At 44.8% G+C, this 144179-nt stretch overlaps 2 protein-coding genes across 2 annotated transcripts; one reads left to right on the plus strand and one right to left on the minus strand.

Moving 5' to 3' along the window:
* Positions 1-33809: 33809 nt before the first annotated feature.
* On the minus strand, positions 33810-118156 carry MYBL2 (MYB proto-oncogene like 2). Its single transcript, XM_073606492.1, has 14 exons — positions 117951-118156; positions 101006-101099; positions 98982-99053; positions 97216-97308; positions 94188-94408; positions 90941-91085; positions 90524-90760; positions 74245-74616; positions 70935-71074; positions 67110-67206; positions 66041-66154; positions 64218-64325; positions 50977-51381; positions 33810-34715 (listed from the first exon to the last, which is right to left on the minus strand). Exons 1-14 carry the CDS (start codon positions 118082-118084, stop codon positions 34587-34589), a joined length of 2361 nt encoding a protein of 786 aa, XP_073462593.1. The 5' UTR covers positions 118085-118156; the 3' UTR covers positions 33810-34586.
* Positions 118157-139790: 21634 nt separating this feature from the next.
* On the plus strand, positions 139791-140615 carry LOC141113391 (uncharacterized). The gene has a single exon (XM_073606450.1). It carries the CDS (start codon positions 139812-139814, stop codon positions 140613-140615), a length of 804 nt encoding a protein of 267 aa, XP_073462551.1. The 5' UTR covers positions 139791-139811.
* The last annotated feature ends 3564 nt before the right edge of the window (positions 140616-144179 follow it).

The following is a 144179-nucleotide window of genomic DNA, read 5'->3' on the forward strand; positions in this document are numbered from 1 at the left end:
GGTCTGGACAGGAAGGTGTCTAAGTGCCCGGTATTGAAGTGGTTAAACACAACAAGCCTCCAATCAGTGCACTTGTATGTATAATTTAGATTTAAAAAAACTATGTATCTTAAATATTAAATACACAAAAACAGGTACACAAAACCTTTAAAAAAATGGGCTAACTTTACTGTTTAGTTTCAGCTGCGACATTCAGATATTCGGATCAGAATTTGGCATAAACAACATGAAAGCATGGATCCATCCTGCCTCGTATCAATGGTTCAGGCTGGTGGTGGTGTAATGGTGTGGAGGGTATTTTCTTGGCACACTTTGGGCCCCTTAGTACCAATTGAGCATCGTTTAAACACAACGGCCTTCCTGAGTATTGTTGCTGACCATGTCCATCCCTTTATGACTACAATGTGCCCATCTTCTGATGGCTCCTTCCAGCAGGATAATGCACCATGTCACAAAGATCAAATCATCTCACCACTGGTTTCTTGAACATGACAATGAGGTCCCTGTACTCCAATGGTCTCCACAGTCATCAGATCTCATCCAATAGAGCACCTTTGAGATGTGGTGGAACGGGAGATCAGTATCATGGATGTGCAGCCTACAAATCTGCAGCAACTGCGTCATGTGAATATGGACCAAAATCTCTGAGGAATGTTTCCAATACCTCGGTTAATCTATGCCATGAAGAATGAAGGCAGTTCTGAAGGGAAAAAGGGGGCACAGATGGGCATCACGGATCTGGCAGACATTCATAATGGGCACTGACTAGCACCATTTGTGGGCACTGATTGGCATATATTGGGCACACTGTGGCATCCCTGGTGGCCATGGGGGATATACCTGGCCATCCACATGTTGGGGGCATCCCTGGTGGTCTAGTGTGGGCATCCACGGGGGGGGGCTGTGCTGATAAGCAATCAGCGCAGACCCCCCCCCCTCGTCAGGAGATCGGCCGATCGGCTCTCCTCTACACGCGCCTGTCAGACACGAGTGAGGATAAGCCGATAAACGGCTCTTCCTGTTCACACCGTGATTGGACACGACTGATCACATGGTAAAGAGCCTCCGTCTTTACCAAGATCGGTGTAGTGGTGTGTCAGAATGACACACCACACCGCCGATCACTGAGATGTGCGTCCCCACGGGCACGCGCCGGTAGTTATCCTGTTGGACATCATATGATGCCCAGTCAAGATAACTGAACCACCGCCCGCCTGCCCGTCATTCTGCTTTAGGCCGGGTGGGAAGTGGTTAAACTTTTCTTTAGGTACATCCTGGTTTCTACACACCTCCCAACATTTTGTGATGGGAATGAGGGACACTTACTAGCAAATGTATGTAGGCATAGGACACGCCCCCTGCCACACCCCCTTAAAGGAGAATTAATAAAAAAAAAAGTTAATTAAATCCACAAGGGCTTTTTTTTTTTCACTACTATTCCTTTATATTGGCTTAAAAATTACAAATGGAGAAATTTAGAATTTGGATGAAAGGTTTAGCACTGGGAAACACTTTTTGAAAGATAAAAAGTGCATTTTATATACAACTATATAGATCAGACCAAAATGAGAGACAAATGAGGAGGAATGAGGGACAGAGGGACATTGCTTCAAATCAGGGACAGTCCCTCGAAATCAGGGACAGTTGGGAGCTATGGTTTCTAGGCTTAGGCAAATGATGTCATACATCCCAGGAGTCTTCAGGAGGGAAGGAGGGGTTTTCTCAAGTAAGCACACCCTTCTGCCTGCATGCCTGAGCTATGAGCAGATGGATTCCAGGAAGTAAATGCTACATTAACCATCAGCCCTTATGCCGCGTACACACGGTCGGACTTTCCGGCATACTTGGTCCGGCGGACCACAGTGTGCCGGACAATCCGCCCGTGTGTAGGCACCGGCGGACTTTTCCGGCGGACTTTTTCCCAAAAGCCCGCCGGACCTAGATTTGAAGAAAGTTCTAAATCTTTCCGCCGGACTCAGTTTCGGGCGGAAAGTCCGCTCGTGTGTGTGCTGGTCCGACGGAAAGCCCGCTCGTGTGTAGGCTGGTCCGACGGACCAGATACAACACGAGGGCAGGGTATTGCATCTCACGCTCGCTGCAATAGGAAAAACACATTTTCCTATTGCGGCGAGCGCGGGGCATACCAGGCCCTTAGGTCTGGTATGGATTATAAAGGGAAGCCCCTACGCCGAAAAGAACGGCGTGGGGTCCCCCCTAAAATCCATACCAGACCCCGATCCGAGCACGCAGCCTGGCCGGTCAGGAAAGGGGGTGGGGACGAGCGAGCGCCCCCCCCCTCCTGAACCGTACCAGGCCGCATGCCCTCAACATGGGGGGTGGGTGCTTTGGGGGAGGGGGGCGCCCTGCGCCCCCCCCCCCCCAAAGCACCTTGTCCCCATGTTGATGAGGACAAGGGCCTCTTCCCGACAACCCTGGCCGTTGGTTGTCGGGGTCTGCGGGCGGGGGCTTATCGGAATCTGGGAGCCCCCTTTAATAAGGGGGCCCCCAGATCCCGGCCCCCCACCCTATGTAAATGAGTATGGGGTACATGGTACCCCTACCCATTTACCTAGGAAAAAAGTGTAAGTAATAAAACACACTACACAGGTTTTTAAAATATTTTATTAAACAGCTCCGGGGGGGGATCTTCCTCCGGCTTCGGGGGTCCCTCCGCTTCATCTTCTCCCGGCGTCCGGTTGGTTCTTCTCCCGGTGTTCCAGTTCTTCGGCCGGCTCCTCTGCTGTCTTCAGGTAGCTCTCTTGCCAGCAGAGGTCCGGACTTCTGGGCTTCTGGGCTTCTTCTCTTCTCTTCTCCAGATGTTGACACGACGCTCTCTCCGGCTGGACTGCTCTCCGAGGGCTGCGTTGTGACTTATATAGGCGGAGACCCCGCCCCCTTTTGATGTCACAGTCCCTGGGCATGCTGGGACTGTGACGTTTTAGGGGGCGTGGTCAACATCACCCAGTGACCACGCCCCCTAAAACGTCACAGTCCCAGCATGCCCAGGGACTGTGACATCAAAAGGGGGCGGGGTCTCCACCTATATAAGTCACAACGCAGCCCTCGGAGAGCAGTCCAGCAGGAGAGAGCGTCGTGTCAACATCTGGGGAAGAGAAGCCCAGAAGCCCAGAAGTCCGGACCTCTGCTGGCAAGAGAGCTACTTGAAGACAGCAGAGGAGCCGGCCGAAGAACAGGAACACCGGGAGAAGAGAGCGGAGAAGAACCAACCGGACGCCGGGAGAAGATGAAGCGGAGGGACCCCCGAAGCCGGAAGAAGACCCCCGAAGCCGGAGGAAGATCCCCCCCCCGGAGCTGTTTAATAAAATATTTTAAAAACCTGTGTAGTGTGTTTTATTACTTACACTTTTTTCCTAGGTAAATGGGTAGGGGTACCATGTACCCCATACTCATTTACATAGGGTGGGGGGCCGGGATCTGGGGGCCCCCTTATTAAAGGGGGCTCCCAGATTCCGATAAGCCCCCGCCCGCAGACCCCGACAACCAACGGCCAGGGTTGTCGGGAAGAGGCCCTTGTCCTCATCAACATGGGGATAAGGTGCGCCCCCCTCCCCCAAAGCACCCACCCCCATGTTGAGGGCATGCGGCCTGGTACGGTTCAGGAGGGGGGGGGGCGCTCGCTCGTCCCCACCCCCTTTCCTGACCGGCCAGGCTGCGTGCTCGGATCGGGGTCTGGTATGGATTTTAGGGGGACCCCACTCCGTTTTTTCAGCGTAGCGGGGTTCCCCTTTATAATCCATACCAGACCTAAGGGCCTGGTATGCCCCGCGACGGGGCTAGTAAGGTGTCAATCTCGCCGATAAAAGCGGCAAGATTGACATCCTTTTCTAGTCCCGTCGCACCTGAGTCACGTTCAAAATGAACGGACTTGTCCGTGTGTGGGCAAGTCCGTTCATTCTGAAAGTCCGCCGGAACTCCGGCGAAAGTCTGTCGGAAAGACGGGCGGACTTAGCCCGCCGGAAAGTCCCGGCGTGTGTGGGCAAGTCCGTCCGTTTTAAAGTCCGGCGCACCTGGCGGACAAAGTCCGTCGGAAAGTGTGCCGGACCAAGTAGGATAGAAAGTCCGCTCGTGTGTACGCGGCATTACTCATGCAAAGTTGTTTCATGCTGTTGTCAGTCTTTCACACATTTTTGGATAACTGTGGAGTGTTACCACATGAGCAATGAACGAAAAACCAGCCCAGCACCTATTTCAAGCAGCCAGTGGCGGAACTACCACCATAGCGACACACACGGCCGCTATGGGGCCCGCAGCTGTTAGGGGCCCGGTGAGGACAGGCACAGGCGGCTCCGCGGGTGACAGCGAGCGGCTCCGTGGGTGACAGCGGGTGAGAGCGGGCAGCTTTGTGGGCGAGAGCAGGCAGCTTTGCGGGCGAGAGCGGGCGGCTTTGTGGGTGAGAGCGGGCGGCTCCGCGGGTCCGCTCCGAGGGCTGTCAGGCGGTTAGTCAGCTGGGCGGCTCGGCTCGTGTGTCAGCGGGCTGGCCAATCAGGGAGCTGGCAGCCGGGGGTGCATAGAGATGACATCATCTCTCATCGCCCGGCGCCCTCCCTGCATCCCTGCAGTGCAGTTCCCCCCTCACTGTGCAGGCAGCCTCGGGAAGCAGAGAGATGACCTTATCTCTCTGCTGCCTGACTCTGGGACACAGCATGAAAGTGACACAGCAAGTGACAATCCGTAATGTGTGACAGGTGAACTGGCAAGTGACAATCTGGGACGTGGCAGCAAGTGACGATCCGTAATGTGTGGCAAGTGACAATCCGGGATGTGGCAAGTGACAATCCGTAATGTGTGGCAGGTGACGTGGCAAGTGACTATCCGTAATGTGTGGCAGGTGACGTGGCAAGTGACAATCTGTAATGTATGTCAGGTGACGTGGCAAGTGACAATCTGTAACATGTGGCAGGCGACGTGGCAAGTGACAATCCGTAATGTGTGGCAAGTGACAATCCGGGACGTGGCAAGTGACAATCCGGGACGTGTGGCAGGTGATGTGGCAAGTGACAATCCATAACATGTGGCAGGCGACGTGGCAAGTGACAATCCGTAATGTGTGGCAAGTGACAATCCGGAAAGTGGCAAGTGACAATCCGTAATGTGTGGCAAGTGACAATCCGTAATGTGTGGCAAGTGACAATCCTTAATGTGTGGCAGGTGACGTGGCAAGTGACAATCTAATGTGTGGCAAGTGACAATCTGGGACGTGGCAAGTGACAATCAGTAATGTGTGGCAGGTGACGTGGCAAGTGACAATCCAGGACGTGGCAAGTGGACAATCGGCAACACGTGGCAGGTGACATTCTGCAACATGTGACAAGTGACAATCTGCATCTGGTGGCAGGCGACGTGGCAAGTGGACAATCCGCAATGTGTGGCAGGTGATGTGGCAAGTGCCATTCTGTGACAAGTTGCATCTGGTGGCAGGCGACGGTGGCAAGTGACACACTCGGGGCTCCCACTGATTCTGCATTATGGTGAGCTGAACTATTTCATTTTATATAACGGATCAGAAATTGGTTAGAAGGCTGGAGGTCAGCAATGTGTGTCCTTTAGGGGCTGCATACAGTATACTGCATACTTTGTTGTTCAAAATTAATATAAGCTGTTGCCTGGGTACTGTGCCACATGGGTGCGGTAATCTGTTGTTTAATGGCATTAGTTGTTTTTTTTGTGGAGGGGGCGGTTTGCAGGGCGGGGGGGCCATATAACATTTTGCTATGGGGCCCTGTGATTTCTAGTTACGCCCCTGTATGCAGCGCAGATGTCAAGTGCTGTGGTGCAATGCAATTCGTATCCATTGCAAGTTACACAATAATGTGAAAGCAGCCCAAAGCTGGCCGAATACCAGCAGAATTTTGCTCAAACAATTGTACTGTAATTAAAAAAAAAAAAACGTTTGTCAGAGCATTTGATAATACCATTATGGACTTGGCGAATTCCGTATGAAAACCTTGACATTTTTTGTTTGATTTCCACGCTAACGTTTAGAATTCTGTGTTTGATTTCAGGATGCATATCCACCATACAATAAGTATTATTTAAAACAAAAAAAAAAACCACAGTTAAAGTTTTGATTGATTGAAAACAATTGTCGGTTTGACCCTGTTGACTATTAGAACATCGAACAAGAAATTTTTTTCCACTAATGAATGGGCGGCTCAGGAGCTTACTGACAGGACAAGGCAGCACTGTGCTTACTTTATCAGTGTGATGATACTTCTTTGCAAAGCTGTAGGTGGTTCAGCCCTTGTTCACATTGGAGCGACTTGCCCTGCGATTTGACAGGTCAAATCGCAGGACAAGTCGCACAATATTGCTGGTAATCGCACTGTTCAAATCGGTGTGATGCCGACTTTGCGGTGTCGCATTTATTATGAAAAAGTAGTTCCTGCACTACTTTTGGCGATTTCGGGTGACACTTGCATGAAGCCGCACAGATGTCTTCCAAATCGCACTGACATACCACTTTGAAATCATGCGACTTCAGATTTCAAAACGTATGTCAAACGTATGTAGGCATAGGACACGCCCCCTGCCACACCCCCTTAAATGAGAATTAATTTAAAAAAATGTTAATTAAATCCACAATTTTTTTTTTTAACCACTACTATTCCTTTATATTGGCTTTTAAAATTTACAAATGCAGCAATTTAGAAATTGTATGAAAGGTTTAGCACTGGGAAACACTTTTTGAAAGATAAAAAGTGCATTTTATATACAACTATATAGATCAGACCAAAATGAGGGACAAAAGAGAGAGACAGAGGGACATTGCTCCAAATCAGGGACAGTCCCTTGAAATCAGGGACAGTTGGGAGCTATGATAGCCTGCCTTAGTACTGTCTGTCAGGGAATGCTTTGATCAGCATTAGGCTATGAGTTTTGCAGAAAGGCACCACAGTCCTTCCAACATTGATTGCTTATGGGTCATGTTCACATCTGTGCATTTTCAATTGGTGCGTTTTTTGGAAAGAGTCAGGGACTTTTTTTTTGCCCACAGCAGGTTGTGTTTTTGGTTTCATAGACTTCAATGGTCATACATAAAAAAAAAAAAAAAATGCATAATAAACACAATGATGGCAATTTTTATGCCTTTCTATTGCGTTGTTGCAGGTTTCTCCTGCATGACAACAGACACCTCCCAAAAATGCAAAACATGTCAAAATCCATGGGGAAAAACGCAAAACACACTGGGAAAACGCATCAACTGCAACCTGCACTAGCCTTTCACCCCTTGCCGACCGGCTCACGCCAATATACGTCGGCAGAAGGGCATGTACAGGCATATTAACGTACTTGTACGTTGCCCTTTAAGACGCAGCATTGTGGGAGCGCGCCCGCCGCGAGCTCCGTGAGTGTGATCGCGGGTCCCGTGATCGTCTCACGCAGAGGAAGTATGGGGAAATGCTGATGTACACAAGCATTTCTCCATTCTTCCTAGTGACAGGACACTGATCACAGCTCCCTGTGATCGGGAGCGGTGATCAATGACGTGTCACACTTAGGCCATCCCCCCCACAGTTAGAATCACTCCCTAGGACAACTTAACCCCTGCAGTGCCCCCTACTGGTGAACCCCTTTATTGCCAGTCACATTTACACAGTAATCAATGCATTTTTAATCGCATTGATCGCTGTATAAATGTGAATGGTCCCAAAAGTGTCCGATCTGTCAGCCATAATGTCGCAGTCATGATAAAAATCGCAGATCACCGACATTACTAGTAAAAAAAAAATATTAATAAAAATGCCATATAACTATCCCCTATTTTGGAAACGCTATAACTTTTATGCAAACCAATCAATAAACGCTTATTGCGATTTTTGTTTACCAAAAATATGTAGAAGAATACCGGCCAAAACTGAGGAAAAAAATGTTTTTTTCATATATTTCTGGGGGATATTTATTAAAGGAAAAAGTAAAAAATAATGCCTTTTTTTTTCAAAGTTGTCACTCTTTTTTTGTTTTAGCGCAAAAATAAAAACCGCTGAGGTGATCAAATACCACCAAAAGAAAGCTCTATTTGTGGGAAAAAAAGGATGTCAATTTTGTTTGGGAGCCAAGTCGCACGACCGCGCAATTGTCAGTTAAAGCGGCACAGAGCCGAATCGCAAAAAACGCTCTGGTCTTTGGCCAGCCAAATGGTCCAGGGCTGAAGTGGTTAAGGAGAAGTACAGCCAAAGCTTGTTTGGTCATACTTGTCTTGTGGATGACAGGAATGCAGTTTGTTTTGCACTCCTGTAACCGTTGTCAGCTGACCTCACAGAGCCGGTCCAGGCTCAGCTCTGCCAAGATCGCGACAATAAAGTCTGGATCCGTTCACATGCCTGGACCAGAACCCGGATCAGCCTGATCCTGAGCCGGCCGTCCCCTCCACTCCAGAGAGGGGGGGGGCAGAGAGTCAGTGCCTGACAGTCAGCAGCTCCCTGCTCAGTGAGTACTGAGAACTGAGCGTTCGGTGGTATTTGATCGCTCCGTTCTCAGTGTTAGAGCTGGCAGGGGACATTTGCAACATCGCACCGATTCTGCATCCACCTAGGCAAGTATGATTCTATAAAAAAAAAGAAAAAAAAAGCCACACTTCTCTTTTAAACAACATTACAAATCCCATATCAAACAATTCAAACACATTTAGCCTCAGAGGTGTGCGCAGCCTATCACATTAGGGTGTGTACCCCAAGGCTCAAACACACACGCCTTTCTCTGCAGCCTCAGCTGCACTGGACAAGGAATTAATGAGAAGTGCTCTGTGCTGAGCAGCTTCCTGTTCATTCACAAACTGAAGCATAGTAAACACAATTTACTATGCTTCAGTTTACTATGCTTCAGTTATGAATGAACACAATGAGTGTGTTCATTTAGAAAAGGAAGGGGTCTAGAAATTACGTATTTTCTAGCCCCTTCCCCCACTCTCCATCCTGAAACATCCCTCACAGCAGCTGGGGGGAGAGGAGGGAACCCAGCAGTACTGTGTGGCTGGGGGAAGCCTGGGCAGTAGGGGGAATTGGCACTGCACGTAGCGATTAGGGCAGTGGCAGCCTGTAATGCAGGGCACAGGGGCGTTGCCCCACCCCCTATTCATGCATCCGGCCCCCTAATCTACATGCGGGGCGCCGGACACAATGATTCCAATGGGGTTTTTTTATAAGCACATCTTTAGAGCCAGAGGCTCTTATGGGCTTCAAAAAAGGGTGGGCTTGGGGCGCAGAGATCTGTACCCAGTTGTGTGGCAATAGCGAATGAATATTCGCTATTGTCTTCCCGATTCTCCTCCTGGCCAATCAGGAAGCGGGTCCTGAGACCTGTCACCCGACTGGCCGAAGGGAGAGGCAATCCTATTGGCCTAGGAGTAGGGAGCCGCCGTGATGTCAAGGAGGAGACGCTTGGGAAGCTGCCGCCCAGGGGAAGCACTGCCCGCGACCTAGATGAATTAAGTGTGGGGCTGGTGCCCGACTGACCGGGGGTGGTGGATTGTTTGCCATTGTGTTGGTGCATTGTTTGCCAATAAACGCCCCCCCCCCCCCATGCCTGGCACACCCCCTGCGCACACCTATATTTGGACTATTTGCCTGGCACTCAACTTTAAAACCCCATTGGGTGAGTTATTCATTTACAGGCATCTCACATACAGATGGCAGTCCCCAACAGTCCTTTCTCCATTGGAAGAAGTTTATTTGTAGGTGCGTCACACATGGCACAGTTGTCTGAAATCTCCCTCCTTGTGCCCAGTGCTGCGTTGTATTTAATGAGTTCAACAACTCCTTGTATTTAAACAGCATCTTGCTTTTTTTTTTTCTTCCCCTCTTTCATTAGAACAACTGTCTTCTTAAATGTCACTTGTGCATGATAAAAGCATAACACTTGTGTATTGGCTCGCCAAAATTGGTTGAACCTATAAAACAGCCTTCATGTTTGTTCGTGCCTCTTACATTCGTGTTCCTGCACTCCCAGGGATTGGAAAGACATCAAATGGAATGGCAAACGTCTGAAGCAAAGCAAATGTGTGTCTAGAGCGCAGGATGATAGCGCCAATAACAGGTGTTTGTCTGATCTCTCCTGGAATGATGCCAGCTGGGAGTAATTGTGTTTTAGGATGGGGATCCGAGGATCCGATCCCAGCCCTCCCCTTCTAGGACAGCTTCTACCAGATATTAATACCCACATTTATACTCAGGTGGCGTTAAAAAAAAATACATTAAAGGGAAGAAGCGGCCTGACACACAGCCAAGAAACACACAAGGATAACATATAGTGGTTTTTTTTCAGGCTAGTAAAAGTAGGACAGCGATAAGTGGACAGTGACAGAGCAGAATGTCCTGAACAGAGAAAAAAAAAAATTAAATGTCATTAGAAAACCATGGGACACACAATTGCCAAGAAGCAGAGAAGACTGACGTCTCTTGGGCTTGAGTGAGGATGCATTTGCAGGATTAGGGACATGTCCCAAATGTTCTTATGGCTTATTAGTGAACAGGTAGAACGAGGCTGACATCTAGTGGTAAAACTCGAGCGGTGCATGAAGTTAGGTAAATAGATGACTTGCATAGAATGTTTATTTTGTACAGCCGTGGCCAAAAGTTTGGAGAATGACACAAATATTAATTTTCACAAAGTCTGCTGCCTCATGATGGCAGTTTCCATATACAGTAATACCTTGGATTACGAGCATTATTCGTTCCAAAAGCATGCTTGTAATCCAAAGCACTTGTATATCAAAGCGAGTTTCCCCATAAGAAATAATGGAAACTCAGATGATTCCTTCCCCAACCACTGCAGTACTATATGTGGCCAGAGGTGCAGGGGCACTGGTGTGTGCAGTACTATATGTGGCCAGAGGTGCAGGGGCACTGGTGTGTACAGTACTGTATGTGGCCAGAGGTGCGGGGGCACTGGTGTGTGCAGTACTATATGTGGCCAGAGGTGCAGGGGCACTGGTGTGTGCAGTACTATATGTGGCCAGAGGTGCGGGGGCACTGGTGTGTGCAGTATTATATGTGGCCAGAGGTGCGGGGGCACTGGTGTGTGCAGTACTGTATGTGGCCAGAGGTGCGGGGGCGCTGGTGTGTGCAGTACTGTATGTGGCCAGAGGTGCGGGGGCGCTGGTGTGTGCAGTATTGTATGTGGCCAGAGGTGCGGGGGCACTGGTGTGTGCAGTACTGTATGTGGCCAGAGGTGCGGGGGCGCTGGTGTGTGCAGTATTGTATGTGGCCAGAGGTGTGGGGGCGCTGGTGTGCGCAGTATTGTAAGTGGCCAGAGGTGCGGGGGCGCTGGTGTGTGCAGTATTGTATGTGGCCAGAGGTGCGGGGGCGCTGGTGTGTGCAGTATTGTATGTGGCCAGAGGTGCGGGGGCGCTGGTGTGTGCAGTATTGTATGTGGCCAGAGGTGTGGGGGCATTGGTGTGTGCATAATTGTATGTGGCCAGAGGTGCGGGGGCGCTGGTGTGTGCAGTATTGTATGTGGCCAGAGGTGTGGGGGCATTGGTGTGTGCAGTATTGTATGTGGCCAGAGGTGCGGGGGCGCTGGTGTGCGCAGTATTGTGTGTAGCCAGGGCTCTGGGGGCGCTGGTGTGTGCAGTACTGTATGCGATCAGAGGTGCAGGGGTGCTGGTGTGTGCAGTACTGTAGGTGGCTAGAGGTGCGGGGGCGCTGGTGTATGCAGTATTGTATGTGGCCAGAGGTGCGGGGGCGCTGGTGTGTGCAGTATTGTATGTGGCCACAGGTGTGGGGGCGCTGGTGTGTGCAGTACTGTATGCGATCAGAGGTGCAGGGGCGCTGGTGTGTGCAGTACTGTATGTGGTCAGAGGTCCGGGGGGCGCTGGTGGCTCCCAGCGATTCCTGGAGAACTCGGAGACACTCGGGAACCGTTGACACTTTCAGGTGCTCCGACGCACGTTGCACCCACCCAGCTGGGAGTGTTTCAGAGTTCTCCAGGAAGCGCTGGGAGCCACCAGCGCCCCCCGGACCTCTGGCCACATACGGTAATATATACACCAGTAGCTTGAGTTCTGCTAGTCTTGCAAGACAGTGCTCGCAAATCAAGTCAGGATTTTGTCAAGAATTTTATGAAGAGTGATGAGCTGAATTGCAATTAATTGCAAAGTCCCGCTTTGCCATGAAAATGAATGGAGTCCTCGTTCACACTGAACACGGCTTTGAAATTGTGCGAGTTTATCTGAACTCGCACGATTTTAAAGCCGCATTTCAGTCCGACTTTGAGGGCGACTTGACCGACACCTGTGCGGGTTCCTGCACAGATGTCCATTGAAATCGCCCCCGAAGTCGCTAAAAGTAATGCAGGAGTTACTTTTGGAAATCGTTGCAGTGTTGTACCGATTGGGACGCCCCTATTTCCGGCAATAGGCTCTGATCTGACATGCGATTTGACCTGTCAAATTGTGCCGGTGTGAACAGGGGCTTAATCCCATAAAAAAACTTTGCCACTGCATTTGTGAAGAAGGCTTCATGGCACCCAAGAAAGTCCAGCAAACACCAGGACTGTCTCCTACAGATGATTCAGGGCACCACCAGTGCAGAACTTGCTCAGGAATGGCAGCAGGCAGGTGTGAGTTCATCTGCAGCCATAGTGAGAAGACTTTTGGAGGATGGCCTGGTGTCAAGAAGGGCAGCAAAGAAAAACATCAGGGACAGACTGATATTCTGCAAAAGGTACAGGGATTGGACTGCTGAGGACTGGGGTAAAGTCATTTTCTCTAATGAATGCCCTTTCCGATTGTTTGGGGCATCCAGAAAAAAACCTTTCCTGGAGAAGAAAAGGTGAGCGCTACCATCAATCCTGCGTCATGCCAACAGTAAAGTATCCTGAGACCATTCCTGTGTGGGGTTGCTTCTCAGCCAAGGGAGTGGGCTCACTCACAATTTTCAACACAACCATGAATAAAGAATAGTACAAAAACATCCTCCGAGAGCAACTTCTCCCAACCATCCAAGAATGGTTTGGTGAGGAACAATGCTAATGATAACTAAGTGGCTTGGGGAACAAAACATGGACATTTTGGGTCCATGGCCAGGAAACTCCCCAGACCTTATTCTCATTGAGAACTTGTGGTCAATCCTTACATAGTTACATAGTTAGTAAGGTTGAATAAAGACACCAGTCCATCCAGTTCAACCTGAGTCTACAATTGTCCCTATCCCTGTACATTGTGTCTCATTAAGATGCTCATCATATATCATTATTTATTTAAGGTACCCATATAGTGGCATCAATTTACGCAGCGCTCCACACATATATTGCACACTTACATCAGTCCCTACCCTCAAGGAGCCCACAATCCAAGGTCCTCAACTCACATTCATATACTAGGGCCAATTTTGGACAGAACCCAATTAACCTACCAAGATCCTCAAGAGGCGGGTGAGCAAACCCCCCCAGAAATTCTGACAAACTCCAAGCATTGATTATGCACGAATGGGCTGCCATCAGTCAGGATGGGGCCCAGAAGTTGATAGGGTGAATTGCGGAGGTCTTGAAAAAGAAGGGTCAGCACTGCAAATATTAACTCTTTGCATAAACGTAATGTAATTGTCAATAAAAGCCTTTGACACTTCTGAAATGCTTCTAATTATACTGCACTATACCATAGTAACATCTGATAAAAAGATCTAAAAACACTGAAGCAGAAGACTTTGTGAAAATTTATATTTGTGTCATTCTCAAAACTTTTGGCCACGGCTGTATATATTTGTTCCGAACTGAAAATGTAAAAGAATATATTTTTTAAAAATGTCTGTAAATATGAAATACAGTGGAACCTTGGATTACGAGCATAATCTGTTCCAGAATAATGCTTGTAATCCAAAGCACTCGCATATCAAAGCGAGTTTCCCCATAGAAGTCAATGGAAACGAAGATAATTCGTTCCGCATTGACTTCTATTGCATGCAATACCGCATGTGGCCAGAGGTAGGGGGGCGCCGGAGAGCCTTGGAAATACTCGGGGACAGCTCGGCTGAACTCGGAAACACTCGGGAACGGAGTATTTCCGAGTGATTCCGAGTATTTCCGAACTGTTCCGACTGTGACCGGCGCCCCCGCACCTCTGGCCAAATGCTGTACTGCACACATTAGCTTGAATTCTGCTCGTTTTGTGAGACAACACTCGCAAACTGAGTCAGGATTTAAAAAAAAAAAAAAATTTGCTCATCTTTCAAAGCGCTCGTTAACCGCGTTACTCCTTAACCAAGGTTCCACTGTATTGTATACAACCACATTTACCCCCTAGAGACAGTAGCGCGAATCATTTTACCACCATGAAGAGGCAATTTGATTTTGCTATACAATACACACACATAACTGAATAATCACAGACACACCTCCCTTCCCCCTCTACTGCTGATATGGTCGTCTATGACGTTTCAATTAGACAAAGGCTGGCAAAAGGTGAGCAGTAGGGATGAGCCGAACACCCCCTGGTTCGGTTCGCACCAGAACCTGCGAACGGACCGAAAGTTCGCACGAACGTTAGAACCCCATTGACGTCTATGGGACTCGAACGTTCGAAATCAAAAGTGCTCATTTTAAAGGCTAATTTGCATGGTATTGTCCTAAAAAGGGTTTGGGGACCCGGGTCCTACCCCAGGGGACATGTATCAATGCAAAAAAAACTTTTAAAAACAGATGTTTTTTCGGGAGCAGTGATTTTAATGATGCTTAAAGTAAAAAAAAAAAAAGTGAAATATTCCTTTAAATATCGTACCTGGGGGGGTGTCTATAGTATGCCTGTAAAGTGACGCGTGTTTCCCGTGTTTAGAACAGTCCCTGCACCAAATGTCATTTTTAAAGGAAAAAATCTCATTTAAAACTGCTTGCGGGTTTAATGTAATGTCGGGTCCTGGCAATATGGATGAAAATCAGTGAGACAAACGGCATGGGTACCCCCCAGTCCATTACCAGGCCCTTTGGGTCTTGTATGGATATTAAGGGGAACCCCGCACCCAAATTAAAATAAGGAAAGGTGTGGGGCCACCAGGCCCTATATACTCTGAACAGCAGTATACAGGCGGTGCAAACAAGACTTTGATTTGATTTTGCTATACAATACACACACATAACTGAATAATCACAGACACACCTCCCTTCCCCCTCTACTGCTGATATGGTCGTCTATGACGTTTCAATTAGACAAAGGCTGGCAAAAGGTGAGCAGTAGGGATGAGCCGAACACCCCCTGGTTCGGTTCGCACCAGAACCTGCGAACGGACCGAAAGTTCGCACGAACGTTAGAACCCCATTGACGTCTATGGGACTCGAACGTTCGAAATCAAAAGTGCTCATTTTAAAGGCTAATTTGCATGGTATTGTCCTAAAAAGGGTTTGGGGACCCGGGTCCTACCCCAGGGGACATGTATCAATGCAAAAAAAACTTTTAAAAACAGATGTTTTTTCGGGAGCAGTGATTTTAATGATGCTTAAAGTAAAAAAAAAAAAAGTGAAATATTCCTTTAAATATCGTACCTGGGGGGGTGTCTATAGTATGCCTGTAAAGTGACGCGTGTTTCCCGTGTTTAGAACAGTCCCTGCACCAAATGTCATTTTTAAAGGAAAAAATCTCATTTAAAACTGCTTGCGGGTTTAATGTAATGTCGGGTCCTGGCAATATGGATGAAAATCAGTGAGACAAACGGCATGGGTACCCCCCAGTCCATTACCAGGCCCTTTGGGTCTTGTATGGATATTAAGGGGAACCCCGCACCCAAATTAAAATAAGGAAAGGTGTGGGGCCACCAGGCCCTATATACTCTGAACAGCAGTATACAGGCGGTGCAAACAAGACAGGGACTGTAGGTTTGTTGTTAAGTAGAATCTGTTTGTCATTTTGAACGGGTACATTTTTAACGTGTTTAGCTCCAGCCAAAATATCTTTTTTAAGCTTTTTGGAAAACATAGGGAAGGGTTATCACCCCTGTGACATTTGTTTTGCTGTCTTTCCTCCTCTTTAGAAGATTTCACCTCACTTTTTGTCCCAATGACAAATGTTTTTTGAGAATTTGGGTTTTTTTGTGGAACAAGGATTGGAAAGCATCAGTGGAAAGGAGAAATGTTTTTCCCATATTAACTCTTACAGGAGAGAAATTCCCTTCCTAGGGGTAGATTTCATCTCACTTCCTGTTGTCTCCTTCCGTTTGCAAGTAGGAGTCGTTTGTAAGTTAGATGTTTGAAAGTAGGGGCCTGCCCTATATACTCAGCAGAAATTTGGGCCTTAGGTGTTGTTGTGGCCACAACAACGTAAGCCCTCACAGGGCCCTGCTGTGAAATATTAGATCAAGAATTGTAATTACATGCCCCTGTTGAACAGGGGTAGAAAAACTGGGCCTTTGGTGGTGGTGGTGGTGGTGGTGCTGGTGCCACAACACTGTAAGTCCTCACTCGCTCTTGGTGGGTGCAGAAATGGGCCCTGCTGTGAAATATTAGATCAAGAATTGTAATTACATGCCCCTGTTGAACAGGGGCAGAAAAATTGGGCCTTTGGTGGTGGTGGTGCTGGTGCCACAACACTGCAACCCCTCACAGACACTCTAGTTGGAACGCAGGAACGAGCCCTGCTGCAAAGTATTGCATCAAAAATTGTAATTACATGCCCCTGTTAAACAGGGGCAGAAAAATTGGGCCTTAGGCACTGGTGCTGGTGCCGCAACACTGCAACCCCTCACAGACACTCTCGTTGGAACGCAGGAACGAGCCCTGCTGCAAAGTATTGCATCAAAAATTGTAATTACACGCCCCTGTTAAACAGGGGCTGAAAAATTGTGCCTTAGGCACTGGTGGTGGCGCCCAGAACCAAAAATGTTCTTACAAGCTATCAGTGTGATGATTGAGGAGGAAGAGGATAATTACTCAGGGATAGTCACTCAGCATCAGCATAGGCAGTCTTTGAAGGGATCTGAGATTTCAAAAAAAATTATTCGGTTACATCAGCATCAGGTGCTTGGTAGCTGGTGGTGATCCAAGACTGATTCATTTTTATGAAGGTCAGTCGATCGACAGAGTCGGTGGACAGACGCACCCTGTGATCGGTTACCACGCCTCCAGCAGCACTGAATGTGCGTTCCGAAAGAACGCTGGATGCAGGACAGGCCAGTAGCTCAATTGCTGTGCAAGCTCTGGCCAGTGATCCATCCTCAAGACCCAGTAACCCAGAGGATTTTCGGTGGGAAAGGTGTCCAAGTCTGATCTTGCCCCTAGGTATTCCTGCACCATGTAAAACAGACGCTGGCGATGGTTGCTGGAACCGATCATACCTTGGGGCTGCGGAATTGTCTGAACGCATCGGTCAGACGGCCACCTTCTCCACCGCTCCTTCTTTGACTGACCGAAGCCTCAGCAACACGTTGTCCAGAAACAGGAGTTTGTAACCTCCCCATCTCTGGGAACGCGTTGCACAGACCTTTCTGCAAGGCCTCCCAAAGATGTTTCATCCTCTGCTCCCTCTGCGATGGCAAGATAAGGTCCGCAACCTTACCCTTGTAACGTGGATCAAGGAGGGTTGCCAGCCAGTATTGGTCCTTCTCCTTGATACCACGAATACGAGGATCCTTACGCAGGCTTTGCAGGATCAAGGAGGCCATGCAGCGTAGGTTTGCTGAGGCATTCGGTCCAGAGTCCTCTGGGTCACTAAGGACGACATGGTCCGCAGCCACCTCCTCCCAGCCACGTACAAGTCCATGTGTTTCTTGGGACTGATCCCTTAAAGACTGCTGCTGATGCTGAGTGCAAGGCTCCACCTCCATACTGACACAATCTTCCTCCTCCTAGTCCTCTTCCTGTGTGATCGGCGGGCACGCAGGAACACTGTCTGGATAAAGGGGGCCTTGAGAGCTAAGGAAGTCCTCCTCTTCCTGCCTCTGTTCTGCCTCAAGTGCCCTGTCCATTATTCCACGCAGCGTGTGCTCCAACAGGTGGACAAGGGGGACAGTGTCACTGATGCATGCACTGTCACTGCTCACCATCCTCGTGGCCTCCTCAAATGGTGACAGGACAGTGCATGCATCCCTGATCATGGCCCACTGGCGTGGGGAAAAAAAAACAAGCTCCCCTGACCCTGTCCTGGTGCCATAGTCGCACAGGTACTCATTGATGGCCCTCTGCTGCGTGTGCAGCCGCTGCAGCATGGCCAACGTTGAGTTCCACCTGGTGGGCATGTCACAGATTAGGCGGTTCTTGGGCAGGTTAAACTCCTTTTGGAGGTCCGTCAGCCGAGCACTGGCATTATAGAACCGGCGGAAATGCACACAGACTTTCCTGGCCTGCCTCAGGACATCCTGTAAGCCCGGGTACCTGCCCAAGAACCGCTGCACTACCAAGTTAAGGACGTGAGCCAAACAGAGCACATGGGTCATTTGTCCCTGTCGGAGGGCAGAGAGGAGGTTGGTGCCATTGTCGCAAACCACCATTCCTGCCTTAAGTTGGCATGGCGTCAACCACCTCTGAACCTGCCCCTGCAGAGCTGACAGAACCTCTGCCCCAGTGTGGCTCCTGTCCCCCAAGCACACCAGCTTAAGCACCGCATGGTATCTTTTAGCCTGCGTACTTGCGTAGCCCCTTGAACGGCTACGGAGCACCGCTGGTTCCGAGGACAAAGCACAGGAAGAGGCCATGGAGGAAGAAGAAGAGAAGGGGGTGGAGAGAGGTGTGTCACAATCATTAGCATTTTGGAGGCGTGGTGGCGGAACAACCTCCAACACTACTGCACCTTGTCCTGCATCCTTCCCAGCTGCCAGCAGAGTCACCCAATGCGCCATGAAACTTAGGTAACGTCCCTGTCCATGCCTGCTGGACCATGAGTCAGCGGTAATATGCACCTTACCGCTGACTGCCCTGTCAAGCGAGGCATGGACATTGCCTTCCACATGCCGGTAGAGAGCCGGAATCGCCTTCCGTGAGAAAAAGTGGCGTTTGGGTACCTTCCACTGAGGAACCGCACATTCCACACACTCACGGAAGGGGGCAGAGTCTACCAACTGAAAAGGCAGCAGTTGAAATGCTAGCAATTTTGCCAAGCTAGCATTCAACTGCTGGGCATGCGGATGGCTGGGAGCAAACTTCTTTCGGCGGTGCAGCAGCTGGGGCAGGGAAATTTGCCTGGTACAACCTGACGTCGGTGTACCAGAAGCAGATTGCCCACAAGTACTTGGCTGTGACACACCTAATTCTACACCTTCATTCCTCTCAGTGCAGGTCTCAGAGAGGACTGAAGGTATAGTGGGGTTGGAAATCTCAGCTGATGAGGAGCAAGGAGAGGTCCTCTTTGTTCTTTGGTGTGGGTCTTTTAGATACGCTTGCCAACGAACTGCATGGCAGGTCAACATATGTCTGGTCAAGCATGTGGTACCCAAGCGGGAGATGTTTTGGCCACGCGAGATACGCTTGAGACATATGTTGCAAATAGCAGCGTTGCGATCTGATGCACTCGTCTCAAAAAAGGCCCACACCAAAGAACTTTTTGAATAACGCGCAGAGACTGCAGCGCCCTGCACATGTGGAGCTTTGGGGTGTGATGCAGTCAATGTGCTGCCCTTAGGCTGGCCCCTGGAGGGCATCCTGCCTCGTTGGTAATGTGCCGCCCCCTCCTCCTCCTCCTCTCTCCTATCAGGCACCCACGTTGAGTCAGTGACCTCATCATCCCCTCCCTCCTCATCACTGGAGCAAACCTGGCAGTATGCTGCAGCAGGGGGAGCATGACTGCCAGATTGCTGTCCTTCTTGGGCACCCCCTCTGTCCGTGCTCATGTTACTGCCTTCATCGAGCTCAGTATCATCATCAGAGCCTTCCAAACGCTGGGCATCCTCCTGGAGCATGTACCCAACACTGTGGTCAAACAGTTCGAGGGACTCCTCAGGAGGACATGGTGTGGCTAGGGAAGGAGTCACTGATGACATTGAGCCGAGGGAAGAGGCCCCTGCTTTGCCAGACAAAGTACCCTGGGCATGGGTGAGAGAGGATGAGGAGGATGAGGACGGCTTGGTCATCCACTCGACCAAGTCTTCCGCATGTTGCGGCTCAACACGGCCAGCTGCCGGCCACGTGCTGATGAGGATGCACCGTCTCCACGACCAGCACTAGACACAGAGCCCGCTTGCCCTCTCTTATTGGCTTGTGACTGTCTGCCTCTCCTTCTTGGCCTTCCAGACATACTAATGGCCTGTAGCTGCACTAAGCTGTGTACTGATACTGCAGCTAGCAAAATCAACTGCCTGCCTGTAGTATGAGAACACCACCAACCTTCTACAGGTAGCTTTAGCTGAACACTGTGAGGTGGACGCACCCCACTAACTTGTAGGTTTAGCTGAACACTGTGAGCAGGACGCACCCCACTAACTTGTAGGTTTAGCTGAACACTGTGAGCAGGACGCACCGCACTAACTTGTAGGTTTAGCTGAACACTGTGAGCAGGACGCACCCCACTAACTTGTAGGTTTAGCTGAACACTGTGAGCAGGACGCACCCCACTAACTTGTAGTTTTAGCTGAACACTGTGAGCAGGACGCACTGCACTAACTGTAAATAGTCTAGCTGCCTGACTGTGGTACTAATAGGATCAAAAGAACACCAGTAATTTTCTTCAGGTAGCTGTAAATACTGTAACAAGACAAGCCTGCCTGTCAGTAGGAAGATAACAAGAACGGATCTAGCTAAACTGAATACAGTGTATATATATATATATGCAACACCTGGGATGCATATATATATACACAATACACTGTAAGTGCAGCTAACTGACTGACTGTTCTGCCTAATCTATCTAACTCAAATCAAATGTCACTGTCTGTCTCTCTCTCTCTCTCTCAATGAACGCCGGAACACACACTACACAGGGCCGTCGTGCAGGCGGCCTTATATAGTGCAGGGCATGTACTAAATCCCCTGAGCCATAATTGGCCAAAGCCTCCTTGGCTTTGGCCAATTACGGCTCTCTGTTCAGGCGGCGCTGTGATTGGCCAAGCATGCGGGTCATAGTGCATGCTTGGCCAATCATCAGCCAGCAATGCACTGCGATGCCGCAGTGAATTATGGGCCGTGACGCGCCACACGAATTTGGCGCGAACGGCCCATATCGTTCGCAATTCGGCGAACGGGCGAACGGACGATGTTCGAGTCGCACATGGGTTCGACTCGAACACGAAGCTCATCCCTAGTGAGCAGTATGGCTGGCAAGCATTGTATCATGGAAGCCCCCTATATTAAATGTTAAAGTGGTTGTAAACCTCAGACATGAACTGTGAACAAAGAACATCCTTCTATAGTGTGTACTTGTCTCAAAAAAAAAAGAGCAACTAATGACAATTTTTGTCTGCTGCTTCCTTCCTCTGCTATCAGAATGAGTTACTTCTGACATGTTTTCCTGACACCAAGAGAAAAAGGGTGACAGGGGAGGGACAATCTAGCTAATTGACAGCTTCAGCTCTGTTCCTGTGTGTTGTGTAGAAGGGGTGTGTCTCTCCTCACTGAGCTCTGCAGAGTGTAACTTTAGCTCTCCTCCGCCCCCCCCCCCCTTTTTTTCTGAGCACTAAAACAAGCTTTATAAATTCAGATGTAGAGAAGACTGCAGATAAACAGGCAGAACTTATGTAGGAGCATATGTTTTATCTCGGTGTATCACCTGAGGCCGATCACTTCACTGGGTATATATAAGGGTTTACAATCACTTTAAAAAATAAAGATTCTGTGAATTTTAATGCTAGAAAAATAAACACTTTGTTGAGAAAAAAAAAACTTTCACCTTTGGGTGATCTAGCCAGCACCCGCTGATTGGTTCATGCTGCAGCCAATCGCAGCACAGCTGGGGAGGCGGGGGTTCTCCCTAGTCTGGCATACGGATCACATACTGCGTACGTGATCCTGCGCAGGAGAGTCGCCTTGCCACCGCATATCTACTGTATATGGTCGGCAAGCGGTTAAAAAGGGAAGAGAGGCGAAGGTCTGCTATAAAAGGTTGTTTGCTGAAACATTTGAGGCAGATTATAAGCCTGATTAGGCTCGGTTCACAGTGCGACTTTGCCAGACGACTTCAAAATAACTTCAGGGAATGCCTGTGTGATCTTCCTGTAATGTTGGATCCAAATCACATCAATATAGATGAGGATCCGACTTGGATGCAATTCCATTAAAGTCTATGGGCACAAGTCAGATAGAAGTCACCTTGAAGTAGTGCAGGAACCTTTTCTAAAGTCGGAGCGACTTCAGTAGTGCCAATTAAGACAGCTCTCATTGACTAACATGGGATTTCACGTCACGTGACTTGGGGTCTCACAAGTCGGATCCCAAGTCGCAACAGTGTGAATCCCAAGTCGCAGCAGTGTGGCGGCCTGTCCATAAAGGACGCAAGGGCACGCCCCCTCATCCTTGTATCCGGCCCCTAATCTACATGCAGGGCACCAGACGCATGGATCTCAAAAGGGTTTTTTTTTTAAGCACATGAATAGAGCCTGAGGCTCTAATTGGCTTCAAAAAAGGGTAGGCTCGGGACGCAGAGCACTGAGCTCCCCCACTTGTGCGACATTAGAAAATTAATATTCGCTAATGTCTTCCTGTTTTTCCTCCCGGCCAATCAGGAAGCAGCTCCTGAGACCCCATTGGCCGGGAGGAGAAGACAAAAGGGGGACATAGAGGAGACGGGGGGGGGGAGAGCCACTGCCGATGGATACATGGGGGGAGAGCCGCTCTCCTCCTCCCTGCTCTGCCTGGCTCTGTTCATTCTTGGCCAGCAGCAGGCATCCTCGCACCCTCCCTGTGTGTGTGTCTGCTGAGCCGGGGCCATGCACAGGGCAAGTGAACCGGCGACGGGGGGGGGGGGGGGCTAATGGTGCACGGTGGTGCCGGGCTGGAGTGACCGGAGGGTCCATGGTCAGGTCCATCTGCTGCCCCCCGACCGATGGAGGACCAGCCGCCACTGGTGTGAACCGAGCCTTAACTAGCAATTTCAGAAGGAAATCAGCAATGGCAGTCGTTATAATTGTCTCATGACAGCAGTCCTCTAAAAAGTACCTTTAGTGGGATATATTACTCTTTCCTGAAGATTTCTATTCTGTCATCACTATGGCATATACCTTAGCCGGAGATAATTGTGCAGAAATATTCTTTTAATTATACAAGGATATTCTAACAGTGACTCTTCCTGTTCATGTGTCATAACGGAAATAAACAGTATGGGAGAGATCAGAGTGGAAGAGGGAGCCCTGACGTGATTAATACAATGATAATAATAGAGGATTCCTAAAATTAGAAATAATTATTCATTCACATGCTGCATCGTTATTTAAATGGCTAGAACTTATGTATACCAAAAATCATCATATTTAGCAACGACCCAATATAGAAGCAGCCTAAATTATTCCAACAAACAATGCAGCTAATTATGCCGATTTCTTCCAGAATACAGAATCATAAGAATGATAAAGTGATTGCTGGCAAGTACAAAACACGCCGTACAAAAGTGTCCTATATGTAACGTCCTGCATTGTTCTCTGCTATTCTGTTCCAGGCAGGGCCTGGGGACAAGGTGTGGGCGAGAGGGAGGCATGCCCTGGGTGCAATGGTTTACTGGATGGGGCGCCTTCCTTCTGTTACAAGGCTGACAGACGTAGGGACAGTGGCAGCAATTTTTGACAAAAGTGAGTGATTGCACAGCATGAACAAGGAGAAGGGGGAGGGGAAGGGTGCAGTTTGGCACCTAGTCCCAGCAATGGCTCCAGGCTAGTGACCGCAACTGGCCATTTAGTGAACTGTGTCCTATGACCCATAACAAGTCTGGAGGAATTCAAAGAGGTGCCCGATTGTGTGCCAATGTACTGATGGGTGCCTAACTACAAAAGTTAATTCCACTGTTTTGGTTTTGATGCTGGTATCTTTCACTGCAGAGTAGTTACTGTTTGGTGCAGAGGAGGCATATAAATATGGGGATGGTGTTCAGATACAGGTGGTTTTTTTAGCAGACAATAGACAGACAAGTATTTCTGGCACATTGGCGGGTATAATGTGTCCTGCTAACAAATATAAATACATACATACACACATATATATATATATATATATATATATATATATATATGGCGTGAAGAGTGAAGCATGGTCTAAGAGCAAAGTCTGGTGTTCTATGATGTATAGTTCCTCAAATACTTCCTAATAGGTGGTGAGGATGTAGTTGTACTGGAGCCAGAACACCTTTGTGCAGCATCTTTGGGAGACTAAAAATCTCTCTACTGTATAACAGCAGATAGGAAGAGGCAGAGTGCACAATCTAAGTGTAGTAGGCAATACTATTATTAGAACAGAAAGGACGCATTTTGAGGCTCCGCCCATTAGCGGGCTACAGCAACGCCCAATTTTTGTGCAGTTATCAAATTTCAGTTGGTTGTGAACAAGCAAGCTATCGCTTGTGAAACGTCTACCATTGCCTGTATCCGTCTGACCCTTTTTGACAATAAAGATGACATCGAGATAATTTGGAGCTCCAGTGTGCGACCGATTTCTTGTCTTGTTCATCTTCTAGGGTGGTGAGCCGAGGTCTGCACCTGTGATCGATCCTGCACCTGAGTTTGCCCGGAGCGGTGTGCTTTTCTCTGTTCTTTGCATCAAATTTCAGTGATCGGGCGCGTTGGAAAAACAAACAACTTTCTCAATGATGGGAAAATTGTGCAAGAAATATAATTGAAAAAGAAATGCACACTAGGTGTGACCTGGAAAGAAAAGAAGAATTCCCAGCCACAGAATTTCTTTTCTGTAAGGCCCCTTTCACACTGGGGCGGTAGGGGGCGTTGGCGGTAAAACAGCGATATTTTTAGCACTGTTTTACCGCGGTTTTAACCCCCCGCTGGCGGCCGAAAAAGGGTTAAAACCCCTCGTATAGCGCGGCTATAGCCGCGGTATAGCCGCGCTGTCCCATTGATTTCAATGGGCAGGAGCGGTTTAGGAGCGGTGAATACACCGCTCCTTCACCGCTCCTAAGATGCGGCTGACAGGAGATTTTTTCTTCTCCTGCCAGCGCACCGCTTCAGTGTGAAAGCCCTCGGGCTTTCACACTGAACAAACAGCGGAGGCTGTTTAGGGGCGGTTTGCAGGCGCTATTTTTAGTGCAATAACGCCTGCAAACCGCCCCAGTGTGAAAGGGGCCTAACAACATTAGGTGAAACTGAAGGTTTGGTTGGCCAAATCTCGAAATCAATGGTGGCACCATTAGATTAGAAAATCAGAAAGTTCATGCATTTTGTAAAGAAAATTTGTCAGAAAATCAACCCATGTATGACCTGCAATAAAGTCTAACTAAAGGCAACTTTTTTTTTTTTTTTTTTTTTTTTTTTAGTTTTGGTTAGAGTGTAGAGGGATTAGAATACCTGTCAGTATTGTTTTCTGTGGCCCCCGTTAGGGAGATTATCCCTCTGTCCTGTTTGCTATTATCATTGAAAGTAAAAGAAAAAGTTGTCCCCAGAAAAGTAATAGAGGGGAAATCTTCCAGTGGGGACACTAGTTCTGGTGACCTGGGGGGCCTCAAGAGATTGCTAAAATTTGCAGCGATTTCCGCACTTCCCGTTTGGCTATGGGACAGGAAGTGAAGATAAATCTCCACAATGGGACACAGATGGTGAAAGAAAATCTGACAGGTGTTATGACCCTTCCCTTGCTCTATCCAAAATGGTAAAAAAAAAAAAAAAAATGCCTATAGTTCTACTTTAGGCTTTAGCTCAGGTTCACACTGAGCTGCGGCAATGAAGCCGTGCAATTTCAGCTGAACTCGCACAAGTTCACTCCCACATGTCAGTCCCGATTTCGGCCGCAATTTCAGAGACATCTGGGCAGTTTTCTGCACAGATGTCAATGTAAATTGCAGCCCAAAATTGCAAAAAGTAGCAAAGAAACGACTTTTTGAAATCGGTGCGGTGCCGCAAATGCAGCATCGCACCGATTAGGACGGTACCATTGTCACTGATTTGTCATGTCAAATCGTACCAATGTAAACCAGGGCTTAGTCTGTTTTGCCTTTCTTTATTTCATCCCTCAACCATGTTTTCATTACATGCTGTATTTTAGACCCAGTGATGTCTTTACTGGGTCATTCTGCTTGCAAAGCAGGAAGATCATGGGTTAGTAGGAGGAGCTGTACAGCTTCCTGAAGACAGGAGACAACAGCTAAAGCCCAAATGGAATACTGAGCCCCCATGGTTGACAGAATTTAAATCCAATAATTAAAGGGGTGGGCAAGTGACAATTCAGCCAGGCAGCTAGATGATGCTGGACATCCTCCAACCAGGAAATGAGGAAGAGATGCAAAGTCTGGTGCAGCTCTGCATAGAAACCAATCAGCCTCCAGGTTTTTTTTTTTTTTTGGCAGAGCTTAATTGAACAAGCTCAAGTTAGAAGCTGATTGGTTACCATGTGCACGTCCGCACCAGATTTTGCACTCTCCAGTTTTAGTAAAGCAAACCCTCTGACTTGCCGCAAATTCCAACGAACGCTGTGAGAAACTTAGTGAATTCAGAGTAAATAATTTCAGTACAGGAAAGGAGCCTGTCCAACTCTGCAAAACTAAATATAAGACTGGAGTTGAGCTAAAAGGTTAAGTCCTGTACACACGATCAGAAAACCGTGCGGAAAATACCGCTTTCAAAGCGATCGTACGATAATCGGATCGTTAGTACAGCGCTTTCGAGAGCCAATGAAGCTCATCCGATATTATTCTATCGGACATGCACGAAAAAAATTTCGTACGATGCCAGATGGTAGGATTTTCATTTAATCAGTACAGCTATCGTTCGAAAATGCAATACGAATACATTACAACACATGACATCACTTCCAATTTTTTTTTCTGTCGTAGGGGAATTTTCATGACTTTAGTAAACTCAGATTTGATCTGAGATTTGCATGCCAAACAAAAAAAAAAACAAGGTCCCTAACTCACATTCATACATACTAGGGCCAATTTAGACAGAAGACAATTAACCTACCAGAGAGGTGATAAGGGCGCTCTGGTGGAGGTGGATAGCTGGTCAGAGGGATGATAGTGATGAGATGGCACTTCTGGCAGCACTTTGGTTAGAGAAACAACTCTGAAGATATAAAAAAGGAAAAGAAAGGCGCCTCTAAGTGCAGTATGCAAAATTTAATAAAGTGCACAAAGGGTTAAAAGCACTTACAAGATTGTTGAGTGTTAAAAGACATGATAAAATCAGGAGTCCTCATCTGTGGCATGTGTCCATCCTCAGCACGGTGGTAGAGAGTAGTGTAGAGCCGTCCAGCAGCTATAAAGTGTTCTCATGCGTGTTGGAAAGAGGAGACAGCAGGGAAGCCTGTATTCACTGCGGGACACACAAGGCTGATGGTGTCAGTGTAGAGAAGGGGGTGGTAACGCGTTTCGGAGCATGTGCGGCTCCTTCGTCAGACCTACGCCCACACTCCTCAAGCTGGCTTATAAATGGTGAGGGGGAGGAGTGTGGGCAGATACTAAATACACAATAAGGGAAGTGACAGATGTATTATGAGGACGGCCAAGACGACCGTGCACTCGCAAAATGGATTATTAACGTCAGTGCTATATACAATGAAGTCCTGAAGGAATTTGACACAGGGGTACAGGGCACAGATGGCAGTGGTTAAATTAACAATAATAAATAAATAAATATACAAACATAAGGTTGACATTGAATTAATATACAGGTGTGTTACATGGTCGGCCGGGTGTCTATATGAATGTGTTATAAAGGCGGCCGGGGTTTGTACACATGCAAATAGGGTCGTAAGTCTAATGTTGAGTTGACAATGAATCAATCTACAGCCGTGTTACAAGGGCGGCCAGGCGTATATACACATGTGTTACCGGGGCAGCCAGGCATCATGCAAATAAGTTTGTAAGTCTAATGTTGAATTAACAATGAATAAATAATAAATAAATATGTTGCTGTGTTACAAGGGCAGCTGGGGAGCTATACACCTGTGTTACAGGGGCGGCCAGGCATCTGTACACATGCAAATAAAGTAATAAATCTGTTGTAAGGAGATAAAAAAAAAAAGGAATAAGTGATTACTAATTATGTCTGTAACAATGATAAAACAGTGATGAATATTACTTTACTATGAATAAGTGTATAGGTGTGTGTTACAAGGGCGGCCAGGCATCTACACACTAAAGACAGATAGAGGAAAATAGTGGATGCTTATACAAGTTGTACGAATTGTGCAGATTATGCCTGTAGCAATAATCTCACGGTGAGAGGTATTACTCAACTGTGTACTAGAATATAGAAGTGTTACAGGGGCGGCTGGGTGTCTATAAACTACAGAAGGATGATAGGAGGTGGTGGATACTTATACAAATAGTGCAGATTATGCCTGTAGCAATACTCTGACGATAATAGATAATAATAGACTGTAAATAAGTATGCGAGTGTGTTACAGGGGCGGCCGGGCATTTACACACCCGCAAATAAGGTCACAAATCTACTATAAGGAATTAACTTATAGGAATAGGTAATAAGATGTAATGGATGCTCTACAAATAGTATTTGATTGTGACAGATGGCAGATATGTACATGTATAACAGGCAAACACCATGATGTATGGATATGATAATAAGGAGGGATGAATGATAAATGAACCATAATCTTACAGTCTGTATATTAAATGTGGTATCATCTAGACTAAGGTGCTAATTTCCAATTCTTCATTGATACCTCCAGGCGAAAGTACGTCAAGAGCGTATATCCAATGAGTCTCCCGTTGGCAGAGACGTTTAAATCTCTCTGCCGCAGGGAGAGTGGCTGGTATGGATTCGATGATCCATACTTTTAGGTCTACGGTAGATTTAGGGTGATGTTGGGTGAAATGTCGTGGGACGCTATGATGGTCTTTACCGGCCTCGATGAATCGGCGGTGCTCTCCAAAACGCTGGCGTAGGGGGCGTATAGTTCAACCTACATAGTGGAGGCTGCAGGGGCAGGTCAGGCAGTATACTACATGGTCTGTAGAACAGGTGTAGAATTCTGAAATTTTGTATGTTTTATTTTTAATCGTGAATGTTTTTTGATCATGTTGTACAAAACTGCATGTAAGGCAAAGGGGTTTGCGGCATTGATACATCCCAATCATAAAAAAGAGTTGGAATGAAGATGACGTATTTGTTTTCTTTTTGAGTTTGCTTGGGGCAATCTTTCCCTTAATGTTAGGTGCTTTCCTATATGAAAATTTAGGTTTATTTGATATACTGTCTTTGAGATGGGGATCCTGCAGTAGTATTGGCATGAAATAGATCAAGGTCTAAGAATGCTAGATGTGTTTTATCGTAAACAGATGTAAAGGATAGGCCCATGTTGTTATTATTACAATGGGAAACAAAAGATTCAATATCATCGGTATTACCGTCCCAGATAATAATGATGTCATCAATATAACGACCGTAAAATATAATTTTGGCCATGAAAGTGTTATTCACCCATATGTATCGCGTTTCCCAAAGACCCATAGTTAAGTTGGCATATGAAGGTGCAAAATTGGTGCCCATGGCAGTGCCATGGGTTTGAAGGTAGTAATGGTCTTCAAATATGAAATAATTGTGAGTCAGGCAGAAGAATGTGGCATCTAGAATGAATTTAGCTTGGTTTGGATGAATAGATGGGTCTTCTGACAGAAAGTGTTGTATGGCCTGCATGCCGACATTATGGGGTATGGATGTGTATAATGATTGGACATCCAGTGAGAGCCAGATGTAGTTGGGCTCCCATTGGTATGGACCTAATAATTCAAGCAGGTGTATTCCATCTTTGATATGGGATTGTAAATTGGAAACAAAAGGTTGTAGAAAAAGGTCTACATACTGGGAAAAACCACTAGTAATACTGTCCATAGAGGCAACTATGGGTCTGCCAGGGGGGTTGGTAGTGCTTTTATGTACTTTTGGTAAATGATAGAAATACGGAGTTTGATGATATTTTTTAACCAAGAATGAAGCTTCGTTTTTGGTAATTACATTATCTTTGGTGGCTTGGTTAACTAAAATTGTAGCATCAATAGTGAAACTAGGTAGGGGGTCCTCTTGCAATTTTGTAGAGGTTTTTGAGTCTCCGAGTAGTCTAATGGCCTCTTTGATGTAGTCTACCCAGTTTTGCAACACAAAGCTACCGCCCTTATCTGCTGATTTAATGATAACATTCTCATTGGTTTTCAATAAATTGAGGGCTAATCTTTCTGAGTATGTTAAATTGTGATTTTTATAGGGGTTGTGTTGCTGTTGGCACATCATCAATAATTCAGAGTATACCATGCGGTAAAATGTTTCAAGGCATGGGCCTTTAGATTGTGTGGGATAAAAATTAGACAGGGGACGAAAATTGGTGTGTTTAACTGCAGGAGAACAATTTAGATGTTGGGTATATAAAAGGGCATCTGATTCAGGATTATCAGGGTTAAGGAACGGTCCAGTTGCTTCGTGATATAATTCTTCTAATATATCCAAGGCTATTTTTTCGTCTAGGATGTTGCTATAGGCTGAAGAGGGGGAGGTTGTGTCAATTGAAATGATAGATGCATCTTTAGCTGCTTTTATATTATAAAATCTTTTGAGGGTAAGGTCTCGGATAAACTTGTTCAAATCTTTGAACAACTGGAAGGCGTTAGGCAAATTAGTTGGTGCGAAAGTTAGTCCTCGTGTGAGTAAGATAGTTTCCTGCATTGTGAGTGTGTGAAGATAAGTTGAAAATCTTCACCGTAGGCGTTGTTTTCTGCTGTGTGGGCTTGGGTTTATGTTTTCCTCCTCATCTCCTACAACCTCTTCGGTGTATTTTCTTTTTGACGGCCTGGTGGGGAAGAGGCTGGGCCCCAAAAAAGAGACCGCAGGTAGTGCTGCGTCTGAAGCAAGTTGAGCACCAGTTACAGTGGAATAGTCAATGGTGCCCCTGGAGCTGGGAGTGGATGGAATAGTGGAATTGCTGGAGGTAGGGTTATGAGATGTATGTGACATACTAATTAACCTACCAGCATGTCTTTGGAGTGTGGGAGGAAACCGGAGTACCCGGAGGAAACCCACACAGGCACAGGGAGAACATGCAAACTCCAGGCAGGTAGTGTCGTGGTTGGGATACGAACCAGCGACCTTTCTTACTGCTAGGTGAAAGTGCTATCCGCTACACCACTGTGCCACCCACTTCCAACCTTGTTACAGCCCTTTCCTGTTACAGCAGTCTATCTCTTCTGCAGGAGCCAGTATAGAGTGGTGCTGAAACGGACCAGTTGCAAACACTTCAGCCATGTCTTTGAAAAGAGCAACCCTGTGTAGTGAACGTCTAAACCAGAACACTTGGAACTTTCGTATGGCAGTTAAACATTCCATGGGCCAATTCAAACTACAGTATTGCAGCTCATTCAAATCATTTTTATTCAAAAGCACCCTGGCCAAATGGAGAGGAAATAAGTTTACCTTTTTGGCAGCATGTGCCTTGAAATGCTTTTTCGCAGCTCCCTGCCTGCTAAAGCTAAAATCAACCAGCCAGGCTGAAAACCTGTTTGCCCCATCACAGGTATCGGTTCCTTCCACCAGCTTCTGTGTCTTGTGATGGACGAGTCAACAAGAGGAACGGGCGCATGAAGCAGATACTCACAAACCCAGACGAGTGGAGCACTTTCAGTCAGGGAGAAGGGAAGCAAACATGTCTCAAGATAGAGCAGCTGAAAAGAAAACTACACTATACTGTCAAAAGTATTGGGACATCTGCCTTTACACGTACATGAACTTTAATGGCATTTCAGTCTTAGTCCGTAGGGTTAAATTAGAGAGGAGACTGCAAGCCAGGCCTTCTCATCCACATCTGTGCCTAACCTCACAAATGCGCTTCTGGAAGAATGGTCAAACATTCCCATAAACACATTCCTAAACCTCATGGACAGCCTTCCCAGAAGAATTGAAGCTGTTATAGCTGCAACGGGTGGGCCAACTCAATATTGAACCCTACGGACTAAGACGCCATTAAAGTTCACGTGCGTGTAAAGGCAGGCGTCCCAATACTTTTGACAATATAGTGTATTCTGGGGGGAGAATTACTAAAACTGGAGAGTGCAAAATCTGGTGCAGCTCTGCACAGAAACCAATCAGCTTCCAGGTTTAATCGCCAAAGCTTAATTGAACAAGCTGAAGTTAGAAGCCGATTGGCTATCATGCACAGCTGCACCAGATTCTGAGTGCTCCAGTTTCAGTAAATCCCCCCTCCATTGGGTGTTTTCAGATATGAATGGAACCCTGGAGAGTAGTACTGCACAACTGTTCCCGTCCCCCCCCCGCCCGCCACCAGAACGCTTAGAAATACTACTTGCCTCTGGGTATAGGGGCAAAGGTCACAATTCATCCTCCTAATCACACTGAGTGTCTCATCAACCAACAGTCACATTGACAGTCTGAAAGTTGAAACTTACACAGGAATATTGAGGGTCCTTGGTGGCAAGACAGGGCAATGAGGGGGGCACATGTACATGTTAGGATAGGTACCTTATGTCTGCTACAAATCATGTCGATTTCATAAGTACACCTATACAGAGTACAGGTTTAAAAAGAAGAAAAAAAAAAAAATGTAGGATGCCACAGCTGTCCCAAAGACGCTATTCGACTTACCTGGCTGTCTTTCAGTTCTTCTGAGCCATAGACTTTAAAGAAGAACGTCGGGCAAAATTTTTAATTTTCCCATGCAGTGGGGCTGTGCTCACATTGCATAAATTAAAGTGGTAGTAAACCCTTTACAACCACTTTCAAATACAGGCAAGCCTATAATTAGGCTTACCTGTAGCTGCACTGGATATCTCCTAGACCTATGCGGTTTAGGAGATATCCCTGTATTTGCATGTGCCGACGTCATCGGCACATGTGCACTTAAGCCAACTGAAGCAATGGCACGTAAGTGCCATTGCTTCAGTTGTACTGTGCCGTTCTCGGCTGCACGCGCGGGAGTGACATAAATCGCGGCTCCGGCCAATCACAGCGCCGGAGGCGCGATACCCGGAAGTAACCCCTGGGAGAGATGTTGCTGGCCGAAGGGGGAGACTAGGGCGGCTGTGGGGGCTTCGTTCTCGGGTAAGTAATTCATAATGATACTAGCTCATTATACCTTTGTCTTGCAGGGTTTTTTTTTTTTGTACCCGTGTTTACAACCACTTTAACTGCCCATTTTGTCCACAAGGAAACGCTATATTTACTCGATCCCCTGCAAAACAGCACTCCTCCACATTAAGCGGGGGGCTGTTTCTGCTGTCGTCACGTCCAGAGCTGGCCTCTTGCGCTCAAAATATCAGAGGATTAGGTAAGTATATATCCAATCTCCTCACCCCCTAGACAAAAACAAGCAGTTCACCCATGCAGTGCGGGCACAGCCACACTACATGGGAAAATAAGAATTTTGCCCAAAGATCTTCTTCAAAACAAGCATGGACCACGTAAAAAAGACAAAGGAAAGGTCTTTAGTAACCCTAGTTCAAGGACTTCAAGTATCAAAAGCCAATGCCAAACAGCCAGGCAACCAGCATTTTTAGGAGCAACAATGGCAGATTCATCCCATGTTATCAGCAAACCCTTATGGGAATTGAGTCGGCAGATAGAAGTCCGATAAATCAAATCCTTGGGCAGTAATCAACAGTTGCAAGTCAGAACTTTATTTATAAACAGCACCACTAACATTTTCTAGCTGTTCTTGTTGCCTTGTGAGGTTTTTTCAGTTCCAATAAACAAATCAGGTAGGTGTTTTCCTTTAAACACCCCATGATTTAAAAAAAAAAAAAAAAAAGGCAGGAAACAAAAACTACACCACACAGGTTACCAATAATTACTTAATTTATCAATTCTTGGTTCAAGGTCAACAAAGTAGCAAGGCAAAACATTCTTCTGGAGGAACCATCTAGAAACCTGACGTTCAAAAGTTCCATGTCTGCATTTCACTTATTAAAGCCAATAATAAACAGGTTCTTCTCTACATATTCACTTAAGTCAATGATATTCAGATGTCTTCTTAAGAATTCTCACTTATTAAATTAGATTATTCTTCCTTGTAATACTGTGCAGTCGGAAATCTTGATTCACAGCCGCATCTAAAAAGTTGTGCTGGGGTCGAAAGCGCGCTGCTAGCTTGTTTTGAAAGGAGTTTTGCTTGAAGGAATAATAAAAATAGAATTATGTGCATCTGAATGCAATACAAGATAAGTAAAATGTCAGGAAGGTATTGCCTCTCACACAAACAGAAAGGGTGTGCAATTATCTTACAACTTGAGGTCAAGTTAAATGTTTATAAAAACTAAACCAGGAGGTTGCTTGATATGTGTAGGTAATTTTTACACTTTGTTCCAAGGAGCTAAAACCAGTAAACAAAAATCTGAAAAAGGCCAAAACGGTCACAAGACAATACCAAAGAGGTATGCAACCTGGTCGTTAATCCAAGTTAGTTTTCAACTTTTACGCAATGTCATCTTGCGAATGTACAAATGCAGTTGAGTCAACTGTAGAAACCGCATGACAACAATCCTGTGGAATTTCTCAGCCTATCTAGGGTAAGGATGGACATGTCCTCTGTAGTACACATAATGTTTAATGGAAGTATCAAGACAGGATGAGGGTCCGAGAAGCAGCGCTGGGCTTGTACACGTTCAGGATTGCTCGTGCTTTTTCCTGCATGAGCAGCTGGTCCTTGGAGCCACCAAAAGCAATGATCTTCCAAGCATGGCTCATCTGGAAGAAAGAGAAAGAACAGGTCAATGGGAGACTGCAGAGCAAAATTCACAATACAGAGCCTAAATCAAACCTCAGAGCCATCAAAGACTTCGCAAAAGTTAAAGTCATGCCCAAAGCTAACTATACAATGTACAATTCATTACTTCTACCCAACACCATGTACTTAACCACTTGCCGCCCACCATATAGCAGAATGACGGCGGCAAAGTGGTTTCAATATCCTGACTGGGTGTCATATGCTATCATCAGGATATTGCCCCCGGGGGCACGCATCGCGGCGATCGTTGTTGCGGGGTGTCAGTTTGACACCCCGCAACACCGATCTAGGTAAAGAGTCTCTGACGGAGACTCTTTACCACGTGATCAGCCGTGTTAAATTACGGCTGATCACGATGTAAATGGGAAGAGCCGGTGATCGGCTTTTCCTCACTCATGTCTGACAGACACGAGTAGAGGAGAGCCGATCGGCTGCTCTCCTGACAGGGGGGTGGGTCTGTGCTGATTGTTTATAAGCACAGCCCCCCCTCGGATCCCACTGAGGACCACCAGGGAAGCCACCCAGGACCACCAGGGAAGCCATCCACGCTGGACCACCAGGTATGCTCCCTAGACCCCCAGGGAAATACTAATCTGTGCCCAGGCAGCTGCCAATTAATGCCCACTCACAATGCCTACCACTGCCAGTGCCACCAGGGATGCCTATCAGTGCCACCCATCTTTGCAGCCTTTCAGTGCCCAGTGTCGCCTATCAGTGCCGGATATCAGTGCCACCTCGTCAGTGCCCGCTCATTGGTGCCACCTCATCAGTGAAAGAGAAAACTTACTTATTTACAAATTTTTTTTTTAACAGAAACAAAAGCAAAACTTATTTTTTTCAAAATTTTCGGTCTTTTATTTGTTTAGCAAAAAATAAAAACCACAGGTGATCAAATACCACCAAAAGAAAGTTCTATTTGTGGGAACAAAATGATAAAAATTTAGTTGGGTACAGTGCTGTATGACCGCGCAATTGTCATTCAAACTGCGACAGTGCTGAAAGCTGGTCTGGGCAGGAAGGTGTATAAGTGCCCTGTATTTTAATATCCCTAAGACCCTTTTCACACTGAGCCGTTTTTCAGGCACTTTTGGGCTAAAAATAGCGCCTGTAAAGCACCTATCAAGACACTTGATAAAGGAGCGCGCATGCCCGTTGAGAGCCTCGCGCATGCTCAGAAACAGGTAGTGGATCCCCGTCTATCTGAACTGTCCGGGTGACGTCAACACTCACGTGTGTCTCGCTGGAACGCGGAAGTGTCCATCCAGCCTTACCGCACTGCAGCCAGCTTCTCCGTGTGCAGGTCCGCGGCCATCTGCTCGGTTTACATCAAAGCCCCCTACACACGGATTTTCGACTATACCTGGATATAGTTCCCATTGGAAGCTGTTACCCACATACCTTGATGTAAGTGCGAATATGTACTTTTTATACTGTATTAAACATTTGTACTTAGAGGCGCTTTCTCTTTGTTTTTTCATGGTTGCTATGGAGAGCTGACTTCACTCAACAGGAAGCTGCCCTTAGTACTGTGTCTATCAAGATCCCCCTGGCTTTTATATCTATCTCCCATCACGGATTATCCATAGACTTTACAATAGACTTATAATTTATACGTCTCCACCATACAGCATTGGACTATCTTTTATATTTATGGACTTGAGCGCTGCTACATAATACACTTTATTACAAGAATGGGCTGCTCTTTGAAAGCGCTGCAAAATGGGTCTTTTTTCAATTTTATTTTTTTAAGTTCACGTTAATCACAGCAGGTCACATGACAATTGTATACAATGGATGGCTTCCTTTAAGTGTTGCTAGCAGTGACTGGTCAATTTGATCACATGGTACAGACAGGGCCAATCACAGCCCATCTGTACCATGTAAATAGCTTTGCCCAATCACAGCTAAATCACAACAAAACAGACTAAAAATCAGTTTCATTCAGTAAAATGCATGCTTCTAGAAATGCGATGCACTGCTATAAGTAGGGCTGCAACTAACGATTATTTTCAGAATCAATTAGTTGGCCGATTATTATTTCGATTAATCGGTTAATAACCTTTAAAAAAGTGTGGTGTATAATTTTGTTAATATGTAAAGTTTAAGAAAAAGGCAATTTATTCTTAAATATCTCTATGCAGTAGTAAATGTAAATAACCAACTATATAGTTAGGGAGCAAAATCTCTAATCCACTCTGAGAATAACAGACAGAAGAGATATACTGTATATACTATTAGAAGAGATATACTGTATATACTATTCGAGGAGAGATAGTATATATCCTCTAACAGTATATTAGAAGGTGAATCTGGTAAATATCAGACTCAGAGATCAAATTTTTTTTATTTAAAAAACAAATGTCTTCCTTCAAAAAAATGTCATTTTAAGAATGTTCGTTCAATTTTCTAATCATTAGTGGCGTCAAATCGATGTTCATTTTCAACCACAGTGATGGGAAAATTTGGAAATAGAAAACTTCTTGGTCAAAAGAATTTTCAGACAGTGGATGTGGTTTTCGTTCAGAAGTTACATTCGTTTTAAAAACAGACTGTTAAAAACAAGTGAAAATTTCATGAAATTAAACATTCTTTCATTCAGCGAAAGTACAAAGATTTTTCGTATGAATATTCTCGTCTGAAAATTGATCCGTGTGGCCAGCATAAGGCTCGGTACACACCTATGCAATTTTTTTGGACAATTTGTTGTTGGGCAGATAAAAAAACACAAATTGCTGCAAAAAAGCATTACATGCTTTTCTGCAGCTTCTCCATTGAAGTATATTGAACCAAATAAGCACCGTTTTGTGTTAAAAAAAAAAAATCCCTGACCCTTTCCAAATATGCAGCGGCTGAAAAAAGCAGTTACAGTAGCAATTATTTGCTCTTTTTGTATTATAAAGGGCTCATTTTAGTTTTTTTAACCCTGTTATGTTATTGGCCAAATAATTGATTATGAAAATAGTAATCAATTTAATAATCGATTAGTTGTCGATTAATCGATTAGTTGTTTCAGCCCTTGCTATATATAAGCAATGTGTAAAAACAAAAACCTTATCACTTCCCCAGAGCAGTACTGTGTTACTATGGTAATCTTATATTGCTCTGGTCAGCGTGTTAAAAAAAATGTATATATTATATTTTTTTTGGTACGGTCACCAGTGTCCCTGATCACCGCCACACCAGATATATGACGACGCTGTACTGCACTGGTGACAATATGTGTAAACAAAAATAATAAAATTGTGAATTTTTTTTATTATTATTTCTACATTGTCCAAAAAATTACAACTTCAAAAAAGCCGCCATGCTTAATACCTCGAACTGTCTACTTTCCAAAAAGGAGTCTTTTGGGGGGTTGTTGTACTGTTCTGGCATTTTAGAAATTCAAGAAATGCAATAGGCCGTCAGTACATTAGGATTGGATTTTGAGATATTTATACCATAGTTTGTGGACAATATAAAACTTTCCTACAATCTAAATATACACTGATTTTAGTTATTTTCATTAAAGAAATGTAGCAGAATACATTATGGGCTAAATATATGAAGAACATTTATTTTATAGCCAAAAAGAAAACAAATTTAGCAAAAAATAAAAACACAGTTTCTCTTTTGAGATCCGTTTCAGAGGACTTTTTATCTTTTCTCCAAGGATGTCCCTTTGAGTACACGAACTTGGAACTGTCAGTCTATAGACTCCATCTTCAGACCCCTTTTCTTAGCGCTACACTTATTTTGTTTTTTGATATTGTCTACACTTGCTGGTTGTGTTAGCTGCTCTACACTTGCTGGTTGTGTTAGCTGCTGTCTGTATTCCACTTTTTGGTAGCACAGAATTATTGTGTACATATATGTTAAGTACAATACCTTGTGCCCCTGCGTCGGTGAACAGTTGTTGTAGAGTTTTTTTTTTTTTTGTTTTTTTTTACAATAAAAATTATTGTACCAGAAGAATGCACCCCAATCCCATCACCATATTGACAGAATCACGGCACCCTCTACTGCTAGGACTAAAATAATGATCTGTTAAAGTACACTGAGTAAAGAGCCCCATCTTTTAGAAATACATTATAGAACTAGTAAACAGCGTGCTGTATCAAGATTTGCCGTAAAATATAATGTGGTGCCTTTAACTTGGTTGTACATGTTCGAAATGAGAGGGCATAATTATTTAAATTCCTCTAATTATGAATCTGTGTGGGAGCCATGGGTGGCATAGTAATAGTGAGATGGATGTTGTTTGCTGTGAGAACACCTGCAGTCAATTCTTCTCCAGCTTTATAATCCGTACTGAAATCAGCGTGAACAATTTAACCTTTTTGTAGCCTTTCTTTCACTTAAACTTTTAGATGTATCGACTTTAAAAAAGGCTTCCAAAACAGAAAAAAAAAAAAAAAAAACCTTTAATTGCAGCGACACGTAATAAAAATGTATTGTTAAAAGGGGATAGATTATTCAGCTTTGCACTGAGTGGGAGAATGCAGCCATATGATCTTTGCAGGATAATGAGAAAGTTTAAGGAAAAGACACGCTGAAGTATACAAATGCCATTGTGTGTCAGGCTCCATCTTACCCCTTTGAAACAAAAGCGATTACATGTCAGGTAGCTCTGTACATCTCTATACATGTTCTGCCCTCAGCTCCTATACAAATACTTTTATTCTAAGCATGTACGCTCATTTGAAAGGCATTTTTTTTTTTTAACCAGATGCAAGAACTTGAGAGCTAGAGCAAGAATATTTTTAAAGTAAACCTGTGACCAGGCTATGGGCATGAAAGTATTCACATATTCTTGCAAATAAGCGCTGAACCCAAGCCTGAGGGACCTCTGAAGCTACAGGCACCGTGGAGCAATTAATTGCAGAATTTAACAGCAGAAGCACTAAAGTGGTCCTTACAGGCATCTCAGTACCCCTGGAAGCAATTAATAGTCAAAGCCAAAAGCAGTCCAATAGAGGGGTGGGCAACACAATATGTCTTTATCTATCCGTTTCAGGGACTGAGCAATGTTGTTGATAAAAATTGCTCAGCTACACTCCCCCCCACTCCAATTGCTGGTACTTCGTTTTCACTTCAGCTGTAAACAGGGGAACCCCACTGACAGCTGAATTGCTTGTTAAGGACATGGCAGCCTTGCTCTTTATCAAACAATATTTGCTGCCTTTTTTTTAATTTGTTGTACATTTTAGCTGCCAGTGGGGGAATCCCACTGATAGATTTAAGAACCAAGCCTGAAAGTATCGGTTTCAGGTATAGGAGTATTTGCACAAGTATCAGTGTAACCCTAGTTTTAAGCTTTTTTTCTGCATTGTCTAAAGAAGAGTGTTCCAGTTTACATATGTGACTAAAGTTGGCCATAGATGATTTGTTTTTCTATGATCAGCCAGATAAGTGGGGGAAAAAAAAACAAAAAAAAAAAAAAAACAACTCGAGAGGAGTTGAACACTAGGTCGACGACTCTTGAATGGTAATGTCCATAGATGGATCAAAATTCGGCCAGTCCATGCTGAACGGGTTGCATTTGGATCCATCTATGGCCCAAATTTATAAACAAAAAAAAAAAAAAAAAAAAAAAAAAAGTTTTCAAAATTTTCGCAATTTTTTCACTTATGTCTCATGAAATAAAAAACCCAGTGGTGATTAAATACCACCAAAAGAAAGCTCTATTTGTGTGAAAAAAAACGATACAAATTTTGTTTGGGTACAGTGTTGCATGACTGAGTAATTGGCATTCAAATTGTGAGAGTGCTATAAGCTGAAAATTGGTCTGGGCAGGAAGTGTGTATAAATGCCCTGTATTGAAGTGCTTAAAAAAGGTAACCATCCTCCTCACCTGTGATCTGTTTGCTTGTAATTAAGGTGTAGGTGTGGGGGTGTGTGGGGGTGTGTGTGTAAAAGGTCAATGAGTTTTTGAACTCCTGACAGACCCTTGGATCTTTCATCCAGTGCTGCACTGACATTTCTGGATTCTGAGTCATGGGGAAAGCAAAAGAATTGTCAAAGGATCTGCAGGGAATAGTTTAAATGTATAAAACAGGAAAAGGGATATAAAAAGATATCCAAGGCATTGAGAATGCCAATCAGCAGTGTTCAAACTCTAATCAAGAAGTGGAAAATGAGGGGTTCTGTTAAAACCAAACCATGGTCAGGTAGACCAACTAAAATTTCTGCCACAACTGCCAGGAAAATTGTTTGGGATGCAAAGAAAAACCCACAAATAACTTCAGATGAAATACAGGACTCTCTGGAAATATGTGGTGTGGTTGTTTTAAGATGCACTATAAAGGAGGCACTTGAAGAAAGATGGGCTGCATGGTCAAGTCGCCAGAAGAAAGCCATTACTATGCAAATGCCACAAAGTATCCCGCTTACAATACGCTAGACAGCACAGAGACAAGCCTCAAACCTTCTGGCACAAAGTCATTTGGAGTGAGGAGACCAAAATTTTGGCAACAACCGTAAACAGCTCACTTGGAGAGCAGTCAACAAGGCCTATGATGAAAGGTACACCATTCTTACTATGAAACACGGAGGTGGATCGCTGATGTTTTGGGGATGTGTGAGCTACAAAAGGCACAGGAAATTTGATGGCAAGATGAATGCAGTATGTTATCAAAAAATACTGGAGGAACATTTGCATTCATCAGCCAGGAAGCTGCACATGGGACGTACTTGGACATTCCAACATTACAATGATCTAAAACATAAGGCCAAGTCGACCTGTCATTGGCTACAGTAGAATAAAGTGCAGATTCTGGAGTGGCCATCTCAGTCTCCTGACCTCAATATCATTGAGCCACTCTGGGGAGATCTCAAAACGTGAAGTTCATGCAAGACAGCCCAAGAATGTACAGGAACTGGAGGCTTTTTGCCAAGAGGAATGGGCAGCTTTACCATCTGAGAAGATAAAGAGCCTCAGCCACAAATACCACAAAAGACTTCAAGCTGTCATTGATGTCAAAGGGGGCAATACACAGTATTAAGAACTGGGGTATGTAAACTTTTGATCAGGGTTATTTGGGTAGTTTGTTGCGATTATGATTTAAAAAGAGTAAACACAGTTGATTGATAATAAATGGCTTCAGCCAAACACTAACCACGAGTGAAAGAAAAGTTGTTTTCATTCATATTCTCTAAAACTTATGAGCACAACTGTAGCTGTCATTTTTTCCTCATTACATATAGCTGAAGAGAACGCCTCCCTGGATAAGGCTGAGGGGACAACATCTGATGGAGCCAAAGAGGACGCCAAGGAGTGTGGTTTCAAGTGGGGAACAACAGTCTAGGTCAGGGATATACAATTAGCGGACCTCCAGCTGTTTTAGAACTACAACTCCCATGAGGCATAGCAAGACTGACAGCCACAAGCATGACACCCAGAGGTGGAGGCATGATGGGACTTGTAGTTTTGCAACAGCTGGAGGTCCGCTAATTGCATATCCCTGGTCTAGGCTATCAGTCAGGTCCCTGAGTAGAGACACTGCAGGCTGCACTAAAACTGTTGGTGGATTGTGAGTTGGAGGGGGACAACAGAGCAAAAGCACACTCCTTTCTCTTGGAATCCAACGTGTTGCACTAGCAGAATCTAATTTAACCTTGGGTCCTCACAAAATCAGCAGCCGGGAGCAGGAAAGGTTAATGGCCAGAGAGCATGTCGCTTGCAATTAGAGAAGTGGCAGAAGGATTCTGTTTCATGCTGGAAAGAGCAGGAACAGTATGTGTAGAGTGCCGCACAATACTGCAGTTAGTGTCAAAAGCACAAAATGCTCCAGTGCATTAAAGCTTTCCATGAACCAACAGGGGAAATGGTGCTGCTTAACAGTTGAACTAATAGTTTTAAATGCTTAGACATAGCACGGGGAGTCCCCAGAGACCACAGTCTGGAGAATGCCCTACAGCCAACTAACACATTAAAAAAAGGACTGGAAAGCGCCACAATCAAGAGCTTAGTGCCTGATAGATGCAATCTAGCTCATCTTCGCCTGATTTTGGGCACTCTCACTAGCCTTTACTAGCATAGCGGCGATCAGCGATTTTTAACAGGCCTGTGACATTGCGCTGGACAAATCCGACAACTAACATTTTTGTGGGGTCCAGTGACACCAATACAGTGATCAGTGCTAAAAATATGCACGGTTACTGTACTAATGACTCTGGAGGGAGGGGGTTAAAATCAGGGGCAATCAAAGGGTTAAATGTGTCCCTAGGAGGTGCTTGCTGTGTGGGGGTTGCTCTGACTGGGTGAAGACAGAGAGCGGTGTTCCTGCTGATGAAATCTCCATCTTCTCCCTTCAGAACGGCAATCTGCTTTGTTTACATAGATCTCCATTTTGCCTCTCCCGGGTGGCCGGCTGACATTGGGGTCCACCGGACCCGCTGCTTGGTATTCCCTGTGTCTAATCAACACACGATTGCACCTCCGGCGGCACAAGCAAGCTCCCCAGTGGCTACTGCACGAAATAACGTACAGGTACGTTGTTTCGCACAATAAAGCTAATCTGCCGCAGTACATCTGTGGTAGGCGGTCGGCAAGTGGTTAAAAGAAAGCCTGTTAGGTTTATATGCGCATCGGAGGAGGTTCAAAAGCAATATGTAATAAACTGAACTACATAAATATTTGGTATTAAAATATATCAGCTGTGTCACAATAGGTATTGCTAATTGGTATCAGCAAGTACTTGAGAAACAGCATCGGTACTCAAACTTGGTCTTAAAAAAAACTGGTACCAGTACATGCCTACTGACGGATGCAGCAGCAACACACTTCAAATTCGCTTACTCCCAGGATAAGCTGTGTCAGCACACGTGCATGTAGCAAAGGCTGATTGGCTCCATGTGCTGCTTCTCCCTCTCAGTCTGAAATGCAGGGGATGATATTCATATTTGGAACATATGCTAGGTGTAAGTACACATGCATTTCATTACTTTAAAAGCAATATGCTTGTACTATATTGCCTGGAGTTCCACTTTAGAATGAACCGGACCAAAAAAAAAAAAACTTCTAAGGAAACTGTGCTAAAGTAGGTTAGCCTTATGGTGCCTGCAGGAAGCAATGGCAGTCTTTAAACTGTTATCTGCCTGCAGAGCCCCAACATTGGGTCCACACGATATAGGAAGCCTTGACTTCTTCCGAAGTAAAAAATAAGCCCGGCTCCTGGCCAATGCCAAGCCTCATTGGATCATTAATATTCCAGAGCCTTTACTACCCACTGAGGTTTTTCAATGTGACACCTGAATGACAGAGTTGAAGGCTTTGTCTGAACCTAGACATAGGGCAAGGCCCCATATATAGTCTACACCTAGGATCTGTACAGGCATTACTTTGCAGGCCAACACAGATACTTGCACTTTACTTTGGCATTACAAACAGGTTAGACTGGATCAAGTTTGCCTTGAAACTACCATTTGGAAACAGAATAGCTATTGTGATTTGTTGACAACATAAGTGTGTTATGGAAGGCTCACGATACCACTGAAACCAACACCAAGCCTATCCGCAGGAATAAAGTTGATCAGAATTCAGAGATGTGTCTTATAGTCTGCCTTCCACCAGAATATACTGATCTTATGAATCAGTAGAATTTTGTCACCTCCATCACACAATATTAAAAGGATCCCAAAACTGGGTTAAAAAACTACTAAGGTGAACAATTAATGCTGTGGCTGAATAAATTTATAAAGGATGAATAAAATATATGGTGCAAACATTTAGGCAGCCGCTCACATGATCACTAAGTGATAAATAGTGAGGATAAACATTCTAAAAACACCTGAAAAAATTAATATGTCATCGGGGCAAAGTGCAAAATTCCTTACAAAAAGTGAGGAAAAATTGACCACTAACAAGATAACAAAATTAATATAAATGTAGAATAAGCAATATGACATAATAAAGTGCAGCATGCAAGCATCTAATCCAAAAATTGTCACCAAGACAGTGTGACGCATATAGCACTCCAATCACTCTGTGCTGAATACAATGTGCAAAACTCTGCAATAAAAACTGCAAGGTGAAGTGCAAAAAAATATATATTATAGGATGTGACAATAAATAGGTTCAAAAATTAGATGCGACTATAAATGAGAAAATTCAAAATAGTCCATATGTGCAAAACTATAGTAAATAGAGACCAGGTGTAGCAAATAAATATATAAAACTATAAGGCTGGGTTCACACTATACTACACGACAGTAGTACGACTTTCATCCTACTTTGCTCTGCGACATCAGTCCTACATTGACCCTACATTGTTCCTACATCCATCCGAGGTTCATGAACAGGATACTACTTTGATCCAACTTTTCAGATAGTTTTGATTGGTCAAAGGACAAGTGTACTAACACACAATGGGAGGGGCTACAGCAGGGGGCAGGAAATAACACAATGTCGGATGCCAAAGTCGGATGGTTAGGACAAGGATCCGACTTTGATCCTACTTTAATGATAGTCAATGGGCTGAAATAGGATCAAAGTCGGACCAAATAGTACAGGGAGCATTTCTAAAGTCGGACCGACTTTTGTCGGACCAGTTAAGATGGCTCCCATAGGGAAACATTGATTTTCACACGTCATGAGCTCCCAATGTCGGAGCGTTTGTCGGACCAGTGTGAACCCAGCCTCAATCAGAAAATGCAAAACAGTTCATATGTGCAAATCGCAAAACAGAGATGAATGGGTCAAGATGACAGTATTTCTTCTTAGAGTGAATAAAAGTTCCACTGTGCAGTGCTTAAATAGAGAAAAGTAGTGACTCCTCTTTGTGTACAGGTCACACAATAATAAGCAGTGGCCTCTTACCTTACGGTAATGAGGTAATAGCATATGGTGTATGCCAGTGGAGGCTACCTCTCCTTGTAGTCCTAAGCCGCGGTGTAATCCCTACAGGACTTGGTCCCTCGGTAGGTGTGGAGGAGGTAAGAAAAGAGAGTACCGAATAGTGTGATAATGTTTAAACACTAATGACCTGTATTTGAAAAAAAAAGCATCAAGGAACACACATAAATGACAAAGCAAACGGCATTGAATTCCAACGAGCGGCGAGCTCGTAAGTCCACGTCAGAGCAGAGTGCCACACACACACGTGACTTCATCACGTGATAGGCACTCTGCTCTGACGTGGACTTACGAGCTCGCTGGAATTCAAGAAAAGACGTGTGTGTGTGTGTGTGTGTGTGTGTGTGTGTGTGTGTGTGTGTGTGTGACGTCGCACACACACACACACACACACACACACACACACACACACACACACGTGACTTCACGCGTAGGGACGGGATAGGCACTCTGCTCTGACGTGGACTTACGAGCTCGCCGCTTGTCGGAATTCAATGCCGTTTGCTTTGTCATTTATGTGAGTTCCTTGATGCTGTTTTTTCAAATAAAGGTCATTAGTGTTTAAACATTATCACACTATTCGGTACCCTCTTTTCTTACCTCCTCCACACCTACCGAGGGACCAAGTCCTGTAGGGATTACACCGCGGCTTAGGACTACAAGGAGAGGTAGCCTCCACTGGCATACACCATATGCTGTTACCTCATTACCGTAAGGTAAGAGGCCACTGCTTATTATTGTGTGACCTGTACACGAAGAGGAGTCACTACTTTTCTCTATTTAAGCACTGCACAGTGGAACTTTTATTCACTCTAAGAAATACGGTCATCTTGACCCATTCATCTCTGTTTTGCGATTTTCACATATGAACTGTTTTGCATTTTCTTATTTATAGTTTTATATATTTATTTGCTACACCTGGTCTCTATTTACTATAGAGATTTGCACATTGCTATTTGCACATATGGACTATTTCGAATTTTCTCATTTATAGTCCCATCTAATTTTTGAACCTATTTATTGTCACATCCTATATTTTTTTTGCACTTCACCTTGCAGTTTTTATTTATTGCAGAGATTTGCACATTGTATTCAGCACAGAGTGATTGGAGTGCTATATGCGTCACACTGTCTTGGTGACAATTTTTGGATTAGATGCTTGCATGCTGCACTTTATTATGTCACATTGCTTATTATACATTTATATTAATTTTGTTATCTTGTTAGTGGTCAATTTTTCCTCACTTTTTGTAAGGAATTTTGCCCTAATGACATATTAATTTTTTCAGGTGTTTTTAGGTTGTTTATCCTCACTATTTATCACTTAGTGATCATGTGAGCGGCTGCCTAAATGTTTGCACCATATATTTTATTCATCCTTTATATATTTATTCAGCCACAGCATTAATTGTTCACCTTAGTAGTTTTTTAACCCAGTTTTGGGATCCTTTTAATATTGTGTCCTCTCCTTTGGAATGATATATTCATACTGATTACCGTCTCGGTGATGGATTAGCGCAGCACCTCCCCCCATTCTTACATTATTGTCCATCTGGGTTCGGCTGACCCCGATTTGGTGCATGCAGCTTTTCCACCTGCCTTTTGTCCCTACATGGTAGCGCAGGTAATAAATCTTTTCATTCACACATTGGCTTTAAGATACTACAGTACCAGGCTTCCTAGCTTTGCCCCTGTACTGTGAAAATTCACTCCACATATACATCCTCTCAGACATTATGGACATGACAAAGGATCCCCAAAGCACAAAAGACAGCACAGCAGTAAATATCTACTTTTCAGCTGGCCCCATGCAATGCTTCCACTACAGGGCTGTCTGACTAATTAAGTAGGAGTAATGCAATTCAGTAAAAAAAAATTTAAAAACTTTTTCATCAAGTGAAAAGGTATCTGGAGCTCGATTTATTGGCTCTATATAAGAATACAAAATATTTAATTATATGCCATATTACATTTTTTTTTTTTTTATAAGAACACTAAACACCATACTTTTTTTTAGCTTTTGTTAGAGTGTTGGAAGAGTTAAAATCCTATAAATTCAATTTCGCTGTCTTAGAGTTGCAGCAGGAAATGAAGGGAAATCATTTCAAAGTAGAAACATAATTCTGATGTTAGAATAGAGTGTTGTAATAAGAACATGTGCCCAAATTAGAGTATGCCCTCTTACTTCTTGCTCAGATAATTTCTCAAATTGTTTGAACATACATACATGTACACACACACACTGTATCTCTCAAAAGTGAGTACACCCCTCGCATTTTTGTAAATATTTTATATCTTTTCATGTGACAACACTGAAGAAATGACACTTTGCTACAATGTAAAGTAGTGAGTGTACAGCCTGTATAACAGTGTAAATTTACTGCTCCTCAAAATAACACTATGTTGGCGAAATGTCAGTTCAGATGGAGAAGGGGTTGAATCCAGATTTTTTTTTTTTTTTTTTACGGTTTTATCGTGCAGCTCTAGTATGCCTGTGGGGGTGGGGTGGCTCAGTTTATTTTATTTTTTACACTTCATGTGTTTTGTTTTTTTTTACTTATGATTTTATTGCCATCACATAGGGGACCAATAATCCCCCATGTGATAGCAGGTACATGACAGGTCCTCTTTGGGGGAGGGGGGCGTCTATTCACACAGAAAGCAGGACTCGGCCCGCCCCCCGGCACCCGCATCATGAGCCATTGGCTGCACTGCTAACAATCCATCCAATCAGGACCCGAGACACCAGCTTTTGCTGGTGTGCTCGTCCCCGACAGCGAGATAGAGGGGGTACAGGCAAGTAAAACAGGGGCTTGAGGGGGCTGCAGGAGAATAGAATGCATTGAGGTGAAAAACCTCAAGGGTTTACAACCCCTTTAATAGCGCCAAGAAGGAGCTGTCATTCGGCACGCCACTAAATTAAACAAAGGGGCGGATTCCCCCAGTGACATCACCCGAAGACCCCGCCCCTTTGCTTAATATAGTGGTGTGCTCGAATGACAGCTCCTTCTCAGCGCTATTAAGTAGAGAAAGGAAAAGCCAACAATTGCATTTAAAAGCCGACAGTGATAGTCTGCAATCGGCAAGTGAGGGAGCCTGTCTGTACAGACTGCCCCCCTCACTGTATATACTGCTCTGTCCTGTCCCTCACCTTGCACACACTGCTCCCCCCCCCCCCCCCCACAAAAAGAAAGGCGGGAAAAAAAAAAAGGGGGCTATTACATTTAAAAGTCAAAATTGACAATCAGCATCAGCAAGTGAGGGAGCCTGTCTGTATAGACTGCCCTGTCACTATGTATACTGCTCTCCTGCCTCTACCCCCCCCACCCCCCCACAGTGACTGATTGCTCCTAACAACCAATGCAAAAAATGGGTGCAACAACAGACCGTTTGTCCATTTACATCAGTTTTTCATCCAATCCATTTTTCTTAACAGATGAAAAACAGGGCTTTCATCCGCTCAAAAAAATGGATGTTGAAGGAAGCGGGTGAAAAAGGATGAAATAGATGTCAGTTTTTCTATAGGAATGCATTGATGTCCTTTTTTCACCCGTCAACGGATGGATAAAAAAAAAAAAACAGACGAACAGTTCGTATGTGTCAAAGGGGCCTTAACCCTCTTGGGCATGGAGTTCCCCAGAGCTTCACAGGTTGCCACTGGAGTTCTACTCCACTCCTCCAAGACGACATCACAGAGCTGGTGGACATTAGAGACCTTGCGCTCCTCCACCTACTGTTTGAGGATGCCCCACAGATGCTCCTTTACCCTCAACTTCTTTAGCAAGGCAGTGGTCATCTTGAAGGTGTGTTTGGGATCGTTATGTTGGAATACTGCCCTGCGGCCCAGTCTCCGAAGGAAGGGGATCATGCTCTGCCTCAGTATGTCACCAGTACATGTTGGCATTCATGGTTCCCTCAATGAACTGTAGCTCTCCAGTGCCGGCAGCACTCATGCAGCCCCAGACCATGACACTCCCACCCCCCCATGCTTGACTGTAGGCAAGCCACACTTGTCTTTGTACTCCTCACCTGGATGCCGCCACACACGCTTGACACCATCCGAACCAAATACGTTTATCTTGGTCTCATCAGACCACAGAACATGGTTCCAGTAATCTATGTCCTTAGTCTGCTTGTCTTCAGCAAGCTCTTTGCGGGCTTTCTTGTGCATCATCTTTAGAAGAGGCTTTCTTCTGGGATGACAGCCATGCAGACCAATTTGATGCAGTTTGCAGCGTATGGTCTGAGCACCGACAGGCTGAACCCCCCACCCCTTCAACCTCTGCAGCAATGCTGGCAGCACTCATACGTCCATTTCCAACAGACAACCTCTGGATATGACGCTGAGCATGTGCACCATGGTGAGGCCTGTTCTAAGTCGAACCTGTCCTGTTAAACCACTGTATGGTCTTGGCCACCATGCTGCAGCTTAGTTTCAGGGCCTGGGCAATCTTCTTATAGACTAGACCATCTTTATATAAAGCAACAATTCTTTTTTTCAGATCCTCAGAGTTCTTTGCCATGTTGAACTTTCAGTGACCAGTATGAGAGAGTGAGAGCGATAACACCAAATTTCACACACCTACTCCCTTTTCACACCTGAGACCTTGTAACATTAACGAGTCACATCACAACGGGGAGGGAAAATGGCTGATTGGGGCCAATTTGGACATTTTCACTTAGGGGTGTACTCACTTTTGTTGCCAGCGATTTAGACAATAATGGCTGTGTGTTGCGTTATTTTGAGGGGACAGCAAATTTACATGGTTATACAAGCTGTACACTCACTACTTTACATTTTATTTATTTTATTTTTTATTTATTTCAGGTACTTATATAGCGCCGTCAATTTACGCAGCGCTTTACATATACATTGTACATTCACATCAGTCCCTACCCTCAAGGAGCTTACAATCTAAGGTCCCTAACTCACATTCATACATACTAGGGACAATTTAGACAGGATCCAATTAACCTACCAGCATGTCTTTGGAGTGTGGGAGGAAACCGGAGTACCCGGAGGAAACCCACGCAGGCACAGGGAGAACATGCAAACTCCAAGCAGGTAGTGTCGTGGTTGGGATTCGAACCAGTGACCCTTCTTACTGCTAGGCGAGAGTGCTACCACTACACCACTGTGCATTGTAGCAAAGTGTCATTTCTTCAGTGTTGTCACATGAAAAGATATAAAAATGTGGAGGGGTGTACTCACTTTTGTGAGAATATATAGAGATAGATAGATATATATAGATATATAGATATATATATATATATATATATATACACACACAATATATATATATCAATATCACAAATATAAAAAAAAAAAAAAAAAATCCCCCCCCCCACACACACTAACCCTTTATACGTTCCCCTTAAGAACTTACCGGTTCTGGAATCCTGAGTTTCTCCATCTGCGCCACTGTCTCCTTTTCAGTCTTTACTGTTACATCTGTATCAGCGTTCAGACTTGCAGCTTTGCTTTTATTAAGCGATGTTCTCACTACTTTGTCCATGTCCACCATCATACAGGAAGAAGAGTCTATAGCTACATTAGCAGCAGGCTCAGTCTTTATTGGCATGGCTATGCCAGCTCCGTGAAGAGCAGACTCCTGTGTTTTAACCAACTCTCCAATGTCAGTGATGTCAGTGTGTGAGGTGTCCCCAAGCATAAAAGATCCTTTTCCTGATTTGACCTGGACAAATCCCTGGTTCAGTAGACTGTTTTCCTCCTTGCTGCTGCATGAAGACTCATTCAGAGACATGGACAGGAAGCTCTCGCAGCTCTGCGTCTGAGATGAAAACATATAACAGTTAGTGTAGCCCTAACCAGCGGAGGAATATATAACTCACAATTGTAGGTGGGAAACTTGGCAAGAATATTTTACTTGTCTAATGTTTTAGCAAGTAGTCTGAGGCTTGCTCTCACTCTTCCCAGTACATTGAAAATATTCCCATCATGACAGAGACTTGCAGATGCAGGCCTACTGTTGGTGCTAGTTGCCTGGTTTCGGTGTTTGAGTCACAGACCTAGAACAAGCATGCACTAAAGTGTGAAATCCATATATTTATTCAGTGGTTGCTTGTCCACTATATACACCTCATTCTGGGGAGACAATGGGGTGCAGGGGATGCCCGTATAGTACTTCACTCACAGCCATCACAGGAGAGACTGAAAAGGTTGGCAGATAGGGGTCTCATCGGAGAGATTATGAAAAAAAAAAAAGTGCAAAAGAGGCACCTATTCTATTTACAAGACACAGATGCATATTATTTATACCTTAAGGAAGTTTCCTGCCTGTGTAAGTTTATGTTCCTCCGAAGAGTCACAAATATCCAATTCTTAATTAAGCTCTGAACCCTTGCCTTTACTTATAATGCCAAGCATAGCCCTTTAATACAGAAGTTCAGCATACTTTTCAGATATTTTATGGCCAAGCCTGCAGATCACAGACTACAGCAGCTTAGCTGAACTGACCTTAATACAAAACAAAAACAACCAATAATTGTTACCTAGCAACAAATGGACACCTGTATCACGGTACAGATAGAGGCTATTACAATACAGGAGAGCAAACAAGAATGTTTGCTATAGGGAGAGAACAAAAGGTACAGAAGGTCTGCATTAGACATGCATGCAAATTTAAAGTGGAGTGCAAATTTTTAGAGTCTATTTTGGTTTAATAAAAAAAGTTATAGTACAGAAAGAAAGGAAAAAAAGTGCCTGTGGGGGGGGGGATTGGTGAAGTACACTGGGAGCTTGCACTACAATAGGCAATCCACAGGAGCCGCAGGTATAATTAAAAAAACAAAATATAGGATTTTCATAGGACACAGAGCCTCAAGTATTTACTTAGAGGGTTATAGGCCTACTTTCAAGTTTTGACACTGGTATAACCAATACGGGAAGTTGACTCCCCTATATAACCCCTCCTCCTTCCAGGAGTACCTCAGTTTTTGTAGACAAGCAATATACTTACACTCCATAAAACAGAGGGGCGGGACCTCTCTGTCCTTTGATGTTCACCAAGAAAAGGATTTTACAGGTAAGCTGCCTTAAAAATCCTATTTTCTTTATCGTACATCATAGGACACAGAGCCTCAATTATTTACTTAGTTGGACGTCCCATAGCAATGCTACTTGAGGGGAGGGAGACACAACCCATAGGGCAACCCCCAGACCTGAGGACTTATACTGCTGCCTGCACACACTGCGCCCGAAGGCGATATCCTCATTCCATCTTACATCCACTTGATAACATTTTGTGAATGTATGCACTGAAGACCAAGTCGCGGCCTTACAGATCTGAGCCATGGAGGCCTAGTGACACACTGCCCAAGAAGCCCCAAACACTCTGGTAGAGCGCGCCTTAACCTGAAAAGGGGGAATCTTTCCCTTTAAATCATAAGTTTGAATTATAACTTGCCGAATCCACTTAGCGACAGTGGATTTTGATGCTACCTGTCCTTTCTTAGGACTCTCTGGGAGAATAAATAAGACATCAGTCTTACGAATCTGAGCAGTTTTCTTTGAATAGATTTTCACTGCTCTCACTACATCAAGACAATGTAGTGACTTTTCTTCCCTGGAACATGGTCTTGGGAAAAACGATGGCAGGACAATATCTTCATTCAGATGAAAGCCTAAAACTACTTTTGGCAAAAAGCCTGGACAAGGGCGTAACACCACTCTGTCCTCAAGAATAATCAAATATGGCTTTTTACAAGAAAGAGCAGCCAATTCTGATACCCTCCTTGCTGAAGATATAGCAACCAAAAATACCAGCTTCCTTGTCAAAAGGACCAAAGGAATCTGCTGTATCGGTTCAAATGGCTGTTTTTGTAACACTGACAAAACTAAATTCAATTCCCAAGGGCTTAAGGGTGATTTAACTGGTGGATTAATCCACATCACTCCTTGCATAAAACCCCGGACTAAAGAATGCGTAGCAAGCGGTCTTTGAAATAAAACTGATAAGGCTGAGACTTGGCCCTTAATAGTACTCAGGGCCAACTTCATCTCCAATTGTAGAAAAGCAATAATTCTGTCTATGATATATCTCCGAGGGTGCCAACCCTTGGATTCACACCAGGAAACATAAGCCTTCCAGACCCCATAATATATAGCTCTGGAAACTGGCTTCCTAGCATTAAATCAAAGTAGAAATAACTGACCTGGAAAGCCCACGTTTCTTCAGAATGTGGGTCTCAATAGCCAAGCCATTAAATTTAGCGTTCGTAAAGTAGGATGGAAGATCGGCCCCTGTGATAGCAGGTCTGGCCTTAGTGGGAGGACCCATGGGTCCTCCACTGCCATCTTCACAATCTCTGCATACCATGACCTCCTGGGCCAATGCTGGTGCTACCAGTATTGTCGGATTTCTTTCCAGCTTGATCCTGCAAAAGTAGTCGAGGCAGCAATTGAATCAAGGGAAATGCATAGGTCAGTGAAAACTGATCCCACAGTGTCACCAACGCATCTGTTATGTATGCGAGTGGATCCCTTGTCCTGGACACAAAGATGACTAGCTTCGTGTTGAATCTGGATGCTAGAAGGTCTACGTCCGGAGTCCCCCATCTTTGCAAACAGCCCAAAAAATCTCGGGATGAAGAGACTATTCCCCCGGGAATAACTGCTGGCAACTTTAGTCCACCTGCCAATTCCCTACTCCGGGAATGAAAACTGCCGATAGACATGGGACATTCTCTTCTACCCAAGTTAGAATCTGGTTCACCTCTCTGGCATTGTCGAATTGGATCCTGACGGGACAATTCTTTAACCTGGAGGTCCAGGTTTTCAGAGCCAGATACACTGCCCGAATCTCTAGGATGTTGATGGGCAAGGCTTTTTCGGTTCCTGACCACTGTCCCTGGACAGTCGTCTCCTCTAGTACTGCTCCCCAGCCTGACAGGCTGGCATCTGTCGTTACTACTTTCCAGATAACTGGTCTGAAGGACTTTCCCTTCAGCAGGTTCCCGAGTCAGTAACCACCAACTGAGGATTTGGGACACTCTTGGGGACAGCCACATTGGCAAATCCAAAGCTTGAATTGTCATGTTCCAAGCAGATAGGATACTTTTTTGAATGGAATTGGGCATAGGGAACTGCTTTGAATGAAGCTACCATCTTTCCCAACAACCTTATGCAAAGGCGAATTGAGGGATTTCTTTGACCTGACCATTCGCACCAGCTCTTGTATGGAGCTGATCTTTGTGGGAGGCAAGAACACCCTTTCCCGGGCTGAGTCTATGATCAGGCCCAGATACTCCAACCTTTTTAGTGGCTTTGAGGAGGATTTCTTCAGGTTGAGAATCCAGCCCAGACTTTCCAGGTAACTGCTTGTAATGGCTACATCTTGCTTCAAGCGAGCCACTGACTGATCTATTAGCAATAGATCGTCTAAGTAAGCCAAGATAGTTATGCCCTGTGCCCTTAACCTGGCTAGAGGTGGGGCCAGCACTTTTGTGAACACATGGGGTGCTGTAGCAAGTCCGATGGGCAAGGCTACAAACTGAAAGTGCTGTTTTTCTACTTCAAACCGCAGAAACCTCTGGTGAGGAGGAAATATAGGGACATGCAGATATGCATCTCTGATGTTAATAGATGCCAGAAGTTCTCCTCCTTGTAGGATGGAAATGACTGACTCCATGCGTAAGGAGCGGATTTTCAGGAACCGATTTAGATTCCATAGATCTAGAATTGGTCTGACAACCCCATTTGGCTTTGGTATCGTAAACAGATTTAAGCAAAACCCCAAACCTTGCTCTCGTGTGGGAATCTGTACAAACACCCCTTGAGCCAATAATTGGTCTAATGCTTGCAACAGGGATTGCCTTTTCCCTGGATCCTTGGGAACGTTTGATCTCAGAAAACGAGACGGTGGAAACTCTCGAAATTCTAGCTTGTATCCTAGAGACACTATGGAGAGAGTCCATCTGTCCTGAATTTCCCTTTGCCAGACTTCTGAGTACCTCAGAAGTCTTCCCCCCACCTTGGTGAGGGGAGATGCCTCTTCATGACGAGGTCTTGGTATTCTGCTTTGCAGACTTGCCCAGGTTTTCCTTTGTGCCTGGGTTTGACCTTGAGGTCTTCCTCTAGAGTCTGACGGTGGAGGCCGTCGCCCCTGCCTAGAGGTGGATGCACCTGGCGCGGGAAAAAAAGTGTGTTTAAATGAAGGACGTTTATCTTTTCTTTTGCCTGGCAAAAGAGTACTCTTTCCGCTAGAAATTGTTTGGATGTATTTATCCAAACTATTGCCAAATAGTCGTTCTCCCTTAAAGAGAAAACTAGTTAGAAGGTTCTTGCAAGGCGCTTCAGCTGACCAACCCTTTAACCAAAGGGTCCTTCGCATGTGTATTAGTACAAGCGCAAGGCGTGATGCCTGATGAATAGAATCCTTCATAGCATCTATGGCAAAGCATGATGCTTATGGTAGCTCGGCCAATTCCCTAACCTGTTGTGCAGGGAGTTTGTTAAGAGCATTTGTGAACTGGTCCTTTAAGGACTGACAGATGCCTACCTATAGCTGCAATTGCAGGCTGAGTTACAGTCCCTGCTAAGAAGAAAAAGGACTTTAACAGACCTTCCAACTTCTTATCTGTTGGATCTTTAAGCATATGCGCATTGTCCACTGGGCAGGAAACTTATTCACATTGGAAATCGCAGCGTCAACTGCTGAAACTTTACATCTTTTAGTTAATTTTTTCTTCAGAGGATAGAGAATCGAGAACCTCTTTGGAGGAGAAAAATGCTTATCCGGATGATCCCATTCGGTATAAATAAGTTTTTCTAATAATGGGTGGATGGCAAAGGCTGTAAAGATTTCAAAGAACCCAAGGAGGAGACTGGACGTTCAGCTAACTCTGTTAGGGGTAGCATGAAAGCAGAGCGAACCATTTCTGTAAGGGTCTGTACTTCAGACTATGAAGCTGAAACATCAAGTATCGTTTCCTCCGAAGAGGAATAACCGGCTTGTCTTTCCTCTCGATCTTCTGAGGGTAATACCTTATCCTGTCCCTTGGACCCTCCACTGTCTGTAAAGAATCCAAGGTGGGGGAGGGGGATCTAGGACGCTTCCTATCCACTTGGATAGAGGATGCGAATAAAGCTGCTAATCTTCCTTCTAAGCCCTGCAGGGCAGAGGAAAATGCATCTTCAGTCACATATAAAGGGGCTGAAGTGTGTGAAGCAGTTGCACCACCGCTAGCTTCCAATGGCTCACCCTGGCTTGCCATGTCCAATATCTCCAGAGAGGAAGACAGTATGGAGGCATGACTGGGATTCCCAGCGCCTGGGGGTGGCACCTTAGGTACCTTTACGGTAGCTCTGGAAGACATAGTGCGAAGTACAAAAGCAGAGGTACACAAACTTACTATTTGCTTAACAACAGTTCTAGCAAAAACAATGTCACCATAATAACAGTTTTTAACTGCTAAGTAACAATAGTGTTTCCTGTACTGGAAACGGCTCTTTACGCCCCTTACGTGCCCAGCACTCTGGTGTCTCTTTAGTGTGACAGACTCCCTCTCTTCAGCTAAGATTTCTGCAACTGAGAGTGTCTAATCAGAAACAAACAGTCAGCGCAAAAACTCAATGACTACTCACAGCAGCTGAACACTAAAGGCAAATATATAAACCCTTTAGAACTGTGTAAATTAATAAGTGCAGCGCTAAAATTAATAACTAAAAACAATCACTAAATAAAAAAGTTCAATAAAGTTCATATGTTCGTGAATTGAAACACATGTAGATAAAGAGGCACACAGACGTCACTGGTGATAAAGGGTGCTTCATGCAAAAGTTTAAGGTGATCCTTGGTCCGTGCTCACACCATTTGTTTAGCCAAACTGCTCACCTTGCTTAATAGACCCCTGAGCAAACAGGAAGGTCATGAGAGCTTTCACCACCTCTGGTGGTAATGGTAAACTTGTAGATGGAAGCTGGGCACCTCTCGGACTCCGCAGATAAGCCTTGTAACTCTCCCGCAGCAACATATAATACAAAGAAAAGATCTAGTGCTCTCTGTATGACTTGTAAAAGGTAACATTTATTAAAAGACGGGTACTCACATAAATAGCACTTAGTCCAAGTGCTAGGATATCAAGCATTAAAAGACTGGTAACAGCAAAGCTGGTAAGGTGGCCGTAGTGACATTAAGATGAACTCCCGCACGCGTATCGTCCATAGGACTTCCTCAGCGATAGTGGAGTATCGAAATGCCACTGTAGTTTAAATAGATAGCCCCTTATCACACTCACCTGTGTAATTAGAGAACGAGCGGTAGGCATCCAATCAGGACGCACCACTCACTAGTAGGAAGTGTATATCCAGAAAGGTTGCCATAGCGATCACTAAAGCGCGTCATGCAGCGAGGAACCTGTATGGCAATCCGACTGTGTAATAGAGAGAAACGAGCGGTAAGCGTCCTATCAGAGCGCACCACTCGGACATGGGAGGAGTTTGATAGGCTGTATCTCCATAATGGTCATTACGCCGCGACGGCATGACGGCGGATCACATGACCACGCACCTCAGAAGATACCTCCCACCTCGGAACAGAGCTAAGATATGTTTACCTGTAACCATGGTGATCCGGCGTTACGTCCGCAAAGCGACAACACTCACGCCAGTCATCCTCACATTATACCGCCTTCCCAGAGGCGGAGTAAACATACAGCCTCCGGCGTGTGTGGTTGTCACAGCAGCCAAAAATAAGTAGGCTGGGAGCACACCACATCACTGCTGGAGACCAAATATCGTTCAAAGATGAATTTATAACATAACAGGCTTATCGGTACTCTGACTCTTTTTTACAACCTTTGGTTACGGGAACTCGTTCCTTTATCAAAGATACTAAACACATCATCCAAATTTTAGAAACCCTTTCCTTTTCTTCTTCTTGTTTGTTAATAACAGCGGACGTCAGTTCCCTCTATACGATTATCAGTCATGAAGATGCGTTAGCATCAGTTCGATGGGCCTTTAGAACATCGGATCTGACCAGAAGACATAAAAACTATATCTTGGATTGTTTAAAGTTTTGTTTATCAAAAAATTATTTTTGGTACAATAAACGTTTTTTTCTCCAAACCAGGGGAGTTGCGATGGGTGCCCGCTTCGCTCCCAGTGTTGCCAATCTGTTCATGGCACACTGGGAGGAAGAGTCTATCTATAAGAACACACCCCCTGAACTTATATGTTACCAACGTTATATTGACGACATCATTATGGTGTGGGATGGAAATAGATCGAACTTGGATACCTTTATGCGAAAACTAGATGAGAACAATAGAAATATTGTTCTCTCCTGGAATATAGACAAAGTTCACGTTACCTTTTTGGATTTAGACATTTTTTTGAAAGATAATCAGTTGGAGTTAAAAAATCATTTTAAGCCTACGGACCGCAATGCGTACATACCCCTCGGGAGTTGCCACCATCTTCAATGGTTGTGCAACATTCCCAAAGAGCAATTTGTACGGATTAGGCGGAACTGTACGCATGAGCATCACTACCTGGAACAATCTGAGGTTTTATCTGCCCGTTTTGTCCAAAAGGGTTATAACAAAACCGATATTGATAAACATATTGAGACCGTTCGAAGTTTAGAGAGAAAGACACTGGTATCCAATGGCCCCAGGGCCAAACGTGATGGTACGGGCAATATTAGAATGATCTTGGACTACAATGTTCAATATAGAAAATTTGAAAAAATAGTCCGGAAATATTGGCCCATTCTCAGACAGGACAAAACTTTGGGCCCTGTACTCCCGGAATACCCCCTGTTTGTCTACAAGAGGGCACCGTCCTTAAGAGATAAATTGGCCCCTGGGGTAATTGACCCACCTCTCTCTTGTGTAAACAGGATTTCGAACATTATGACTGGTTTCTATGCATGTGGGCGATGCCCACCATGTAAACAAACCAAGGGCAATATTAAAAAACGTAAAGAGTTTGTAGCCACAGCCACAAAAAAGGTTTATCAAATTAGGGATTTCATTACATGTTCGACATCAGGAGTCGTTTATATCATGGAATGCGAATGTGGCCTACAATATGTGGGTAGAACATCCAGGTCCCTTCATATTCGTATTGGTGAACATATCACCAATATTAAGAAGGGCCTGGATTCTCACAATGTTTCCAAACATTTTAAACTCGTTCACAAACGCAGCCCTGTTAAACTAAAGTTTTGGGGAGTGGAAAAAGTAACGCCCCATTGGAGGGGCGGCAATTTCATAAGACAATTGAGCCGCCGTGAGTCTTTCTGGATATATGAAACACATGTGGGAGTACCTACGGGGCTCAATGTCGAGTTTGATTTGAATTGTTTTATTTCTGACCGTTAGTTTTTTTTTTTTTTTTTTTTTATGTCTTAGGAGAATTATTCAATTGGTGTCTGTTATATTTGGGAGATTGTAAAAGGTGGCCGTAGTGACTAATTAAGATTAATTTAAAATAGTTTTTTACTATTTTTAGTAATATTTTTTTAGGATGTCCTTTATTGGACACCTGTTTAGGTATTTTTGTTTTTCATCCGGTTACATCTTTTAAATATTGTGTGCATTTCTGATGCCGGATGTGGGGTCAGCATTGGTGACTACAGACCATGTAGGCATTAACATTAACCTTTTATTTTTAGGGAACCTTAGGCCAGGCTGGTTCCCAGGAGACTCCTCTTTATGATGTAGGGTGGGTACCGATAAGCCTGTTATGTTATAAATTCATCTTTGAACGATATTTGGTCTCCAGCAGTGATGTGGTGTGCACCCAGCCTACTTATTTTTGGCTGCTGTGACAACCACACACGCCGGAGGCTGTATGTTTACTCCGCCTCTGGGAAGGCGGTATAATGTGAGGATGACTGGCGTGAGTGTTGCCGCTTTGCGGACGTAACGCCGGATCACCATGGTTACAGGTAAACATATCTTAGCTCTGTTTACGTCTTTCCGAGGTGGGAGGTATCTTCTGAGGTGCGTGGTCATGTGATCCGCCGTCACGCCGTCGCGGCGTAATGACCATTATGGAGATACAGCCTATCAAACTCCTCCCATGTCCGAGTGGTGCGCTCTGATAGGACGCTTACCGCTCGTTTCTCTCTATTACACAGTCGGATTGCCATACAGGTTCCTCGCTGCATGACGCGCTTTAGTGATTGCTATGGCAACCTTTCTGGATATACACTTCCTACTAGTGAGTGGTGCGTCCTGATTGGATGCCTACCGCTCTTTCTCTAATTACACAGGTGAGTGTGATAAGGGGCTATCTATTTAAACTACAGTGGCATTTCGATACTCCACTATCGCTGAGGAAGTCCTATGGACGATACGCGTGCGGGAGTTCATCTTAATGTCACTACGGCCACCTTACCAGCTTTGCTGTTACCAGTCTTTTAATGCTTGATATCCTAGCACTTGGACTAAGTGCTATTTATGTGAGTACCCGTCTTTTAATAAATGTTACCTTTTACAAGTCATACAGAGAGCACTAGATCTTTTCTTTGTATTATATGTTGCTGCGGGAGAGTTACAAGGCTTATCTGCGGAGTCCGAGAGGTGCCCAGCTTCCATCTACAAGTTTACCATTACCACCAGAGGTGGTGAAAGCTCTCATGACCTTCCTGTTTGCTCAGGGGTCTATTAAGCAAGGTGAGCAGTTTGGCTAAACAAATGGTGTGAGCACGGACCAAGGATCACCTTAAACTTTTGCATGAAGCACCCTTTATCACCAGTGACGTCTGTGTGCCTCTTTATCTACATGTGTTTCAATTCACGAACATATGAACTTTATTGAACTTTTTTATTTAGTGATTGTTTTTAGTTATTAATTTTAGCGCTGCACTTATTAATTTACACAGTTTTAACTGAGAGTGTCTGCAATAAAGCCTCAGGTGGAACCCGATTGGCGTCCTCATTGCCTCTCCCTCAGTCTCTCGCCGTGTGCGGACATTACGTCCCGTACACGGCACCACGTGACCTTCAGGGACACGCTCCTCAGCGTCCCATCCCTCTCGGGTAATATGCCTGGTTCGGGTGTGAACGGCATGCGTGTCTGCCATTGCAGACCGAAGGGAGGGAGCGACGCTGCCACGTGTAATACCAGACCAGTATGTAACAGACGCACGTCTGCAAAAGGAGAGGGGAGGGAGGAGGGGGTGGGGGGCTGGGGGTTCTATCAGCAGTCAATACTACAGAGGCACAGGGAATCCCAATGCTGCTAGGCGGACGTGCTGCCTTAAAACCATGCAGCACAGGGGCCATAGTTTAGTGATCAAATTTTGACCTTCTCAGCTGCCAGGCAGCTGCGCCAACCTTAAAGCCTAGTTTTTTGCAACTACTGTATTTTATTTAAATTCCTTAAAGAGGATTATTTAACTAAGAACCCCCTCCACTGGGACCACACATGCTATTGGAGGCAGAGCTTGCTGTAAAACATCGTATCTAGGTAGTGTAAATTACTCCCAATAGGAGAGACATTTTAAAAGGCATACAAGGTATCTGGAAGGAAAAAGCATTAGCTTCTTCCCTTAACTTGTCCTCGCTGCAGGATACTGCTGTAAACAGACAGATCCAAACTTCACCCATCACGGCAGGCTGCTGTAAACCTTCAAAGACCGGGTCCCTTTTAATAGGGGTTCCACTCCTTTGGACCTGTATAGCACCCCTCAGGAACAGCTTTAGGTAATGTAGCAAGACCAAAAAGAGTCCTGGTTCCTAGGGTCCAGCTCTCAAAGAGAAGCTTACAGGCAAAACCTTGTTCTTGTCTGCGAGCCCGGGTACCAGCCTATGGCCTCGGGGGAGAGGATGGATCCAGCTGTGGAGGTTTTTTAAATCCGTCATGGATCCCTCTAGGAGCTCCTCAGAGCACATCTTCACTCGTGAACACCTTTAGACACTGGCGAAAAAACTGAGTTACTCCTGGAAGGAGGAGGGGTTATATAGGGGAGTCAACTTCCTGTATTGGTTATACCAGCGTCAACACCTGAAGGTAGGCCCATAACCCACTAAGTAAATACTTGAGGCTCTGCGTCCCATGATGTACGATAAAGAAAAGACAGTTTCAGAGTAAAGGGAAACATTGGGGTAATGTTGGGGTGGGGGGAATAAAAGAAGGCAGCCTCAGAGAACTTGGGTACTTAAACTTTTGGCACAAAAACAGATATGACAAAAAGAAGAGGCTAATGCCAAGGTTTTTAATTCACGTGGGCTCATAAAAAGGCAAACCAAGTAACCAATTGCAATGTTAAGAGAACCTGTAGGCTTCATTGCCATCCACACTGCAGGACCAAAATAAAACTGCAGTAGTTCTGGCTAAGTTATGCAGCATGTGAATATACTCTTCTTCCCTTACCACAACGCAGTGATTGGTGCATAAGGGCTAACTGCCAGTTCCGTGTGCTGTCGCATGCATGCCTAGCAGACACTATACTATAGGGCAGGGGTACTGACTTAAAATTCACGAAGGTCCAGTCAGTAAAATTTTCCAGCAGAGGTCTGAATCATATGTTTGACTCTCAAGACACCTCTGTACAATGGTAAACATGGTGCATTTTTGGGAGTGCCACAGTACCATGCAGCTCGGTACAGCGCAATTTAAAAAAAAAAGAAAAGAAAAAAAATAGGGCCAGGGACTTCTTTTTCTGCACTTCTACTTATAAGGCAGCCCACTGAAATAAATGGGCCACCTACACACAGAATAATAATGTGAACCTAGAATCGGATCCTTGACATCACAATCCTTTTATTACATCAGTGTTCCCAGTCCCCCTGCATAACATTAACCCCCCAATCACATTACAGTCCTCAGCCCCCCTTAATATCAAAACCCCCCCACTTCAAATTCACTTAATATCACTCCCTTCACCAGTCCTGTCCATGCTCCCTTTACATCACCCCAGGCATCCTCCATCCTTTACACAGCAACAGAGTCCTCTTCCCTGTCCTACCTTACACAGCGCGGGAGGCAGAGTAGCCGACATTGGAAGTGCAGCAAAGCAATGGACAGAGGGCGGGAGCTGCCCCAGTTAACTGACTGGTTGTCAGTCATGGATGCAGGGCGGTCCTAGCAACCAGTTAACTGGGCCAGCTCCCACCCTCCACCCATCGCTGTGCTGCTCTTCCGATGTCATCTCTGCAAAGACAACAGAGCTAGCGGTGGATGAGGGAAAAAGCGGATCCTAAGATGGCGCAACCGCAGCGGGCCTGGATGGGACATTGACTCGGTCCGGACCGCGGTCCACCATTTAGTGATACCTGCTATAGGGTAAGGTCAGTATTTGCATATAAGATCATAACAGATCAAGCAGGGAAACTAAGAAATGGCAATAAGGGTTAATTTAAAGACAAAATATACTGTGCACTACAAACGCAGTTGCGTAGATCTGAGGGGAAGCTTTGAAAACGAGGGAAAGCTCTTCTGATTTCCATCATCCAATCATGTGCAAGCAAAAATTCAGTCCCCCCCCCCCCCCCCTTGCATGTTCCCCTCTGATCTCGAGCAACTGCACTTGCAATGCACAGACTATTTGCTTTTAGTAAATCAACCCCAATGTCTTCGATTGAAATGCTCACATCACCATCCCCCCACTATCCTTAAACAATGGTCATTACTAAGTCAGCATCAATTTACCTGTATATGTGAAGCAGATGAGAGAGACAATGTGGGAGGTTTAATTTCCTTGTCTACAATATCCAAAGCCAGGGACTTGCGCACTTTCTTGATGGGACTGTGCGAGTGCTGGATGAAAAGGAAAAGGACACATTATACGAAGTAATTCTACAGAGTCTATTTCTATAAATATATCAAGCCTAATTCATCAATCGTTTGATGGAAAGGCTACATTTGCCGTACATACAGTCCATTTGTATGATAAACTGCGCCAGCCTATTGTATTACATGGTGCTTCAGACAAGAATGTGACATTGGAAAGAATTTTTTCCTTGCAGAGATTTGCTTGAAGGATGATTCAGTGAGTCTATTAATCCCCTTTACCAATAAATCAATCACAGAGCCGCTCAGTGAAAAACGACATGGCAACTTACGAAACGTGTGCTCTAAGCAGGAGCATTCAGTTGCTTCCCGCCACCTAAGGCAGCACCCAAAGTGACCCTGTAATGATATAAATACATATATTCTGGAAACGGTTTAGCCCAATATTTCTGAACTTTTTCCAGTTAGGGCGCCCTTAAAAAGTATTAACAGTCTCGAGGCACCCAAATGCGCTGCTCTTTAGCAAAAGCACAGGGGTGTAAATTCCTCATTGTACAACCATGCATTGGTAAATGCAGAGTGCGAAAAAAAAAAAAAAAAAAAGGGAAAAGAAAGTTTACATTCTTTGGAACAGGAATAAAAGTGATCCAAAAATTGTATTTTTAAAAAGGGACTGTGTAAAAAATTTAAAACGCTCCGTCCTTCTGTGTGCAGAAGCGAACGATTGAGCAAGTCACGCCCGCATATGCAAACAGTGTTTAAACCACACGTGAGATATCGCCGCGATAGTCAGCACAAGAGCAATAATTCTAGCAAAAGACCTTCTAACTCAAAACATGCAACCTGTAGAATTTTTTTAGACGTCGCCGATGTAGATTGAGTGTCAGTTTGTTACCATTCCACGAGCCGGCGCAATTTTAAAGCATGATATGTTGGGTATCAATTTACACCGCGTAACATTATCTTTCACAATATTAAAAAAAATAAATAAAAAAGGGGGCTAACTTTACCGATTTCTTAATTCGCATTTGTAAGATCGCTGCGCAAATACGGTGTGACAAAGAATTGCAACGACTGCCATTTTATTTTCTGTGTGTCTAAGAAAAAAAAAAAAAAATTTTTAAAATTACCCACGGAGTCGCTTTCCATGGGGGCACTCGTGCAGGCGAGCTCCCGAGTCCTGCTGCTGCGTCCATTAACACAGACAGCAGAGACCTATGGCTCCCACTGCTATCAATCAAACCAATGAGTACCCGAGACAGCTGCTGGGCTCGTTCTCGTCGCTGGAAAGATCGGGTTCAGATAAGTAAAAGGGGGGCTCTGGGGGCCCAGCTGCACCACAAAAGGTTTTTCACCTTAATGCATAGAATGTAATAAAAGCAGAGGTCTGCCCACCCCTGCAAAAATTAAAAGCCAGCAGCTACACATACTGCATCTGCTGACTTTTAATAATAGGACACTTACCTGTCCTGGAGTCCAACTATGTGGGCACCGCAGCTGATGTTTCCATCAGCTGTGGGGGTGCTGCCACTGCCGATAAGGAAACCTGGTAGTGAACCATTACGGCTTCAAGTGGGGCCCAACTGCACATTTTTTTTTTAGCAGAGTTTAGTATCACTTCATTTTCAATCCACTCTACGTTACTAATAGGCCCCAGATGTCAGTTTTGCAGGCCATGGGAGCTATGGAAATACTAGGTTCACAAAGTTTACCCTTGTGAGCAGAAACAAGCCAATAATTACCCCAGGTTTCCTTTTATGGCGATCGTAGTTTGGCTCATCTACAATAATCAGCTCAATGCCTGACTCACTGCGCAGGACTTCCTTCAGATCTTCTTCCAGGTGAGGAGTAGGAGGCTGCAGAACAAGAATCAATCACATTAGGAGTCACAGCAAAGTGCTAACAAAGGTTCAAACAACCAAATTTCTGTAACTAGAAAACAGTGGTAGAAAAGAAAAGGTCAGATGATTCTATATTCTTTTCTACATTTTATGGTCTACCAATGTTTGCGTTTCCTAAAAACCAGCTCCATTCCAGATTTACATTTTGCATGCTTATTGAAATTTTTTATACATATTTTTTGGAGAATGCCAAGGCGAGATATTCTTAAAGCGGTGTTCTGCCTGGGGTGAGGGACAAACAAAAAAAAAAAAACAACTTAATATATGGATACTTACCTGTCCAGGGAGCCCACCATGTCGGCACCCCGCCGTCAATTGTCTTGTAGAAAACCGGCAGTGAAGCCTTTTGGCTTCACAGCCGGTTCCTTACTGCACGAGCGTGAAGCGCAGTGCTTCAACTGGCCCGGCGGAGGAGGAAGGAGGCGAACTTCCGAGGGATGGTGCCGTCTCCCGGAAGTGGGGAAGGGTTACTGTCAAATACCAGGTACCCCCCCGAAAGGTGCTAAATGTGGCACCGGAGTGGGGGGGGGGGGGAGATAGAGCAGATAAGCAGATGTTCCACTTTTGGGTCCCCCAACTCCTCAGCATTACAACAGAACCCCTTAGATGCCTCATTTGAATTCTTATATTTGTTTGAGCACAGGAGACAAAGTTACAATTTACTTCTATACAACTTCCTCACCCACCACTTTACTTCACACAGTATACAAAGCACCAGGTTCTTCTTTGGTCGGTTTCTATTCTAGTAAAATTCATTGGGTAGAAGAGAACAGATGTGTGCAAACCCCTACAAGCCTAATAATGTCTGTTTCTCAAGAAAGTATCTTGCTGGTAGGTCATTGGGGGCTCAAGTACATACCAATGATTAATGACTATACCTTATAGAAGGATAAATTAAATATTCACTTACCAATGGCCTTGAGCCAAACTTTTCCAATGCATTTTTAAATGGTGTAGGTGTGTGAGGTGCATTGTCTCCAATAAATTTGTGGTTTGGAGTGACAAATCTAAAAAACAACCCAACAAGAAAAAAAGCTCCTTAAAAATAGGATAACACAAGGCATTACAAACATGCTTGTCCAAATTTAGAGAGACGTTTACCTTTCTGGTAAACCCTTCACTACAAGAGGGTAAAAAACAAATCCTAAAACTTGAACACAGTTTTCCAGTGTGTATTAGTAAAACTGTACACATCAGCACAGCAACTAAAAGTGTGCAGGTGAAATACACCTTGTGGTTTGTTTTTAAGACAAATTTGGCTTATTTGGTGGTAAATGATATAATGGATAATTCCTGATTTCTTTTTTTAAGCAAAAGGAAAACTGGCACAAAATAGTGAAATTTTTTTAAATGTAGCTGTATATTTCTTGCTATTACCATAACCCATCACCGAAGAAACAAAATAAAATTCTACTGCTTCGACAATTGCTGTGATAACACATATGAGAATATTTCTCTGTTTGCACTTGTAATAACAATAAAATTAATTAATAAAATGTATCCTTTTCTCCATTAAAAGAAAAAAAAAAAAATAGAGAAAACACAGGGGTGAGCTATACAGTAACTGATCATTGTAATAGCCAATCAGAGGCTATCACAGTGATCAAGTACCAGTCTTCCTAGTTCCCAACTGCTGGTAGGAGACCAGGAGCTTTCAGTGAGAGCTCAGTCTCTGCACTGGGAGCACACTATCAGCATTAACAGCGCATGTTAGACAACTCCTTTCCGTGAAGCCTGCGCTCTCATTGGAAAGGAGTTAAGCACGGTAACCATGTTCAAAACACAAAATGTGCCCTTTAAAAAGTTATTCACAAGCTTGGTATGATACACCTGGGCTATAGTATCAGACTAACTTAAAAATTAGCAAAGATGATCAGAAATGCTTTGGGAGTGCTCCAAATAACAGTTTACATTAGCATAGTTGCCAACAGTCCCGAATTTCCCGGGACAAACCCGATTTTGGGACCCTCGACCCGGTCGGAGGCTGTCCCGAATCGGGATTTGCCCAGGGAAAAAAATCAGGAATGTTTGCAAATTGCATTTTTGGGAACGGGCTTCAGTAAAATAGCGGCCGGTCCCGCCGCCGCTTGATCACTCCCCCTTGTGTTGAGCGGAGAAGGGGGCTCGATCCGTGCAGCCAATGAATCGGCTTCTCTTCTCGCACGGATCGGCCCCTCCCCTCTCCACTGAACACACGGTGCCGGACGCTGCACCGGCGGCCACGCTATCTATGTGCTCACTGACACTGCTGGGGCCTGGGGGGCGTTATGGGAGGGAAGGGTCTGCTGAGGGCGTCTGCACTGATGGGGTTCTGCTCTGAGGGCGTCTGCACTGATGGAGGGGGGTCTGCACTGAGGGGGTTCTGCAATGATGGAGGGGGGTCTGCTGAGGGCGTCTGCACTGATGGAGGGGGGTCTGCACTGACTCTGCTGGGGACACCAGATGCAAGGACGGACTCTGCTGGGGACACCAGATGCAAGGACGGACTCTGCTGGGGACACCAGATGCAAGGACGGACTCTGCTGGGGACACCAGATGCAAGGACGGACTCTGCTGGGGACACCAGATGCAAGGACGGACTCTGCTGGGGACACCAGATGCAAGGACGGACTCTGCTGGGGACACCAGATGCAAGGACGGACTCTGCTGGGGACACCTGATGCAAGGACGGACTCTGCTGGGGACACCTGATGCAAGGACGGACTCTGCTGGGGACACCTGATGCAAGGACGGACTCTGCTGGGGACACCTGATGCAAGGACGGACTCTGCTGGGGACACCTGATGCAAGGACGGACTCTGCTGGGGACACCTGATGCAAGGACGGACTCTGCTGGGGACACCTGATGCAAGGACGGACTCTGCTGGTGGCAGGCAACACGCACAGGGATCCCACTGATTCTGCATTATGGTGAGTTGAATGATTTATTTTTATATTACAATGTAATAATAAAAATAATGCGCTTCAATCATCCTGACACCATAACAATCATGGTGCCAGGATGATTGAAGAGCTAACACCAGGTGTTTGGAGCATCTTTATCTGCTGATTGTTAAACTTTCTAGAATACACATATTTCTATTGTTGTGTAGGATCTAGGGCTGCTGTCCCTTCATTCCTTTCTCCCCCTTTCCCTCTCCATCCCTTATTCATCTCAGACTAACCACACCCCCTTTGAGCCACACCCATTTGAGCAACGCCCACTATCTCACGTAAACCACGGCCATTCTTCGCCGCAGTTTTGGTTTTTATTGCTAAGCCCCGCCCACAAACGCATGCCCCACCCCCTAATTGTTATACGGCTCCGCCTACAGTCAAAAAAGTGTCCCACATTTTTTTTTTGCAATGTTGGCAACTATGCATTAGTAAAACAAAAGCCCATGCTACCCAGTTCCTACAGCAAACACTTCTATATATGGACAATCAGCTTATTACATTGCTAGCTTAATAAAACAGCAAACTGAGGTTAAAAGAACTTAATCTCCAACCAGGAACGCACATGCTTCCTTTTGGGCTGTTAAATATACCATTAAAAAGTGTTTTGTTACATCTGTCCTGTGCACTCTTTCTAGCTTAGTAGCTCTCCCTATTCTTATTTCGGACCACAAATGTATTACTTTCCGTTGTAGAGATTAAGAGTAGGAAGGTTTTAGTAGTTTCAGTAATGACAACTGGGAAGGGAAAACACCAGTCGGTCCACCAAAACTATAAGGCCTCATGCACACGAGACGTCAGTGCAAACTCTGCTGAACACATGTTTTTAAAAGCTGAAACCGGCATTTAGAAACGCCCGTTTTGCTGCGTTTGCATGCCGCGTTTAGCTGCGTTTTACCGCGCTTGCGTCTAGAAGCGTCTGCAGAGCAGAGAATGACATTTTGCGACCCAACTTTGGGGCCCCGTATCTCGGGGGCCACTTGGCGCTAGGAACCCCAAATTTGGTGTGCTAACACAGTTGGACTAACACTATAACATATCCAAATTGGGGTTATGGGGCCCCAAAGTCAGGTCGAAAAATGTCTCTCTGCTGCAGAAGTGCTTAACATTTTGCGACCCGACTTTGGGGCCCCATATACTTGGTGCTAGGAACCCCAATTTGGATATTTTGTAGTGCTAGTTCCACTGTGTCTGCACACCAAATTTGGGGTTCCTAGCACCAAGTGGCCCCCGAGATATGGGGCCCCAAATTCGAGTCATAAAATGTTCCTTTAAAAACACTTATAAAAACGCAAACGCAGCTAAACGTGGTACCGGCATTTAGCCGCGTTTAGTGTCTGCAATGTGGAAAACTTTTGCGTCTGAACCCATTTTTTTGCTTCTGGAAAAACTAGGTTAAACGCAGCTGCCTAAAAACGCCAAAAAACGAGACTGTGTACATGGACACATAGGATAACATTAAATGGGTTCAGGGCCAGTTGAAAAAAAAAAAAAAAAAAAAGTGTACAACTGCCTCTGAACATGCGTTTAACAGCGTCTGGTGTGAGGCCTAAGGGTCCAATTAACTAATGGTGTTGCAAAGTAAGAAATTGTGACAGTGAAATTACATGCAAAATTGTCTCAAACAAGTCACAAATTGCAACAAATTAGGTCACTGTTTAAAAGGAGTCCTGCCACACCTACTGCTTGGCACTCTAATGCACTTATACTATACACAGACAAAAAAAAAAAAAAAAAAAAGGGGGATATTTAAAAGTATATATCTAACGTCACAAGCAATGCACATTAAAAGATCATTTACGCTGAATTCTTTTGCAGCAGTGGCGTCTTGTCCCGATGGAGGGGGGTGGTCACCACAGCCTTCTGGCTGCAGACAGGTGTTGACGTCAGAGATGGATTTTCCAGCTCTAAGGCATCATGTTTTGACCAGAAATTCAAAAACTGTAGAAATAAAAGCAAGCTAATTTTAGGCGCTTTGTCATTTAACTAGTTTTTAAAAGTGATATTTTATGTCTATTAAATAAAGCTTTATTTTACATATATTTTTATATTACAAGACACACCTATAGTTTTACAGAAAGCACAGTAAAGAACACAATCGTAGCTACTTCCTCTGAGAAGCGTCTCCTAAAATGAAATTGCACACAGAGTACAAAGAAGAACAGGTAGGGAGGGGGTAAGTCATGCAAGTAAAGTAGAAGTTCAGCTTTCAAGCTTTAACATCATGCTTTTTAGCAAAGAAACTGAATTAAAAAAAAAAATCTGACATATTTGTTAAAATGTGTGCTAACAAAAGATCATAACACTCTCCCAGAAAACACAATATGCATTTCTGATTAGAAAGCACCATCTTTGCTCAGGCATTATCCAGGGTCAGCATCTACTTACTGGAGAGAGGCCAACCATAGAGGATTCAAACCATGTATGGGCAGGCTGAATGTACCAAACTGATTGATCAATGTGGGTACAACCAGCCTGCCGAATTATGCATGGAATCGCGGTCTTATCCCGCTGGAGACGGTTTTCCCTGCCAGAACAATACAAGGGGCTCGGCGGGAGGGATACCCTCTCAACACTGACCGTGGGTGCAGGAATAGAAATGCGTGCCATGTATAGGCGGGTTAAGATGCTGGCTCGCACAAATTGTATAAAATTGAGGCATCGGCAGTTCTTGGCTCTGTTCACAAATGTCTACTGTAACCTCACATCTTGCATCAAATTTGCAAACTGACCTCTAAGAGAGAAAAAAAACGTAGAAAACACCATATCTTGCCTGCAGCAGACTAACCTTTAATGGCAATGTCACTGGACCTGAGGTCAAGAATGGCTTTTTACTTTTCCTTAACAGAACTACAATGGTGCTGTATACCTTGCAGGACAGGAACTTAGAGACTTGTAAAAGGTAACAAAGGGTCCCAAATATGAAATTTACACAAAAAAAAAAACAAAACACAAAATTCAACACTTTATTTCGGAGTTTCCAGCAGTCATTTTAATGCGATTGTCCCTAAAGTTTTTAACCACTTAAGGACCACGCCTATTTTTCAAACTAAGGTTTGTTTGCTAGAAAATTACTTAGAACCTCCAAACATTTCTTTTTCAGACACCCTAGAGAATAAAATAGCGGTCATTGCAATACTTTAGGTCACACTGACATAAAGCGTTCTTACAAACGTTTTTTTTTTTTTTGGAAAAAAATACACTTTTGAATGAAAAAAGAAGGAAAAAAAAAAAAAAGTAAAGTTAACCCAATTTGTTTTTTATATTGTGAAAGATAATTTACTTGGCGGAACATTGATATCCAACATGTCATGCTTCAAAATTGCACCCGCTCCTGGAATGGTGACAAACTTTGACCCTTAAAAATCTCTATAGGCAACGTTTAAAAATTTCTACAGGTTACCAGTTTTGGGTTACAGAGGAGGTCTTTTGCTAGAATTATTGCTCTCGCTCTAACGATCGCAGCGATACCTCACATGTGTAGTTTGAACACAGTTTACACATGCGGGTGCGACTTACGTATGCGGTTTCTTCGGTGCGCGAGCACAGCGGGACGGGGCGCTTTAAAGTATCATAGTAGGTAAGGTGGAAAAATGGAAAAAGACAATAATCCATCCAGTTCAATCGGTGTAGGTGTACGTGTGTCATTGTCTATAGTTCCCATATCCCTGTATGTCGTGTTCCTTAAGATGCACATCTAAGAGTCTCTTAAAACTATCAATACTCCCCGCAGCTGCCACCAATTGTGGAAGAGAGTTCCACATCCCTATTGCCCTGACAGTGAATAAATTGAATAAAATTGGTCCCAAGAGAGAACCCTGGGGCACCCCACTTACCACTCCAGACCAGTCCGAGTACACATTTATCACAACCCCTTTAATCAGTTTTTAACCCAAGAACAAACCTTATGGTCCACGCTTGCAGACCTCAGCTTGTAGATTAAGCGCTTATAGGGGACTGTATCGAATGTCTTTGCAAAATCCAAGTACACTAAATCCACAGGCCTTCCCCTTTCTAGATGGCAGCTTATTTCCTCATAGAATTTTAACAGATTAGTCTGGTAAGAACAACCTTTCATAAACCCATGCTGATAACTACTTAAGTAATTTCTTGAATATAGTCCCTCATCATCCCCTCCAATAATTTACCAACAATTGATGTTAGGCTAACTGGCCTGTAGTTCCCGGGGATTTGTCTGTCCATTTTTGAAAACACTAAGGGGGTTATTTACAAAAGGCAAATCCACTTTGCACTACAAGTGCACATGGAAGTGCAATCACTGTAAATCTGAGGGGTAGATCTGAAATGAGGGGAAGCTCTGCTGATTTTATCATCCAAGTATGTGCAAGCTAAAATGCTGTTTATCTTCCTTTCAGGTCCCCCTCAGATCCACAATGACTGCGCACGAGCACTGCAAGTGCACTTTTAGTGCAAAGTGGATTTGCCTTTCGTAAATAACCCCCAATATGTGGAGTTTTATTTATTTATTTTTTTTACTTTTTATCTTTGTTTTTTTTTTTAAATAATGGACAGTGTAAAAATAAAACATTTTGTGTCACTTTTATTCTTTTTACAAGGAATGTAAACATCCCTTGTAATAGAAAAAAAGCGTGACAGGACCTCTTTAATGTGAGATCTGGGGTCAAAGAGACCTCAGATCTCATATTTACACTAAAATGCAATTCAAAAAAGTTTTTTTTTTCCCTTTTTCAATAAAAATATTTCCCCCTTTAAGACCATTGGGCGGAAGGTATGTATGACGTCACTTCCGTCATTCAATGGTATGGAGTCGAGTGGGGGCCATCTTTCCCTCACTCAACGCCATGCCTCACAGGAGAGAAAAAAAAAAAAAAAAAAAAAAGGACCCGATAGTCTCCACCACTACCGACGGCTCCGGTAAGCGGAGGAGACGACCGTAACGCAGCGGGAGGGCCCGCCGCAGAGACCACTTTTATCTGAAAGAGGACTGCCCGCCATTTTTTTAAGAAATACGGGGGTTATGGTAGATATCTGCTGCCATAACAACAGTATTTTGTGTCGAAGTACCGACGGCGGGTGGTCCGGAAGTGGTTAAGCTCCATCGTTGCACGATGGTCTAGCTGAATTCATACCTGAGAAGGAGAGAAAGGCAGTGATTTGACAGGAGTGCTCTTCGGAGTCATACTATTCCCTTCTGTAGTGGAAGTGCTGCTGTTGGCAGTGCTTTCTGTAACAGGTGACAATGTAATTTTCCTCTTTTTGTGTTTAAGCAGGGACGGTGGAGTTCCAAAGATGCCTTGTGGACGTGGAGATATAGGAATCAGTTCACCCTTGCTGCCCTTACTCAGGTCGGACAGAGTATGCCCATCCAGTCGGTATTCTGTAACATTGCCTGCCATGGGCTTTGTAGAATTAGAGGAAGCTTGTGTGGGGCTTCCAACATCACTGACAGCAGAGTCATCTACTAAATCAAATGAAGATAAGTCACACCAGCCATCGGTGTCCTAAAAAAGTAATGGTATAATGAAAGTCAAGATGCAAGACTAACACAGAAGTGAAAAAATTGTGCAGTAACTCATAGCATACAGAAACTATAATTGATACGATCTTAAAATAAAGATCACTAAGAGATCTGAGTGCATATAGAATTCAAAAAGCAGGAGTGCAAAATAGTTCATAAAATAAAATTTATATTTATGTCTGTAGACTCAATAGTGCCAATTCACACCTGTATAGACTCCATAGGGCCTAAAGGTTAATAAATGACTGAATATACAACTGCAATAAGGCTCCACCTATAAAGTAGCCCACTTGCCCATGTACAGCAAAGACAATATTGTAGGTTTACATAAAGCGGTACTAAACACAAAAACAAAAATATGATGCAAAGTTACAAAATGACTACATTGGTTTTTTTGAGACTAGGCCATTAGGCTTTTTCTTTTATTTCCACCCGTGGATCCCACCAGCTAGTCTTCTTTTTCAGCTTTTTTTAACAAACCAAATTGGCCATCAAAAGTGGCAAAGTGTTGAGACAAACCATTTAGACCCCTTTCACACCAAGGCGCTTCAAAAACGCCCTAAAAACGCCTTAGCATTATTACCGTGTTTTTACAGCGTTTTAGGGGCGTTAGCGTTAAAATTAACGCAACGCTACAGGCGTTTTAACAGCACTTTTCAAGCGTTATTGATGCCATCTTTCTGCTTGCAGGTTTATCCTTTGTGATATCATGTAAAACAAGCAGTGTCTTGTAAAGTAACAAGCAGTGTCTTGTTTTACTTCAAATCTTCATTTTTCTGGGATTAATTCTTTTTTTTGGCACTTTGATGGTCTGTTTAATCATTCTGACCTTCCCACAATTTCAGTCCTGTTGTTGTAGATGCTCTTTTCTGCTTGCAGGTTTACCTTTTTGTGAGATCATGTGAATTTTCTACAGCTCAGGGCGGATTACAGGCACTATTCAGGCGTTTTTACAGCGTTTTCAATTCATTTCAATGGACAGGGGCATTTTTGAAGCACTTTTTTCAACGCCCAAAAGCTGCTCCAAAGATGCTGCTTGCAGGACTTTTCTCAACGCCCCGCCAGCGCAATGCCTCAGTGTGAAAGGGTCCATTGAGATGCATGGGGAGCGTTTTATGAGCGTTTTAATAGCGTTATTTTTAGCGCTAAAACGCTGCAAAAACGCCTTGGTGTGAAAGGGGTCTTAAAGCAGAAATAAACCCATCAAATTAACAGTTTCCTAAAACAGTTGCATTCAGGACATCCCATGGAGAACAGTTGCTTGTGCTCTCAATGGAACGGTCAAGCAACTAAATTGCTGGTGTCATAACTCATTACAATTAGAAGAAAAGAGGTTTAACCTTAAACTACGTAGAGGGTTCTTTACTGTAAGAGCGGCAAGGATGTGGAATTCCCTTCCACAGGCGGTGGTCTCAGCGGGGAGCATTGATAGCTTCAAGAAACTATTAATCACCTGAATGACCGCAGCATACAGGGATATACAATATAATACTGACACATAATCACACACATAAGTTGGACTTGATGGACTTGTGTCTTTTTTCAACCTCACCTACTATGTAACTATAACTAATCACATGTGCAGCATCTAGGCAAATGCAGATCAAACTGATAATATAGCAGCTCCCTTCACTATAAAGCAGTGGTCTCCAAACTGTGGCCCTTTGCTTGCTTCTATCCGGCCCTTGGGGTACTATTTTCCCCCCACTGTTGCTGACACCAACAATGCGGCACTATTCCTCCCACTGACACCAACAATAGGGCACTATTCCTCCTCCCATTGACACCAATCATGAGGCACTATTCCTCCTCCCATTGATACCAAGGATGGGGCACTATTACTCCTCCCATTGACACCAAGGATGGGGCACTATTACTCCCTCTAATACCAATCATGCAGCAATGTTTACTCCCACTGATGCAAGGAGCCCTGCTGTAAAGGATAGGAGGGTTTAACATGTATAAGGGTGCTTACAGTGGTCAGCATCATGTTAACCCAAAAGGTAAACAAAATAAACAAAATAAAAAAAAAAAAAAAAAAAAAAAAAAATTAAAAAATGTTGCTGTTGAAGTTCAGTTTTGTTAGTCAAGTCCATCTGTGCACCCCCTTTTGATGGTGGATGTCTTTTGGACGCCCATGCGTCACCGCCCGTACATGACGCTGGGGGCATAGCCTTCGGGCTCTTGTGGGTATATCTGGACGTTCAGCACGGCTGGGATTCTGATTCACAACTTGACGATTGGATAGAGCGGTTACATCTCTAAGAACAAACTGACAACCATTGGATGTTTTTCACTCCATTGAGACATTTTCCAGACACAATTTTAAGGGGCTAAGTGGAAACCGCAGTGAGAAATACCCCTATCCAGACCGTGCTGATCCTCCGGATGTTCCCCTATTGTGGCCTTTGTTTGGTTCCGCCTCCTCAGATCCCGAGCTGGATGCATCACACTGCTGCCATCTTGATATCCAGCGTTTGGCAATTTATCTCAGACTTCGATACAACATTCATGCATCCGCCCCTGAAGAAGCGAGCAGGGTCTCGCGAAATGCATAGGGCTTTATTGATGCTTGTTTTATGCCGGTACATGCTGGGTATTATTGATGTCTGCATTATGTTACATACTTCTCTGTCCACATGTATGTACACTTTATCTTCTTATTCTGTATGTGTATTTACTGACCCAGCAACTTTCAAGTTTTATTGTTGCTCATTGATGTATAACATTTGTAATAAATCTTTGTATATTTACGTTCATCTGTGTTGTGTACATTGGCTATTATGCCTGGTAACTCACAATCATTGTTGTTACCGCTCCGTTACATAACATTTTAAAAATGAATAAATTGATTTTGTCTCAGTGTTCGCTGTGGACATTGGCTAAACCTCTCTCACCTCATTTAAAGTCCCAGGGCTATTTTTCTTGTTTTTTTGACACCAACAATAGGGCACTATTCCTCCTCCCATTGACACCAATCATGAGGCACTATTCCTCCTCCCATTGACACCAAGGATGGGGCACTATTACTCCCTCTAATACCAATCATGCAGCAATGTTTACTTCCACTGATGCAAGGAGCCCTGCTGTAAAGGATAGGAGGGTTTAACATGTATAAGGGTGCTTACAGTGGTCAGCATTTATCATGTTAACCCAAAAGGTAAACAAAATAAAAAAAAAAATTTTAAAAAGTTGCTGTTGAAGTTCAGTTTTGTTAGTCAAGTCCATCGAAATCTGCTACCTCACCCAAGATCGACAATGCTGCTGGTCAAAGGTATCTTTGTTGCTCCTCCAGTGGTGTGGAACCACCCTAGAGACAGAAGTGTTTTATTGAATGGATAACTAGGTAAAAAGTAAAAAAAAAAAAAAAAAAAAAAAAAAAAACAACCTAAAAAAGGAAAAAAGCAAAAACCGCAGCCACTGCATTTATGTATTAAATGTTTGCTTTTCGAATTACTATCATTTTACTGACCATTCTCTCCAGCAGTACATACTCTTTCCATTACTTTGTCCGACAATCAGGAGCAAATAAAATAGGGATTTTTGTACTGCACAAAGGTTTTAAGCAAATGAAAAAAATACTGCAAATTAACCACTTGCCCTCTGAAAGATTTACCCCCTTCATAACCAGGCAATTTTTCTGCGATACAGCACTGTGTCAATCTTTTGGTGGCATTTGATCACCACTGCAATGTTTTTTTTGTTTTTGTTTTTTGCTGTGCTATAAAAAAAAAAAAAAAAGAAGTGAAAAAAATATTCACTTTCTGCTACAAAACATATCCAATAAAAACATCCAAAATTAAATTTCTTTATAAAATTTAGGCCAATATGTATTCTGCTACATATTTTCGGTAAAAAAATCCCAACAAGCATATATTGATCGGTTTAAGCAAAAGTTATGGAGTCTACAAACTATGGGATATATACTGGAATTTTAATTTATTTTTGTTTTAATAGTAATGGCTGCAATCAGCGACTTATAGCGGGACTGCGATATTACTACTCCTATAAGTGGCGCTATTAACCCTACGGTCAAGAATCAGTAAAGCTGTCTGTCAATGAACATCAGAAAAAAAACTGAAGACCAGGGAGTGCCTACAGCTCAGGGATCCTTCCAAAAGATCTTTTTTACTAGAATTTGGCATCAGAGGTGGCTATAATATCCACAAAATAGAAGTTATAGAAAGTGTGAACAGGGGACCGGGTGACAGCATTGCAAGTAAAAAAAAAAAAAAAAAAAAAAAAAACAGTTGCCCAATACCCAAAAGCCCAGGGTGCTCTTACAGATCTGGCAGAGTGCACCCACAATAAAAAAAAAAAAAAGTAATTTAATCCTTGAGAACATGAACAATTGTGCAACCACCTAAAGATGGTGGAACAAGAAACCAGTGCACCCTGGCTGACAGATACTTACACAACCACATCCAGTCAAGGGAAAACTGGATATGGACAGAGTGAAGGTAAAAGGCAAAAATGACCTTAATCAAGAAAGAAGTCCTCTGCTAACACAGGCCTTGTCCCTACGCAAAACCAGGAAGGGTTTCTTGCAGACTAATGCCGGCCATACTCGGATCGAATTTCGAAAATCGTATTTAAGAATTTTCGTACAAATTTCGCACCAATGGAGGACTGCAGCAACGGCCGATTTTCGTGCGGCAATCAAATCTGAGGAATCGGACATGTTGGAAATTTTTTGAAAAATTAACGATTTTCTAACCAATGATGGGAGAATTGTGCAAGAAATGTAATAAGAAAAAAAAAATGTGCATGTGCAAGAAAAGAAAATTTACGGAGACAAAAGAAGATTCCCGGCCACGAAAATTCTTTTCTGTAACACGAGATGAAATTGAAGGCTTGGTCGGCCGAATTTCGAAAATCAATGGTGGAATCATCAGATCACAAAAAAAAAAAAAAAAAAAAAAACGAACTTTGATTCTGAAAAGAAAATTTGTTCGAAATTCGACCATGTATGGCCTGCTTAAGGCCCCTTTCACACTTATACGACTTGTCCCACGATTTTGTACTGCAAAATCGTATGACAAGTCATTCTCCATGATTTTCAATGACTACCATTCATATTGGCACGACTAAGTCGTGCCGACTTGAAAGTAGTCCCTGCACTACTTTGGTCCAACTTCTATGCGAGTTGTACTCCATAGACCTCAATGTTAAACCCTCAAGTAGCATGCAAATCGTGCCTGAATATAGACACGATTTCAGTACGACTTTGTAAGCACAAGACTGGCTCGCTGACCGGGAAAGGAAAACTTTTTTTTCCTTTCCTGATGAGCGACAGGCAGTGCTGACAGCTGTCTGGTATGAATCCTGAGGGGGAACGCCACGCCAAGTTTTAAATGAAAAAACCGGCGTGGGTTCCCCCCCAGGGGCATACCAGGCCCTTAGGTCTGGTATGGATCTAAGGGGAACCCCCTACGCCGAAAAAGCGGCGTGGGGTCCCCCCCAAAATCCATACCAGACCCTTATTCGAGCACGCAGCCCAGCTGGTCAGGAATGGGGGTGGGAACGAGCGAGCACCCCCCCCCCTCCTGGACCGTACCAGGCCGCATGCCCTCAACATGGGGGGGGGGCGCTTTGGGGGCACCCTGCGGCCCCCCCACCCAAAAGCACCTTGTCCCCATGTTGATGAGGGCAAGGGCCTCTTCCCGACAACCCTGGCCATTGGTTGTCGGGGTCTGGGGGCTTATCGGAATCCGGGAGCCCCCTTTAATAAGGGGGCCCCCAGATCCCGGCCCCCCACCCTATGTGAATGAGTATGGGGTACATGGTACCCCTACCCATTCACCTAGGGAAAAAAATGTCAATAAAAAACACAGTACACAGGTTTTTAAAGTAATTTATTAGGCAGCTCGGGGGTCTTCTTCCGACTTCGGGGGTCTCCTGAAGGTGTCCTGATCTTCTGCCAGCTCCTCCGCTATCTTCTGCAGCTCAATTGCTAGCGGTGGCCCGGACTTCTGCCTTCTGTGGCCTTCTTTTCTTCTAGAGATGTTGACACGACGCTCTCTCCAGCTGGAATGGGGTCACCGCCTATATAAGTCCGTTGCGGAGCATTCAGAGACCATTGCAGCTGGAGAGAGCGTCGTGTCAACATCTCTGGAAGAGAAGAGGGAAGAAGACGATCGAGAAGTCCGGACCACCGCTGGCAAAAGAGTGGCAGAAGATAGCGGTGGAGCCGGCAGAAGATGCGGACACCGGGAGAAGACGCCAGAGAGACCCCCGAAGTCGGAAGAAGACCCCGGAGCTGCCTAATAAATTACTTTAAAACCTGTGTACTGTGTTTTTTTATTGACACTTTTTTCCCTAGGTGAATGGGTGGGGGTACCATGTACCCCATACTCATTCACATAGGGTGGGGGGCCGGGATCTGGGGGCCCCCTTATTAAAGGGGGCTCCCGGATTCCGATAAGCCCCCCGCCCGCAGACCCCGACAACCAACGGCAAGGGTTGTCGTCGGGAAGAGGCCCTTGTCCTCATCAACATGGGGACAAGGTGCTTTGGGGTGGGTGCCCCAAAGCACCCACCCCCCCATGTTGAGGGCATGCGGCCTGGTACAGTCCAGGAGGGGGGGGGCGCTCGTCCCCACCCCCATTCCTGACCGGCCGGGCTGCATGCTCGGATAAGGGTCTGGTATAGATTTTGGGGGGACCCCCACGCCGATTTTTCGGCGTAGGGGGTTCCAATTACAATCCATACCAGACCTAAGGGCCTGGTATGCCCCTGGGGGGGAACCCATGCCAGTTTTTTTATTTAAAACTTGGCGTGGAGTTCCCCTTTGGCAAAGTCGTACAAAGTAGTACTGCTCCCAAATCGCGGCAAATCGCGGTAAAATTGCGCAACTTTGAAGTCGTATAAGTGTGAAAGGGGCCTTAGGCTGCCAATTCAGACACTCACCACACAGGAGGTGGTGTCTACTAGAGACAGTCCCTAATGGGTTCAAACTGTGGGACTGAAAGCACAGACAACCTGATTGAGATCCCACTGAGTTACAAAAGAAAAAAAAAAGAAGGGGGGGGGGGTTGTCCCAAGGGAGACAACCTGCACCAAAAGGTCCTAATGTATCTATGGTCCAAATGTGAAAACCTTAAAATGGGAAGTCCACCCTGAGAGAAAAAAAAAAAAAAAAAAAAAAAAAACAAACAAACCTAAAAAAAAAAAAAAAAAAGGAGGAGAAAAAAAAAAAAAAAAAAAAAAAAAAAAAAGAATCTTCCTAATCTGCCTCTTCCTACGCCGCGGCGATCTTCAGTCTTCTGGCGAATGGGGCGCGGTGTGTTATGGGAACTGTGTGTGTCCCACAACACATTGCATCCCATTCACAAAGCGCTGTGCGACTTGCGCATGCGCAGTAGGAAACAGGCAGTGAAGCCATAAGGCTCCACTGCCTGTTTCCCTTAGTTAGGATGGCGGTGCTGGGACCAGAGAGCCAAGGTTCGGGTCGGGCTCGGGCGGCCCACATCAAGGGCACCCAGGACAGGTAAGTGTGCTTATTTAAAGTCAGCAGCTACAGTGTTTGTAGCTGCTGACGTTAATTTTTTTTTTTTTTTCCTGGCCGGAATCCCGCTTTAATTTCTGCAAAGAATTTTAGCTATTTCTACTCCTATTAATCTGAACAAATTTTGAAGTTTGGAAATTAACTTCATGAAGAATGCCACACATTTATTGAGTTCAATTCTGTGACACATGCACTATGCTCTGAATGGTCATTGCTGTTCCACAGATTTGCCAGAGCAAAGAGGAGGAGTTTCAGGACGTGGAGCCAGTACAGGAATCACAATTCGCAGGCTGCAATATACCATGGGATACGTAGGCCTAAGACCCCTTTCACACTGAGGAGTTTTTGGGCTAAAAATAGCGACTGTGAAGCGGTTCCCCTGCAGCCTCAGTGTGCAAGCCTGAGTGCTTTCACACTGAGGTGACGAGCTGGCAGGACGTTAAACTCCTGCAAGCAGCATCTTTGGAGCGGTGTATACACCGCTCCTAAACCATCCCTGCCCATCGCAATGAATGGGCAGCGCCGCCTTACCACCGGCAAAGCAGCGCTTTGTGGTTTATTTTAACCCTTTTTTCGGCCGCTAGCAGGGGTTAAAAGCACCCCGCTATCGGCCGAAACCCTCCGCAAAAACGACAGTAAAGCGCCGCTTTTAGCTTCACCGCCAATTCCCCAGTGTGAAAGCAGCCTCAGAATTTGAAAGTAAACCAAAGGAATGAGCAGAGGAGAAAACGCAAACCATGCAAAGAATGTAGAATGTTGAAAAGAGATGTCCAGCAGACAGGCAGAGCTTACAAGATGAAAGGAATTTTATGCATTATCAAAAATAACTATGGTTTGCAATGCTGATGCTATAAAATAAAAAAACGTATGCTGAGACCAAAGGACTCTTAAACCATCATTTTTTCCAACTTTCCATTAAATCTCCTGCCCTTGTTTTAACTTTGGATAGTAAAACATCTTTTTTCTGCCAGTAAATACAGCCCACTTCCTATTTGGTAAAAAGCCTACTAGGCTTATGACATGCAGAGCTCGCTCTCTCAGTCTCGTGAGAGTTTGCCACGAAGGGAGGAGGATGAATCATAAGAGGGCCAATGAGGGCTGCGGAGCTGGAAGTGTGTGTCTGTAAATCCAGGAAGTGAACAGGCAGCAGCTTCAGCTGCCCACAGTTAGAATGGATGCAACCAGACTCGGGGGAAGGATTTCTGCAGCATATTTGGCAAGTACAGAATTACAGTATATATAAAATATAGTTGGAGGGAAGCTTCAGAATGGCAGAGACGTTTTTATTACAAATTACATGAGCAGACTGCAGTTCCTTTTTAAAGAGTATAACAAACTAACTAACTATCTCTAACTATTGAAAGGGCAGAAACGCAGATCCAGACCAAGCTTCAAGAAGTAGAGGATTTGTACCATGGAGAGATTTACACCAAGTGAAGTATGCCTTCTAAGTCTGATGATGGACCTTGCAAGAAGTAGACTTCCTAGCTCTTAGCATCAAAGAAACCACAGACTTGGGTACCCTCAAGCCTTAGAACCTAGGCTACAACAGTCATTGTAGCGAAAGTGAAGCCACATGGCAAATCAAGACTTTAGACAGAAGAACCTGAAAATCCAGCAGAGCCCACAGATTGTCTTCTAGGAGTATCAAGTCAGCGTACCCCATTTGCCTAGGCCGATTCTAAGCAAAGACGATTACTGGAATGCCCTCCATCTCAAGGTGTAGTAACAATTCATCCCAAGTCAAGGTGCTGCTGACTGAGGATTAGGGGTCTAGCGATTATCAAACAGCCTATTATTATGGCGGATATTTGGGAATTTTCAAAGAAACGGTATCAATCAGAAACTTACCCATACTCTCCCCCTGCTGCAGCGACCATCTTTTTGGGGCCAGGGTAGAAGCCAAAACTCAGGTTTGCAGTGCACCGACTGCAGGCCCTGTGCACGGAGGCACACGCACGTGATGTCATTACGTCCGCCTTCGCCCACTGGGCCTGCAAATGTTCAGAGTCTGATTGAGGCCTCAGAGGACATGTCAGCCACTCAGGTGAGGCCACCCACCCACACAAAGTGCCAGCCACCCACAGCAGGGTGCACTGTGCCAGCCAGCATCCCACCCACACCGTGCCAGCCTGCCACCCACAGCAGGGTGCACCGTGCCAGCCAGTTTTAACTCATCAGTAAAACTCTTACAAGTTTCAATGCAGAGAGAAAAAGTAAAAGTGTGGTCTGGGACTATTTCTCAACCATCCCCAGGAAAAGCAGCAGTATGCAACACATGCACAAACAATGCGAGCATGGGATCAGCAACTGCAAAAACCAAAAATATGTCAAATCTTTGGGCCCATCTAAGAGTTCACCAAGTTGAATTATATAATGCAGCACAGAGAAAACAAACTCAATCACAAAGTGAAATACCACTATCCCAATAAAAGATATGTTTCAGAAAAAATCTAAGTGGTTTAATTTGGATGGAAGATCCCAACTGCTGGACAGAGAAATCACAGAGATGATGGTTACTGATAACCAGCCATTTGCAATGGTTTCCAACTCTAAATTTAAACGGTCCATAGTTGAGCCAATGTACACACTGAAGAGTAAAAAGTATTACCAGAAACAAAATGCTGGTAAAGATTCCCCAAAAGGTAGTTGAGAAAGTAAAGACTATGCTGCAGCCAGAGAACGCTGGCAACTCACGCTCATTCATGACTGACTGCTGGTCAGGACCAACAGGGTCACTAATGAGTCTTACATGCCACTTCATGGATAGCGGATAGACAAAAAGGCAGTTGGTGTTTAATATAAAAGTGATGCAAGGATCCCACACTGGGGAGTATATTAAAGAAATGTTTCTAGGCATGCTTGAAGACTGGGGAACAAAGACCAAGTGATGCTTGTGCTTCAAGACAGCGGAGCAAACATGGTGAAAGGAATGAGGCTTGCTGAAGTGTCAGACCTTAGTTGCACGGCACACACCCTGCAACTTGTGGTAAATGATGGTCTGAAAAGCCAGAGAGCTTTGATAGCTATAAATTGGCACGCTGAAGAGGTGCGCAGGTCATTTCCACCATTCAATCCTTGCCAAGCAGCGACTGAGGTGCATTCAGGAAGACCTTGACCTACCCAAAAACAACTTGATTCAGGCTGTTCCAAAACGATGGAACTCAACACTTCACGTGCCGCAAAGAATGTTGGAACAGAAGCGAGCTCTTGGCATATATTCAGGTGAATATGCAGGATGTTCTTTTCCTACTGCTGATCCATGGGACATTATAGCCAATGTCATTGAGACCCTCTTCCCTATAGAGGAAGTGACACTAGAGGCGACTCATTACGACTCATCTGTATCATCTGTCATCCCATGTGTTAGAGTGCTAAAGATGCTTCAAGAGAATGAGGGACCCAACACAAGTGGAATTAAAACATTCAGGCAGGTCATGAAGGGACAGCCTCAAACACTTTGAAAGGCATGAAGAGAATAAAAATGTGGTGCTGGCATGTCTTTTGGATCCTCGAAACAAGAATCATGCTCTTTTCTGATGATTTTATGTTACCAACATAAAAGCACACACACAGGTTGGACTTTATGGACTTGTATCTTTCTTTCATCCTCACCTACAGTGATGTATTGGCCAAGGCAAAACAATGGCCGACAGAAGATATTCAACAGGAGGTACCTGCAGAAAGGTCAAGCCAGGAAGAGTATGTTACTAATGTGGAAGAGCAAGATGCTGCAAAAAACAGACAACCAAAAAGACAACGGGCAGAGCAGAATCTTCATCGTGGTCGAATTGATGTCATGTTCAGCATTTTATTGGAGCCTCATGCGGAGGATTCTTCTAAATCTGCATCAATAATCAGCCTGGATGATGAACTTCAGCTCTATTTGAAGGAACCAGTAATTGACAGAAGTCGTGATTCTCTTCAGTGGTGGAAAGAAAAATATGTGGCACACTACAAAAGACTTGCTTCTCATGCTATATGTTCTCCTCCATCCCCTCTACCAAGTGAGCACGTTTTTAGTGGTTAATGGTTCTCTCATTCTCTAGTTTTCTCTATGTTCCCTGTTCACACCACAACGTGCATTCAGTTATCTGCACAGGAAAAAAAAAAACTGACATGACATTAACATTGGTGTGAATACAGGGTACATAAATGACGCGCATTGAAAAAACTGATGTGTCAACATGCATAAAAACGTACGCAAAACTGATGTCTCTGCAAGTGAAATCTATGCGGTTTTCCCATCAGTTTTCATGCAGGTATGGTGTGCAGAATGAGCCCTTAATGTTTAAAGTTTTAATAAACATTAACATGTTCAGTTTATACCAGATTTGTGTAGAAAATGGTGTTGGTTTTTCAAAACTTTAACTGTACAGAATATCAGCTATCGGCCTGAAAGGCGGCTAAAAAATCGGTATCTGCCCTAAAAAAATGATATCGATCAACCCCTACTGAGGATCTCACCATATTTCAGTGTCAATGCTTGGAATGCACACAGCGAACAAGGCAGGAATGTAAAGTTCTGTCCAGGATAGAACACAATCTACCTCTTTTGCTATGGCCAGAGTTCTGGTTCCTCCCTGAAGGCATAGTTCTAAGATGTTGAAAAGACTGACAAACACTAAGGCTCGGTTCACATAGGGGCGACTTGTCAGGCGACCTAGTCGCCTGACAAGTCGCCTCCCGTTCTGTGCTACGGAACCGTTCTAATAGGAGCGACGCAAGTCGCTCCGACTTAGAAAAAGGTTCCTGTACTACTTTGGGGGCGACTTGGGGCGACTTGCATAGACTTCTATACAGAAGTCGTTTTGCAAGTCGCCTCGGAAGTCGTTTGCAGGTCGCCTCGCTGAGGCGACCTGCAAGTCGTGCCGCCCCTGTGTGAACCGGCACTAAGGGTCAGTTCACACTGGGGCGACTTGGGATCCGACTTGTACGCCCTCAAGTCGCCCCAAGTAGCCCCAGAAATAGATTCAATGGGAGTGAACACTAGCATCTTAATAGACACTACTGAAGTCGCTCCGACTTCAGAGCGTACTCCCTGTACTACTTTGATCCGACTTGGTAGGCGACCTGTACCATAGAAATCAATGGAAGTCGCCTCCAAGTCGGATCTCTCTGTAAAGTCAAGCGACTTTGCAGGGAAAACCCCTCCCTCCCCCCCTCCCTCCCAGAGAGCTGATTGCCCTGTGATTGGCCACAGCCGAAGTCGCCTGTCATGGAGGCGACTTCAAGTCGCCTTGTAATTTGCTGAAGTCGCGCTGAAGTCGCGCTGAAGCCGCGGTACAAAGTCGCGCTGAAGTCGTGTTGCCCCTGTGTGAATCGAGCCTCAGTCCCCCTCCCAACACAAGATGCCCGGAAATCCTCTCCAACCCAATAGGCTGGCATTAGTGAAGAGAATTCTCCAAAAAGCTTGAAGCTCCACAAACACTCAATTCAGATTACTTTATTAATCCCAAAGGGAAATTATTGAACATCCAAAATCTCATGGTTTACAATTGTGCCTGTTCACACACATCACTTAATTTTTTTTGAAAATTCTTTTTATTGAAGTTTTGTTAAAAAGGTATAAAACTCGGTGGCATAACCAAGCCACTTAACACGGCCATGCAGGGCAAACACAATTAGTACATTAATACCTATGGAAGGTGATTACATCTCTGGCTAAATATAACAAAGGCCCACACCTGTCACTTAAAGCTACAAGCTTTAAAGTGATACGAAGGTCTCTTTTTTTAGTTAAAAATAAACCAGTTATACTCATCTGCTCTGTGTAGTGGTTTTGCACAGAGCAGCCCGGATCCTCCCGGATCCTCCTTCTCAGGTCCCTTGTCTGCTTCTCCTGTCCCCTGTCCTTGCTATGGCTGCACTATCTTTAATGCATCTTTTAGGGTGTGCCCCCCATTTTGTTTGTCTGCTCTCCTGTCCCCTCCATCCCATTGGAGTGACCCCACAGCAAGCAGCTTGCTATGGGGGCACCCGAGCCAAGTCACAGCTTCCTTTGTCCATTCAGACACGGAGCCGTGGCCCGGCCCGCCCCCTTTCACTCATTGGCTGGCTGATAAACAGCAGCCAGAACCAAAGGCGCTGTGCTGCTGTCTCAGCCAATGAGGGGAGTCCCGGGTAGGCGAGGCACTCCTGCAACAATCGCTGGATCTAGATGAACCTCCAGTATTACGGGGGCTGCTACACACAGGAGGCTTAGATGCAGAACTGCCTGTACAAATGCTAAAAAAGAAATACCTGTGACAAAAAAAAAAAAAAGCTTAAGTGTGAATACATCAGGATATATTTGCAAGTAATGCCTGGAAACATGCAAAGCTAGCTAACCGATTTCTCCAAACAAAAATATCAGTTATCAGTATTCAGGAGTCAAAAGAATCTGCATATGTACAGCTACTACACTAGCCATAGTCCCAGGACAGTTAGTAAAAATGGTCATGGAGACAAAGCCTAAATGCAGTACTACCAAAATTGTTATGAATAGTCTCTTATAGGACTTTAAAGCTCAATTACAGCAATTCAGCCACTTTGTAAAATGTGCTGGATTACTATGGGTTAAGTCCAACGATGTGCATGGCATCTCGTTCACTTATCTCTTTAATTTACAATTGAGATTTTACTGAGTGCTGGTAGTACAGTCGTCTCGAATTCCACTGCTCCTACGCCAGAGCTTTTGGTCTCAGCTGCAGAGTCACATACAGCAGTCGTGCAACGTTGTACCCAAACAAAATTGACATCTTTTTTGCCCACAAATAGAGCTTTTTTTTGGTGGTATTTGATCGCCTCTGCGGTTTTTATTTTTTGCGCTATAAACAAAAGAGCGACAATTTGGAAAAAACACAATCTTTTACTTTTTGCTATAATAAATATCCCACATTTTTTTATCAAAAAAACTTTTTTTTAAGTTTAGGCCAATATGTATTCTACATTTTTTATTAATTTTTTTTCTCAAAAAAAATAAACTCGCAATAAGCGTATATTGATTGGTTTGCGCAAAAGTTATAGCGTCTACAAAATAGGGGATAGATTTATGGCATTTTTATTTATTTTTATTTTTTTTTTTTACTAGTAATGGCGGCGATCTGCAATTTTTAAACGGGACTGCGATATTGCGGCAGACAAATTGGATACTTTTGACACATTTTTGGGACCATTGACAATTATACAGCGATCAGTGCTATAAAAATGCACCAATTACTGTATAAATGTCACTGGCAGGGAAGGGGTTAACACTAGGGGGTTACCTGTGTTCCCTAGGTGTGTTCTAACTGTAGGGGGGATGGGACTGTCTAGGAGGAGAGAGAGATTGAACACACACTGTCTCTACTGCCCTGAAAGACACACACAGAACCCGGTTCTCGCTCTGTCACAAGCTATAGCGGATGCCCGGCGGTCATCGCGCCGGCAGGTCACTCGCATCGGCTCCAGGCACATGCTGTGGGGGCGTGCGCCCCTAGTGGCCAAAAGGCGAAGCGACGTAAGGTAACATTGTTTCGCCCAGCCGTGCCATTTACTGTGGCGGCTAAACTTGAACCTTTTAGGAGATGCTTACTGTATACTGCGCCGATGACGTCATTGGCGCATGCGCTCTGAAGGAACGGCCGCCTGTGCCTTTACTGCAGAGCCGTATGCCATGACCGGCAGCTCCTGCATACATGCGCGGGAGTAATGTCACGTGGCTCCGGCCAGTCACACAGTCGGAGTCTGTGGACCCAGATGGAAGCGGCATCCAGCTGGGATGATAAGAGCCACGTTTGCAGCCAAGTTTTACATAATGTGCTAGTATGGAATACATACTAGCACATTATGCCTTTACTTTGCAGGTCAAAAACAAAAAAAAAGAGGCGGCGGCTGTCTTTACTTCCTCTTTCAGCTTTAACCTTCCTGCATGCACACTGTTGTCACAACAGGCTTGTTACCATGTAGCCACAGCAAGCACAATCTTGATTGGTTGATATTGGCATGTGACCCAATCACGCAGTCCTACTATCTACATACATGCTGACCATGTCATTTGTTATTGCAAATAAGTATATACATACATACACACACACCCATTTCTCACTTGTATGCTGCATCTGAATGTATTGCGCTGTTTGCTAAATCGCTCTAGACACCTTATTTATAAAATGAAATTAAGGATTTCTTCTGTTCAAAAACCATCAAGTCCACTTCTGACCCTTGTTTGAGACCCTATAGTCCACTATCACCTATCATATTTTAACTCCTATACAGAAAATGACAATTATCTCTATTTCTTGTTTGCACACATTGTAGAAGCCAAACCATTTTAATGAATAATTACTTATAAGGAATGGTAAAGTGCTATTTCTCTATCTTAAATATAGAAGAAAACCAAGATTTGTATAAGGATACTTACAGATTCAATCATGTCATTGTTTGGCACTAGGTAGTTGACATACTCCACCATCCACTTCTCTGGCCCTGAGCTCACAGAAGCGACAGCAGATGAGGGGCTGGATCCAGCACTATCTTCCTCTTCACCTTCGCTATGCACCTCTGACTTAACTTCAGTTATATTTACTTCTATTATATCAGAGGAGGCGACAGGCTCTATTACATCTGCCTTATCCTGGGGTACCAAACATAGATCACTCTGCAATTAGCAAAACAAAAAAAGAAAAAAAAAGAAAATGGTATTAACTTAAGTGAGAAAATATATATTTAATTTATATTTTACATGTCTGTATACCCACACACTCACATTAAATAAATGTACATAAAAATTCTCAGTAGTGGACATCTACTAAGAACGGTATGTTGATTGAGTTTGTACCTTCTCCACAACAGTCTGAGAGGTAGAGTCATCCCGCTCCTCCTGATCACCCGTGACACTGCTCTTCTGTCCATTCATGTACCCGGCTGTCTCCACTTTCCTCTTGATGGTGGAGTTCCAATGATTCTTCACTGCATTGTCCGTTCTGTGCATAGAGAGAAAAAAAATGAGTGCGATCCTTAAAAGTGTGCAAAGTACTTTGTAACAGCTGCCAGGAAACATTACCTTAAAAAGGATAAGTTCACCTTTGGGAACAGGTTACATGTTCCACCCTGATCCCCCTTTCTAAATGTGACGACATGGGGCCAGAAATCATCTTCCCGCACTCGCTGTCAATTTTACAAAAATGCAGCCATGCAGGGCTTAGCCCACCCAGTCACGTCATTCATTCACAGAGTACTGTGAATGGGGGAACTACAATTACCATCAGCGCTGATGAGCGCACTAGGTAGTTCATTGATGCTCCATGTCATTCAGTAACTGCCTGAGGTACGGGCACACAACTACACAGTCTACAGGAGCCTGAAATTGCACCCGTGATCTGCTGATTGTGGGTGCAATGCTTTACAGACATCGAATAAAAAAAAATGTAAAAAAAATAAATAAATAAATAAAATCTGCATTTAAAGAGGGAGCCTGCGAAAAAAAAAATATGTAAAGGTCAGCAGCTACAAATACTGCAGCTTCTGACTTTAAAAAATAAGGACACCTACCTGTCTCAGGGTCCAGCGATGTTGGCACCCGAGGCCGAACCGTTGCTCGGCTCTCGAGGGCTGCCGCCACCATCTTCTGTGAGAGAATCAGGAAATGAAACCTTGAGGCTTCACTTCCCGGTTCCCTACAGCGCGAATGCGCAAGTCGCGCTGCGCAATCAGAACGGTCCCTGCTGTCTCTGGGACCCGTGTGTGTCCCAGCAGACAGCGCGGGGGGACGGGAAGTGGCGTAGACTCCCGTGGGAGTCTATGCCCGGAAGTGAGTGCAAAAACCTGTATTAGACAAGTATCTGCACCACCCTCCCCCCTGAAAGGTGCCAAATGTGACACCGGAGGGGGGAGGGTTCCAAAAAGCGGAGGTTCAATTTTTGTGTGAACCTCCGCTTCAAGAAAAAGCAAACTTGTCCTCCTTTATACGGAGCACAAAAATTTTGATTTTGGAGGAGTCAAGATCAGAGCCTGCCCATATATTTTTTTGGAAACAAATCTATGCCAAACCCCACAAAAGGCAGCAAAAAAGAAGATCTAAAAGATTGCACCATAAACAGGTGGTGCACAGGTAGCCTATATACTATAGCACTTGCTATAACAGCAATGGTAAAAGAAGAAGAAAATAAGGCATATTGCCTTGTCTTTGCAACACTGCCCATTTAAAAAAAAAAAAAAAAAAAACAGTTGTCAGATAACTAAAGCGATCTGCTGACTTCTCTGTACCAGGTTTTTTAATGGGTAGAAAAAAAAGGGGGGAAAAATAATTGCGCTTCAAAGTGTCTAAAATATGGTAACAAAGCAGCGATATCTAAAATGTGACACAAACACATAGCATAAACAAGAAAAAATGGGATGATTCGCGCTATATAAATGGTGAATGTGTGGCCAAATGGTCACACCGACAGTGAATGCATAAACCAAAAGTGCAATAATATATCACAATCAGTGCAAGCAAATATATAAAAAATAAAGTCCAAGCAAAATAAATGTGTTAGAAGATCATTGTGAATGATAAAAAAGTGTCCATAAAAAAGCACCCAAAAAGAAAAAGAGTAAAATAGCATTCACGGGTCTTTCAACCACATGGAGCCTCAGATGTGTGGGACCGCCACCAACAATAAGAGCCTGGCCGCTTACCAGAACCCCATGACCCCCCCCCCGTTACAGAGGGTCCAAAAGGGCTTATGAGATCCTAGTAGTCCGGATTTCCCAGGAGCGAAGATGGAAATAGAAACTGGAAAAGGGCATCAAATGCTGGGATGGAGATGAATGGGTCCACAGGAAGGGGGCTCAGCCCTCAGCAAAGTGATGTCATCATAGGAGAAAAGAAAGGGAGGGCTCCCATAGTGTAAATCAGATAACGATTTATTGTAAAAAAATGTGTAAACACTCACATGTAAGTAAGACAATCAGCATCATCAATGGAAGAACAGACTGTGGCACCGGCCGGATGACCACAGATAGCTCGTCCTGTTAGATGTACAGCGACAGTGGGAGGTGGCGCGATGATGCTGAGCGGTATCATCGCGCCACCTCCCACTGTCGCTGTACATCTAACAGGACGAGCTATCTGTGGTCATCCGGCCGGTGCCACAGTCTGTTCTTCCATTCGTGATGCTGATTGTCTTACTTACATGTGAGTGTTTACACATTTTTTTACAATAAATCGTTATCTGATTTACACTATGGGAGCCCTCCCTTTCTTTTCTCCTATGATGACATCACTTTGCTGAGGGCTGAGCCCCCTTCCTGTGGACCCATTCATCTCCATCCCAGCATTTGATGCCCTTTTCCAGTTTCTATTTCCATCTTCGCTCCTGGGAAATCCGGACTACTAGGATCTCATAAGCCCTTTTGGACCCTCTGTAACGGGGGGGGGTCATGGGGTTCTGGTAAGCGGCCAGGCTCTTATTGTTGGTGGCGGTCCCACACATCTGAGGCTCCATGTGGTTGAAAGACCCGTGAATGCTATTTTACTCTTTTTCTTTTTGGGTGCTTTTTTATGGACACTTTTTTATCATTCACAATGATCTTCTAACACATTTATTTTGCTTGGACTTTATTTTTTATATATTTGCTTGCACTGATTGTGATATATTATTGCACTTTTGGTTTATGCATTCACTGTCGGTGTGACCATTTGGCCACACATTCACCATTTATATAGCGCGAATCATCCCATTTTTTTCTTTTTTAATGGGTAGCCCAATGCTCCGTTTTTTACATTTTACAATATGCAAATTTTGAGCCTTTACCATTGCTGTTATATACACGCATCTTTGTAAACATATTGGCACACCAAGTTACTATTAATTTACACGTTCATCAGTATTTAGCGTGGCACTTTGATTTATAAAATAACAGTTCTTATTTGGTCATACCATCTGTGACCTATAAAACGTTAATCTCATCGTTCCAAACTCAGGTCTGGACACTACAAACAATTGGAGGAGTTTGATTTTTAGATGCATGATTTTTATTTTTTAAAGGGCCATTTAAGTTTTAATCTGTCCATCCGCTCTATGTGGAAACACAACACTAACCTTCCAGGAAGCAGCTTTGCTATTTCTGCCCAACGGTTTCCCAGCAGTTTATGCGCCTGACAGATAATGCGATCCTCCTCTTCTGTCCAGGAGGACTTCTTCACTTCTGGGTTAAGATGGTTGTGCCAGCGCTCACGGCACTGCTTACCCATCCTGCCCTTCAACTGCTTGGCAATCAGAGTCCAGTGTTTAGTTCCATATTTCTTCACCAGCTCTATCACCTGGAGTTGGAACATAGCTTTTAACAATCACAGATCAAAGAAACATTATCAAGTTTGCAAAGAATGTATATAGGTTAACAGTGAATGCTGGTGTGTGCAGTGAGGACACCATGCTGAAACGCCAATCTTGGAGCATCGCAGATTTATTTTTTTTTCATTAGGTTCTATTCACATAGTGGTATTGGGATGCTGCGATTTCCATGGCAGCCCGCTAAACGGAAAAAAGTACTGCATGCAGTACTGTTTTTTTTAGCACACATCACTGCAAGGCAGTGATGTGAATTGACACTAAAGAAAGTAAGACATATTGCCTTGTCTTTGCTACACTGACCAGTGCATTCCAACACAAATTATGTGAATTAATCCAAAAAGTTAGTTTTTTTTCATATATTTACTGCAGTAAGGTCTTTATGTGCCTTTATGGCACAGGCACATGACTACTTAAAGTGTTACCGAACCCACAACAGTAAAATCAATCTGTATATGCAGCACTGCATGCTTGTTATACTCACTGTGGATGGGGTTAATCCTCCACATTGTGTAAAAAGGCTGTTTGATCCTGTCTTCTCTGATCCTTCCCTTCTTCCACTGACTCCTAATAATTTTCTGAAAACAAAGTCTATTGAGTCAGGCTGCACATGCTCAGTTTGGTGTGTACTGCTAGAGGTTTATTTTTTTTCCTTGGGAGGATGCATGTGATCAGCACAGGGCCAATCAGCACTGTCCAGACAGAGGGCCAGGGGTTTTGCAGTTTCATTGGTTAGTCAAAAAACTCCTCCTACAAGCGTTAACCAGTGCTTGGCCGGACACCGATAGAAGTCACAAGACTGCTGATGTGAAAAGGTATTTGGTGGTTTGTATTTACTAAAATAATTGCATTTCCATGTTCTGTGTACTGTGGGAGACCAGATATAGTGACTGCAGGGTCCTGGGTTCAGTAACACTTTAAGCTGTATAGAGGGTGGAACATATATACTATTAAAGTAAAACTTTTTAATATGTTGCTTCGTCAATCTAAAAAACAAAAAAACAAACACCCACACATCGCTGGAAGGACTGCATCATTCAACCAATTTACCTCCTATGTGAGGCCAAGCTAATAGACACACCTCCTGGAGGCAGCACATCACACAGCCTGGGAACTCAGTCCAGGAGAAACCACCCAGTGTCTCAGAAGAAAAAGAAGACTCAGTGAAATCAACATAGCAGCCTAAAGGATGCAGATTTAAAAATTTATGGATAGGGGGGGTTTAAAGAAAAATAAAATATAGGAGTGGCAGAGGGATGGAGTTTGATATGCTTTAATATTTTCTTTGTTAACCTTATGCTTTAGGCCCGGTTCACGCTAGATGCAGTGCGAATTCACAGTGAATTTGCTATAAATCCGCATTGCATCTACATTCGCAAAGCTGTTCATGAGAACTGATTGCGGCGTGTAACGCCCATGCGACTCGATTCTGGTGCAGACATAAAAAAGGGTCCTGCATGAGTTTGGTCTGAATGCAATACAAATTCAGCCAGTTTAAATGGCTGAATTAGCATTGCACAGACATTGCATGTGATCTTCACAGCAATGTGGGGTGAATCACATGCAATGTCTGGCATCGCGCTAGTCTGAACCGGCCCTCAAAGATTGATTGAGTCTCAGACTAAGTAAACAAAGCATTAGTTCTTGCTCTGTAAAACCTTAAGTTGAGACCACAGGAAAATAAAATGGGTGGAACTAAAAAGAAGGCAGGCTTGCATTGGGTATTATCAGGTTTAAAGAAACAAAAACTTGCAAGATACTCTCTCATGTTAACCACTTCAATAACGGGCATTCTCACCCCCTTCTTGCCCAGGCCAATTTTCAGCGCTGTAACATTTTGAATGACAATTGTGCAGTCATGTAACACTGTACCTAAATGAATAATTTTTTTTCCCCACAAATAGAGCTCTCTTTTGGTGGTATTTGATCACCTCTGCTGTTTTTATTTTTTGCGCTATAAATAAAAAAAGCGACAATTTTGAAAAAAAAAATAAACACAATATTTTTTTACTATAATAAATATCCCCAATTTAAAAAAAAAAAAAAAAAAAAAAAAGCCGATATGTACTCTTCTAAATATTTTTGGAAAAAAATTAATAAAATTGCAATAAGCGTATATTGATTGGTTTGCGCAAAAGTTATAGCGCCTACAAAATAGGTTATTGATTTATGGCATCATTTTCTGTATAAATATCAGTGGTCCCAAAATAGTGTCCGATCTGTCCGCCGCAATGTCAATCAAGATAAACACACTACAGCCATTACTAGTAAAAAAAAAAAAAAAGCCCAAAACAGCCCTTGGTATCTCTGTAGCATCAAAACCGGTTTTGAAGTAGCCGATTGGTGGGGTTGACAGCTGTGGACAACCAGCACAAAACTGTCTGTCCCACAAAGTTTGCATGTCCTCTTTTTGCAAGTGGCACTGCCTTAACCAGTTGCAGACCGCCCACTGTACATTTACTGCAGCAGGGCAGCCACTCTGCGCTAGATCACGTACATAGAAAGCTCTATTTGTGAGAAAAAAAAAAAAAAAGGACAAAAGATTTTATTTGGGTACAGCGGCGCACAATTGTCAGTTAAAGTAACGCAGTGCTGTATCACAAAAAACGGCCTAGTCAGGAAGGGGGCAAAACCTTCCAGAGCTGCAGCGGTAAAAACACAGTCAAAAAAAAAAAAAGTAGTATAACATTAGATGATCATATTTAATTAGCCGTTTGGCTGCAAATGAAACACCTTTCAATATTTTATTTAGATCCTTTAAAATCATGTACTCGCGCACCTTTTCATCCTCCTCCTTGGTCCATGGGCCTTTGACTAGATCAGGGTGAAGTACACGTTGCCACCTGTGCTGACACTGCTGTTCAGTTCGGTTCTGGATAATAAAAAGGGAAGGAGAAAACTCACATTATACTGATACACATTATACTGATAGATAACCCCCTAGTTGAGTGGGTTTTCCATATTGGGGCAGGTTTTTTTTTTTTTGGCAATTTTCTAAATTGTATTTTCACTGCTAGCATAATAGCCTAATAACCTACCTTAAAGTGAGACTATGCACAAAACTGACCTCAAGTGTAGCACCAAGGTAACTGCAGATCAAAGAGAGGCCAAGATGGCCACTTCCATGGCAGTAAAATATTTGAGGCTTTAGTTCCGCTTTAAATCCCATAAAACCTATGTTAAAGTCCATTCTCAGTTCTCCCAGGTTTAGCTCTTGGTAGAATGGGGAATGTTAGAGTAACCCCCCCCCCCCCCCATTTTGGGGATCTCACAAAAACATGAGAAAGACAACCTTAGACATTATAGGAATCAAAAACCGAAGCTTATAGTTTTATGAGTTCCAAGATTTTGCTCCCTCCCTGTCGCAGTTCCTATGCAGGAAGTACAGGAAAATCTCTTCAATGGGGATTTCAATCTTCTCATTCTAGCCCTTTAAAAGGCCCCTTTCACACTTATGTGACTTCAAAGTCACGCGATTTTGCCGCGATTTGGGATCAGTACTACTTTGTATGACTTTGCCACAACTTTGGCATTAGCCAATGAAAACATACATGGTGTGAGGCAATTCCTTTTCCTGCCATTCCTGTAAGCACAGCTTGTGCTTACAAAGTCGTACTGAAATCGTGTCTATATTGTTCAGGTACGATTTGCATGCTACTTGAGGGTTTAACATTGAGGTCTATGGACATCAACTCGCACGGAAGTTGGACAAAAGTAGTGCAGGAACTATTTTGAAGTCGGCACGACTTAAAGTCGTGCCAGTATGAATGGTAGTCATTGAAAATCATGGAGAATGACTCGTCATACAATTTTGCAGTACAAAATCATGGGACAAGTCGCATAAGTGTGAAAGGAGCCTTACACTACAAAAAACAGAATAGAATTGAGCTTGCTGGGCAGTAGCCAAATCCTGTGCACACAGCTAGTGTATGGCAAAGAGCCCACTTTTGACAGAAGCCCCACTACCACTCCATGCATTCAGCATGATTGACCATATGTGCCCAGTCTGGAGAAAGTGTCCTGACCATATGGGCCCAGTCTGGAGAAAGTGTCCTGACCATATGTGCCCAGTCTGGAGAAAGTGTCCTGACCATATGTGCCCAGTCTGGAGAAAGTGTCCTGACCATATGTGCCCAGTCTGGAGAAAGTGTCCTGACCATATGTGCCCAGTCTGGAGAAAGTGTCTTGACCATATGGGCCCAGTCTGGAGAAAGTGTCTTGACCATATGGGCCCAGTCTGGAGAAAGTGTCTTGACCATATGGGCCCAGTCTGGAGAAAGTGTCCTGACCATATGGGCCCAGTCTGGAGAAAGTGTCTTGACCATATGGGCCCAGTCTGGAGAAAGTGTCCTGGGCAAACACTGAACAAAATTTGTGTCAGCTATTTTGTCCTGGCTTCATTTGAGACACAGCAGAGAGGCTACACTGGATGAGATAAGGCGAGGACCCAGAGGATGTTCATATAGAGGCAATTCCAGTTTGTGATCCTTAACAGCTTTCTGTAATGTTATTTTTGCTAAGCAGACAAAAAAGCATTCTACTTACAACCATATGAGTGGCTATTGTCTTCCATTCTCCCTGTCCATACGTTCTCACCAAGCTTTTTAGTGTCTCATCCTACAAAAATAACAGGAAGAAAACTTAGATTTTTCAAAAAGTTTATCTGCAATAGCTTTAAAATGTAAAGAATTTCAGGTATGGCATTTTCACATCGTTAAATTGGTCCATCTAGGATCAAAGTAACTATGCAGATATACATGTGAATTCCTTTAGAAGCTGGAAGTCACTATTGTAGACACTGCTACTCCGGTGATCCCCACTTGCTTCTGGGTCTCGTGCCAAGCGGCTGTCTTGCTGCATTGTGAACACAGGTCACTGCTCTGCATGGGTGCCATTTAGGAATCGCTTTACATTTTCTCAATGGATGCAACGCGTTCTGACTGATTGAATGAGGTGGAGTGTTGACGTCAGTCTCACCACCTCATCCAGAGAATGCACTGTGAACAAATGAATCCTCAATGTTCACAGCAGAAGTTGAGTAAAATACGACAGACTAAAATGGCATTTTAGTCAAAAGACTAACAAACAAAATTAAAAAAATTTACATCAAAATTAACACTGCACTACCACATAAGTAGGGGGCATCTACTAAGCTGCTGATAAAAAAAAATAAATAAATAAAATTAGGACTAAGGCTTTTCTTTTTTTCTTTCTTAATACTTAAAGCGGAGCTCCAGCCCCCCCCCCCCTCCCCCCGGTCAAAAAAAAATTAAAAGGAGGTGCAGGTAAACCGCAGTGCATCAGTGTGAAAGCAGCCTTAGGCTCCTTTCACCAGATCAGTCCAATCGAGTTAGTCTTTCAGGTTGACCCAATCGGACCCTCCATTCACCTCTATAGAGCGTCGGATCTAACCTTAACATGTGTCCGTTTACATCCACCCATCTCCAATCCGATCCACTTAAAAAAAAAAAAAAACAGAAGGGGATCCGTCCCCTTCTGTCTGGGCAGATCAGAGGGCCCGTAGAGTAGAGAGGGCTGTGTCCATGTCTGCATATGCAGAGTGGACACGGATCCGTCATCTGCCCGCTCTGCTCATTGTGGCCCGCGACCAGTTACCAAGTCGCCCTCACTCCTCAAAAGGTTGGGCACCCCTCTTCTAAAGGGAAACTGTCAGTGGAGCCTTGCAGCTTCACAGCTGGTTCCTTACTGCACATGCGCAAAGCGCACATCGCTTTGTGAAAGGCCTGGCGGCGGGGGGGGGGGGGGGACGGGGGGGGGGACTTCTTGGGGACCTCCCAGAAGTGGGGACTGTCAAAAATAGGTACTCACTCTCCTCCCCGCAAACAAGCGGTAATATATTAGAGAATATGTCCAATGGCATTACAGCCAATAGGTTTTTTTTATATTTTAAAGTTGCACTTGTTTGTCAAAAAAGCAATATTTGTGTATATGAAATTTAGTTTTATTTATAAAGATGTTATATATTAACGGCTAAATCTGTGTTTGTAATGCATGTTCAGATCAGAATACCATAAATAATAACGTTATTAGATTTTTACTCCAAGAGTATATAATGAGTGGCAATTCTAGAGAAATACCTAAATAATGCATTACAATTTAACTAAACTCATTAGATTTAGGTGACTAAAACTAAATCAAAATTTGACGTCAATATTAACACTGGAGACTAGAAGGCTGACTAGCTGCCAAGTCAGTGCTGGGAAGGGAGAGGCCTTGGCAAGGAGGCTTCTGTCTTTTTTGGGGTTAATATTTTTGGCTTTCCACTACTGTAGCCACCTTGCCCTTGTTCTTGGGAAAACACATCTTTCTCCTTGCTCACCAAGCCATAGTTCTCCTGGCCAGGAAGACCTTTTTTAATCTCATTCCAAGCATCGCCTTGGAAAGAGAACTCAAAGTCTGGCACTGAAAGAACAGCAGGCATTAGGTGGTTTTGGAAAAACACCTTCTCAGATAACTGCAATGGAGACTGGAGAGGGAATTGGGAAGGGAGGTATCTGTTAGATCATACCTGTGAATTATATTTGAAGAGTGTGGGGTGTGGCACCTACCTCCTCCAGGGTCCATTTCACCTTGACACGGTTCTCTCTGTGCTCCGGAACATCAGAGTCAGTGTCCTGATACTGCACATCCTCCCAGTCATCACTGCAAAGACAAAAGATCTTGTGTTCGTTATCCCACATTCAAAATTCAGTGATGATATATAAAATGTGAACGGGACCTGCAACAATAATCGAACACCACAAAGTATGGAAAATCTGAATATTTACAAACTGCAATGCAAAAAGCAAACATTTCAATAACCGCAGCAGATACCATTTACAAATTTAACTTTATGAGAAGAGCAATTAAAAAAAAGCAACCGTTGGAGTAACTTTTATGAGTATGTCTGATGCCTAGAGATGGGAAGGCCTGGGAAAAAAAAAAAAAAAAAAACCCACGGAAACATTGGGAAAAAGCTTCCCCCAACCGCCTGCCCCCCCCAGGGAAGAGGTGTGTGTAGACTGTCACCTGGAGGGGGGGGGGGGCTGTCACCTGCAGGCCTGTCTCTCCTCCCCCCTTCCTCCCTGTAGGTAGGATGACCACAGAGACAGAAGAGAGTAGTGGTGCTAGAAGGGGTGTGGGTACCTTCTGGTGGTGGAAGGGTGGCAGTGCAGGTTGTGCTGTCAAGCTCGCCTGCCGCCCACGGAGCGGCACCAGTCCACGGCCCGGGGTTGAGGACTCCTGCAGTAGATGATAGCTTCTTTCCTCCCAGGCCTTATTTGACAGGCAAGAGGGTAAATTTGTCTGACAAATTAATTTAACTTATTGAACCTTTAAATGATTCCTATTAATGTTCTCCACCATCACAGCATCAGGTTTCCCTATAGTCTGGTCAGGTTTTTCTTTTCCTCTTCTCAGTAAAATGGTGAGACCAGCATCTAAAGCAGTGGTTCTCAACCACTAGTGCCGGTGACCCCTTGATAAAATTTCCCAAGTTGTAGGGACCCCTAAATATAAAATTATTTTCGTAGCGTGGGTTGTCAGCACCCAAGGCAATACAAGTAATTTGTGCCCTTAACCCACGGACATTTAGCGCTCCCTGGGTCCCTTCCACTCGTACAGTATTAAAAGCCCTTATGGTACATTTTAGGATGTACCACTCTCTCTCTTTGTTCTCCTTTCTTTCCCTTTAATCGCTCTCTAACCTGATTTCTGGTTCTTTTTTCCCCATCCCTCTCTCTAGCTGTCTTTCTTGTTCTCTCATTCTTTCTCTCCTTCTTCCTTCCATATATTCTCTATTTTTATTCCTTCTCTTACTCCTTGGTGGGGGGAATTTAGGTGCTCTTGATCAAGGTCATCTGCTGATCTGAGAACTAACTGTAGTGCAGACTTTTAACGGCAACTATAATCACAGGTAGTGTTACTCACTGTGTCTCCGACTTTGTGGTATCTCGTAGCAGTGACACCTATGCTGAAATCAGGATATAGGGTCTCCTCCAGCTACTCCCACTTCACATTCCTCACCAGTCAGCTGACCTCTAGTCTCTGCCCCCCAGCCATGCTGTAAACTGAATGGGTGGCTGTGAAGAGGCTGAGTGGGGCGGCCACAGGCTCCAGGGACAGCCCTGCTGGGCAGCCACAAAAAGGCTGGGAGAGTGGTGTGGGCTTCAGGAACAGCCCAGGATTCGGTGACCCCTGGAAAATCATTATTTGACCCCCAGGTTGAGAACCACTGATCTAGAGTTTGGAAATATTATTTTCAAAATGCTACAAGTATGACAAAACACATCCTTGCATGCCAGATGTGTCCTAAAGACGCTGAAAATACTTTATGGAAGAAAATGAGAAGGACAGTAAAGTGCAAGTAGTGCAGGAGTTCTCATTCCAGAAACACTTTCTGCTGCTTCTGGATCATCACAAAGTGTTTATTCACCAGTATCATCTTTAAGTATGGAAGTGTTACAAACCACGGCCTCCCAAAAAAATACATTGGGAAGTTGAAATGCAGTGTATATAAAAGTATTAAAGGGATTGTGTAACAAAATGACTTTCAAATTTGTAAAAGTACTCCACACTGAATTGTTTTTTTCAATTCCCCCCCCCCCCCAAAAAAGTTTTCCCATGGCTTCAAAATTTTCGGAAATATTACATCTCTACTGATGCCCCACTGCATTCTATGATTCCATCCACCAGTCCCCCGTCCCCCCCCCCCCATTGTATTCTGCAGTAAGGAAGGGGGCAGCAGATGGAGACACTGCAGCAGGGGCCCAGGACCCGGCATCCTATACACCCAGAAGTGTGAAATGTACAAGATTCTTCAGTGGCAGAACAAAACAATTTCAGACCTCATGGACACTATTGGAATGGGGGGGGGGGGGACACCACTATAAAGTCTTCAAACACTTTTCCAATGAACTTACATATAGGGCATCACACTATATAAAAGGACTCAATAAGGATAAGATATGTATATGCATGAGACTGTGATTTGTGAACAAATTCTCTGTTTGAGACTTATGGACTTTTTCTGGCAGGATCGCCATCGACATAATTGTTGATCACAAATGCACATGAGCACTTTTTTCATTAATTCACATATTTTTATGTTTTGCACATTACTTTGCACAGGAGCACTTCGGATCAAATTGTGTACTGTAGAAGTAATTTACAGCACCACTTTGCATAGGAGCACTTTGGATTAAGTTGTATTTTTAATATTTTTTATCCATTTAATTAGTTACACTTGTCACCTCTTTAGTCATTCAGTACATATTTATTATTTAAGGAATTTTTATATATTAGTTATGTATGCTTTTTGATCTCTACATTGATAGAGTGTGTATCACACTAATTACAGGTAGCGCAGCATTTATATTTTATCTATTTATCCTTGCGCGATTTATGCGACGTGTTTAACCATAGCAGCTTCCCTGTCATCTATTTACTTTTTTTAGCATCTGGTTATTGGTTGCTCGCAGGATCCTTTATTATCTATTATCCATATAGCACTGTTCGCCCTTTAAATGTCAATGGTCCCAAAAATGTGTCAAAATTCTCCGATCAGTCCGTTGCAATACCGAAGGGGGGGGAATCGCAGATTACCACCATTACTAGTAAAAAAATATATAAATAATATATATAAATAAATAAAAACACCATAAATCTTTCCCAGTTTGTAATGCTATAGCTTTTGCGCAAACCAATATACGCTTATTTCGATTTTTTTACCAAAAATAATACATATTGGCCAAAACTGATGAAGAAATTTGTTTTTAAAAAATTGGGGGATATTTATTATAGCAAAAAGTAAAAAAAAAAAAAAAAAATTGTTTTTTTTCTTCAATATTGCCACTTTTTTTGTATAAAGCACAAAAAATAAAAAAAACGCAGAGGTGATCAAATACCACCAAAAGAAAGCTCTATTTGTGGGGAAAAAAAGGACACAAATTTTTTTTGGGTACAGCATTGCATGACTGTGCAATTGTCATGCAATGACAAAGCGACGCAGTGTCAAATTGTAAAAAGTGCTCTGGTCAGGAAGAGGGTAAAATCTTCTGGGGCTAAAGTGAAGTGGTTAAAACAATTAGGATTGATAATACAATTGATTCATGAATGAGATGAAAATGATGCGATACTCCAGATGTCCTTTGAGGTAATAATTCTCAATCCACAAAGTTGATATCCCGATATACACCACACATCTTTAGCAAATATCCCATGGTTAAAATAAAAGGAACATTAAAGAATAAGATTGGAGGTGATATTATCCACCCCAAGGACCTCATTCTTCCTATTACAAAAGGTGCAGCCCCAAAAGGATTGTCAAGTCGTCTTTATGAGAAAAGTTCAACCAAAAAAAAAAAAAAAAGTCCAATTAGTGTGGAATCCAAATAGAAAACCTTGTGAGAGACCCTCCACAGACAGGTACACACACAGTGCCTCTTACCATCCAAGGTGGACCACTCGATACAGTGGTCAATTGTACTTGGTACAGAAGCCAATCAGCTAAACGCCAAACATCAGAACTCTTCCACGCTTAGACAGACTCAACTTCTTAAAGACCTCAATGGATGGGAAGTTCCAACAAAGGCAAAGAAACAATTCATAGTGTAGTATGTTCCATATTCAATTTACTAAAACCCAGCAAATACACTCACCATGTGTAGGATAAAAGCTTGCATGTACATCAATAGTAAAAATGGAAATGTTTCCATTAGGGGTGCAACGGATCAAAAATCTCACGGATCGGATCGATCCTCGGATCAGAGTCACGGATCGGATCGATCCTCGGATCAGCATAAAAAAAAAAAAAAAAAAAAAAAAAAAAAAAACACACAAATCTTGTTACACCCACCGGAGTTTTAGATTTAAAAGCCATTTTCAACACAAAACCGAGCTTATATGCATAAATACAGTATTTGTGCATATAAGCTCAGTTTTGTGTTGAAAATGGCTTTTAAATTTAAAACTCCGGTGGGTGTAACAAGATGTCCGCTTGCCCCCTTCTCACTCTATCATTATTGTAGTGTGCAGGAGTGTGGGGTGTAGCAAGATGGCGGCGACGAAATGTCACTTCCTGTCGAGACAGCGGCCACTTCCGGGTGTACCAAGATGGCCGCCGCTCCGGAGCTAGGCCGAAGCCGGGGCCTTTCCTATGGCTGAGGCCCGAAAAGTGCTCCGCGGATCGCGGGTGTGCCGATCCGCGGAGGGTGATCCGTACGGATCACGGATCGGCAACGATCCGTTGCACCCCTAGTTTCCATCCATCAAGAATGACGTTTTTCTTTGCCTTTGTTGGAACTTCACGTCCATTGAGGTCTTTATGAAGTGGAGTCTGTCTAAGAGTGGAAGAGTTATGATGTTTGGCGTTTAGCCGATTGGATTCTGTAACAAGTACAATTGACCACTGTATCGAGTGGTCCACCTTGGATGGTAAGAGTCAGTGTGTGCATACCTGTCGGTGGAGGATCTCTCACAAGATTTTCTATCGCCATTTTTATTAAAACGAATTCAACTTTTTTTTCTTCTTTTGGTTGAAATTTTCCGATAAAGACTATTTGACAATCCTTTAGCGCGACACCTTTTGCATAAGTTGTTATTCACCACCAGTGAATGGTGTCAGCCGTTTTTGCATTTTTATAATTTTTGAAAGCACGGGTTTATTGCCATTTGTTCATTCTTAATATTTGGGTACTAGATCTAAAATTAACCTATGGATAAAAAATAAAACTTCTAAAACAGGGTTGATTTAAGGCAGGGATTGACAAATTTGATTAGAATCTAGGAGCCAGCTGAAAAAGTTAGGAGCCAGTTTTTTAAATCCTCTGCCCAGCGCCCAGAACTGCATGTACGGAGCATCGGGCAATAAAAATTGCTCATGCCCGATGCCAAGAGGAAAAAAAGACAGATCATTTTTAAAAAAAATAAATTATTTTTCTTCTTTACTGATGCACTCTGATAGGCTGCACTAATGGGCACCGATGATGAGGTGGCACTGATAGGCAACACTGAGGTGGCAATGATGGGCACTGATAGGCAATACTGAGGTGGCAATGATGGGCACTGACAGGCGGCACTCCATGTCCACAGCAGCGTTAAGGAACGGATGACCGATCAAGCCTGCAAACTCAATCCCAGCTGTCAAACTTGGAAGATGATGTCGGAGGTGGGTGGCCAGTGCGAGCAAGCCGGGCTCATCACAGCACCACCCACCAGAGGAGGGCGCTGGTTTGCAGAAATTAGCATGAATCCCGTTTCAGCAGGCTGCAAAGCCACGGCCTCAATTGTGGCCAGACCAAACTATGTCCGCGCACCCATTGGGTGGGGGGCTCACGGCACAGGAATCCAGACCGCTGCTACAGTGTAGCCCAGGCGCCGGGATGCCATTTCCAGTTGCCGTTGCGACCTGGCACCTGGGTTTTGACGAGCCCTGATCTAAGGGAATCCAGTTTCTGTGACCGTAAAGAGGAATTTATGTTCTTAGAGTATCAAATCTGCTGGACAGGCATAATCAACACCCAAAACAGGCTAATCTTTAACAATGCTTTCCACTCAGATGTGTGTAAATATTCTAACAAAACTAAACCTTTTAGGCCAGTCCTTCGAGAAGGGAATTTTAAGAATAAAAAGGGAAGTTCAGAAAGATAAAACGATCACGCTTTCCCAATCGAAAGATGAAAACACATGATTCACATTAGTATAGAAATAATTCATTCCTCCCCTAAAGCCCTCTGCAGTAGAAAATTACCAAAGGCTTAACATAACCCACAGATAAACAGGAGATTAAAAAAAAAATGTGATGAGTGAAAATGCTCCAAAATGCCTTCACCAATGAAATTGCAAAAAACTACCGTACCCAAATCTACCCATGGGTAACGCTTTAAAAGCATTTATGGGTTTATCACACCTCGCAGATGCAATCTGGTCTAGTCACATTATTACTCTTACATTTTTCTTTACATAGATTTTCTTTCACGGTTTTCTGTTTCCTCATTACATGGTTTACTGTTTAGTCTGTTAAGAGGTAACACGAGAGATGTATTTGTGTACTACTTTATCCTGTTCCTTGAAATGGTTGCCTCTCGGTGCTTGTACAATTTGTGCTTGCCTGATTTACCTCAATAAAGAGTTTGTAAACAAAAAAAAAATAAAAGCCTTTACGGGTCATCAGTTTAGGGCCTCCCAGATTACTTTTACTTGAAAGCCGATAGCTTTATTAACATATCTTGGTAGAAAAGGTGCCAATGTAATTGTCACCTCCTGACGCCTGGCCAAAATACTCCCATTATGCTTCCTTGCTAGATTCCTAGACCTTACAGATATTGGAGGGTTCACTTCCAGTATTACAGGAGCTGGTGGGCTTCCTCGTTGAAAAGTCGCACGTGCCCAGTGCACTCTCGCTCTTTCCCATATTCTAGCTGCTGCATCAATAGGGAGAGCGCACTGTACAAGCACGGATTTTCCACAAACACGCTCGCTCCTGTAACGCAACACGCCAAGGGTTAAATTATACTCAGACCGTTGTGGTGTGAACAGGGCAGACAAACAACTGTCACTCAGGCTTTGAATGAAGTGATTGTCTCAACACAAGTTATGCAGGCATAGTCCACACTGACACCATCATGACATACCATGCAGATACCACAGAGGTACAAGCAAATAGCACCGAACAAATGCTCCTTACAAGCGTACGGAGCTCACGGGCTTGAGCTGAAACCATAGACAGGCTTTTGAAGCTGCAAAAAAAGATTAACCACTTCAGCCCCTGAAGATTTTACCCCCTTAAAGACCAGAGTATTTTTTGCGATACGGCACTGCGTCACTTTAACTGACAATTGCGCGGTCGTGTGACGTTGTACCCAAACAAAATTGACGTCTTTTTTCCCCACAAATGGAGTTTTCTTTTGGTGGTATTTGATCATCTGCGGTCTTGATTTTTTTGCGCTATAAACAAAAAAACTACAATTTTGAAAAAAAAAAAAGAAAACTATTTTTTACTTTTTTGTAAATATCCAAAAGTATATCTATAAAAAAAAAAAAAAAAATTCTTCCTCAGTTTAGGCCAATATGTAATCTCATATTTTTGGAAAAAAATAAAATAAATCGCTATAAGCGTATATTGATTGGTTTTGCGCAAAAGTTATAGCATCTACAAAATAGGGGACGTATGGCATTTTTATTATTAATTTTTTTTATCAGTAATGGTGGTGATCTGCAATATTTATCGGGGCTGCGACATTGCGGTGGACACTTTTGACACCATTGACATTTATACAGCGATCAAAGCTACAAATAGCCACTGAATACTGTGTAAATGTCACTGGTAGGGAAGGGGTTAAACACTAGGGGGGCGATCAAGGGGTTAAATGTGTTCCCTAGGTGGGTTCTAACCATAGGGGGGGGCCTACAACTGACATGACAGAGATCACTGTTCCCGATGACAGGGAACAGAAGATCTGTCATGTAACTCAGCAGAACAGGGAAATGCTTTGTTTGCGTTCTGCCTCTCCTCGCCAAGATCGTGGGCCACCGGCAGACATCGAGTCCGTGGGACCCGCGGGCGCGCTCCCGCTATCCTGCTTTTGTGGACTGATGTACAGGTACACCAGTTTGCCCAGGAGTGCCATCCTGCGGACGTATATCGGCGTGAGCCGGTCGGCAAGCAGTTAAAACAAGTTCAAAGCTAAGTGATGCAAAGACATTGAGAAATTTGTGTGTAAAATTGAGCGGTCAATAAAGAAGAGGCATTGGCTTAAGGAAGCATTTACAGATCTTCAATATTGCAGTGCCAGGTCTTTACGTCTCTGTAAAGACCGGGCACTGCAATATTGGAACGTATTACACCACCCGTGTACATTTTTTTGTCGGTTTGGAAACAAATGCAGTACAAATGCCCCCAACAACATAAATGTGCTACACAGACAGGAAACACATTAAAAGGATACAGTATAAACATTATTGAACAACTGTATTCTAATAAACACAACACACTGGCACATATTTTCTTATTATACATAACCAGGGTGAGTAGAGACTTTAGTACTGGAGTAGACAGCTTTTTTTTCTGTGCTATTAACTAGAATAGAATAGCTCAGAGGTCTCAAACTAGCATTAAAGAGGAAGTAAACTTTCCTCTGTTTGTACCTATAGGTAAGCCTCATCATAAGCTTGCCTATAGGTACTGAACAATCTCTCCTAAACGTGCACCATTCAGGAGATATTCACTGTATATGCAGCTTGTTACGTCCTTGGCACATGCGCTCCAAAAGGATTGGCCACCCGTGCCATTTCTTCAGAGCCCTGTGCCGTGACCAGTGGATCCCGCGCATGCACAAGAGCAACGTCAGGTGGCTCCAGCCAGTCACACGGAGCCGGAGTCCACGGACCCGGAAGGTAGACGGGCCATGGATGCGGCCTCCAGCGGGGACGACAAGAGCTTTGTTTGCAGGTGTCACATAATGTGCTAGTATGCGATGCATACTAGCACATTACTCCTTTACTATGCAGGTAAGTAAGAAAAAAAAAAAAAAAACACACTGAGTTTACTTCTTCTTTAACCACTTTGCGTCCAAGCCAATTCTGACACTTCTCTCCTACATGTAAAAATCTTTTTTTTTTTTCTAGAAAATTATTCAGAACCCCCAAACGTTATATATGTATTTTTTTTTTAGCAGAGACCCTAGGGAATAAAATGGCGCGCAATTTTTCAAACGCATTTTACTGACTTCCAATTTAATTCTAAATAGTGTATTTTTTCCACAAAAAAAAATGCCTTTGTAAGACTGCTGCGCAAATACGGTGTGAATTTAGAGTCAGTGAATCAGCAAATACGGTGTGACAAAGTATTGCAACGACTGCCATATTATTCTCTAGGGTGTCTGAAAAATCATATATAATGTTTGGGGGTTCCAAGTAATTTTCCAGCAAAAAAAAAAAAAAAAAAAACAAAAAACGGATTTTAACTTGTAAACACCAAGTGTAAAAAATAGGCTTGGTCCTTAAAGCGGAGTTCCCATTTATAAAAAAAAAAAAAAAAAAATTAAAAGTCAGCAGCTACAAATACTACAGCTGCTGACTTTTAGCCCCCGTTCACACCTATGCGAATTAGATGCGGCTTACACCGCATCCAATTCGCAGGACATTTTAAAATACATTCATTTGAATGTGTCTGGTTCACATATGTGCGTTGCATTCGCACTGCGCATTGCACAAAAAACGTGTGCGTTTTTTGGGCATTGCGGTGTGAATTACAAGCCTATTACCTCCTATGGGAATGCATCTGATTCGCAGATGCATTCTGAACAAAGATTTTCTCCTTCTCACTACACTTCCCCCTCCCTCCCCCTCTCCCTGCTCACTGATCCGCAGCTACAACGCAGAGAAGAAAAAAAAGAGGGGAAATAATTGCGCTTCAAAGTGTCTAAAATATGATGAAAAAAAGCAGCGATGTCCTAAATGTGACACAAACACACAACATAAGCAAGAGAAAATTGTTGACTCGCGCTATACAGATCAGTGAATGTGTGGCCAAAGATGCCGCACCAAAAAACACTAGATACAACAGGTATTAGTGAATACATAAACCATCAGTGCAGTAATAAATCACAATTAGTGCAGGCAAATGTCAAATTAAGTCCATTTGTAATAAAGATAGTAGAAAATAATTGTGAATGGTTGAAGGAATAGTCCATAAGAAAAACCCAAAAAGGTGAATAGCAATCCTGGGTCTTTCAACCGCATGGAACCTTGGATGTGTGGGACCACCACCAACAGTAAGAGCCTGGCCGCTTACCAGAACCCCATGACCCCCCGTTACAGAGGGTCTAAAAGGGCTTTGAGATCCTGCTAGTCCGGAATTCCCAGGGGCAGAGATGAAGATGGAAACTGGAAAGGACGTCAGGTGCTAGGATGGAGATGAATGGGTCCACAGAAAGGGGCTCAGCCCTCAGCATAGTATTGTAGTCATAGGAGGAAAGAAAGGGAGGGCTCCCATAGTGTAAAATCAGACGGCAATTTATTAAAGTAAAAAAACGTAAACACTCACATGTAGGCAAGAAAATCAGAATCATCAGTGGAAGAACAAACTGTGGCACCGGCCGGATGACCACAGATAGCCCGTCCTGCTGGATGTACAGCGACAATGGGAGGTGGCGCGATGATACCACTCAGCCCTACGCTGCGTTTCGCAAAAAAAATTGATTTTACACCTAGCACCTGACGTCCTTTCCAGTTTCCATCTCCATCTCTGCCCCTGGGAATTCCGGACTAGCAGGATCTCAAAGCCCTTTTAGACCCTCTGTAACGGGGGGTCATGGGGTTCTGGTAAGCGGCCAGGCTCTTACTGTTGGTGGTGGTCCCACACATCCAAGGTTCCATGCGGTTGAAAGACCCGGGATTGCTATTCACCTTTTTGGGTTTTTCTTATGGACTATTCCTTCAACCATTCACAATTATTTTCTACTATATTTATTACACATGGACTTAATTTGACATTTGCCTGCACTAATTGTGATAGATTACTGCACTGATGGTTTATGTATTCACTAATACCTGTTGTATCTAGTGTTTTTTGGTGCGGCATCTTTGGCCACACATTCACTGATCTGTATAGCGCGAGTCAACAATTTTCTCCTACAACGCAGAGAAGCCTTTGAACAAGTGATTTTCATCTTCCCAGTGAAACCTGAGCTTCAATTCGCACTGCACTTGTGTAAACCCGGGCTTAATCGGACACTTGCCTGTCCCAGGGTCCAGCAATGCAGGGGATCGAAGCCCCGCTCCTCCCCCACTCCGCTCGGTGGCGCCGGCATTTTAACTGTGGGCACCCGGCTGTGGCCTTTACAGCTGGGCACCCACTGCGCATGCGCGAGCCGTCACTGGCCCCGCAATTATCTGGGACTGGTCACGTCTCCCAGATGATTGACAAGAGGGAGGGGGAAGAGGCGATCTCCTTCCTGCGCAGAGGGAAGTGATGTCAGGAGCCCAGGCACTGAAGGAGGCAGACTACGAGGGAGCCCCTAGCAACAGGCATTTAGAGGCGAGTAAAAAAAAATTTCTCCAAAATTTTTTTTTTTTTAATCTTTAAGCACATTACTAATTTTTTTTTTGGGGGGGGGGTGGGGGGGTGGAACTCCACTTTAAGTGGTTAAAAATTATGATTTAAATCAAGTTAAATCAAGTGGGGTCTGCTTTACCAGGGACCACAGTAAGTGCAAGCAAGTACCGGGATCATATTCTCACAGAACGGGCACGGTGGAGATTACGGAAACTTCAGGCGGTGATCAAGTCAGGGACCCAACCAGCGGAGGAGACGATTGCAGAACAGCCTTGTGCGTTAAGCCAGGGACTGAGCCAGTCAGTGGGGGTGAAGCTTGAGATGTATCTTTAGTGCCAGGTTAGGGACCCAGCAGGGAAGCGTGGGTGACGTTTGAGGGGATACCACCGCAAACCTTGGAGGAACTCAAGGAATTTAGAGTCAGTGAATCAGAGGGTCTAGTGAGAGAACAGGAACTCCGTGTTGAAGAACTACAAGGAGCAGTTGTAGTGGAGCTGAAAGAACTGATACATTTGAGTTAGGAACTGTTAAAGGACTGTTACCATAGGAGACAGCAATCCTGCAAGTGCAGAAGTAGTGCCTTGCCCTGTACGGCTGTCCTCCTATTGAAGTCTCGGGAGTCTGCCAACTGAGTTTGCAACTATCCAAGGGTGTCCTGGCCCTAACCCTCTTTCCCCCCCCAAAAATATATAAAAGGACTGTCAAAAGAAATTAAACCTTTTTTATATCCAAGAAGTGTCTGGCGCTCAATGACTTTCATCACATTTGCACCCACTTGCCTCACAACCCACCGCATATTGAAGAATGTCAGCTATCTTTGGAGGTCCTCATTAGACTGGAAGTAGTAAGAGATTCTGTTACACTTGATTTCAAGTTAAAATCATTATCTTTTGCTAGAAAGGTCACAGTGATATGGGGGAAGGGAGGTATGAACAGATGTGAGGTCAGACAGGTACTTCGGGATTGTGATGGAAGAGAAATAGCAGGAAACACATGGAAGGGATCAAGCAGCAGTGGAAGCAAGATAGGGGGTGGCAGGAGAGGACAGAGGTGTGGGGTTATGCAGCAATATGGAGGGAGGACTTTTAGGATAAGAGAGGACACAGCTGTTGGGGGGGGTATACTTCTACAGGTAAATCAGGCAGGAATGGAGAAATCATGGCAGGAGACACAGCAGAGATCAGGCAGTGGTGGAGGCAAAAGGGGACACAGATGTGAAGGGGGGTGTGGTAGTAGGAGAGGACACGTGTGGGGGTCACATAGTAATATGAATGGGGGTGGTAGTAGAAAGCATGTGGGGTCACAGCGAAATGGGGGGGCAGGACACAGATGTGGGGTCACAGCGATATGGGGGAGGAGACACAGATGTGGGGTCACAGCGATATGGGGGAGAGACTGGGGTCACAGCGATATGGGGGAAAGACTGGGGTCACAGCGATATGGGGGAAAGACTGGGGTCACAGCGATATGGGGGAAAGACTGGGGTCACAGCGATATGGGGGAAAGACTGGGGTCACAGCGATATGGGGGAAAGACTGGGGTCACAGCGATATGGGGGAAAGACTGGGGTCACAGCGATATGGGGGAAAGACTGGGGTCACAGCGATATGGGGGAAAGACTGGGGTCACAGCGATATGGGGGAAAGACTGGGGTCACAGCGATATGGGGGAGAGACACAGATGTGGGGTCACAGCGATATGGGGGAGAGACACAGATGTGGGGTCACAGCGATATGGGGGAGAGACACAGATGTGGGGTCACAGCGATATGGGGGAGAGACACAGATGTGGGGTCACAGCGATATGGGGGAGAGACACAGATGTGGGGTCACAGCGATATGGGGGAGAGACACAGATGTGGGGTCACAGCGATATGGGGGAGAGACACAGATGTGGGGTCACAGCGATATGGGGGAGAGACACAGATGTGGGGTCACAGCGATATGGGGGAGAGACACAGATGTGGGGTCACAGCGATATGGGGGAGAGACACAGATGTGGGGTCACAGCGATATGGGGGAGAGACACAGATGTGGGGTCACAGCGATATGGGGGAGAGACACAGATGTGGGGTCACAGCGATATGGGGGAGAGACACAGATGTGGGGTCACAGCGATATGGGGGAGAGACACAGATGTGGGGTCACAGCGATATGGGGGAGAGACACAGATGTGGGGTTGAGACACAGATGTGGGGTCACAGCGATATGGGGTCGAGACACAGATGTGGGGTCACAGCGATATGGGGGAGAGACACAGATGTGGGGTCACAGCGATATGGGGGAGAGACACAGATGTGGGGTCACAGCGATATGAGGGAGAGACACAGATGTGGGGTCACAGCGATATGGGGGAGAGACACAGATGTGGGGTCACAGCGATATGGGGGAGAGACACAGATGTGGGGTCACAGCGATATGGGGGAGAGACACAGATGTGGGGTCACAGCGATATGGGGGGGCAGAACACAGATGTGGGGTCACAGCGATATGGGGGGGCAGAACACAGATGTGGGGTCACAGTGATATGAGGGAGAGACACAGATGTGGGGTCACAGCGATATGGGGGAGAGACACAGATGTGGGGTCACAGCGATATGGGGGAGAGACACAGATGTGGGGTCACAGCGATATGGGGGAGAGACACAGATGTGGGGTCACAGCGATATGAGGGAGAGACACAGATGTGGGGTCACAGCGATATGGGGGAGAGACACAGATGTGGGGTCACAGCGATATGGGGGAGAGACACAGATGTGGGGTCACAGCGATATAGGGGGGCAGAACACAGATGTGGGGTCACAGCGATATGGGGGGGCAGAACACAGATGTGGGGTCACAGTGATATGGGGGCAGGGCACAGATGTGGGGTCACAGTGCACAGTGATATTGGGGGAACACAGATGTGGGGGCCACAGTGATACCGGGGCAGGGCACAGATTTGGGGTCATAGTGATGGGGGGGCAGGGCACAGATGTGGGGTCATAGTGATTGGAGAGGGGGGGGGGGGGGGGACAGATGTGGGGTCACAGTGATATGGGGGGGGACAGGGCACAGAAGGGGGTCATAGTGATGGGGAGGGCAGGGCACAGATGTGGGGTCATAGTGATTCGGGGGCAGGGCACAGATGTGGGGTCATAGTGATTCGGGGGCAGGGCACAGATGTGGGGTCATAGTGATTCGGGGGCAGGGCACAGATGTGGGGTCATAGTGATTCGGGGGCAGGGCACAGATGTGGGGTCATAGTGATTCGGGGGCAGGGCACAGATGTGGGGTCATAGTGATTCGGGGGCAGGGCACAGATGTGGGGTCATAGTGATTCGGGGGCAGGGCACAGATGTGGGGTCATAGTGATTCGGGGGCAGGGCACAGATGTGGGGTCATAGTGATTCGGGGGCAGGGCACAGATGTGGGGTCATAGTGATTCGGGGGCAGGGCACAGATGTGGGGTCACAGTGATTCGGGGGCAGGGCACAGATGTGGGGTCACAGTGATTCGGGGGCAGGGCACAGATGTGGGGTCACAGTGATTTGGGGGCAGGGCACAGATGTGGGGTCACAGTGATTCGGGGGCAGGGCACAGATGTGGGGTCATAGTGATAGGGGGGACACATGTGGATTCACAGTGATATGGGGGGACACAGATATGGGGTCACAGTGATATGGGGGGACACAGATATGGGGTCACAGTGATATATTGGGGGGGACAGGACACAAATGTGGGGTCACAGTGATATGGGGGGGCAGAACACAGATGTGGGGTCACAGTGATAGGGGGGGGCAGAACACAGATGTGGGGTCACAGTGATAGGGGGGGGCAGAACACAGATGTGGGGTCACAGTGATAGGGGGGGGGCAGAACACAGATGTGGGGTCACAGTGATAGGGGGGGGCAGAACACAGATGTGGGGTCACAGTGATAGGGGGGGGCAGAACACAGATGTGGGGTCACAGTGATAGGGGGGGGCAGAACACAGATGTGGGGTCACAGTGATATGGGGGGGCAGAACACAGATGTGCGGTCACAGTGATATGGGGGCAGGGCACAGATGTGGGGTCACAGTGATTCGGGGGCAGGGCACAGATGTGGGGTCATAGTGATAGGGGGGACACAGATGTGGATTCACAGTGATACGGGGCAAGGCACAGATGTGGGGTCACAGTGATATGGCGGGGAACACAGATGCGGGGTCACAGCGATATGGCGGGGACACAGATGCGGGGTCACAGTAATATGGGGGGCAGGGCACAGATGTGGGGTCATATTGATTGGGGGGGCAGGGCACAGATGTGGGGTCATATTGATTCGGGGGCAGGGCACAGATGTGGGGTCATAGTGATTGGGGGGCAGGGCACAGATGTGGGGTCACAGTGATATGGGGGGGACAGATGTGGGGTCACAGTGATATTGGGGGGGGGACACAGATGTGGGGGGGTCACAGTGATACGGGGCAGGGCACAGATGTGGGGTTATAGTGATGGGGGGGAGGGCACAGATGTGGGGTCATAGTGATTGGAGAGGGGGGGACAGATGTGGGGTCACAGTGATATTGGGGGGGAGGACAGGGCACAGAAGGGGGTCATAGTGATGGGGAGGGCTGGACACAGATGTGGGGTCACGGTGATAGTGGGGGGGACACAGATGTGGGGTCACGGTGATAGGGGGGACACAGATGTGGGGTCACGGTGATAGGGGGGACACAGATGTGGGGTCACGGTGATAGGGGGGACACACAGATGTGGGGTCACGGTGATAGGGGGGACACACAGATGTGGGGTCACGGTGATAGGGGGGGGGAACACAGATGTGGGGTCACAGTGATACAGGGGGGGCAGGGCACAGATGTGGGGTCACAGTGATACAGGGGGGGCAGGGCACAGATGTGGGTGTTATAGTAATGGGGGGGACAGATGTGGGGTCACAGTGATACGGGGGGGCAGGGCACAGATGTGGGTGTTATAGTAATGGGGGGACAGATGTGGGGGTTATAGTAATGGGGGGGCAGATGTGGGGTCACAGGGATCTGGTTGGGGGTGTCTTACCAGAGGTCAGGCCCAGTAATAAAGAGGGGGGGGGGATGGAGGAAATTTACAGAGGTGAGGGGGGGTCAGGTATAGAGGGGTGAGAAAACAGCTGTTGTTGTGGGGGGGGGGGGTGAGGACAGTGTTGGGGTGTCAGGATAGTGGAGGAAGGGATAATAGAGGGGGATAGGATAATAATAGAGGGGGATGGGTCTCCTCAGGCGGGTGTGGTGATCAGTCAGAGGCCCGCACAGTGCACACGGGCTGGGGTGAGATTCGGGCGCAGGCCGGGTGTACAGCCTCAGCCCAGTGTCCTTGACGGGCAACATTCAGGGCTCCCCGAGCAGTGCCAGCCCCTCCCCCTCAGAATAAGTGACCCCGCATTACCCGAAGCGCCATAAATGACCTCTCGGGCATGCGCCTGAGGCCGCCATCTTACCTGCGTCCCCTCCGAGACATTTCTACCGCCGGGCGGCAGTTTCGGGCGTTATTGTTATTTCCTATCTCCCGCCCGCTGCGCGCGCAGCCTCGGCCCTCCCTTTCCGGGGTAGGGGGGACACGCCATGACGTCATGGGTACAACAACCTCCGCCACCAAGCTGGCGGGAGCGGGGGGAGGGCTTGAGTCGAGCAACACGTGCTAACAGCCAATCAGTGACCGGGGCGGGGAATGAGGCGCGCCTTTCAATGGGGGCGGAACCTTCCTGGCTCGAGCACGTCGCGCCTCTGAATGATAGGGGGCGCCCGAGAATCGCTCTCACTGAGGAAATGTGGACAATTGGTGACTTTTTATGGCGCCTCTTGTAGTTTGTCACCTTTGTCATTGGGTTGCCACCTCATCACCGAGCACATATGTATTACACAGGTTGTGGCTGATTAAGGTGGTAATTAAACTCACTTTGTGCCTTATCTGCATTAAATTAGCCTCAGAACCTGTGTAATTCATATGTGTTCGGGTTTAAAGGGATGAGGTGGCAACCCTAGGTGTATGTTGGTGTGAACTGAACCACCAGGCCATAAGACCTCTGCCAGGTTAGCCCCCCCCCCCCCCCCCCCCCCCATATCAAAATTTTTGAAAAAATCTTATGCAGTTTGTTAGATCAGGTTAGATCAACCGTTGTTTGCGTTAGATCTCACAGAAAAAGCGATATTAACAGTTATTTGCTGGGGGGGGATAACCCGTCATCAGCCCCCCCCTTATCAAAAAATTGACAAACAGCTATTTTGGAAGCAATGTGTTAGATCCAGTAAGATCAAGTGGTTTTAACGTTAGATCTCACATAATTAGAGACTTATTAAGTGATTAATGAGGGGGGGCTGGCCCCCCCTTATCAAATTTTCTGTCAAAAAATCTTTCAGGCTAATAAATATTTGTTAGATCCGGTAAGATCAAGTGGTTTTAACGTTAGATCTCACATCATTTCAGAGATATTCCACATCAAAATAGAGATATTAGGTGGTACATAAGGACGGATGGCCCCCCCACATGCAATTTTCTGGCCAAAAATCATCTAGGCTAATAGATATTCCTTAGATCTGGTAAGATCAAGTGGTTTTAACATTAGAGATATTAGGTGGTGGTACATAAGGATGAGATTGCATTAGATCTCACACAGAAGAAGCAATATTAACAGTTATTTGCTGGGGGGGCTAACCCGTCATCAGCCCGCCTTATCAAAAAACTGACAGTTAGCTATTTTGGAAGCTATTTGTTAGGTCCGGTTAGATCAAGTGGTTTTAACGTTAGATCTCACATAGAGACTTATTAAGTGATTAATGAGGGGCGCTAGCCCCCTCTTATCAAATTTTCTGGCCAAAAAAATCACCCCCGCTAATTGATATTCATTAGATCCGGTAAGATCAAGTGATTTTAATGTTTGATTATCCATAATTACAGGGATGTTATGGATATTTGGTAGCGATGTACGGATATCTATACTAGTGTCTATATCGGAGCTGATGATGAGCATTTTCATGTGTACCAGTGAGGAGTGCCATTGAGCATACCGAGGTATGCTGAAATTATGTGGGACATTAATTGACAGGTGTGTCCAAGCCCAGTGAAGCCTGAAGCACAATGCCAGAAGCCAGAGGGAATTTTCAGAGGGCTCTGGTGAAGGAGCCAACCGGGTGCCCATCTACGGTAGCTGGCTCAAAACCAATAACACGAAGAGACAGCAGCGAAAGTCCAAACCCTTGCAGAGGGCCCCCCGTTGCTGCCTCCAAGCAACCCAGTGTCCCATTTCCTTTGACACATGCTGCCTGGTGTCAGAGAGTCAATGCACACCAGACTCCCCAAACTTAATGCAGACTTACGCCCAATCAGAATCTCCGCAGAGAGGAGCGCGGATACAAACCACCAAACAGGCCAGGGCCACCACTTCCTTCATGCTCCCTGACAAGCTGGTGGAACCTTCTCCTGTTGTTCCCGTCCAAGTAAAGGGAGTCTACACCAAGGCCCTTCTGGATACTGGAGCTTAAGTGACCCTTCTCTACAGAGACGTCTATGACAGGCACCTCAAGCACCTGCCTTTGCAGAAGTTGGAAGACCTGCAGATATGGGGCATTGTGACTATGATGGCTATCTACCAGTCAAGCTGACCTTCGATCCCTCCATGGCTGGGAAAGCCTAGGCTTTTGAAACTCAGGCAGTGGTCTGTCCTCGCCCACCAGGGGCCAGTAAGAGTTCTCTCATCATAGGGACCAATACTGATCTTGTCAGAAGGCTGTTGACACCTCTTGTTCTGGAGCCGGGCACTTCAACTACAAGTGTGCACCCCATGCTGAGACAAGCCTACCAGCACCTGGTACAAAAACAGAAGGGAAAGATCTGGTGCTTGGACCAGTGTGAGAAGGTGTTACAGCCTGGTAAAGTGGCCTATTTACGAGCATCTGTCAAGCTAAATTGGAAGCAACCAGGCCCTTTCATTGTCCTTGAATCAGACGGACAGAGAGAAGACATGGGAGTGGAGATAATTCCCGAGGTGGTTTCAATCAAAGGGTTTCAAAGAAGTCACGGGAAGATCTTGGTTAGTGTCCACAACATAACAGCCTCGCCAGTGAAGATGCCGGCTCAGATGTTGCTGGGACAAGTGAATCTGGCCACCCCAGTCCCGGCACCTGATTTGGTGGGGGGAGCAAAGGATGTGATCTCTGTGGAGGAGCTCTATCCGAAGAATACTCCCCTTTTGCCTGAATGGAAAGAAAGGGCCAAGACTCAGCTCCTGAGTTGGCAGGCTGCATTCTCCAAGAGTGAATTTGATGTGGGGTGTGCAAAAAGTGCCCAATATCGGATCTATCTCTTCGAGTGCATAAGCCGTTCAGGGAAAGATTTTGATGGATTCGTTTAGGGGACTTGGAGGATCTACATGAACAACTGGCAGAGTTGAAGAGGGCAGGTATCATCCGAGAGTCCCAGAGTCTATACGCTTCCCCAATAGTGGTGGTACAGAAGAAGAATGGGTCACTGGGTATTGACTACCGGACGCTGAACCGAAGAACCATTCCCGACCAATATACCACCCCAAGAATAGAAGATGCCTTGCAGAGCCTGTCAGGAGCGAAGTGGTTCAGCATGCTGGATTTGAAGAGTGGGTATAACCAAATCCCCATGCACCCTAAGGATCGGGAGAAGACCATTTTCAGTACCCCGGAGGGGATCTTTTGGATTTTGACATCAAGGCCTGTCTGGTGCCTCAGCCACCTTCCAAAGGCTAATGGAGAAGACTGTGGGTGACATGAAACTGATCGAGGTGTTGGTGTACTTAGACGACATCATCGTTTTTAGCAAGACCCTGGAAGAGCACGAAGAGCGTCTGCAGAAGGTCCTGAAGAGACGCCATGATGAGGGGGTTGAAGCTGTCTCTGGAAAAGTGCAAGTTTTATCAACCCTCAGGTCAACTACCTTGGTCACATTGTGTCTGCTGATGAAGTGGCCACCGACCTCCAGAAGTTGGAAGCTGTCACCTCCTGGCCGAGGCCTACCAACGTGACTGAGCTTAGGTCATTTCTGGGATTCTGCTCTTATTACAGAAGATTTGTCAAGGGATTCGCTAAGACGATGACCCTGATCTGGCAAAGCCTGTCAGACCAGCTGGAGGGCCCAAAAAATCCAGAGAGTCCATTCAGGAACAATGGACTCCGAAGTGTGAAGAGGTTTTAGGCAGCTGAAGTGAAGCCTAACAACTGCTCCAGTCGTGGCCTATGCAGATCCAACCAAGCCATACGAGCTACACTTTGACGCCAGTCGAGATGGGTTAGGTGGGGTGCTATAACAAGAGGATGAATGCCATCTACAGTCTGTTGCCTACATTAGTTGGAACTTGGCCCCCGCCGAGAAGAACTATCCCATGCACAAACTTGAGTTCCTGGCCTTGAAGTGGGCGGTGGTGGAAAAGCTGGAGGATTACCTGTATGGAGCGGAGTTTGTGATCAAGACCGACAACAATGCTCTCACCTACATCCTCACTACCACCAAGTTGGACGCCACGGATCACAGATGGTTGGCTGCTCTATCAGGGTTTATTTTCAGCCTGAAGTATTGACCAGGGTCGGAAAACAAGACACGGATGCTTTGTCCAGAAGGCCCAATTGTTCCAGAGACCCTCCAGAAGAATAGGCCCAGCTGACACCTGAAGGGTACGAGCCTTATGTCAAGGAGCAGAACATCAACCTGGAGTAGGATCCAGGCCTTAAGAGGTTGGAGTGTCAGCCGTTGGTGACCTCAGATGTTATTGCAATGTCGCCCAAGTCGGGGATGAAGGTCTGCCCAAGTTGTCAAAGACCTGCGGAGGGACCAGTTGTAGGACCCTCCCTGTAGCTTGACATTGAAGGCCTTGGAGAGCCAACGCCCTGACTTGCTCCTCACTGACTCCCAGAAGGGAACCCATCTACTGCACCGAGAGTGGGATCAGTTTCAGGTGCACAGAGGGTTGGTCTACCGAAGGGGTCCCTCTGACGATTCTGAAGAAAAATGAAAGCTATTCCTACCTGAAAAACATACGGAGACAGTATTAACTGCCTTACACGACAACCATGGCCACCTAGGGCCCAAGAGGACTTTTCACCTGGTCAGGGACCGGTTCTACTGGCCCAGCATGCAGGCTGAAGTTGAGGACTATTGCCACTCCTGCATCAGATGTATCCAAAGGAAGACTTTGCCTCACCGAGCTGCCCCAATGGACCATCTTCAGAGTCAGGGACCCATGGAACAGGTGTGCATTGACATTCTGTGCTTGGAGCCTGTTCTGAGCGGGCAGGGAAATATGCTGGTAGTGACTGACCATTTCACTCGGTATGCCCAGGCATTTTCCACGAGGGACCAACAAGCATCCATGGTGGCCAAGATCTTCGCAGAGAAATTCTTTGTGCACTATGGTCTGTCCCAACGCATCCACTCTGATCAAGGGAGAGATTTCAAGAGTAGTCTCATCAAGAGACTTTTAGACCTGTTGGGCATCAGGAAGTCTAAAACCACCCTGTATCATCCTCAAGGAGATCCTCAACCAGAGAGATTCAACCAAACCCTCCTGGATATGCTTGGAACTCTAAATTCAGAACAAAAGCAGCACTGGAGCAAGCATATAGTGGCTTTTGTGCATGCTTATAACAGCACCTCCAATGATACCACAGGTTACTCTCCCTATAGTTTGATGTTCGGACCATAGGCCCAGCTGCCAGTAGACTTGGCCTTCGGCACATCCCTCAACCATACCTCAGCAACTTCCCACAGAGGGTATGTGGATCGCCTGCAGAGACATCTGAAAACCACTTATGATAAGGCTCAAGCTGCCTCATATGCCCGAGGACAGAGAAACAAAATAAACTTTGACCTCAGAGTATGAGTGCAGGACCTACAGCCGGATGACAAGGTACTGCTGAGAAACCTGGGTGTCTTTGGAAAGCACAAGTTGGCTAACCACTGAAAGTCACAGCCCTATGTCGTTTGCAAGCATCTGCCAGGACACCCAGTATATCAAATCCGGCCAGAGGGAAGCACAGGCCCGCTGAAGACTTAGCATCACAATCATCTGTTGCCTCTGTCAAAAGCAGTCCATGTGCCACCATAGCCAGATTTACAGTCCACACCCACAGCCCCTCAAAGATCCCAGCCAGTGACTAGATCTCATTCTGTACCCCTTGCTGAAGATGAAAACAGCAAGAGAAAGATTGTCTGTGGCCATCTCAAATGCCAGGGCCTGCCACCCCCCCCCTTTCTTCTCCTCCCAAGGTGACTGAGGTGACTCTCAGGCCAGAGGCTCCTGAGTTTGTACCTCAAAGTCCCCCTTTTGAAGAGTTGGAAGAACCTCAATCTTCCCTGCTGACAACAGACCCCTAAGACTTTCCATCCTTCATTGAAGAAGCTGCAGCTGATATGCAGGAAGAAGAAGATACCAGTGTGCCTGTAACCCCAGAACCTAAAGAACAGCGAGAGCGAAGGGTTATTCACCCGCCCAAAAGACTACCATATGATACTTTGGGTGAAAGCTCTGAGGAGGTCATGCTCATTGCAAAAAGGACTCTTGAAGTAACTGATCCTTCCACCGCAGATTTGGTGGTGGACAATCCCAACTCACTGTCAGGGCTGGGCTCAGCCCTTCCTTCTCTAAGCTGGCCGCTCAGCTGTTGGCTAATTGCCAGCTCCTATCTCTCCACAGTTACTCAGCTGTTGATGATATCCTGCTCGTCAGTCCTGCCTACTTAAGCTGTCCAGTCCAGAGGATTTCTGCCTTCGCCTTGGTCAACATCACAGAAAAAATCTTCTGCGATCCTGTTCAAGACTTGCTTTGCTGACATCCCTTCTGGCTCCAGATTCTGCTTGCTGATCCACTACATTGATCCCTGACTTCTGGCTTGGCTGACTATCCGTTTCGGTTACTGAACTTTGGCTATGTTTTAACTACGTTTGTTCTTTTTACTTTTATTATTAAACAAGTGTGATTTAACTGTACTTCTGACTTGGCCTGATTTCTTGGTTTCTGACACTCACCCCATTGGCATATCTAGCTGGTCCATTCCAGTTAAGGTGGCCTGTAGGCAGGAAGACATCCCCTCCTATGCTAATTGGTGGGATGTTCCTCTGCCAGGGTTTTATGCAGATGTAAATTGTATGGTTTCCTGTGCACACTAACCTGTTTTTTTTTCCGTGTGTATATCAAAAGCATGTAACAGGTCATAGACTCTTTATTTCCTTTAGCGGACCAAAGGTTCTTTGGTGGGGGGAGTGTGTAGCGGATGCTACTCTATCACCCGTGGTCCTGCACCTCCCGCCATTCCTGCCAGTGACTGCCGGACTGAATAGACACTGGCACAGGCACTCACTGAGGAAGAGCACGCCTGTCAGTCCCTGTGGGGGATTTCTCCCCCTCCCTCTCCTCTTCCTGTGTCCCTATTGGCAGGGAGAGGGAGCCAATCAAGCAGCAGCAGAGGACCACGGGACTTGAAGTCTCATCACAATACAGCCCCATTGATTTCTACAGGGGGTGGAACTACCAAGCCCAACCTTGCTTTGCAAGAAGGGAGGGCTAGCTAAAGACTTAAGCTTGTTGGTCTAAGGAGAGATCACCATGAGGCAGGGAGGTGAACGGAGGTGTGAGGAGAGACTACAGGCACCCGCTGAAGAACCATCCAAAGAAGGTTCCAGAGACCATCCAGAGATGGTTGAAGATGGATGTACGTTCTGTACCACCTAATATCTCTATTTTTATATGGAATATCTCTGAAATTATGTGAGATCTAAAGTTAAAATGACTTGATCTTATCGGATCTAACGAATATCTATTAGCCTGAATGATTTTTGGCCAGAATTTGATAAGGGGGGGCCAACCCGTCCTTATGTACCACCTAATATCTCTATTTTGATGTGGAATATCTCTGAAATGATGTGAGATCTAACATTAAAACCACTTGATCTTATCGCATCTAACAAATATCTATTAGCCTGAATGATCTTTGGCCAGAAAATTTGATAAGTGGGGGCTAACCCGTCCATATGTACCACCTAATATCTCTATTTTGATGTGGAATATCTCTGAAATGATGTGAGATCTAACGTTAAAATCACTTGATCTTACCAGATCTAACAAATATCTATTAGCCTGAATGATTTTTGGCCAGAAAATTTGATAAGGGAGGGCCATTAATCACTTAATAAGTCTCTTAATAATGTGAGATCTAACGTTAAAACCACTTGATCTTACCGGATCTAACGAATAGCTTCCAAAATAGCTGTTTGGTAATTTTTTTGATAAGGGGGGACTGATGACGGGTTAGCCCCCCCACCCCAGCAAATAACTGTTAATATTGCTTCTTCTATGTGAGATCTAACGCAAACAACGGTTAATCTAACCTGATCTAACAAGGATCTAACAAACTGCATAAGATTTTTTCAAAAATTTTGATATGGGGGGGCTAACCCGGCAGAGGTCAACAGGTAATGTTTTCAAGATTTCCCTCAGATGAAACGGCTGTGGTAATTACTAGAGCAGTGAAACTGATCAAATCACCTGTGGAAAATAATGGGAGGCCTGAAAACATGACCTGTTGGGGCGCCTTGAGGACTAGAGTTTTGAGAAACACTGACTTTGATTCCTGGAAAGGAAGTGATGTCATCATTCTTCCGGCGCCATCTTTGTTGAAGGCAATAGCCGGTGTTTCATCAGAATCGGTGACCCGTCAGAATGTGTAACGGAAGTGATGTTCCGTCGCCGCCATCTTGCTACACCCCACACTAGGCCACAGTAAACATACAACGAGAAGGAGGACAGGACAGTGGACAGAAGTGGACATCTTGTTACACCTAATGGAGTTATACATTTCACTGTAATTTTTTAACAGTAAACTCAGCTTATATCGTAAAATACAGTATTTACAATCTGTCTGACTGTTTAGATGTTGATTTTTGAAAGCACTGACAAGCCTGCTGATTTCACTGGTTTTATAATCCGACAGAACACTGCTGCTTTAAAAAATCAACCTCTACACAGTCTGACAGAATTGTAAATACTGTATTTCACGATATAAGCTGAGTTTACTGTTAAAAATAACAGTGGAATGTATAACTGCACTGGGTGTAACAAGATGTCCGCTTCCCACCTTCTCACTGTATGTTTACTGTGGCCGAGTGTGGGGTGTAGCAAGATGGCGGCGATGGAACATCACTTCCATTACACATTCTGATGAAACACCGGTCTATCGCCTATACTTCTCATATAAAGTAATCAGAAGTCAGTTTCTGGGGTCAGGAGTGTGTGTAATACAGAGACCCCGCCAGGAGAGACTACGAGGAGAGCTGGCATGCTGGGACTTGTAGTTCATACACAGAGAATCCTCCATAGAGGTCTGTGGGGACATGCTGGAACTTGTTGTTCACACACTGAGAATCCTCCATAGAGGTCTATGGGGACATGTTGGGACTTGTAGTTCATACAGAGAGACCTCCGTAGAGGTCTATGGGGACATGCTGGGACTTGTAGTTCATACACAGAGAATCCTCCCTAGAGGTCTATTGGGACATGCTGGGACTTGTAGTTCATACACAGAGAATCCTTCATAGAGGTCTATGGGGACATGCTGGGACTTGTAGTTCATACACAGAGAATCCTCCATAGAGGTCTATGGGGACATGCTGGGACTTGTAGTTCATACACAGAAAATCCTCCATAGAGGTCTATGGGGACATGCTGGGACTTGTAGTTCATACACAGAAAATCCTCCATAGAGGTCTATGGGGACACATTGGGACTTGTAGTTCATACAGAGAGACCTCCGTAGAGAACTATGGGGACATGCTGGGACTTGTAGTTCATACACAGAGAATCCTCCCTAGAGGTCTATTGGGACATGCTGGGACTTGTAGTTCATACACAGAGAATCCTCCATAGAGGTCTATGGGGACATGCTGGGACTTAATATACTATACTGTACATGGACAGACTATTAACTAAGCCAACATTTCTGTATTAAAAATCCTTTCTTTTATTGGTCTTATATTTTTATTGGTTTATATGTAATATTAAAATTTTCTGAGATACTGAATTTTGGGGTGTCACTAGCTGTAAGCCATATATATCACTCAGTGTGTAACACATCTATATAAAATATATCACTTTTTGAATGCAATTAGGCCGCTTTCACACTATTTTTAGCGACGCTTTACCGTCGTTTTTGCGGAGGTATTTGGACACTAGCGGGGCAGTTTTAAACCTTTTTCGGCCGCTAGCAGCGGTTTGGCCATGCTGCCCATTCATTTCAATGGGCAGGAGCGGTGTACACACCGCTCCAAAGATGCTGCTTGCAGGAATTTTTTTTTTAACGTCCTGCCAGCGCATCGCAGGGGAGCCGTTTTTCAGGCGCTTTACAGGCACTATTTTTAGCCCAAAAGCACCTGAAAAACGCCTCAGTGTGAAAGGGGTCTTACTGAAATAGATTAACTTTTTTGATTATATTCTAATTTTATGAGATACACTTTATTGATTACAGGTTCATCTCTGGTCAAAACTTTTTTTTTCTTTTTGTTAGGCCCCTTTCACACTGAGGCGCTTGTAAACTGCCAGTAAAACACTGTGCACTTTTGAAGAGCTTTTCAGGCGCTTTTGAAGCGCTTTCCATTCATTTCAATGGAGAGGGGCGTTTTTTCACCACCCTGCCAGCGCACTGCCCCGGTGTGAAAGCATTCATTGATTTTAATGAAAATAGGTTTTCGTGAGCTTTTCAGGCGCTTTTTTAGCGTGAAAGCGCCTGAAAAGCGCCTCAGTGTGAAAGGGGTGTTAAAGTTCATGTTAACCACTTCCCAACCACCTGCCATACATATACTGCGGCAAGCGCCTCTAGTGCGTAAATTCACATACTTGTACGTGATATTGTCAATAGCGACTAGGGGGCACGCGCGCGTGCGTCACCGGAGCCGCGATCGCGCGCTGATTGGCCACAGGAGGAGCCAATCAGTGGGCCTGGCGGACTCGATGTCCGCCGGGCCCGCTGATTCTGTCCAGAGACAGGACGGCGGTCTGCCGATGTAAACAAGCAGACAGACATGGACACTCTGACCTAGTGTTCCTGCTAATCAGGAACACGGATCAGAGTGTCCATGCAGTGAGGCCCCCCCCCCCCCAGTTAGAAACACACTGAGGGAACACAGCTAACCCTTTGATTGCCCCTGATTAGGGATGAGCCGAACACCCCCCTGTTCGGTTCGCACCAGGACATGCGAACAGGAAAAAAGTTCGTTCGAACACGCGAACACCGTTAAAGTCTATGGGACACGAACATGAATAATCAAAAGTGCTAATTTTAAAGGCTAATATGCAAGTTATTGTCATAAAAAGTGTTTGGGGACCTGGGTCCTGCCCCAGGGGACATGGATCAATGCAAAAAAAAGTTTTAAAAACGGCCGTTTTTTCAGGAGCAGTGATTTTAATAATGCTTAAAGTCAAACAATAAAAGTGTAATATCCCTTTAAATTTCGTACCTGGGGGGTGTCTATAGTATGCCTGTAAAGGGGCGCATGTTTCCTGTGTTTAGAACAGTCTGACAGCAAAATGACATTTTGAAGGAAAAAACTCATTTAAAACTACCCGCGGCTATTGCATTGCCGACAATACACATAGAAGTTCATTGATAAAAACGGCATGGGAATTCCCCAAAGGGGAACCCCGAACCAAAATTAAAAAAAAAAAATGACGTGGGAGTCCCCCTAAATTCCATACCAGGCCCTTCAGGTCTGGTATGGATATTAAGGGGAACCCCGGCCAAAATTTAAAAAAAAAAATGACGTGGGGTTCCCCCTAAATTCCATACCAGACCCTTCAGGTCTGGTATGGATTTTAAGGGGAACCCCGCGCCAAAAAAAAAAAAAAAAAAACGGCGTGGGGTCCCCCCAAAAATCCATACCAGACCCTTATCCGAGCACGCAACCTGGCAGGCCGCAGTAAAAGAGGGGGGGACGAGAGTGCGGCCCCCCCCCTCCTGAACCGTACCAGGCCACATGCCCTCAACATTGGGAGGGTGCTTTGGGGTAGCCCCCCAAAACACCTTGTCCCCATGTTGATGAGGACAAGGGCCTCATCCCCACAACCCTGGCCGGTGGTTGTGGGGGTCTGCGGGCGGGGGGCTTATCGGAATCTGGAAGCCCCCTTTAACAAGGGGACCCCCAGATCCCGGCCCCCCCCCTGTGTGAAATGGTAAGGGGGTACAAAAGTACCCCTACCATTTCACTAAAAAACTGTCAAAAATGTTAAAAATGAAAAGAGACAGTTTTTAACAATTCCTTTATTTAAATACTTCTTCTTTCTTCTATCTTCCTTCATCTTCTGGTTCTTCTGGTTCTTCTGGCTCTTCTGGTTCTTCCTCCGGCGTTCTCGTCCAGCATCTCCTCCGCGGCGTCTTCTATCTTCTTCTCCTCGGGCCGCTCCGCACCCATGGCATGGGGGGAGGCTCCCGCTCTTCTCTTCTTCTTCATCTTCTTCTCTTCTTCTCTTCTTCTCTTCTTCATTTTCTTCTCCGGGCCGCTCCGCACCCATGCTGGCATGAAGGGAGGCTCCCGCTGTGTGACGGCGCTCCTCGTCTGACAGTTCTTAAATAACGGGGGGCGGGGCCACCCGGTGACCCCGCCCCCCTCTGACGCACGGGACATGACGGGACTTCCCTGTGGCATTCTCCGTGACGTCACAGGGAAGTCCCGTCAAGTCACCGTGCGTCAGAGGGGGGCGGGGTCACCGGGTGGCCCCACCCCCCGTTATTTAAGAACTGTCAGACGAGGAGCGCCGTCACACAGCGGGAGCCTCCCGCCATGCTAGCATGTGTGAGGAGCGGCCCGGAGAAGAAAATGAAGAAGAGAAGAAAAGAAGAAGAGAAGAAGAGAAGAGGATGAAGAAGAAGAGAAGAGCGGGAGCCTCCCCCATGCCATGGGTGCGGAGCGGCCCGAGGAGAAGAAGATAGAAGACGCCGCGGAGGAGATGCTGGACGAGAACGCCGGAGGAAGAACCAGAAGAGCCAGAAGAACCAGAAGATGAAGGAAGATAGAAGAAAGAAGAAGTATTTAAATAAAGGAATTGTCAAAAACTGTCTCTTGTCATTTTTAACATTTTTGACAGTTTTTTAGTGAAATGGTAGGGGTACTTTTGTACCCCCTTACCATTTCACACAGGGGGGGGCCGGGATCTGGGGGTCCCCTTGTTAAAGGGGGCTTCCAGATTCCGATAAGCCCCCCCGCCCGCAGACCCCCACAACCACCGGCCAGGGTTGTGGGGATGAGGCCCTTGTCCTCATCAACATGGGGACAAGGTGTTTTGGGGGGCTACCCCAAAGCACCCTCCCAATGTTGAGGGCATGTGGCCTGGTACGGTTCAGGAGGGGGGGGGCCGCACTCTCGTCCCCCCCTCTTTTCCTGCGGCCTGCCAGGTTGCCTGCTCGGATAAGGGTCTGGTATGGATTTTTGGGGGGACCCCACGCCGTTTTTTTTTTTTTTTTTTGGCGCGGGGTTCCCCTTAAAATCCATACCAGACCTAAAGGGTCTGGTATGGAATTTAGGGGGAACCCCATGTCATTTTTTTTTTTAAATTTTGGCCGGGGTTCCCCTTAATATCCATACCAGACCTGAAGGGCCTGGTATGGAATTTAGGGGAACTCCCACGTCATTTTTTTTTTTTAATTTTGGTTCGGGGTTCCCCTTTGGGGAATTCCCATGCCGTTTTTATCAATGAACTTCTATGTGTATTGTCGGCAATGCAATAGCCGCGGGTAGTTTTAAATGAGTTTTTTCCTTCAAAATGTCATTTTGCTGTCAGACTGTTCTAAACACAGGAAACGTGCGCCCCTTTACAGGCATACTATAGACACCCCCCAGGTACGAAATTTAAAGGGATATTACACTTTTATTGTTTGACTTTAAGCATTATTAAAATCACTGCTCCTGAAAAAACGGCCGTTTTTAAAACTTTTTTTTGCATTGATCCATGTCCCCTGGGGCAGGACCTGGGTCCCCAAACACTTTTTATGACAATAACTTGCATATTAGCCTTTAAAATTAGCACTTTTGATTTCTCCCATAGACTTTTAAAGGGTGTTCCGCGGCATTCGAATTTGCCCCGAACACCCCAAATTGTTCGCTGTTCGGCGAACTTGCGAACAGCCAATGTTCGAGTCGAACATGAGTTCGACTCGAACTCGAAGCTCATCCCTACTGGTAAGTATAATAAAGTGCATGAATGGATTACAAAAAATCAATACATCAAGTGAAGAAACCAGAAAGGCATAATCGCCAAATCCTGGTATTGCAGCAAGTGCAAAGAGTAAACTCAGTGTGGGTGATCAAATAAATAAATAAATATAATAATCCGATATAATTGCTAGTGTCCAGAAAATAATGTAGGGTCCAGAAAATACGTGCAACCAAAGACAAATCTTATCAATGGTGCACAGAAAAAAGTGCTCAAACACAGCAATATAATGACATATCACCACCCCACTGTCATTATATTGCTGTGTTTGAGCACTTTTTTCTGTGCACCATTGATAAGATTTGTCTTTGGTTGCACGTATTTTCTGGACACTACATTATTTTCTGGACACTAGCAATTATATCGGATTATTATATTTATTTATTTATTTGATCACCCACACTGAGTTTACTCTTTGCACTTGCTGCAATACCAGGATTTGGCGATTATGCCTTTCTGGTTTCTTCACTTGATGTATTGATTTTTTGTAATCCATTCATGCACTTTATTATACTTACCAGTCTGTATTTTTTTTTAAGGCACGAGAGCACCAGCACTTTGATATATCTTATTTATTTGATTGAATGATTTTAGACATATGTTGTATTGCTTATATTTATGTTTATCACCTTGTTGGATCAACATATATTCAAACCACTTGCCCCCATTTCTAGTTACCATACCAACTCATGCGTTTTAAACACTTCAGTTCATGCAAATGTGCCTGAATTGCACTGCACATCGCATCAGCATTGTGATGTGAATGGGGCACAGAGAAAACAATTAATTTCTATGTGTCCTTGCGACATACCTTTTGAGATGGGAATGAGGGACACCTACTAGCAAATGTATGTAGGCATAGGACACGCCCCCTGTCACACCCCCTTAAAGGAGAATTAACCAAAAAAAAGGTTAATTAAATCCACAAGGGCTTTTTTTTACCACTACTATTCCTTTATATTGGCTTTTAAAATGTACAAATGCAGCAATTTAGAAATTGGATGAAAGGCTTAGCACTGGGAAACACTTTTTGAAAGATAAAAAGTGAATTTTATACAACTATATGGATCAGACCAAAATGAGGGACAAATGAGGGACAGAGGGAAATTGCTCTAATCATGGACAGTCCCTCGAAATCAGGGACAGTTGGGAGCTATGCTTGCGATGACTGGCGTTTATACAGTGCAGATAGTGTGAAGGAACCCTGAGGCCCCTTTCACACAAGGCGGATCCGCTTCCACGGAGTCCGCCTAGGTCCGCCGGCTCAGCGGGAGATCTCTCCGTTGATCTCCGCTGAGCTGGCGGATGACAGGTCCCTCTCTGCTCACTGAGCGGGGAGGGGCTTGTTGACCGCCGCTGCTACCTATGGAGAGATCGGACGAAAACGGACAGCATGTCCGTTTTCATCAGATCTCACCCGATCTGATCCGCCAGCGACGGACCTGGACGTAGGGCCATCCGTCTGCTTTTAGTGGATCGGACCGGGTCGGATGTCAGCGGACATGTCTCCGCTGACATCCGTCGCTCCATAGGCTAACATGGAGCGCCCGTTCAGGTCCGCCGTCAAAACTGACAGGCGGACCTAAACGGTCCGACCGTGCGAAAGGGGCCTAAGGCTCCATTCACACCTGCTTATCGATTTACTGGTGTTTTTCAGGCATTTTTTTAAAGCTTTCTAGAAGTGTATTAGGTGTTTTTGTTTAGCACTAGGGGGAGGAGAGGAAATTAGAAACAGAAAATGCTCGTAAAACGCTTAACTCAGGCATTTCTATTGAAGTCTATGGGGCCAAAAACGCATGTAATCTGCCAAAAAGAAGCATGTACTTTTTTGAGCTTCAGGCGTTTTGCTTCAGGCGACAGAACGCTCAGATGTCAACAGGGGCCATTGAAATGAATGAGTTTTAGCTTATTTTAGAGCTATAAGTAGAAAATCCTAAGGCCTTGTGGGTGGGTAAGGGGGAGGTATAAATGTGCAGTTGAACCATGTTTTTTACCACCCCCAACTGCTCCCCACCTAAGCTGCCAAGGCAGCGGAGGGAGTGTACACATGCTGCAGCAAAAAGGAACCCGCTGTTGCGTTCAGTGCAGTATTGTGGGGTTTAAGGGGTTAAAACAGGCGGCGAGGAGGCCATATAATACTCTCTCTACACCTGCAAATGCCTGGCGATATATTACCTCCTCGCCACCAACCTGGAGCATTCTGCTGCAGGCAGCACAAGTATAAATGAGGCCTTAGGCCTGAAACATGTCATTGCTAGAGGAGCCTATGATATGTCTACTGAGTAAAAATGAGCAGCTGTATCTGATTGGTTAATTACAAACATTCTTATAAATTAAGGGTGTGGGGGCATGGTAGTTGGTTTTTTATTTTCTCTTAGAGAGCAGTACTAAGGTAGGTAGTGTAAGAGGCTGAGGGTAGTGGGTGGCGATGTACAAATTCACTATTAGGCTGGATTCACACTGTGGATCACGCAGGAGTGCTGTGCGTTCCCGTTTCACGGATGAATCAGGGCCGATTCTATGCCTAAATTTGGCCCTGAAACAGAGCCAAAGACGCACAGCTTTTCTGTGCAGTGCGCTCCGCAGCCGCAAGGGAGATATGTGAACCAGCTCCATAGGGAGCCAGTCACATTCTCTTGCTATGCGAATCTGATGCAGGGAAACCTGCATCCAATTCGCATAGGTGTGAACCTGGCCTTAAGAGCATGATATGCCTGTATTTAGGGTGTAGGTAGCAATTGGCTTGTAGTACTCAATGGATTAAAAGTGCCCCTATCAGAATACTTGTAGTTCATTGAGTCTTCCACCATTTTTCTAACATTACAGAGTCGCAGGTAGAAAGTTGGAGGACATGTCTGCAGGAGCCTGATGCTTTGCGGGCTCCTGTGGGAAAAAAAGAAACGCATATCATCTTTTTTAATCCTGCAAAAGATTTATTTTACACCCAAAAGGGAGGTTCTGCTTTAACCACTTCAGCCCTGGAAGGATTTACCCCCCCCCCCCCCTTCTTGACCAGAGCACTTTTTGCGATTTGGCACTGCGTCGCTTTAACTGACAATTGTGTGATGTTGCACCCAATCAAATTTGACATCCATTTTTTTTTTTTTTTTTTTCCCCACAAATAGAGCTTTCTTTTGGTGGTATTTGATCGCCTCTGCTGTTTTTATTTTTTGCACTTTAAACAAAAAAAGAGTAGTAATTTTAAAGAAAAACAATATTTTTTGCTATAATATGCCCCAAGAATATATATTAAAAAAAAAAAAAAAAATTTCCTAAGTTTAGGCTGATATGTATTCCACATATTTTTGGTAAAAAAATCACAATAAGCGTATATTGATTGGTTTGCGCAAAAGTTATAGCGTCTACAAAACAGGGGATTCTTTTTCCTTTTTTTCCTTTTTCCTTTTTTTCCTTTTTCCTTTTTTTCCTTTTTCCTTTTTTTCCTTTTTCCTTTTTTTCCTTTTTCCTTTTTTTCCTTTTTCCTTTTTTTCCTTTTTCCTTTTTCCTTTTTCCGTGTCTACAACATTATGGCGGACACTTTTGACACTATTTTGGGACCATTGTCATTTATACAGCGATATAAAAATGCACTGATTACTGTGTAAATAACACTGGCAGGGAAGGGGTTAAACACTAGGGGGCGATCAAGGGGTTAAGTGTGTCCTAGGGAGTGAGGGGGGGGCTGGGCTTTAACACACAGGACAGTGATCACTGCTCTGGATGACAGAACTGATTTCTGTCGGTCACTAGGCAGAATGGGGAAATGCTTTGTTTACAAAAGCATCTCCCCGCTCTCCGTGACACAATTGTGCACATCAAGTCTGTGGGACCTGCGGTCACGCGCCTGTGACACTGCTTCTTAAGGGGGACATACCTGTACACCCTTTTGCCTACCAGTTCCCTTCTCCCAATGTACATCGGTGTGCGCTGTTCGGCAAGTGGTTAAGTCAACAGCTACAAAAAAAAGTGTAGCTGCTGACTTAACACATTTACCTGTCCCACGATCCAGCTGCCCGAACCCTCGCCTCACTCCGACATCATTAGTGTGGGTACCTGACTGACAGCTTGTAGATGCTATACATTTTGCGCAAACCAATCAATCTACGCTTAGTGCGATTTTAATATATTTTTGGATGATATTTATTATAGCAAAAAGTAAAAAAATTGTAAAAATTTCGAAATTGTTGCGTTTTTTTTTTTTTTTTTTTTTTTTTTGTTTATAGCGCAAAAAATAAAAACTGCAGAGGCGATCAAATACCACCAAAAGGAAGCTCAATTTGTGGGGAAAAAAAGACGTCAATTTTGTTTGGGTACAACGTTGCACGACCACGCAATTGTCAGTTAAAGGGATGCAGTGCCGAATTGTGTGGTTATGCAACACTGTACCCAAACAAAATTTATATTTTTTTTCCCACACAAATAGAGCTGTCTTTTGGTGGTATTTGATCGCCTCTGGGTTTTTTATTTTTTGCGATCTAAATGAAAAGACCAAAAAGCTGGATACGAACTACAGTATACAACTTTTGTTGTTTTTCCTTTAGATTTAACAAAACCATGTAGTGGAAGGGCCTGCCTGATTGCATACTAATTAAAACTGTTTTCCCTCATATTATATGGTTTTGGTAAATCTAAAGGGGGAAAAAAATCTTAAAGTTGTATAGTGTGTATCAGTATTGTTTTGGCTTATTGTATCTCATACATTCCTATGAACTGAATCCATATTCACAATGATTAAAATAGCACGTATTCCTCAAGCAAACTCTACTTCTGACAGTGCCCCTACAAATGAATGCCTTATTACACCTGATTAAAGTGCAAGTTCCCCATTAACTTCTTGCCGACCGCCGCATGTATATACACTGCAGAAAGTCAGCCTCTCTGCGCCAGATCACGTAAGTCACAGGTGTCAAACACAAGGCCCGCGGGCCAAATCCAGCCCTCCAGGCCATTTCACGTGGCCCTCGCACCTCAGCTGCAGGAGAGCTCCAGCCCTCCTCTGGTCCTCCTCCAGACTAAGGATGAGCTCCGGCGTGTTTGCATGCTGCACGTGCCTATCCCGCCAGGAAGTCGGCACTGAGCAGCGCTAATCACAAGCAGCGAGCCGTTTTCCGATGTGCGGCTGCAGAAATCGGGAAATGTCTCACTGCCTGTGATTAGCGCCGTGCTGACTTCCTGGCGGGATAGGCACGTGCAGCATGCAAACACGCCGGAGCTCATCCTTACTCCAGACCCCTACTTTCTGCTTTCAAGCAATGCATCCAGCTCCTTCCCAGCAGCAGCATAAGGAAAGGGGGTGCACTGTGATGTAAGGGAGAGTGGGGGACTCAACTTCTGATGGGGTGGCTCTTGACATCTAATGTAAGCGGAGGGGATGCGCTGGACATCTAATCTTACAAATACAACTGGCTTGTTTGAGGGCAATCGTAATGCTGATGCGGGCCACGATGAAATTGAGTTTGACACCTCTGACGTACGTGATCCGGCTTTTTCGGGTGGGTGGGGGCGTGCTGTGCTGCTATTCGCTCCAGCACATACTGATCAGCAGGTCCTGTCAAATGATGGCCGGGACCCACTGATCGGCGGAGCAAATGACAGGAGAGCGTGCTTTACCTACAGCAACAATGTGCGTAGTTTTTTTTTTGTTTTTTTTCCCTCCCTGCAAAGCAGAAAGTAAAAAATGTCACATTGCTTGGTGAGAACAGAACACATCATCGTTGGGCACACAGTCAACCCCTTCCTAGCCTGTGTCATTAGTAAAATGACAGTGTATATTGTTAGTACTAATCACTGTGTAAGGGTCACTAGAGATGTCAGTGACAGTCAGGTTTCCGCCCCCAGTGTCAGATTGCCCACTGCACTTGCATCAAATCCCACTATAAGTTGCTGATAGCCGCCATTACTTATGTGTATATATATATACCTACCTATGTATGTGTGTGTATGTATATATATATATATATATAAATTATATTTCTCTCTTCTCTCTCCCCCATAGGTTGTAGATGCTAGACCGTTCATGCAAACCAATATACACTTATTGGGTTTTTTTTTAACAAAGACCTGTAGCAAAATACATTTTGGCCCACATTTATAAAGATATTTTTTTCGATAGATCGGTTTTATAGCAACAGGTAAACTTTTTTTTCCCTCAAACATCACTGTTACCAGTACTGCCATGTAAAAAAAGGGGCTGCTAATGCTTCTGCAACTTGAAAAAAAAATTAAAGGGTACGTTCACTTAAAAAAAAAAAAAAAAAAAAAAAAAAAAAAGACAGACATAATAAACGCAATTTTACTTTTTTTTTGTGTAGGAGCCTGGAAAGCATTGCCCCCCACAATCAGCAGATCATGGGTGCCATGCAGGACTCATGCAGACAGTGTCACTGTTACACTGTCCATTCAACCTGCCTGCAAGAAGTTTCTCACTCACAGAAAGAATCAATGGGCTACCACAGTGCTCAACAGCACCCTAGTAGTTCATTGAGGAGGACAAGCCAATGGCTGCACAGAACTCTGTGAATAAATGATGTGGCTGCACAGAGCCACTTTTTTCTTTTTTTTTTTTTTTTTTTTTTTTTTGTGGGTGGGGGAAGAAGCTTGCCCACTTGCTGTCACATCAGGGGGTATGAGTGCCAGTGCTACAGTGACATGTTAGACCCTGAATATGGGTCTAACATGTTACAAAAGGTGGAATTATCATTTTAATGCTTTTATAGTGCCAATACAACCTGATTGTACAATCTCCTTTGGGCTTTGCCATCAATTACATAAGGGGGTGCCTAATTAAATATAAAATGACTGGCTTGTTTAGATTTGTCCCTAGGTTACAGTATATTTTTTTGCCAATTTTAAAGAAAATTGTACAATCTAATTGTACAGTACATGGATGGCTTGATTTTTTGTATGGCTATAAAAATGAGGCTGATTTACAAATGCTGGAGCAGAAAGGAAGCAATTGTTTATATCGGGATCCTCAAATCTTTTAAATAAGTGCCAGTTCACTGCCGTTAGGGTTGGGGCTAACCCTGGGGGGGGGGGGGGGGGGGGGGGGGGGTTGAACTGTGGCCAGTAGTAGAGTAGAACATGCTCTGGAGTCAGTAGGAGCAAACTCCCCAGGATTGGTGAGCAGTGAGAGTAAAATGATCTAGCGCCTGCTGGAGGCAAAATTGTGCCCCATTGGAGTCAGTGGGAGAAACAGGGCCCCAAATGTCTGGAAAGGGCTGCATCTGGCCAGTGAGCCACAGTTTGAGGACTGCTGGCTTGTAACAAAAATCCATGCACTTGGCCTGTGTTTGGAGCTTATGCTAAATGCATTCTGAAAATGCTAGCTGCCTGGCTGTAAATTGTACACTCTTGATTTAATACTTTGAGCCACTGACTTGGCACAAGTCTAGAGATATGGACCTTCTCTTTTTTTTTTTTTTTTGACCTTTCTAATACACATACTTATTTCAGATCATTGATTGGGAAATACAGGTTTGGTGCAACAGCCAAGCAACTAGCGTTTATAGAATGTGGTTAGTAATGGCAACTAATGTCAGGACAGGTACACTAAGTGGATCTGCCACCTTTAAAATTAGTGTTTGACTGGGGAGTCAGAAAAGGCTTATCTCCACCAAAGGCTTTTGAGATTCTTTTTTCCCTTTTGACTTTTATGTACAGTATTTTGTTTTGAATAGGTAGAACAGGACATGGGCTATCAAAGCTAACAATTATGATCTAAACCTGTATTGACTCAATATTGCGTTGTTTGTTGTATATATGACGACATTGGGGTTTATTTACTAAAGCTAGAGAGGCCAAAATTGGCCACAATTCTGCAGAGAAACCAATCGGTTTCTAACCTCAGCTTGTTTAAGCTTTAGCAATAAAACCTGGAAGCTGACTGGTTTCTCTGGAGAATTGTGACAACATTTGCCCTCTAGCTCTAGTAAGTAAACCCCAGTGTGTCCATATATTCTGTGTTTTTCTTTTCTGAAGGGGCTTTATGTAACATAATTCTCATTTGTCTACCTTTTGCCATTCTCTCCTAGTTATCTGCACACAATGTCTTCTGGTTGGGATACCAGTGGGGGAAGCTTCTTCATGTCCAACTCTAACCTCACACTGACCGATATTATGGACCTAGGATTTGTAGCTCCAATGCATGGAAACTCTTCTCCCTATCCATCACAGCCAGAGCAGTGGGACAGCAGAGTGCCTCCCAAGTTTAGAGGGTCCCCACTTTTTGTGACAGTGTCGGAAAGTACACCCATGGTGAGTGGAGGAAGAAAACTGTGGTTGGGTGCAGATGCTGGCTCCTCTGCCTGCCGCTCCCCACTGAATCCTGATGGTCCATTTCTTGAACAGTCCTCCTTGGTTTCAGAACAACTTGGCCAATTTAATAACTCCATTGTGGGGATCTTCTATGGTAGCAAAGCGTCCACACCTTATAAGAAGGAAGGCATGGAGACATCTGATCCATTGGTAGTCGATATTGCCACATCCAAACTACAAGATTCAGAAGCAGCGATCAATGCATCTGCCCTGCAGAAACCTGCCCCGCCGCTATGGGAGATCTCTGAAATAAATTCTGCATTAGAAGAAAATACCCCTTCACTGGAGGTTTCCATCTCTGATTTGAGGTTTCCAAATACCTCCAGTGACGGTGAACCACCTGTGCCTGCTGTCCAGTCATCTACTGCTCCTATTGCCCAGTGGGTAGGTGTCAAGCACAAGGACATAGGGCGCTCTTACCTTCAGCCTTTCCGTTATCGGCGCCAGTTGAGTGCCTCAGAAATCCCAGGTACAGGCATGGCACCCTCATGTTCTTTTCAGCTGGCTGCAGGGTCTCCAGACAAGCCTATAGAGAGGCAACTTGAGGTAACGGCTGGATCCCAGGCAACTTAAATAACCCAAACGGCACTAATTCCTCAAAGCAGGTTTTGGCTGTGGGGATTGTCTTTAGAAAATATCATGCAGGAAGAATTGGTCTCCCTTGCTGAATAATGGTGATTATATAATCACTGTATCTCTAATTGTATTGTATAGGCCTTTTAATGTAAACTTTGTATATTAATAAAGTGTAAATGAATCAAGCTAATAAGTGGTCAAGTTGCTTTCTACTATAGTGCAATTTTTTTTTCTGCCCCTACTTTTCAAGACTACAAAATGCCATACCCATGGGTGCCAGCAATAACTGCCTCTTCTGCCAATACTAAAGGGAGTACTGTTTGACCTAGTACACAGGACTGTGAGCCTATTTGGTGTGTTGCATGCCAATGTGTTACAATAAACATGCTGATAGTAGTGAGGATAGAGATGCAATCATCAGCCTGCTGCTGCTTTTTCACTGTCAAGTCATCAAGCTGGTAAAGCGGTTGTTAAAGCTGGTGGTAAAAAAAAAATCATGCAAGCAATGTCATAATGTGCTAGTATGCAATGCATACTAACACTTTATGAAAAATTTACTTTAGAACGAAGCCCTCCAGCGCCGCGATGGCTGACATCTTCACCCGGTCTTCCTTCTGGGTTCACGGCCTTTGGCTACATGAGTGGCCGGGGGCGCGATGATTGAGCTGCTGTTTCCGGCGTGGAAAAACTGCGCCCATGATGCAGTTTAGGAGATATTCACAGTACCTTCAGGTAAGCCTTATTAAAGGCTTACCTGTAGATACAAGTGGTGTAACAGTTTACAACCATACAGTGTAAATTTCTTTCCTGCAACCACAGAAACCAAAGAAATTTGCATGATTCCTCTAACAAACAGTGCTGACGGGAATCTGCAATTTTCTTCACCAGACGGGGGGGAAGCTGTCCCCACCAGGAGAAGACAGACAGTGATTACCGCTAGAGGCTATAGCAGCCACTTGCGATATTCAGAACTGAATCTGGCAGGCTGGTTGTATCCAAGTTGATTGATCAACTTGGTACCTTCATCCTGCCTAATTAACTGTTTGAATCTCGGCTGGCTCCTGCTGAACCGGCCAAGATTTAACCAGTCTATGGCTGGCCTTAATGTAAATGACACCACTGTATTAACTGCTAGTGGTGCAATTTGCCTAACTGGTGGTTCCCTATGACTAAGTTCTGGGGGGCAAAGTGAAACATGTTGGAGGCGTGGCCTTTGTCGGATTCCAAGCTGAGATTGCCACTCCATTCACTGCAACAGCACACCATAGATGTGACTTTCAGGGGTCACCCTTTCCTTCCTTGAACCTTTTGCAGGAGCCAGGATGGGCTCCATCCCCTGTCAGCTCTTTAGCAGCAGCTGTGGATGCATTGTCTACATACCTCCCTTCACTTTAGTTTTTAGCAAAGACAAATCATGTCCTACAACATGTGACATGTAGAGTTGTAGATAGAGTAGTTCTATTTTGTCTCCTTCTCTCATTATGTTCTTGGGTTGCATGGGGGATGTGGTGCTAAGATGCAAACATTTTCAGAATTGAGCCAGCAATGGCAGGCTCCGTATTACCCTCAACATAGGGTTCCGAGTCCTTTAAATGAGTACAGTAGTGGCTAAATCCAGGTGCCTGCATTCTGGATGTGCCCCTTCACACCTAGTAACTCAAAAGTACCCACTGACTTCCAGGTCTGCTAGCTATATTTTGCCCCCCTTCCCCAACCACATCCTATGCGGCTTATATTGCTCACAATCTAACTAGTACACGTAGCAAGAGTTGGTGGGGTCAGTCAGCAGACTAAGAAGCCGATTGGTACTTGCACCATACTGGGATCAGAGGTGGCATGAAGGTACCTGGAAGTGCTTACTCCTTTAAGAGAGGGGGTTACAAAAATGCCCCAGCTATACCTTTGTGGCTTCAAAAAGCTTCTCAGATGTTTTTTTTAAATGCTTTGTAATTGTTTGTAAATCATGGCATCCCTGACACTACTAGTATTGCTTGAAACCAAAATGTCAGTGTGAACTGGATTTTTTTTAACAAAGTCTATGACAATCAAACTCAAACAACCCACCAGGCCATTGAAATGACAAGTGTTCAAGTTATAAGCACTGCAGCAAGTTGAGCCAGAAATTGGAGCTTTATGAATTGGATTCAGGCACCTGGGATCACTTTCCCAGGCCATCCATAACAGATAATTGTGTAATGATCATAGGGTTACACCTCCATTGAACTCCTCACTTGAGTGGTCAACTATTAAGACCACTCTCCCAATCCATGGGTGTCATCCTTTTGTAACACCAGAGACTGTATGATTTAGATCCCAACAGTTATGTAGTGCAAGGGCCTGAATGTACTGTATAAGATAACTTGTTTTGGTTGCTAGGAAATCTAAAGGAGATCATATAGTCTCCATTACAATGTGTGTTCAATCTAAGTATGGGGGGGATGCTATTGCTATAGAAGACACAGCAATGTAGGCTGGCTGATGGAGGACCAGGCATCAGACACATACAGAAGTGCCCTGTAGTGGAGATTCGGCTGGAGGCTCTAACCCCGGCACCCAATGGAGAAGTAAATATTAAAGCCTCGTACACACAATACGATTATTGGCCAACAGAGCATCTGATTTTTGTCAGAAGGGCGTGTTCCAGGAACTTGTCTTGCATATCAACGTTACACAAATTTTGGTACTATGAGGCATTTCAGCTTTTGAGTGCCACCCTTTGGGCCCCTTCTGCTAATTCCATGTTTGAGCATTGATTCTGAGCATGTGTGTTTGTACTTGCGCCTTTTATTGTGAAGGATTTATGTACTGACCATACGAAAAACTGACATCAACCTGTTGTCTGCCGAAAATTGGACAATTGTCAAAAGGAGGGTACTAACGGTAAGATTTTCGGTCAACAGACAATCCCCTGCCAACAATAGAACCGTGTGTACGAGGCTTTAGAGTCTTCTATTGAAGGAACTTTTTTTAAATACCCTTTAAGAATCAAGGGCTGAGGTAAAGAAGGAAACATACTCCAAGAAAATCTTTTAGGTTTCTGCTATTCAGCCATCCTTAGAAAAATTAAGTACCCTAAGGCGTTGCTGGCTAAAGCAATTTTCACTCTTGGTAAATGTACCCATTACTTGAGCAACTAATTACGTGACTGTTTTAATCTGCAGAATAGTTAGTGTTATGAAACCCTAATGATATATTGTATATTACTGTGCAGCTTACCAGTCCTTCAATGTTGTGGCTGCATTTTTTTTTTATTCTGGTGATCCAGACGTTAAGAGCCACCCTAGGACAGAAATGTGTTAACGATAGATGAGCAACGGATTTACCCATCAACTATGTCTAGTGAGAGTGGTGTTGGTGGACTAGTAGATTTAGCCTATATATTGGTGATTGTAAAGTCAGCATTTTTTTTTTAAATCTTAATGCATTCAAGATGAAAAGCCTTCTGTGTACAGAAGACCCTCTAGATACAGTGATGTTGTAGGAATGTCTCGACTGCCTGGGACTCCCTTCCTCATTGGCTCCCACTGCTGTCAAAGTCAGTCAGCCAATGAGAAGAGAAGG

Source organism: Aquarana catesbeiana, linkage group LG12 (genome assembly GCF_042186555.1).
Source record: "Aquarana catesbeiana isolate 2022-GZ linkage group LG12, ASM4218655v1, whole genome shotgun sequence".
Classification (NCBI taxonomy): domain Eukaryota; kingdom Metazoa; phylum Chordata; class Amphibia; order Anura; family Ranidae; genus Aquarana; species Aquarana catesbeiana.

Bases quoted from the DNA above. Each gene is read 5' to 3' on its own strand.
- LOC141113391 (XM_073606450.1), top strand. From the start codon at position 139,812: ATGTCCAACTCTAACCTCACACTGACCGATATTATGGACCTAGGATTT.
- MYBL2 (XM_073606492.1), bottom strand. From the start codon at position 118,084: ATGACGTCATGGCGTGTCCCCCCTACCCCGGAAAGGGAGGGCCGAGGC. The intron at 90,761-90,940 runs GTACAAACTCAA...TGCTAATTGCAG, and splicing joins CTCAGACTGTTGTGGAGAAG to AGTGATCTATGTTTGGTACC. The intron at 67,207-70,934 runs GTAAATGATCTT...GTTGTTTTTTAG, and splicing joins CTGCTGCAAAAGAATTCAGC to ATTTGTCACTCCAAACCACA.